The following is a 121,896-nucleotide window of genomic DNA, read 5'->3' on the forward strand; positions in this document are numbered from 1 at the left end:
TAAAACTCACTGTAGCTCAGATTGGCTTCTGCCTTCAGAGTGCTGGGATTACGGGTGTGAGCCCCCGTGCTCAGCTCAGCGTCTTTGCTGACAGCGGTCCCTTTCTCACCCTTTCAGGACCCCACTGCTGTTTCATCTTGTCTTGTGCAGTGAGAGCCTAGAACTGAGACCCACATCTGAGTTGCCTGCCCTACCCTTCCCTGTTCCCTGTATGATCGGATTAGGGAATGGATTTGCCCACCATTTGTGTCCAGAACAGCCAAGGTCAGAATTAATCAGGAGGGCGGCTGACCCTTTAAGCATAGGGTGACAGACATTTGCTCAGTGCAGGAGAGAGGAGAGAGCCCTGTTCTACTCTATGAGGGACTCCAGGCTTTGTGACAAAATGTGCTCAGTGCTGCAGGGGAGACCAAAAGGGTGTAGCCCACAGAATAAGTGGCTCCACCCAGGTGGGGCTGCTAAACTGGATCATCAGGAGGAACAGGAGTTCACCTTGCAAGCTGAGGAAAAGGGTGCAGAACAGTGCAGGTGGGTGGAGAGGTGCGAGTGGATGGGGGATGGGGCGCTCTGGAACCCACTAAGTGGCTGGGAACACAGATGGGGCACTCTGGAACTCACCAAGTGGCTGGGGGCACAAATGGGGCGCTCTGGAACCCACCAAGTGGCTGAGGGCGCAGATCACAGTTTGGGGGCGCGGCTGGCACATGGTGCTGAGGAAGGATCTCACATCCTGAAGGGGGGGGTCCATGAACCCTGTGTTGTGGTTTTGACCCTTGTGAGCTCATTTTGTGTTCCCAGCTGTTATGGTTTTGGTCCCTTTAAGAGACAAGCCATGCCCACTCCCTCCCCCATCCACTGAGGCAGGCTGATCTTCAGCTTCTGGCCTGAGCTCGCTCTCTTTTCCATCTTCCTCTTGGAGAGGCAGCTTCGCTTCTGCCTCTCTCCCCACTTCTCTGCTTCCCCCCTTCTCTGTCTCTTTCTCCTCTTCTCTCTCTCTCTCTCTCTCTCTCCCTTTCTCCTTGTCCCCCCCCCCTTCACCCTTCCTCCTCCATAACCCCCTGAATAAACATTCAACCTCACCCTGCATGTCGTGTCTATCCATGTTTCTGTCTTCTTCCCGCTCGCCATGTGTCTCCCTGACTGGGACCAGCCATTGCTCAGGGACCAGCAGCCGTCTCTGCCTGGGGCCCACTGCCTGCTTCCGCATGGCCCGCCACCACTGCTCTGAGACCAGCAGCTGTCTCTGCCTGGGACTGGCTGCTCCCAGGGCCTGCTGTCTGCTGCCACATGGCCCACCGCCACTGCTCTGAGACCAGCAGCTGTCTCTGCCTAGGACTGGCTTCTCCCAGGGCCCGCTGTCTGCGGCCACAGGGCCCGCCACCACCATCGCTCAGGCCACCCTCTGGGACCGGCAGCCATTTCTGCCTGGGACTGGCTGCTCCCAAAGCCCGCTGCCTGCCACCACATGGCCCGCTACCACCATTTGGGGCCTACAGCATTTCTGCTGCCTACTGCCGCGGGGATCTTGCAGCATTTTTTAAAAAAGAATATTACCAGCTACAATCCTCTGTCAAGGACTTGTCAAATTAAGATTGAGAACTTTCCACAGATCCCACTTACATTTCACCCTGTCTGCTATGTTCGCCTATCTAGACCCTGTTTGTCACAAACTGCGGATCGTGCCCCCTAATGCTGCAGTGTCTGTCTTTCAAGCTATTGACCACCAATAGCTAGCACAAGGAAGACTTCCATTGAGTTCTGATCAATCCACATCCTCGGGCTGACCGTATTGCTGGCAAGCTGCAAGTAGAGACACCTCTAGCTCACACCTTTCCCGTCTGCTCTCCAGAGTCAGGCACTGCCCACCATCTTGCTGAGATGCAGATGGGTCTGGCAACTGTGACCCTACTGCGAGAGGAAATGACTGCCGTGCCCCTCATGGCTCTTCCAAGGAGTGTAGAGCATTTGCTGGAGAGCAGGCCCAGGACCCGTGTTGGTATCCCCCTCACGCTCACAAGAGCCACATAGCTCTCGCTCTTCCACACTGGGATTTCTGCCCACTCCGTTCTTTGGGGCTGCCTCACGCTTGCTGTGGTGTGTGTAAGAAACGAACAAAGGTGGCTGAGAGAGCTGCCTGCTGCCCTGCCTTCCTCCGACTGCCTAGCTACCCTGGCATTGTCGTGCCAAGGTTGGACGCAATGGCCATCTTCCCTTTGCAGGCTGAAGAACATTCCTAAAGGAGCAAATGGGAGCCAGAGCTTGGTACTCTCATCCTCTCTCTGGTGTTTGTACCGCACACTGAAGGGCTTGGTCTTTGAACTACTTCAGGACATGAGTACGTTATCGCTTATAACTGTCTAACACTTGCGCTTATCTTCAGGGGTGGGGGCGGTGCAATCCACTCCCTCAAGTCGGCAGACACAGAGGTAGACCTGGCAGGTGGGGGTTTCAGCCCCAGCTTTATCACCTGAAGGCCGGGGACTTAAACAATCCCCTCCACACCTCCGAGAGTGTTTCATCTACAAAATGGAAGTGGTCATTGTACTCATCTGTTACGGTTTGGCTCTTAAAATGTCCCCCACAGGGTCATCTGTTTGAACCCTTGGTCCCCAGGTGGTGTGGAACCTCTGACTCGGGGCCTTGCTGGTGAACATGGGTGAAGGGCAGGCAGGCCTGTGAGGTCAGTCCTGTTTCTGCTTGGCCTCCTGAAGGTCATGATGTGGAGGCCCCATCATAAGCACCAGGCTGCCACAACCACCATACTCTCGCATCCGGCTGTGACAGGAGATACTCTGTAACACTCTGAAACTCTAAGTCTACATATACTTCTTCCCCTGAGTGTTACATTGACAAGAAAAGTAACACATGACCTCCCAGGATAGCCAAGATGGCGGAGACAGTGAAGGGAAGAGGGCCCAGAACCAGAGTGGTTGGCCCTCAGTAGGTACCCAGTTTTCAGAGCGTTGGATTACCGCTGTCACCTTGCAGGATTCCTAAGCCTTCCGAAGCTAAGGACCTAGCATGAGCAGAGTGGGGCCAGGAGGCTGTGGGCTCTGAGCTCTGGTCTCCAAGGGCCTATACAGTGCCAGCCCGTGAGTGACCTGCAGAGGAGGCTGGCACTGAGCTCCCAGAGTCCCACTCACTGTCCCACCCTAATTATTACCACCTAGGTGTGGTGAGTCAGGAAACGGAGGGTTAATAGCCGGAAGAACCAGGCTTAAAAACTGCCTTCAGGAATTGGTCTGGGTGACTCTTCAGAGATTCTTAGAGCATGAATGGGAGGTGCCAGGCCCCAGAAATGGCATGTGTCCCAGGCAGCTGCAGCTTCCTGCACGTGTGGCCTGTCACCTCCCACACACCTGTGCCGCATCCTCCCACCCAGCAGTGGGTAAGCAGAAGGAAAACACAGTGTGCCTAGAGGAAACAAGGGGAGGGCGGGGTAGCCTCTGCCTGCCTGCCATTCTGCCTGCCCTCTGGGTGGCCTGCCACAGTTAAGCAAATGGAGCTGATAATCCAGGAAGTTTCAGTACAGACCCCCAGAAGAAGCTGCCATCCCACTGTGCCCGTCACCACCTATAAACCCTGCTCTTTCACCACGATATGAAGTCATCTGGGTACACACACCACACTCCACCCCATCTGAACTAGCTGGGCAGGGGTGGTGCATGTCTTTATCCCAGTACACAGGAGGCAGAGGCAGGTGGATTTCTATGAGTTTGAAGCCAGCCTGGTCTGCAGAGCAAGTTCCACAACAGCCAGAAATATACAGAGAAACACAGTCTCGAAAAACCAGAGAAAAAGAGAAAGAGGGAGAGCGAGAGAACCCCGAAATTCACGATGCTGAAGTAGCATGCTGGTCACACTGCAGAGGTTCTGGCCCTACCCCCATTTCTAGACGAAGAAATGGGCAGTTCCGTATCTAGTATCTTGCCCGAGGCCCCGTACCTATGCAAGTGACAGAGATAAGAGCTGACATTTTGGAAGCTCACACCACATTTCTATTCTTTTCCCCTTATCATAGAAAGTTGGAAACTTAGAAACTTCACAGGGACAATCACCAGCCTCTGCCCCACCCCCATCACTTCCTCCGGTATCTCCAAGTAAAAATAACTCTAGGATCGCAAGATTAATGACAAGATTGGTTTGTGCTTCAAGGACCTCTGGAGTCTGCTAGAGGCAGAACAAAACCCCGGGAACCTTCTCCTACACATGGGTATCTGTGCACGCATGCACAAGAGAGCACACACGCACCCCCCACTTCTCCTGTGTCTGAGCTGTAACCTTGAGTTCTGGATTCTCAAAGCCAACAGTTTATTGTGACAGAAGATATAGTGAAGCCCCCATAGTCATTTTTTAAAGAGTATAGTTTATTAGTATAGAGATTGTTTACATTTTATTTTCTTATTTATTTTACATGTATGAGCGTTTTGCCTGCATGTGTGTCTGTATACAAAGTGCATGCCGTGCACATGGAGGCCAGAAGAAGGTGTCAAATCCTCTGGAGTTGAAGTTGCAGATGGTTGTAAGCCGCTATATGAGTGCTGGAAACAGGACCCAGTTCTCTGGAAGAGCAGCCAGTGCTCTTAACTGACCCATCTCTCAGCCCCAATAGTGTAAAGTTTAATTGCAGTTTTGGGTATTCAATCTCCAAAACTTTTTCATCTTTGCAAATAGAATCATGTAATATTTATCTTATTTATACTTTTTTTTTTTTTTTTTGGTTTTTCGAGACAGGGTTTCTCTGTGGTTTTGGAGCCTGTCCTGGAACTAGCTCTTGTAGACCAGGCTGGCCTCGAACTCACAGAGATCCTATACTTTTTATCTCTTGAGAACTCCTCTGGATTTTGCCATTCTGGCGGGGTCTATAGGAAGAGAGTTCTTAAAGTGTGAGAAGTGACTTCTTAGAGGAAAACTGGTGTTCGTAGTGATAAATTCTCAGAGATGACTTCCAGAGAAAGGTGTATCTTTTTGTTTATTCTTTACAGGGGAGGTGTTTAAGGATCTCAGAATTTTTCTGTGCAAACAGCGTTCTGCTGCTGTTTGCCGATGGAACCCCAGACACAAAGGCTCTTCAGGGAGGAATGAGGATGCAGGTTTCAAGTGCTAAGAACACAACAGTGTTGTCTAAGAAGAAGGAAATAGAATGCGGCCAGCCCAAATGCCACAGTGTGATGCCACAGTCAATAAAAACCCACTGGGAAAATACAGCATTCCTCGCCCTGCTCCACGTGCTTACCACACACCTGCTCTCCAAGGACGTCTTTGCCAGCTCTGGTCTCCTCATCGCTCAGAATTTAAAATGTGGCTCTTACCAGACACATGGGAAAGCTAAGGCCCATTCTGGGGATTTGTGGGGACGCGAGACAGTGGCAGGACTTCAAGTTCAAGGTCTACCTAAGATTTTAACCTTCCTTCTTCCAGCCTTGACCTCAGCAGTTCCCCAGGCTCAGAAAGCAAGTGCCTTGTCTGCCACACGCCCCTTCAGTTCTCCCGTGGACTGCTTGTCTGTCACAGGCCCCCTTCGGTTCTCCCATGGACTGCTTCCTTGTCTGCCACACTCACACTCCCCTTTCAGTTCTCCCATGGACTGCTTGTCTGCCACAGGCCCCCTTCGGTTCTCCCATGGACTGCTTCCTTGTCTGCCACACTCACACTCCCCCTTCAGTTCTCCCATGGACTGCTTCCTTGTCTGCCACACTCACACTCCCCCTTCAGTTCTCCCGTGGACTGCTTCCTTGTCTGCCACACTCCCCCTTCAGTTCTCCCATGGACTGCTTCCTTGTCTGCCACACGCCCCTTCGGTTCTCCCGTGGACTGCTTCCTTGTCTGCCACACTCACACTCCCCTTCAGTTCTCCCGTGAACTGCTTGTCTGCCACACGCCCCTTCGGTTCTCCCGTGGACTGCTTCCTTGTCTGCCACATGTCCCCTTCGGTTCTCCCATGGACTGCTTCCTTGTCTGCCACAGGCCCCTTCAGTTCTCCCGTGGACTGCTTCCTTGTCTGCCACACTCCCTCTTCGGTTCTCCCGTGGACTGCTTCCTTGTCTGCCACATGTCCCCTTCGGTTCTCCCATGGACTGCTTCCTTGTCTGCCACAGGCCCCCTTCGGTTCTCCCGTGGACTGCTTGTCTGCCACATGTCCCTTCGGTTCTCCCGTGTACTGGCTTGACAGAAAGCAGACGCTGGGGGTGAGTGACTGATGGAGGCCAAACTCCCAGAGCAGAGGCAGAACTAAGAAAAGGAAGCCAAAAGAGATCTTAGCCAGCCTCAGAGGACCCACCTGAGTGTCCACACAGGAGCCATCCCTGTTGTGGGGAAGGGAGCAGGAGGTAAAGGCACCAGAAGGACATCAGTGGAGGCAGAGCAATGTGCTCCTGTTGCCCTTAGTGATGCTGAGGGGACATTGTGCTTCTTTGGTCCAGGACTGCCGGTTCTGTGGGTCTGGAAGTATTGATGCCCAGAAGGAAGCACATCCGTAAGTCACCAAGCCACACTGAATCTCAGTCTGTGGTAACAAGAGGTATCTGGGGCCGGGTACAGTGGAGATTCTTCCATCAGCTGACTTCTAGGCCAAGATAAACTTCCCCTAGGTGTGGGCAAAAGTAGCCGCAAGCAGCAGAAGAAGGACAGGGCCCTGATTAGACCTGGGTCACCTCAGGAGGGAGCCACCTGCAGAAATGCCAGGCAGGTGAAAGGGCGAAAAGGAATGCCATTTTTGCCTGTAGGTGAGCCACAGCAGGCGAACGCTGGATGCTCAGCTGGCCATCTGTTCTCCTCCAACAGAGGCCAGTGTCTAAGAACGAGAGTGGGCTTGAGTACAAACTGTGGGGGAACCCAGGCTCTCTTGGGTATCTTTGCTGCCATGTTTTTATCTGTACCTGGTTTCAGAGTGCTTGCCTCCCAGCTCGCCCCTCATGCCCATGGTCTTAACTCCAGGCATGAAGACCCATGTGGCTGGGCTGAGACGTGGGACAGAGCAGAGCAGGGACTCAGGTCAGCATTCACAGAATGCGGTTCAGGTGGCTCCAGAAACTCTCCTGAGGGATGAAAAGAGTCTAGAGACAATTGTGCCCCTCTCTTTGGCTATCTGGTACTGAAACAGCAGAAACCAAGAAATTGGAACTTCCTCAAGAATCTGATGGCAGGGAAGGAAAAGGCTGAGGCCCTAATGCCAGCCAAAGCAGGACCTCATCCCATGGAAGACCATTTCATGCAATCTGTCTAAGCACCTTCCAGGAGAGACTGAAGTCAAGACAATGTGGGTCACTGACAGACTGCTCCAGCCATACCCTTTATACACTCTTGCCCTTTAAATCCAAGTCTCACGTGAGGACCCTCGTGATCTGCACTTCTTCCTAATGTGGTCACGTTGAGTAAAATGCCTTTCTCTGCTTTCCACCTTTACTTTTCTGTTTAGTTGGCTTACTGAGGCCAACAGGTGCGAACACATAAAAGGCCCCAAGCAAGCTTAGGCTACATAAAGTGAGCTCCAGTATCATAGTGAATCCAGCAGGCCAGGCCCTGCCTGTGAAGTGAGTTACAATATAGCTGGGGAGAAGAAATATCCATTTAACTACCACAGGAGCAGACAAGCAACTGGAAGTTGACAAGAAATATGAAGGCTACCGCTGTGTGTGGGGGGAGGAGGCGGAGTCTGTGCCAGGGTCTTGATGTAGGAAGTCCTTTTGTATATGTGTTGCTTTTATTGGTTAATGAATTAAAAAAAAAACTGTTCTGAGCCTGTAGCAGAGCAGAACAGAGCTAGGCGGGGAAAACCAAACTAAATGCTGAGAAAAAGAAGGCAGAGTCAGGGAGACGCCATGTAGCTACCGCTCAAGATGGATGCATCAAAACTTTGCCAGGTAGGTCACGAATCTCATGGTAAATATAAATTAAGAGAAATGGGTTAAATTAAAATGTAAGAGCTAGCCAATAAGAAGCTGGAGCTAATAGGCCAAACAGTGATTTAATTAATTAATCAATTAAATAATTGATTATTAATAAATTAAATAATTATTAATTAAATAATTAGTGGTTATTTCAGGAGTCTGGGCAGCCAGGAACACATAAGCGACCTTCTACCACAGGGTCTCAGAGTGGAGAAGTCAGTTTCCCCAAGGAAGCAGTGTAAGTCAATCAGGCAAAAAGTCGGAGGGAGACGGGTGAAAACATCCTAGGCGCTGGGCATAAGCAACACTCTTGCTATAGAAAAATCAGAAAGGTTAGCGACTTGGAGCTGGGCGCAGAGAACATAGAGCAAGGGGCATCGTTAGGTTTAAACTTGTCCTCTCCTTCCTGGAAGATGCACCGAGGCGACCAGAGAGCAAGCATAGCAGTTAGTGAGGAAATGCTCATGAGAGCTTGTGGTAGCCTGCACCAGGGCTGGGCAGCGGGCCTCAGGAGATGCGGCTGGGTTTAGGACATGCTGAACATACAGGCTGGGCAGACTAAAAGGGGTGTGAGCACTTACAAGGAGGAGGAACTCAAGACACTTGGGCCCCCCCAAAGAAGATGAGGTGCTGGCTAGAAGATGCCGAGTTGGATTCCAGACAGTTTGTAGAATGGGTTGCAAGACACTCCATTAGAAACAACTGGTGGACAGGTCTGAAACTCAGGCCAGAACCGGAAATGCCGACCTAGGAGCTGGGGAGGTGGCTCAGTTGGTAAAGCACTTTCCTCACATGCACGAGGACCTGAGTTCAGATCCCTAGAACTCATGGAAAAAGCTGGGCCCAGTGGTGCACATCGCTAACCCTGGTGATGACAAGACAGGAAACAGAGACGGGGATGCCTGGAAGCTCACTAATGACCAGTTAGTCTAGCTACCTGGTGATGCTCTTGGCCAATGAGAGACCCTACCTCAAACAAAAGGTTGCGGATGCCTAAGGACCAATACCCGAGGGTGTCCTATGATCTTCAAATGCATGCCATGCATGTACACACTGACTCCCACATGTGTGCCGCAGACGCACATACAAAAATAAAGAAGAATGAACAAAGAAATGCCGGGTTGGCAGCCCTGGTGACTGTGAGTCTGGCTCTGGGGAGAGTATGACATATAACTGTGCAGAGAGGGTAGGGGTGTGTCTGTGGGTGAGCGTCAACAGAGGCTCCATCAGTCCGGTTGGCTTGGGAACCACTGGACAGATAGACTCAAAATGATTTCTTCCATGCAGGACTCCTCAGGGCCTGTCACAGTGTGGGTGGAGGAGAAAGCCAGTGAAGCCTATGGCCTTCCAAAGGCAGCACCACACTCAGAGGAGATTCCTAAGGATCTTCTTCCAAAGGCAGCACCACACTCAGAGACTCCTAAGGATCTCTGGATCAGGACACCTCCTACACTAGACAGCTCCTGTCAATCTCCCTGACAATCTCAGGTGTTAAGCAGAGCACTCTGTCCCCCATCGGCTGAACACTTAACTGCGTTCATATCATCTGAGTCAACGCAGGATAAGCAGCAGAGGCAGCCCTTCTACCCCACCCCCGCCCCATCCATAGACAAGACACAGAACTCTGTCTCGCTGCAAGTGTCTTCATTTCATTTTTTAAGAATGGTTTTATTTGTAGGAATTGCGTTTTAGACTCCTTCTTGCCATCGTTGTCATCTTCTATCTGCCTATTAAAGCCGTTACTTCATTCCTCTTCGGCTTCCATTGTTCTGCTGAAAGTCAGCTGGGTGTCGTATCTCTGCACGCTCTCTGGGGTTAGGTTCTCTCACAGCTGTGTTTACAGTTGTTCTTTGTTCGGTGTGGCGCGTGTGTGAATGTCTATTTGCATGTTTACATATGTATGAGTGCACGTATGTGAGCCTGTGTGTCTGTGTGGAGGCCTGAAGCTGATACTGAAGTCTTCCTTGCCAGCTCTGTTCGCTGAGGCAGGGTCTCTTACTCGACCCAGAGCTTGCCTTTGGAGGAGTCTGGCTGGACAGCTTGCTCTGAAGACCCCTTGTCTCTGCCTTCAAATGCTGGCATTACAGGCAGGCTGTCGTGCCGACGTGGCATTCAGGTAGGGTCTGGGTACCTGACCTCCAGCCTCACATATGTAAGGCAGGCAAGGGTGTTGCTCTCTGAGCTCCAGGCCTGGAGAACTTCTTGAATCTGTGCTTTTGTGTCTTTTCCCGGCTTTTAAATCCTTAGCCATTTTCTCTCCTTCCCTACTAAGACTGCATGCATGTGTACACTGGGTCTCACTCTTTGCTCAGGCTTCTGTCTGTATTTCATAAATTTCATACACTTTTAAAACTTCCAGGGAAGTCTGGCTATTTCCTTCTGACCTATCATCAAGGTCACAAGTTTTTCTCTTCTCGTGTAGATAATCTGCTCTCACGCCCTTCTCCCGAGCTTCTGGGTCCTATGCTTTCATTTGATTCTTCTTTTAAAAGGCTCGACATGGGAACTAGAAAGAGGCTCAGCAGTTAAGAGAGCTTGCTGCTCTTGCAGAGGAACTGCGTTTGGTTCCCAGAACCCACATGACAGCTCAGAGATGTCTGTAACTCCAGTTCCGGGGGATCGGACAGACACTCTCTTCTGGACTCCCTCACCAGGCATGCCTATGGTATACTTACATCATGCAAGCAAGCAAGCATACATAGAAAATAAAGGCAAATAAGCATTTTAAAAAATCTACATATACGTTCATGTGACATAAAACAATATATATATATATATATATATATATATATATATATATATATATATAATTGGGCCTTAAATGATACTGAAACTGAAAATGTCTTATCACTTAGTGTTTTTACTATGTTTTCTGTTTAGACATGTTTAGGCGAATAAATACCTACCAGTCACACTATAATTGCCTACACTATTCAATATAGTAGCATGTTACCTGGGTTTGTAGACTAGGCTGTGCCATTAGCCTAGGCTGTACCATTAGCCTAGGGACATAGCATACCTTGCGGATGAGATCACCTACTAACCCAGCAATGCTCTCTCTAAAAGTGTCCCCATCATCACATGACACACGACTTTGAAGGCTAACATTTTTTTCTTGGTTTTCATTCCCTTGATCTGAACTCTCAGTGCGTCTTGTAATTGAAAACAAAGTGATTCCAGAGACCGAGAGAAAAAATGCAGTGATGACTCAAGCTGCTGGCCAATCTTCCTCTAGAGAGGCCTCAGTTTTGTGTATGACAGGCAGTCCCTGGCAGACGATCCCTTTAATTTAACCTGAGGTTGAATTCTCGGCTAATAGATTGGGGCGTTCTCTAGATTCCTGGCCCTTCAGCAAGAACCGAATGCTAATTCTTGTCCTCTTAGCTGTGCCGTACAGCCCCGCGCTGCTCTTCTGGATGCCCGGTGTCTTTGTAACCGACTTGAACCAGCAAATGCTTCCTGGGAAGCCAGCTGCCCCTGCTCACCTGCTTGTCCCTCTGTGTGGTGGCTTAATTTGTCTCATTACTTCTCTGGGTGTTTCCAGCAGGTGGATGGTCCTTACTTTTCGCAATTAGGTTTTCAAGCTGCTCTTGAAGGGAAGTCTGATTCGAGTTCGTCCATGGTGGCTAGAAGCAGAGGTCGCCCTCTGAAGATTAAGCCATGTGTGGCTCTCTTCCAGGTCTTCCCTTTCTGCCCTTCAGTGACTTTTATCTTAAGCCTTAGCTCTGGTGGCTATAATGAAAAATATCAAGGTAACAAAAATATATTTTTATATTTCTGAGCCTTATATGATATTACACATACACACACACACACACACACATATATATATATATATATATAGCCTTATATCTTTCTGTTCGAGACAGGGCCTCACTCTATAGTCCAGGCTGGCCTGGAACTCATTGCATAGCCCAGAAAACCTGAAGCTCATAACAGCCCTTCTGACGGTCATGGAATTATAGGTATGGGCCCCCATGCCTGGCTCTGAAAGCTTTTTTTCAATTAATTTTTAAAATTATTGTAAAATAATGGTTTAATTCTGACATTTTTATTTTTTATAAATGTACACAGATGGACTTTGTTGGTATTCAGCCTTCTTTGTTGTCCTTCCCCAGTCCCCTTCCTCTTCCTAATTAATTCCATTTATGCATATTCTTTCATCATTCATACACCCACACACACACACACATACACACATGCACGCACTCACACACACGCACACACATACACACATGCACGCACTCACACACACGCACACGCGCACGCACCCACACACACACACAAGCATAATACATTTTAAAAAATCTAGGCCTGGGGTCAATCCCCAGTAACCCTGTCCCCCCACATACACACAAACATACAAATGACGATTCTGTGTACGAGAAAACATATGCAGCATTTGCCCCACCGCCCCTATTACCTTCTCTTATTCCCCCTCCTCCCATTAAGTCGTTTCTACTCCTAAACAACCCCCTTATATTTTCATGACACACACACACACACACACACACACACACACACACACCCCAAATCTAGACTCCACATATGAGAGAAAGCGTGGTATTTTTTGAAGAGTTAATTCCTAATAAACGGTGCTGGTTTGAATGAGAATGGCCCCCATAGGCTCACAGATTTGAGTGTTTGGTCACTAGGGAGAGGCACTATTTGAAAGGATTAGGAGGTGTGGTCTTTTTGATGTGTGTCAATTGATAAGAAGTATCTTATAATATTAATGAATACTTAGAACCAGGCGTGGTGGTGCACTCCTTTAAACCCAGCGCCTGGGAGGCAGAGACAGGTGGATCTCTGTGAGTTCGAGGCCAGCCTGGTCTACAAAGTGAGCTCCAGGATAGCCAGGGCTATAAAGAGACCCTGTCTTAAAAAAAAAAATGAGTATTTAGTGAGTGTTTGCTTACTCTGGGCCAAATAACATCTTCATACGCAGGCATTAATTCATTTGACGGCATTCCTCCAGCAGGCTTTGCTGTTCATACTCATCAGTTGCAGAATTGTCCATGGATGGGTCATAGATAAGAGATGACCTATCATTCGGCACACAAAGCCAATACAGGACACAGCGCTGGGTAGGTTCTCAGATTAGACGGAAAGCAGAGGCAAACGGTTAATGGCCAAGCCCTGAGTGCAGCTCACTTGGGTTTTCCAGTGGACCTACTGGCATGAGCTGTGGGCACAAAAGACTATTGGGGAGCAGGAGCGAGACTGCCTTCAGCTATGTACTTCCTGAAGGAGGGGAGGAACTGTAAAGCAGGGGGAAGAAACAGGAGGCTGCAGAGGGAGAGAAGGGGAGGATCACGCAGGAGCTGGAGTCCTTGGGTGTCTTGAAGCTTTATTTGCACTGAGCATGTACCATATACTTGCAGTTTAGGCCACAGAAACAAGTTGAATGAGACCAAAAAAAAGAACACTTGCTGCTTTTCTAGAAGACCCAAGTTTTCCAGTTCAAGGCGTCCTTATAGGATGGCTCATAACAACCTGTAACTCTGATTCCGGGGCATGTGACACTGTGTTCTGGCCTCCACAGGCATATATTATTATTTTTTATTTTTTAAAAAAGGGATGAGGGTGGCCTAAGGCCCTGCCGAGGGGGAATGGAGTGCAGACTATTGCACAGAATTGCACTCCTCAGTCAGGTGTGGAGCACAGGACACAGTAACCCTACTTCACCTTCAGCTTCCAGCCAGGCACTCAGTGGGACCCAACACTGCCCAGCCTGCAGACTCTTCCAGCCCAGGTCACGAGTGGTGTGCACACTAGTCTTGCTATTGAATAAAATCCTATTATGCTCCCTTTGTACAACAAAGAGTTGGTGTTTCCACAATGGGAGCAGCATGAAGCTAGAGGCATAACTCTACCTCGTGAATGCTGGCTGTAGCTGTTACTTAACTCAGGGTCCTGGGGTACGTAGGTAGGTTTTACCTCGTCTTCAAAGATTGGGTCTCCCCAGTGGTTCCTTGAATATATGGCTATCTGGATATACAAATATCTGGATATATGAATATAGACTATATGGACATATAGACACATGGCTCTATGAAGGCACATGAATTCAGTCCAACAGAAGTGGAGTTCTATGGCCAGCATCCAAGACGTGGAGGAATGTTGCTGAATACACGAACATGGGAGGTCATTAGCCAGGTGTCCTGTTTCCACCCCTCCCTGGGAGGAGCTGCCTCTCTCAAGGTCAGCTGGAGTCTCTCTCGGTTTGCCCAGCCTCTCCTTCCTGAAACACTGGAGCTGAATGGACATCGGTTAGTTTTGAACTAGACGCCTCTCCACCCTTGTAGTCCGAAGGGCTCCTCCTCGGAGCACAGAGGCCTCGTCCTCCTCAAAACCTCTGCCCAGTAAAGTCATAAAAGCAGTGATCTAGACCATGTTGTGAAATGATCTAACGTGTTAAGTCACCAAGCACACTTACATCATGGTTCACCTTCCCTCCGGAAGGAAGTCTTGTGCTTGCATGAAAGCCAAGAAGAGACTTAACAGGCGGCTGTCTTATGTGTCAAAGGGCTTCAATCCAATTCCAGTTATCACTGCCTGTGTGGCTTTGGGTGGTTCTATTTCTTTTCCTTGGCCTTAAAACGCTCATTAAGAGATCTTCGAAGTCTTGTCTAGACCTAAAATACCATATTATGATGGCAGTTTTAGTTAGAAAACCCCAAGTTAGCCTAGAAGTTTCCACAGGCAGAGGGAGTGAGCCCACTCATTCTTGACTTAAGCCCCTCTGAGCACACGCAGCTCATGGCTCTCACTTGCCCCCCTCCCAGCCCCAGGTGAGGACAGGCTCACCTGAGTCAGGCTGTTAGGGTGTAGTTCCCCAGCCCTACTCCAGCCTCACTGTTAGAGCCCTCTCCATCCCCCCGCCCCCTCCCAGTTCTTTCCCTGACTTTTGCGGCAGCTCAGACCAACAAGGACAGTCTGCAAACTTTCCTGCCCTCCTCCTGTTCCTAACTGACTTATTCTAAGCTGGGTCCAGTCCAGGCAGTTCTGTTCTCCACAGCATCCTATATGCAAAAATACTCTAGGCCCCAGCTCTCCTGCTTGGAACATGGCATCAGCTCCCAAACCACTGGCCTGGTCTTTCCTGGTGGGCGGGAAGAAGGCAGCTTTGCGAGGACTGGAGTCTAATTAAGTACGGAGAAAACTAACCATGGCCTTCAATTTCAAGCTCTGAAAATAGCAAGGGCCCAGGATTCCTGCTGTTGGCCTGAACTGTGAGAGTTGTCTCCCTTTGCCTATGGAGTGGGAAGGAAAAGACCTACAGCGCCTCTGCAACCAGAGGCCAAGAAACAGAGAAGCAAGCAGGAGAAGTGGGCCTCTGCCAGAGAGAGAGAGAGAGAGACCTAAGAGAGAGAGACCTGAGAGAGAAAGAGAGACCTGAGAGAGAGAGAGTAGAGGGAGGGAAGAAGGGAGAGAGGGAGAGAGAGAGGGAGAGAGAGAGAGAGAGAGAGAGAGAGAAAAGAGAGAGACCCAAGCCCTCGGGGAAGGCACAACTACTTCTATGCTCAGCTTGGCATCCCCACCCTGATCCTGGAATGAACCGATACTCAGGAGTCCTGAGCCCTGCTAAATGTTCCTCCAGGGCTGCTGGAGTTGTGAAAGCTAAACTCTGGTCAAAGCTGAGGCAAGTCTCTGAGAAGCTAGCAGCGTATGTCACAGTTCTGTCCACAGCTGGTCCTCCTGAGCGTGAGGACAGCTACCAACAGACGGATGTATAGAGACGAAAGCTCCTGCAAGTCAGCTGAGTGTCTAGCTGGCCCTGGCCCACTCAGATGTTAGCCTTGCTAGCATCTTCTGGTCCCCCTCTTCCCTTGCATGGAAAGAAGTCAACTTGTGGGGAGATCTTGGCATGGAAACAAGTCACCATACAAATCCACGCACGTTTGAAGTGGGAAGGGGTGTAATTAACTATTGACCACTCGGCCCCTTTTAGCTCTTCCACATGGGCATGACCTCCTGCCTCTCCCATTGGACAACGGGGCGTGTCCCACAGCACAGGGGCTCCGTCGGTAGTATTTCTCCTCTGCTGTGTGTTCGCGCAGCTTTTGGATTGAGTTAACAGGCAGTAAGTAAATGAAGACAAGACAGACACACAGACATACAGAAAAGCTGGGATCTGGTAGGCTGGGTTCTCTGACGGCGAAGCTGCAGCATCCCAGAAGCTCAGGATATTCCTTATATACAGCTAAAGAAGGAGGCCGGCAGGAGCAAAGGCAGGGGAGCAAACTCCAGACATGGGCGGGGGGGGGGGGGGGGGAGAAGAAAGCAATGGTGGACGGTTTCGACACACACTGTCGGCATTAGCAGCTGGATTGGCGAAGGCTTCGCCATGTCTCTGAGCCTTACCCAGAGGAGGCTGCTACTCCCATGGGGCTGAGGCTTTGGTCTTTGGCATGACCTTGCCCATATCAACAATACCCAGTCACTTGGACTTCACTGGCTCCTCCGCTCCCCAATACATGGTGTCTGGCTGGTGCGCTATCCAGCATCTGCCTTGCCACGAGCTGCTTGCAGCATCGTGGGGGAGGGCACAGTGCAGAGTGGACCAACTGAGCTCGGTGGAGAAACTGGTCCAGGCTTCTGTGTACACTCCTGAGTGTGCAGAGTTGGTGCCGGACCGAGGAAAGGCCCCTTGAGTTCCCAGTGGCTGTGAGGAAAATTTCCTGTATGCCTACAACCCCGTGTTCAACTGCCCCTGGGGAACTGTTAGAATGGGGAGAAAGTCAGAGGGCATGGGGGTCAGGGCTCTTCCTACCATGGCTTTGCAAGATCCTATCCAGATTGGCCGGGTTGCCTAGTGGGCAGATCCCTGTCCCAAAGTTTCCTTCCCGGAGACACCAGGTTTCTGACTTTTCTTCAGGTCTGTTAAATTACACTTTGGCCTGGGCTTGAGCTGCTGCTACAGCTGCCTGCAGTAAGGACAGTGAAAGCCCTACCTGTCAGACAGCTCATCAAGGTGCTACTGAGGGCTCCGAGCCAGGGCTGAGAGGACGGAGTTCAGGCCAGAAAACCCACAGCTGTTTAGGATAAGGTACTTCAAAGAGAGACTTTTGGCCTGGGGGAGGGGGGCTCCCTCTCCCTTCTGCTTTCTTCTTCCTCACAGCTCCAGCTGCCCTAGTGGTGCTGTGGGGGACAGAGGCTGTGGGGACACTAGTCACTCCCTACAGTGCCTGGAGCACCTGGCCTCAGGTATCCTCCGCTTGCCCTCTGGAGCTTTCCACCTGATCCTAACATCTTCCACCCCGTGAGTCTCCGCTTGAGCTTGTGCCCCTCCTGCCTCAGCCTCCTGAGTAGCTGGGTCACGGTGTGAAGGGTACTGCGGCACCCAGAACAAAGTCTGGGGCCAGAATATAAGCCGCAACAGGCCCGCAGTATAGAACGACAGCACGCACAGACCTGCGCAAAGTCAAGCCTCCAAGTCCCAGCACAGAGAAGGGGAAGTGGCCCACAAAGTCTAACCCTGAGCAGGAAGCGTGTGCGAAGGGTACCTGCTGGGATGGGGGAAATCCATTTTTTTCCAGTGGTGCGATACAGGGGCTCTCCACCACTCGGGCGGGTCTCAGCTCAAGAGTACTTCATCAGCACACAACAGACACCATGATTTTGGTTTCTGTTGTTGTTGATTTTGGTGTGTATGTGTGTGGGGGGGGGGGGTTGTTATGGTTTGGTGACTTTTGTCTTTTTCAGTCTTAGTTTTTTGTTTCTTTTTGAGAAAGAGAGAGAAAGAGCATGATGTTGAGGGGGAGGGGAGGGCGAGGGGGGAGTGATGGAGGTGGGTCATCTGTCTATCTGTTGCTTTCATTGGTTAATTAATAAAGAAACCGCTTGGCCTTTGGAGCAGCTTAGATAGGCGAAGTAGACAGAACAGAATGCTGGGAAGAAGGGAATGAGCAGACCCTATAGTTCTCTTATCCAAGATGGACGCAGGTTAAGATCCTTCCCGGTAAGCCACCACCTCGTGGTGCTACACTCATTAATAGAAATGGGTGAATCAAGATGTGAGAGTTAGCCAGTAAGAGGCTAGAGCTAATGGGCCAAGCAGTGTTTAAAAGAATACAGTTTCCGTGTAATTATTTCTGGTAAAGCTAGCCAGGTGGTGGGAAGCAGCCCACCGCACCTATTTCTACAGGGGAGGATCTGGGAGGACTTGGGAGAGGGGAAGGGAGATGATAAGAATATATTGTAGAAAAGACTATTAAATAATTTTAAAATGTGATTGGAAAAAAAAATAGTGCCTGTAGATGAAGAGGCGGTGGCTGTGGAAAGTGCCGCACCCTTGAGCCCTGCCCTGTGGGTGACTGTCCCAGGCCTGGCTCTACTGTGGGGATGAGGCTCAGTGTGGCCAAACCCAGCCACAGAGTCCTCATTTGGAAGATCCCGTTCTCTGGCCCAACATCAATAGCAATATTGCCCCACCAGTGGCAAGCCACTGCCTGTGGGAACACCAGTACCAGGGCTCACAAACCAAACTCACAGACAGGAACTTCCCCTGGAGAGGAAAGTCACCAAGGTTGGGGACTGGGGGGAGAAGGAAAACAATATTTGAAGCCCAAGTTTCCTCCAAGGGAGATGCTCTGGGCAGCCTTCCTCCTCATATCTGGGAGGGTTCCTCCCTCCTGGGCTGACCCCCTCATTAGGAGCTAATGATGCCCAGCTGTGCCAGCTTCTGCTGGCATTGTTAACCCCTTGCTTTCCTCCCGGTCATCAAATTCTGCAAAGGGCTCACCCACCGTCCAGTCAATGGGGTGCATTAAATAGCTCCTGGGAAGAGTCGGAAATGATACACTGTGTTCTCTAGATCAGCACGACCTCTCCTGAACACCAGGAGTATGAAATTCCACCCTCGCAGGCCATGCAGCTGTAAGGGAAGCCAGGATTTAAACTTGGACCTGGGCTCTTTTTGGCTACCCTATCACTCGTTTGGGTAAAATAAGATTTTCAATGTGTAGATTACAGATGTCTGTAAACTTGAAAAACAGAATCTTGGTTGAAAATAGGAATAATCTAGCTAAAGGGGACGAATTGACTTTGGACCACACCGCTGTCTTTGAACTTTGGCCACCTTAATTGTCAAGAGCAAGTACCTGCTTCTCATGCGGAGATGTAGCTCAGCAGTAAACGCTTGTCCTAGCATTCATGGCCCCAAATTCCATGCCCAAGATAGATAGGAAGGAAGGAAAAAAGGAAGCAAGGGAGGCACCCACATCTAGTGACACGGACCAGGTTGGAAAAGAGAACAAGTTTCCTATTGCTACTTGTACACATTACCACCAACATAGTAACTTAAGCCCACACAGGTTTGCCGTCTTTTGGTTTTGGATGTCTGAAGACCAGGGCATCTCGCTGAGCTGAAACCAAAGAGGTGGCAGCCCCCTTTCTGGTCGTCTTCATCCTGCATTTGCTGCCCCTCCCCCATCTTCAGTACCAACATGACTGGCAAGCCCTTCTTCCACTGCCTTTTTTATGGCTTCCTCTCTGGTTCCTCTCCTCCATTTCAGAACCTTTATGATACAACGGGCCCACCGAGATCATCTTATTTTTAATAAGGCTGTGTGGTTAACTCTTAATCTCCCCTGGATGCACGACCAAACATTTATAGGTTCCAGGTTTAAGACGTGGACATTTTGTTCTACAGAAGCCTAAAATGAGCTGGCATTTCCACCTTTGACTGAGATATCCAAACTCCAGGGTTTGTCGGAATTGTGGCAGGCAATGCCCTCAGATGTTGGCATTGGCCTCTGTTGGATTCTGCTTTATTCCTTATGGCCCAAGTTTGCTGTCTTCTTAGCTGCCCTCACTCCTCCCTGGCACGCACCATCTAGACACCACACACTGAAGACTCTGCTTTCTTTTGTCTCTGGGGCAGGGAGAGTGAATATATTTTAGATATCGGGTGCCACAGTCTGTGATGAGGGGCTGACTGAGAAGTCCTTCTGGACTCAGAAATAGTGCTGATTTCAGCAAGCCACTACTATGTGCCAAGCTCGAAGGCCACCCTTGCAATGTCTCTTGTAATCCTCACAATAACATGAGACAGGATAAAATGCCTACCTCTATGTTTCAGATAACGGAAGCTCAGGGTTTAAGTAACCTGCCTGAGACCATATAGCGTCTGCTGCTCATCTGTTGCCTTTCTTTTCTTTTCTCGGAGTTCGAACTATTTTAAAAATACAAAAACAAAACCGCTTAAGCTCTCCTCATTGACTCTAATACCGGCACACAGTAGGTCCTCAGGAACACACGTTGACTGACAGGGTCAGTAGTTAATAGGTGAGCTGTACACACTAGCCCTAACTCTTGTCAGACTCCTCAAGCAAGGCATCCTTTTCCCTCAGGAGACAGACAAGGGCCTTTAACTTGAAGGAGCAAAAGCTCTGTGACCACAGCTATAACTGAGTCCCCTTGCTTCTCACAGCAGCATGGGCCCCCAGGTTGAGGCCACATGTCCTCACCAAGGGCTGGCTGTTTTTCCATTCACAGACCGCTCACCAGCAGACCACTTCCTTTGGTTGGAATTCTCTAGTTAGCAGATGCTTGCACCGTGAAGAACCCACTTGGACTAAACCAGGCATGGATGACCTGCAGCACTCAGGGAAGACTGCTGTATTCCTCCAGAGGTGGAGCCAGCCTTGGGTATAGCCAGGCCTCAGGGAGGAGGCCTGAACCCTTTGCTCAGGGAGGCATAAACATAGCAATTAAAGCTTAAGCTACCCAAGTAGTCCTCTTTAATTACAATCTTCCCTAAACACCAGCAGGGCCAACTGTGCTGTGGGCAGGAAGTGGTCCATCAGGGCCCATCCTGGAGACAGCAACATCAGAGGGACACACACACACACACACACACACACACACACACACGAGGACAGTTTCCCTTCATTACATGGGTGTGTTTCAGTCTGTGTCCTTCTCTGCCTCCCTCACACTAGTAAACAAATCTCTCTGACTTCATCTCTGCATCAGGCAGATAATCCATTTGGGCCACTGTGATGATTAATATATTGTCAGCTTGACAGGACCCTGTGTCACCTAGCAGATAAACTCTGTACATGCCTATGAAGAGTTATCTAGATCAGGTAAACTGAGGTGGGAAGACCCATCCTAAATGATAATAAAAGAGAGAAAGTGAGCTGAGTACCTTTATCTGCTTCCGACTACAGATGGGACCCGACCATCACGGTCCTGTCGCCATGCCTAAACTGTGAGCCGAAATCGACACTTTTCCCATTCGATTGCTTTTGCGAAGTATTTTGTCTCCACAATGAAAAAAACAAATATAGCTACCATGGGGCCCTATCTTATTTAACTTCTTTGGAACTGAAACTGGAGAGCTTTCATGCAGTGACAAGCAGAGTACAGGGCTTGGGATGGGGCAGAGTGCACCACCTCTTCTGAAACAGACGTCATGGACAAGCTCTCGCCCATTCTTGACAACACACATGCTCTGCCCACCCCATTTCATCTCTACTTCTGTCCCCATTTCCCCCCCCTCCATCTCCTCTGTCCTCCTTCCTACCTCCATCCTGTCTTCTCTACCCTCACCTCTGTGTCCCCATCTTCTCCACCTTTATCTCCTCTGTCCTCCTTCCTACCTCCATCCTGTCTTCTCTACCCTCACCTCCATCTGTGTCCCCTTCTTCCCCACCTTTATCTCCTCTGTCCTCCTTCCTACCTCCATCCTGTCTTCTCTACCCTCACCTCTGTGTCCCCATTTTCTCTATTCTCATCCTCATAGCCTCTCTATTTCTATTTCCAGCTCCTCTATCCTCCTGTCTCCATCTCTATCTTTGCCCTATCTCCATTTCCTCTATCCTTCCCAGTTCTATCCCTGCTACCCTCGTCTTCATCTTTGTTCCCATCCTCAACTTCATCCTCCTTTCCATCTCTGCCCAGTTTTCCTTCTGGAAATTTGTCATTCAACAACTTCCTCACTCAAAGAGTTGAATACAGTCTGTGCGCTCCATCTGTGTGCGTTCCACCTCTGTGTGCTCCACGTGTGTGTGTGCTCCATCTGTGTGCTCCATTTATTTGTGTGTGCTCCATGTGTGTGCTCCATCTGTGTGTGTGCTCTATTTGTGTGTGCTCCATTTGTGTGTGTGCTCTATCTTTGTGTGTGCTCCACCTGTGTGTGTTCATCTATGTGTGCTCCATTTGTGTGTGTGCTCCGTGTGTGTGCTCCACCTGTGTGTGTTCATCTATGTGTGCTCCACCTGTGTGTGTGTGCTCTATTTGTGTGTGTGTGTGCTCCACCTGTGTGTGTTCATCTATGTGTGCTCCACCTGTGTGTGTGCTCTATTTGTGTGTGTGTGCTCCACCTGTGTGTGTTCATCTATGTGTGCTCCACCTGTGTGTGTTCATCTATGTGTGCTCCACCTGTGTGTGTTCATCTATGTGTGCTCCATTTGTGTATGTGCTATTTGTGTGTGCTCCACCTGTGTGCTCCACCTGTGTGTGTTCATCTATGTGTGCTCCATTTGTGTGTGTGCTCTTTGTGTGTGTGCTCCCCACACGCTTGTGCTCCATTTGTGTGTGTGCTCCACCTGTGTGTGTGCTCCCCACACGCTTGTGCTCCATTTGTGTGTGTGCTCCACCTGTGTGTGTTCATCTATGTGTGCTCCACCTGTGTGTGTTCATCTATGTGTGCTCCATTTGTGTATGTGCTATTTGTGTGTGCTCCACCTGTGTGTGTGCTCCACCTGTGTGTGTTCATCTATGTGTGCTCCATTTGTGTGTGTGCTCCACCTGTGTGTGTGCTCCCCACGCTTGTGCTCCATTTGTGTGTGTGCTCCACCTGTGTGTGTGCTCCCCACGCTTGTGCTCCATTTGTGTGTGTGCTCCACCTGTGTGTGTTCATCTATGTGTGCTCCACCTGTGTGTGTTCATCTATGTGTGCTCCATTTGTGTGTGTGCTCCCCACGCTTGTGCTCCATTTGTGTGTGTGCTCCACCTGTGTGTGTGCTCCCCATGCTTGTGCTCCATTTGTGGCTCACCATGGCCACCTTACGAAGTAAGAAATGCTCATGGAGTAGACTTTGCAGATGGAGAGACTGACTGATGGGGATGTTGTATTGATTACTCAGTGTCTTAGCATGACTAGTGCTATGATGAAGCACCATGAACAAAACAACTGGGGAGAAAAGGGTTGACTTGGCTTACCCTTCCACGTCATTGTTCACCATTGAAGGAGGCATGAATTCAAACAGGGCAGGACCCTGCAGCCAGGAGCTGATGCAGAGACCGTGGAGGAGTGCTGCTTACTTGCTTGCTCCTCATGACTTGCTCAGCACGCTTTCTTATAAAACTCAGGACCACCAGCCTGGAGTGGCACCAACCACAATGGGCTGGGAACTCCCCATCAATCACTAATTAAGAAAATTTTCTACAGCTTGCCTACAGCCTGATCTTATCGATCATTTTCTGAACTGAGACTTTTTCCTTTCCAGTGACTTGTGTCAGGTTGACATAAAATTGTCCAGCACACTGAAAAAACATGGTTGTGGAGGCAGAGCCAGGACGAGAAATATATCATTTGATGTTCTTTTCCAGGACGTTTGAGTCTTGGATCTTGACTATGATTCAACAGCACACAGCATGGAGGAAGGAATTCACTACTGTGAATGTGGCTCTCACCAACATCCCAGAGAACATCACAGAAAAGGGGGGCGGAGAGATCTTAAAACTAGCCACCTCTCATTCTTCATTAGCATGTAATCAAATCATTTGAATGGATTCATTAATGTCTGATTCATTTTGTTGTATGGTTTTTGTTTGCTTTTTGTTTTTCGAGACAGGGTTTCTCTGTATAGTCCTGGCTGTCCTGGAACTCGATCTGTAGACCAGGCTGGCCTTGAACTCATAGAGATCTGCCTGCCTCTGCCTTGAATGTATTTATATGGTAAAAATGATCAGTCACTCATGGAGAGTGGGTCTGGAGACTTGGATGAAGTGTTTGCTCAGAACTTGCTTGAAGGGTATGTAGACACATCTGGGCACACACGTGTCGTATGCATGGCCCTTCAGCCTTGCTTCCATTTCACTAAGGACATTAATCATCTTTTTGTTGGAGCTTGGTAGGGCAAGGCTGAAAAGGATGTGGTCCTATTTCAAGGCAGACCTCCCTGCTGACTCTAGCTTTGCCATCTGCAGAGGTGTGTGTGGCGTATTCCTACCCCAGCATCTTGTCCCTGTCTGTGTCACCAACCCACAGGATTGGCAGTGGGAAGGTGTGAGAATGTCTCCTTTGGATAACAACACCCCCTCCTACTGGGAAGAGCAACCAGTGAGCGCTTGAGGGCTCCTAGCCTTAGAATACCTTGCAGAACCTTTGGAAATAGGTTTGCTCAGAGGTTGGCAGGCCGGCCCCCAGCAGTGCTCATCTCTCAAACACGGCAGTGCAATCTTCCAACTGCTTGTGTAATCTCACTGCAAATAAGTCCGCGCGTGCTGTTTGCAGCCAAAGAGACCAGACTTGTTTCTCTTGGGTGATGGCGTCCCTCTGGAATTCTGGGAGATGAGGGAAGCCAGCTGGGAGGTTAGGCTGCTGACCCTGAGGCAATGCAGTCCAAGCTGGTGGCGTGAGGGGAGGAGACTGTGGCCAGACTGGATGGACAGGTTGGCAGCTAGAGACTTCCCCGTGTGGCACTGAAATCACCGAGTGCTCAGGACAGTTTCCCTCCCCCTTCCTAGCTGTGTCGGGTGGCTCAGGAGCATCCCTTGAGACGGCCACCCTATCCTCACTTGTCCCTTGAGACCCATTTGACTCTTGCCTTGCCTAGGTGTGGCCTTAAGAAGTTTCCAGTGGAGGGGGGCATGACACAGTTCACAACTATATTTTTAAACTACTAAAATTATGAGTTGGTGAGGAAACAGATTCTCACTGTGTGCTGGGACCTGGCTAGTCCACTGGAGGGTAGTTGGGCCAACTTCTGTCAAAATTACTATCCATATATCTTTTGGCTCAGGAATTTCACATTTGTGCATTAGTCCTCCAGGATTCCTGGAACATGTGTGACATAACATATGTATAAAATTATTTGTTGCAATGCTGTTGAGAACAAGGAGTAGCTGGGGACAATCCAGTGTCATGTCTACCCATGGGGGAGCCTGGTTTAAATCAATTATGGTACTACAGCAGAATCCTACTAGGTGCTGTGGCTCACAGAGAAGCCGGGACAGGAATTATTTCTTTTCTGTCTTTCTTTCTTTCCTTTTTTTTTTCTTGGGGGGGGGGGAGAGTTTCAAGACAGGGTTTCTCTATAGCTTTAAGCCTGTACTGGAACTAGCTCTTGTAGACCAGGCTGGCCTTGAACACATAGAGATTCACCTGCCTCTGCCTCCCGAGTGCTACGATTAAAGGCATGGGCCACCATGGCCTGGCGACAGAAACTATTTCTATTTTTATATTTTACCTTCCATTTTTTTCTCTCCAGCTAGTTTTATATTAGTACATACTACTTGAATTCTGCATTTTATTTTTCTTATATAAATATGTAAGGTTATAAACACACATTTCTAAGAGCATTTGATAGGAACATTTTCTGTGTAGACGGGTGACAGGAATTATTTCTTTTTTTTTTTTTTTTTTTTTAAATATTTATTTATTTATTATGTATACAATATTCTGTCTGTGTGTATGCTGCAGGCCAGAAGAGGGCACCAGATTCCATTACAGATGGTTGTGAGCCACCATGTGGTTGCTGGGAATTGAACTCAGGACCTTTGAAAGAGCAGGCAATGCTCTTAACCTCTGAGCCATCTCTCCAGCCCGACAGGAATTATTTCTATTTTTATATTTTACCTTGCATTTTTTTTCTCTCCAGCCAGTTTTATATTAGTACATACTACCTGAATTCTGGCTATTATTTTTCTTATATAAATATGTAAGGTTTACAAACACACATTTCTAAGAATACTTGATAGGAACATTTTCCTGTGTAGATGGATAGCTTCCATGATTGTTTTAATGGCTGTATAATATCCCTTTGTTCTGATCAGGTACTTCCTTACTGTAGTATCTAAGATGTGGGCAGGAGGTAAGGAAACCAGGCTATGAGGACACAGGGTTGCAACTGCACCAGTCACCTGGCGGTCACAGTCACACAGCACGGAAACAGTGGAGTTATCCCGCTATCTTCACTTCTAGTCCCCAGCACCCTCCACCCACTTATATATCTGCTCCAGTCCTGGAGTCAAAGCCAGCTCACCTCCATGCCTTTGTTGCTATCTTCATACAAGTAATGACACACTCCTCCTTGGATAAGTCACACTAGAATACAAGAACTACTGAAAGCAGGGCTGAAAGCGGTGGTGGAGGCGTGTGCCTCTGATTCCAGCACTTGGGAGGCAGAGGCAAGTGGGTCTCTGAGTTCAAGGCCAGCCTGGTCCACAGAGTTCCAGGACAGCCAGGACTGTTACATAGAGAAACCCTGTCTCAAGCCACCCCCTCCTCAGAAAGAACCATTGAAAGCAAAACTCTTTTTGCCCCCTCCCTCCCCGCCTTTGCCTTGAGTCTACTTATTCCGTCATGGCTGTTCAGCTGGGCTAGCAAGAGGGACGTGAGAGATTGATGCTGCAGTCACTTGAGACCTGAGGTAGTTTTCTCCACTACTTTGATGGACCACAGAATAGTTGTCCTGTGGGGGCCATGCTGAAACAGCTCTCCAGTTATTATGGCTTCTCCTTTCTTCACCCTCCTAGACTCCACCAGAGCACACCCTGGGTTCTCTGCCTTTCTAAAGGTCAACTCTGTTCAGGTCACTGCCCTGCTGGCTCCCGCTCTATTGAAGAGGCGGAGCTCCTTGGTCTGGAATTTCTGGCAGCCTATTTTTCTGGCTGGAGTTCCTGTTTCATGGAGTACACCAAGTCCCAAGTATGCCCACTAGTCACTCTCTCCTGAGCCAGTCTTAACCTTCCCTTGTCGCCTAAATTCTGATGTCAGAGAGCCCAGCCGTCTGTCTTTCCAGCCATGTCCTTCCTCGGCTGGTCCAGCTCTCAGGCCATTGTGTCCCCCTCTTCTGTATCATTTGTGGAATTCATTCCCTTAGGGACTCAGCCGGGGTGAACATTTCAGCTCGGCCCCTTTAGCTCATCTTACTATGGAAAACAGGATGCCCGGCACGCAGTAGGTGCTGCAGATGAATGAACCACAGAGTCTGTGCCAACCCAAGAAAGGCACTAAGATCTTCTCTTCAGGAGCATGGGGACATGCTTCCTGCACTAAATCTTCAGAGGACGAGGAGAAACAGCTGAGCTATTACCACATGCCAGTCCCTAGGCAGAACCTCATATGCACACAACGTATTCAGGTTTTCATGCTGACAGCATTGCCCTTCTGCATTCTCTTTAAATGGTTATTTTTATTTGTGTATGGACACTTTCCCTGCGTACCTGTCTGTGCACTATGTATATGCATGTTCGGTACCTCAAGAGGCCAGGTGTTAGAACCCCCGGAACAGGAATTACCATGTGGGTGCTGGGACTCAAAGCAGGTCCCCTGGATGAGCAGCCAGTGCTCTGAACTCCTGAGCCATCTCTTCAGCCCTCAACTTCTGTTCTTGGTAAGGGAAATCTAGAAGAAACTGTTCCTCCAGTCCTGAAAGAGTGCGGGCTTCTGGGCCAGGACCATTGCTCTCTCCAATGGAGCGTGTCCCACGAGTGTTTCCTCTTCATCCCTATGCCTGCTCGTGCCCACAACCCCGAGGTGAGAGATACCCAGAGTTCTGTGGGCAGCTCCCCCGCCACAAGCTGCCTCCCTACTCCCCCTGCTTCCAGGAGTGGCTGTGTTCGCGAGTTTGGTTACTGGCTAGAAATGCCACTTTTCCCTGCTGTTGGCCCACTGACCTGCAGCTGTGGAATGACTTGGATGGTGTGTGTCCACAGAGCCTTTGATGGCTGAAAGCCTTGCCCAGACCACCTGAGTATGAATCAGATTCAGAGGGACTTTTCTTTTACATCAGATGTGGAAGCAGGACCCATCATCCCCCATCATCCGGCCCTGGCTGATTTGGGGGCACAGCAGGGACACAACACACCCAGTGCATATCACAGGCAAGGCTGGGGCCAGGCCATAGAGCTCTCCTGAGGGCGTCACAAGGTTTGGCTACTGCCACACAGAAACCTAGTGATCATTGAAGGGATTTTAACTGTTTGTTGGCTTTGAGAACTTAAGTCTTGTAGCAACTGCCATTAGAGGTCTCTCTCATCTTTTGGGAACACAATCAGGGATGCTATGTCAGGTGAAAATGCCTTCCCCACTTGGATGCCAGAGGATACAAGGGCTTTCTTTCTTTCCCTTTGTAAAGGTTCAGTAACAGGAGAGAAACAGACCGGAGGCAGGGCTTACCCCAAGAGCCCAACTTGCAAACCTTCCACCTCCTTAAACCAAAATATGAACCAGGCTATATCTTAGGACCTTTAAACTAGTTCCTGGGGGTTTCTCCAAGTGTGGTAATTTTTAGAACATGCATTATTAATTAAAGAAAAGATAGAGACAACTAAGGATAGTCTTGCAATGTTCTGTTCCTCCCAGCAGCACTGACAAAGCCAGGAGTGAGCATACAGTGTTGGTTCTGCTGCTACCAGTCTGGAGGTTCGCCTCCATGTGCAGGAGGGCCCTGATGATGACCAGTGGCTACTCACTGGACTCATGGGAGGAGAACTTCTTCAGTCATTCCTTTAAGCAGAGTCTGACTCCTGCCTTCACACTTAACAGCTTCTCTGGGACTTCGTAACTCAGCACACCCCAAGTCCGGCCATTAGCCAGCGTGAATAACTCTGTAAATGTGCTGTATTCAACTGTCTGCTTGTCTGTGGAGGTCAAAAGTGGGATGGAGAAGTGTAATAGCCTCGCAGGTCTCTGCCTCTCCTAGCCTGGGAAGTGATCTCATGGGAAGACTGCCACAGGGCAGTGAGGACGACAGAGACAGCTGGGCAGGGAGTAGAGTGTCATCAATGCTTTATTTACATGCGTCACCATTGCTTTTACAAACTAGATTATGGTTGTAAATGGAATACACAGGCAATATCTACAGACACCAGGGAAGTAAGCATCTCTGGAAAGGGGCGGTTTTGCAAATCAAACTGGTTGATCCTTGAGAAGAAAGGCGGTAGGGCTAATTCATGGCAATGTTTGAGACAAGGTCCTCAGGACTCAGAATGCAGCACAATAGTGGTAGCGTTGCGAGGATGAGCTGCTTCGAACCCAACGATGAACTGCTTCTTAGGTGTTTGAATATGGCCACACGCCACACTAAATTCTAGTTTGTGCGGGGGCAGAAGCAAGAAATCAAAACAGATAAGCCATTTTTACAGAAACTGTATACAGAATTATTTTTTCATTCATGCAACTTTTTTTTCTTAAAAAAAAAAGTTAAACATGTGAAGCCCGAATGCACAAGACATTTCACAATTCTTCTAGTCTCCTTCACATCTGTGCACACTTCCCACATACATGATATGCTAGGACAAGTATACAAGGCTGATTGCCAGGCAAGGAGATAACTTTAGAGAAATAAGTGACCAGACACATACATTTTTTTTTTTTTACCAGCTGCACAAGTATTCCTGGAGTGTGGCAGAGGCCTTGTAATCATAACTCATGAAAGAAAAATACAAATGCATAAAACTCAACAAGAGAAAATGCTTCATTCATCGAATCTGCCTGTTACACACTGAGGATTTAGTTAAAATGCCACACACTCTTGTCAGTGACCCAGGCTCTCAGGTCATGTTTGACAGACAGGATCCCACAAGACATCCTTCCCACCTCATGGCCTGGGCCCCTGCTGTCCCCGCTCCCACAGCTGACTTCACTGTACCCCTGTACCCGTGATTGCTTTTCTACAAAAGGTCTGCTTTTAATTGAAAAAAGAACATTATTGTGCCTGATCATATGCTGTCCCCCAGAAACATCAAGAAAAAGGGAACCCATTCTGTATCACCTTTGGTTTTTTAGAGAGAAAAAGGAACTGTCTCTGTGTCCCCTCAGTCCAAGGGACAGGTGGAAGGCTTGCTTTCTCTCTGCTTTACTCTTGAAGGGCTTTTCCAAAAGACTCAAATGCTGCTTGTTCGTTCAGCGGCTGGCGCTCCTTAGGAAAAGGCAAAGTTGCTGTCCCTGTGACTTTGAACATGTACGCGGGTTGGAAGTAGGTTGAAGTCACACCTGAGAGGGGACATAGCCTCTCCTGGGGAGTGAGCCAAGATGTCCTCTCTTCTGGCTGGGACAGCAGCACACACGATGCTGATCGTCAACCTAGAAACAAGGTTTTGTGCTCCCCCTGTGTGCATGGTCCTCCATTAGCAGGAGACTTAGGAACAAAATCCTATGGGCTTTAGCAGCCATTACATGCAGAGGACAAGGGGAAGCCCACCTCAGATGCACTCAGTAAGGAGCCCAACGCCAGGATGGAGAGGGCTTGCATATGCTCCTCTCTAGCTTTGGTGACGAAGAGAACCACGGAGCCCGAGAGTGCTTCAGTCTTCAACAGTCGGCACCCCGCTGTCTACTACTGCCTGTCACCAGTGGACAGGACTCCCTATGAAGGTTCACACAGCCATTTCTCATCAGGATGCCATCACGGCAGCTGGCCCAGCCTGGGAGCTCATGTGCTCATCTGCTCAGATTCTCTGCAGAGCACTCGGCAGACAATGAAAGCAGGGTTCCCACAGCAGGTGCAGAGGACCCGGGCTTCACCTCTGTGGATTCTGACTACCATAGAATTGGGCTTCTTAGGGGAGCACGGCCTGTTGGTGTAGGGCCCCTGAGGGTGAGTGTGCAAGGGTCCTGGGCCTGGCAGGCCTCAGCTCTCCACACAACTCTGTATTATTTTACAAGGTAAATTATAGCCAAGCATTTTGCCTCTGCTTTTCTGATCTGCTGAGCCTACCCTGGCCTCACACTGCCCTTGCTTCAACTTATAATCTGTTTCTAGGACATTCTGTGAAACTTGGCGCCTGACATCCAACGAACACTGGGAAAGAAAATAAATGAGAAGCCACGTGTCTAAAAGGACTTCAGCGTCTTCAAACTAGGGGCACACACTGGAGGGCTGCCTCTCTCACTCCCAGCGCCTGTAAACTGCACAGCCCAGCAGCTATCTTCTTTAAGCTCGGGAGAGAATTCTCAGGGCCCTCCTGTTGGAAGCACTTGGGGTTCTCCCTTGTACCTGAGCTCTCTCCGCTCCCTCAGCTGCTACCCCCATGCACCCCACCAAGGAAGCAGCACCCTGGGAAGCGAGGCCACCAGCCTTCTGCCTGAAATGACACAGGTCGCGTGGACAGCGGACTCCTGAAGAGTCGGGGAGTGGCTAACATCACCGTAAAGGAATGAAATAAGCAGGTACGGCCTGCTGGCAAGCAGACCACGTGACTACTACACACATTTTCAAAATCAGACTTTAAAAATGAAGACTATAAACGCGGAGCAGCTTGGATAAAGCAATGCGCTAGAGGTCTAGTACAGCCACAACTGCGTGACAATGTCCGGATTCCGGAGAAGGCGGACTGAAATCGACAGGGCCCTTGCTCAGATGTGATGATCCAGGCGAGGCAGGAAAGACGTGTGACAATACCAAATGGAACTCTCATTATGCTAGGAGCTGTGACTGCCACCGACGTCATCCCCAGGGGAGTCAGAAAGCAGAGGTGCACAAGGGGGCTGGTGGTACGCCTGTGTTGGTGCCCACTGCCACAGTGCGAGCAACAGCAAGAACTCGAGCAGGGAAACCGTGCTGGAACATTAGCCCACATTCCTAACACCATGCAGAAAGTTCCATTTTTGTACTGTACATGATAAAATATATTTATACACTTATATGCCTAATGCTTTTTATGCAAGAAAAGAGTCTTCGTATATCACTTTGGAGAAGTGCATGTATGCTGTGCTAACCAGGGCATCACCACACCAGTTTCTTACGTACCAAAGGTGTCCCCAACTGTCCACCAAAGGTGTCACGAGTACACTCACACTTTGCAGGTTAAACAGAAAGCACCTATACAGCACCACAACTTTTTGAAAACAAAACAAAAAATGAGATCCACAGAAGCAGAAAGTTTGGAAAAAAAAGTTTAAATGGCCTTAGCTTGTATTTCCAAGTGTCACCTGTACAATTACAACCTAAGCTTATATATATATCACCTTGTATGCTATTGCCTGTCACTCACACACTTCTAGAAAGATCAGAGTCTACACAGCAAGGCTGAAAGTAATCAAAAGATGTGCATGTTTCAAAAACAGTGAAGTCGGGCCTGCCTCGGTGCAGACTTGGCTTGCCTATTTCGTACGTTCCTCACGGCATGACCTAATGGCTCACCAGTAATCCCCTACCTTCTATGAAGCAAACCGGCTCATATTCCTTTTCTCTCTCTCCTTGAAACTAAGCCCCTAGTGGCATTTGGCAATGAGCAGTAGCTGAACTTTCCTGAAGAGGTCCTGGTTCCTAAGAGCAGACACTGTCTACTGCATTAGCTGCGGCGAAGGACGGGACCAGAAGCCCTACACTGACCAGGCAGCTGTAGGGTGGGCCCCGGAGTCCCCGTCCACAGACCACCCCGACTCAGAACGGGAAACTTCTGGGTCAGATGCCTGACTCCATTTGCTTTGCCTACGCGTAGTTCAGTTCTGGACGGGTGCGCAGAGGAAACAATTGTGCCATTGTTCAGTTTTTTTTTTTTTAAAAAAAGATAATTTTCTACCAAACAAAAAAGGAAAAAGAAAACCCCCTTTAGTTTATGTAATGTGTTAGGTTTGTGGAGTTCCGTGGGCTCAAAAGCTTGTGATGCTCCAAGCCAGCCTGAGAACTGGTTCTGGTGCTTTCCTGCTTTTAAGTGTGCTAGGGGAGGGGCGGTTAGCCTTCTCAACAGAAAAATACTGCAAGTTACCATGGGTAAAAAACTCAGAGGGTCCAAGGGAAACCAACACAAAACAAAGCTTAACCTATCCCAGAAACCACCATGACAGTGGAGCACTGGAGAATGGCCTTTGGGGCACCCGCTGAGCTCAGAAGGAAAACACGGGGGTGCTGAAGGGTGCTGTCCTCGCTGGCAGGTCACTCAGAGTTAGATTTTGCATACATTATAGAGTTCTGTTCCACGGGTAAGGGCTTCACCCAGGGCCAGGGCTGCTAACAGTCTCTGCTGGGTTGGGAAAATGGCGTGGGATTCACGAAGGTGTCAAGCTGTAAACGGTATCACTGTCCACTTGCTGGGAGCAGATTTGGCAAAGGGTTTTCTCTGTAGGTCTTCTGTCAGTGTGAGGGTCTAGAAGAGAAAAGAAAGCCAGAGTTCTTAAGGGTGTTCTGAAACTGACAGGAAGCAAGCTGCGGGGTGCTGCATCACCCCCCTGCTCGCCTGAGCGCAGAGCCCAGGCTAAGCCTCCCAGGTCTGAAATTGAGATCAGCGCTTACCTTAGTTCTTATCACAGCATCCTAAGGCTAACAAGCCCAAAGGAGCTGGTATCTTGTACTCTGGAATGACCCCAACAAAGGCACACAGGGGTGTTTTTCGTGGGTCTTGTTAAGTTAGGGGCAGCCACGGTGTGGATGGGGCTCTGGTCTAGGTTTTGGACGAGCAAGCTGGTCACCCCGAGCACACGGCAGTACTTCTGCGGTTCTCCTGATCAGCCCAGGGTGAACTCATCTTACTTGGCAGCCATGGCTTAGGGAGATCCCATGGTGGAGGACCAAGTCATGCCAAGTGAGCTATCTTAGGAATTCTACTTTTTTTTGTTTTTGTTTTTGTTTGTTTGTTTTCCCAAGACAGGGTTTCTCTGTGTAACAGCTCTGGCTCAGACTTTCAAACTTTTTTGAAACAACAACATGTACAAAAACAAATTCCCACAGAACACCATTTTTCTTCCCCCTCAAGACAGGGTTTCTTTGTGTGGCCCTGGCTGTCCTGGAACTTGCTTTGTAGGCCAGGTTGGCCTCAAACTCACAAAGATCCGCTTGCTTCTGCCTCCTAAGTACTATGATTAATGGTGTGCGCCACCACCGCCTGGCCTCCCACAGAATATCTTGTTAACATAATTATTATTCTGTCTCCACAGTCATCAGTGGAGGTCTTCCCAGAGCACTGGAGTCCAGGGAACCCAATTAAGAGCACTGGTTGCTCTTCAGAAGGGCTGGGGCTCACTTCTCAGCACCCACATGGCAGCTCACAATTGACTGTAACTCCAATTCCAGAGGCTCAGATGCCCTCTTCTGGAACCACACATGTGATAAACCACACATGTATGCCAACACTCCTAACACATACAATAAAAATAAATAAATCTTATAAAAAAAAGAAAAAAGGATCCTCAAAGATGAAGTTAAAGGAAATCAACATGACAGGCCTGAGACAACAGAAAACTCTGTTGTCCGTGGAGACACTGCTGGTTGTCCTGGGAAGCAGAGCAGGACACGGCAGTAGAAACTTGGCACCACAGCTCCATACTCAGCCATCTTCCCAGCAGGCACGTGACTGAGTAAGAGAATCCCATAAACTGTCACACAGGGCGGGGTATCCACCCCTCCCCCCTTGTGAGACAGCTCCATGGCTTCAGCCCTTTCGGGACTATTGCTAGGACAATCTTCCTCTGCCGGACTGAGCACCCTCATCATATTTTCCCTGGTGACAGATCTGAGGAGCAGAAGGAAGGATGTTTTTGTCAGAAGCAAAGACAGTAACTGAGGAAAAGAAGATCCCCGTCTTTCTGTGGAGGCTGGTTTGGCCGAGGACTTTTTCTGGCAGTATTTTGCTTTGTGAAGCCACTGGACACTTTTACTTTGGCCTATAAAATAATGGTCTGTTAGGTCCCGAGGGATGAAAAGCTAAAATAAACCCCAGACCCATTGTCCGCGAGGACCATGGCCAGGTAGAGACACTGTTCCATGTCCTCTGCGTGGCTCCCGAAGGCGGGATCCAGCACGAACACACAGATGAGTCCTTTGAAAAGGATCAGGCATTTCCCTTCGCAATGCAAGCTAAGAATCACAGTCTAACATCACTATGACACTAATCATCGGGGGACTAAGTTCCCCAAGTCCCAATCCTGACTTTCTGTAAGTGCCTGGGGACAAGTGGCAGGGTATTACCTAATTCAGACCCCTCCCTGGTCCCCCTTGGTGTTAATTATTCTGCTGTGAAAACTAGTGCATGATGGGAAGATGACATATTTCATTCCCCAAGAACAGAGGCTGAGCACATGGCCTGAACAACTTGGGAGGAAGCACCCAGAGTGTACCTAAGCACCTAGTATGTCATCATCTAGTTAGGACTGGCCATGGGCCCTGAAACTAGGACACGAGCCACACCATAGCAGTACAGAGTCACAGCAATCGCCCCCAGCCCCCTCCCTCCACAAAGGCCCAGCATCCTCTGGGAATGTCATCATTAAGAAGAAGAGGCACTAATCACCACTCTCCCCTTTCTGCAGAAGGGGCGGGGCCACCTGTGACACTATGCGCTGGAGTTCCCTCCAGGGTCTCAAGCAAGGCCTCCTGGGGAGGTCTATGCAGGAAGCTGCCTTGGTGTCTGTGGGCTGAGCCAGGAGGGCCAGAGACAGCTCCTACAGAGGGCATGGCTCACAAAAAACCCTCACTACACCCCTCTGGGAGGCCACGGCTCTGTTTAGCTTTTCTTTCCTGTGGTAGAGGGAAAACAGTGCAAAAGAACCAGACACATGCCGAAGAGAAACACTTGAGGACTCAGGAGAACAAAGGAATCCTAAGGAGATGGGCACTTGAATGTCAGAACAGCTTCTGCAGCTCACTGTTGGCACTTGTCCATCAAAGAGGAACTGAAAAGGAAGGGGGCAAAGTGACAGGACCACCACTAACTGGGGGTTCAACCACGCCTGGATTGGATTGGTGGGAGTTTCCGCTGATTTAGCTAGCTTTGGGGCTTGTGTACGTGTTGATGCCCCTGTAGCTAAAAAACAAACTCAGACTGGAGAAGGAAGCAGACAGCTGAGGAACTTTACAGCCATTACTCAGCAGTTACTAAGCAAAACGCCAGTTAGCAATTCAGAAACGCCTGAAGCGGTGTACTCTAAGGTGTCTGCTGAGAGGTAGTCCCTCTGTGATCCTGGCATCCACAGGGAAGACAGGGTTCGCCTAATCATCACCAACACGCCACACGATGTTCTAAGAAAGGGAGATGCCTCCAAAATGACGCCAAACAGAACCACCCAATCAACTTGAATTCCCACAGCCGACTCCACCGTGACAAGCCTGCATTTGCCGGCAGCCTTTTTATCTTGTTGGCAGAGAGGAAAGGAAGACCCCAATAACCAAATATGCCATGAGGGAAAGGAGAGTTGGATGAGACAGACTCTCATGTCCACAAACCCATGAAGGCCAGCAACCATCTCCTGGCAAGAATTCTAAACTGTCTGGAAGAATGTCTGCTTGGAAGCAAAGGTGAAGGAAGCACTGGGACCCTCATGCTTAGCTGGGGGCCAAGGATGGAACACTCAGGACAGAGAAGGACGGGATCCTTTGATGGACAGGGCAGGCGCTCACAGTTCAGGGAACAGCTGTGGGTTTCCAAGGTTCGGTATTTTTGCTGGAGCACAAAGCAAAGAAATGCCTGCCTGTTCCACTCATCAGTGACCTGCGACACTCAACCAAGCCTTCCATGCTGGTCACCCTAGGCAAACCACTTTTGTGAACCTTTTTGTTTGTCTGTCTATTTGTTTGTAGACGGTTTCTCTGTGTAACTTTGGAGCCTGTCCTGGAACTCGCTCTGTCGAGGCTGGCTTCAAACTCAAAAAGATCTGTCTGCCTCTGCTTCCCGAGTGCTGGGTGTGCCCTACCACTGTCTAGCTGAGTCAAAAAAAAAAAAAAAAAAGATTTATTTTTATTTTATGTACATTGGTACTTAGCGTGCATGTATGTCTGTGTGAGGGCATCAGATCTCCTGAAACTGGAGCTACAGACAATTGTGAGATACTCAGTGGGTGCTGAGAATTGATCCTGGGTCCTCCGGAAGAGCAGTCACCATTCTTAGCCACTGAGCCATCTCTCTAGCCCATTTTTGTGAGTTGTAAGTAAGGCAGCCATATCTCGTAGCCCGGGCTGGCCTTGAACTTAGGCTCCCGTCCCCACCTCCCAAAGCCTAGAGTTGTAGACGCCTGTGGCCACACTGAAATGCTGTGTCCCTTTGAAACATCCGAGACGTCCTCTGCAAAGGTAAACTTGTGTACCACAGGGAAGAGGGAACCTTGCTGATTTTTCTTTTCCTTCTAGGTTGGAACAGGTGAGGGGGTTTAAAAGTAGGTGGTGGCATCAGTACTTTGCCTATGCACATCTGCCGCTGGGCCTACGGCTGGCTACACAGTGTTGTCCAGAGAGGGGGTGGGGAGGAGCACATCTGCCGCTGGGCCTATGGCTAGCTACACAGTGTTGTCCAGAGAGGGGGTGGGGAGGAGCACATCTGCCGCTGGGCCTATGGCTGGCTACACAGTGTTGTCCAGAGAGGGGGTGGGGAGGAGCCATCTGAATAAAACCCACCTAGGCAACCGTGGTTTGGAGCTGTGGTAGGCACTGGAGACTTTATGAGGGACAGACAGGTAAGGAACTTCTAATCACACTGGAAGGCAAGTTTCTATTTGGTGGCAAAGCCTTCCAGCAGGAAACCTGAACTCTGTGTAACCAACCCGTCTGGAGGAATGACTGTGTTCTAAAGAGAGGTTTGTGCTCTACCTAAAGAATGGTCCCCAAGAAATAACGATCTCTCCAGGGAAGCTCCTGCAGGAGAGGAAGGCTGATGTCACTGAGGTTGGTCAGGGGAGGAACTTCGATCCAGGAGAAAAATTTACAACTAGCCACATGACCTGGCAGGGGACACTTGGCAGTGAGCCAGTGGTGGGCAGGGAGCACTGTTACCTGGGCTGCCCAGCAAAGCACCTCTTCCTATTTGAACCCTGCCGCCACAGGCCATAATTCCCCATGCCACTCCTGGGTCCCTCTGCCCAACATGGCCACGGAAAATAAATCTCCCTTTCTGCTTCTTACTCTGGTCTACTTTAACCGGTTATTGCAGACAGGTGGCTGAACCAGGTTGCAGCCCCTCCATCGGCTAACACGAGCTCTTCCTACCAGATGAGTAAACACGGAGGAGATAACACTTGGGGTAACGTGGACAGGCAGCAACCTACACACATTACTTAAAAACGAAAAGCTCAGCTTGCAGAAAAGCGGGTGAGCCCTGTGACATGCGGGGCTGGGCCAGGACTGCTGTCTCCTCAGGAGCATGCTGAAGCCTCTCAGGTGTCAGGGAAAGCCTCCAAGGCCTGGCTGGAGGGCTGGAGACAGCATCCTCAAGAGCCTTTTGTTTTCAGGACATTTTGACGCCTGGACTTCTCTGTCTGCCCTCTTGGCCAGCCTTTGTGCTGTGCTGACAAAATGCAGGGAGACCAAGAGAAGGAACAATCTTGGAACTTCACAGCTGAGGACAAAAATGGCGCCAAGGATTACTGATGGCTAAGGACAGCAGACAACAGCCTGTCGCCGCCTTGAAGGAAGGTGAGAAACTCCATGCTCTCCTGTATGCTCTGGAGTTTTCTGACTCATAGAATATGCAAAGTTTGGGATTCGATTTTTTCAAAAGAACCACTTTTGCCAAGGTGAACGTGCCTTTAATCCCAACACTAGGGAGAGAGTGGAATACAGATTACGGTGAGTTCAAAGCCAGCCTGGTCTACAAAGCAAGTTCCAGGCCATCCAGGGGTACATAACAAGATCCTGTCTCAGAAAACAAAACGAAGAAGCAAACAAACAAACAAACAAACAAAAAAACCCCAAATCAACCAATCAAAAAAACCCAAAACCCAAACCAACCAGACAAAAAGAACCACTTTTTTGGGGGTGGGGGTGGCGGTTAAGATCCTCTCCTGATTGTGGCTGATTACCCTCAACTATAATACCCCAAAGTTTCACTGGCAAAGACCTGTGGGATCAAGCTCACCATCTTCCACGCCTTCCACCAGTGTGCTGAGATAGGCCACACACTCACCTGCCAGTCACCTCGGGGACACTTGGCCCAGCCTGCTCTCCTCCCACCCAGGTGAATCACCAGCCGGCTGCACTGTGCCTTCCCCAGATGCTTGCCATTTCAGCGCTCTGCCTGGCATCTGGCACTTCAGTATCCAGTGTCCAGAAAGCCTCCCCACACTCCCAGCTCCCAATACACTGAATTCCTTGAAAGCGGGCCACAGTCTTTACAATGACTCAAGCGCCAGGGAACACCTGCTATTTTAAGAGCGCCATCTTAGACACAGTATTTGCCCTCAAGCAGCAGCAATTCCTGTGAGTGGAATAAATTGTCCCGATGTCCCAAGTAGCCTGGAAAGCTTCTGAGTAAGCTGGAGTGGCCCTTCCTTCCTGCCCACTGACCCCCAGCGTCCTCTGACTCTGCTGCTTTTGGGACCTCTTCAGACAGGCCAAGAGCGAGGCTCGCTGGCACGCACGCAGAATCTACTGCTTGAAGAACAGAATCTAAGATTTGTAATGCTTCCTGGGCAGGAGGGTTTTTATGAAGCTTTTAAAATTCCTGTTTCTTCTAACGTAAAGTTGAATTGAAGGCATATTTTAACATTCAATGGATTCTCAACTATGTAATGTTTCTGTATCCCCCACCATAGAAAGCCCTTAAATCCCTACATGAAGAGTCTCGCTACTCTGTCTGAAGCTGCTGTCACAATGAAGAGATCCACCATTTACAGAAGGAACAGGAGCCCGGAAGAAATGCTTACAGACATAAACCATGACTTGAAGAGTCGCATTGACCTCCACCGGGTGTGACCCTGGGGTGAGGTGGGGTGAATTTCGGCAGTATCCAGGTTGGGGGTGCTCGAGATTTCCTGAGGGTGGGTGGACCTGAGGGTCCAGGTGCCAGGCACAGAAGACAGGGTTCACCAGAGTCCTCTTCCTATGTCAGACATAAGCAACAACAAACCAGTTTCCGCACAATTCAAACTATACATCCACATGCGAGGTTCGACCAGGACTTGCAGGTGACGCAGATAGTGGCCATGAACCAGCAGCAGAGGAGGGAAACCAAGAGGGAGCAGAAAGAAGGGAGCTGATGCCAGGTCTGCAGGAGACAGGTTGGCAGCCGGGCCAGGTGTGCTGATTCCAGCAGGAGGCGAGTCTTGAACTCACGTCCTCATCTCAGGGCACCGCACTGTCCACCTGCACCACACAGGGCAACCTGATGGGAACTCAGCTGCCCCTGGCAAGATGTGCTTTGGTTGAGGCACTCGGCGGCAGGCAGCTTTAAGCTCCACCTTCTAACAGGTTCATCGCCACACTTTTGATTATTTATAACTTGGTCTGTATGGCTTTCTGATCGTTTCGTGAACATACAAATGATCCACAGATGTTCCATTGAGCTATTGGGCCATGTTTACAATTGGAGGACCAACAGAAAGGGTAAGGATCTTGACTTTCAACATAAAAAGTCTAAGAAAGCATCTGGCTGGGGTCTCCTTGGCTATTAACTTCCCTAAGGAACTAAATCAAACATTCCACAGGGATACAAATATTTCTCTGAAAAAAGAAAACAAGGCCTGGACTGCTTTCACCAGAGAGAAGAGGGTGGAAGACTAGCATAGGAGAAAAGGGAGGAGAGAAAGAGGGGACAAGGCGGCACACAAACCTTCAATCAAATCAAGACTGACAAGTAGAGCCTGTCCTTTGGAAACACTGCAATTACCATGCGACTTCATGACCAAAGAGTCTCACCTTTTAACAAACGAACACCATGGGCTTAAAGGTCACTAAGCAAACAGAAAATCTAGAACCACAGAGTAAGGGCCGCATCTCTTACTGGGAGAGAAGGAAATAAAAGCAGACCAGATAGATTCACGCAGTCCAGGTCCCTGGGACAGCGAGACCTGGAACAGCCTAGAAGACAGCCTTGCCTCTCAGATGGTCACCCAGCAGAGACTTGCAGCCTAAAGTACGGTGACTGATTTTCTGACCCCTACCCCATGTGGTGCCCAACCGGTACCTACCAGCTTTTAGAGGCCAGACCAGTGTGAGAATCTGCCCACCTGAACATTCCTTCCTGCTTTCACAAATGCCCCAGCAGGCTGGGAGTACCTCTGCATCCCTAGTGGTCAGAGATGCCTGACAGGGAGGATGAGGATGGGAGATCCAGGTTCCCGACAAGCTGTGGACTAGTGCAGGTGGAGGCTCTGGCTTCTGAGCAAAGGAAGCCAAGGCTTTTCCCAAGTGGCCTGGTCCTGGCTCCACTGAAGACCCACAGCAGCCCAGGGAAAGGTGGGGCCCTCCTTCGGAGACGCTAATGGGATACTCGGGGAAGGCCTGAAACCTGGCAAACAGCAGCCTCTCTAACGTGTGGCCCCAAAGGGGCAAGCGGACTTGGAAGGCTCAGCTCCAGAAAACAAGTCTCACCAAACCTAAACTAGCTTTAGCTGTCGAGGAAGGCAGCTGTGTTTTACCAGCAGCGTAAGAAAGACTGGCTCAGTTGCTTCCTACAGTCTGAGAAATTACGGGATCACTTAAAATCACAATAAACACCAAATAACTTCTTAACAAAATGACAAAACACAGTATCCCACAAATTAGCTTTTACAAAAACTAGCTCTGTACAGGAAGTATAAACGCTTGCCCCACTGTCTAAGTAAGCCTGGTGAGACGGGATGCTGCATAGCCATGAAAACGCAGACACCTGCGAAGGCCGGCCTCTCTGCCATGACCTCAAGCCTGCATGAGCTGCAGAGAGGTGTTGAAACCCACAGCTCCCCTCAGAACGGAGTCGGGGGGACGACGGCGACGATGCACTACAGTGGGTCCAATCCGAGAAACTGGCCTAGAAACCAAGCACTCAGGAAAGGGAAAGCCAGCCCCTGGGCTAGGCCTGCACTTTGACCTATCTGCAGGGAGCACCCGTAGAAATAGAGCCTTTATTTTTATGCTCACAGGAGAATAAGTGGAAACTATGTAACAATGGAATCGTCTGCAGGTGATGGAAAAACTCCAGCATGGTAAGGCAGTCATTCTACATGGGTCTGTGGCTCAGATTCCCAGGGAAGGCACTCCTATAACAGGACAAACACTTGCTGCCACTGCCACCTCCCTCCATCATTCACTGAATCCGGGCTCGCTAGGTGCCCAGGAAAGTTCCCCGTCATTCAGAGAGCTGCTGACTATCACAAACACCCGGGGTAGGGGGTCTGGTTCTCAAGGAAAAAAGATTTGAGTCAAGATATTGAAGAAACTTAGGAAATGTTTATCGATTTTCCTTTACTGTCATCAACACTAAAAAGATCCAGTCAGAGCCGGATGGTGGCTCAAGCCTGTAGTCCCAGCACTCCAGGAGGAGAAGCAGGTGGATCCCGAGTTACCAGACCAACCTGATCTACAGAGCAAGTTCCAGGACAGCCAAGGGCTACACAGAGAAACCCTCTCTCAAAACAAAACAAAAACAAAACAAAACAAAAAAAGCAAACCAAAACAAGAAGAAAAAAAAAAGGAGCCAGTTTGGTTTCACCATGGATGACAGAGCAGCTTTTTAGAAAACCGAGAGGCAGAACTCTGTGTGCTGGGGTTGCTGTAACCACAGGGGACAGCAGGGTTCATTCTCCACACAGCACAGTACAATCTGTGTTCACATTCCCTCAAATGAAGTGATCAATATCAAGAAAGATGTAACATTGATAGCCACTATTACCTGTATTTTGTTAGAATTATCTCCCAACATAAACTTTAAAGACATGATAGAAATACAATAATCAAACATTAGTCAAACTGGCATCACAGATTTGCCTCTTTGGGCAAGCAGTCTAAACAGCAATCCTAAATTCTAATTCTACACACGTATACTGCCAGATCTTTCCAGTTCTGCCCCTCCCTCACTGTTCATCCCTGCGGGACTGCTTTACAGACTGGTTAGGTTTCAAGTTTAAGCCACGCATGTTACACACATTTAAAAGGCTCCGTTTCTGTTTCCCATTGACAGTCAGAAAACCAGTATCCTCAGACTTATCACTCACGTAGCTAACGACAGGAAAGGGAGCAATTCCTCCCATCTCTATCTAGCTTCCCCTAGTGGATGTTTTCCAGTTTTTTTAATCACAAAGTAGTTTACATATAAAACTACATTCTGAATTCTCCCCAGAGGGGTCTCCAAATACTAAAGGAAGAAGAATAGCAAAAGATCTTGTTAATTTGGAAGTCAATTTTAAGACAATGGTGAGATTTAAGCAGGTTTCTTGTGGAGAAGATGCTTGTCAGACTCCGATGAGAGCCCCCACGCCACCTTCTTGTGCACGTACATACGCCAAGTCCGCAAGCACCTGGGAGAGGCCGCTCTACCCACCCAGGAGCGGCACTCAGAACACAGCTGTGTTTCTTTGCAGAGCACTCAGGAGATGAAGGCTTTTCTCCAAGCCCTAAAACAAAAGCTACATGGGAGGCTCAAACTGTCCAGAGATTCCTGTCACAGAGGTTCTCCAGTAAGATGTCACCTGGCCAGAGCTGCTCCATTGGCCCAGCGGGGGCCACGTAACCTGGTGTGGGCGCACTGCACACCAGCCTGGAGAAGTAACAAAGCAGAGGCAAGCCAGGAAGAAGGGGGCTTGGGATGACTGATGGGGAAGTGAAGCTGAGAGCCTGCCTTTAGGCCTGCTTCCAAAATTCAAGAGAAACCTTTAAGAAAGTGGAAACAAACTTCAAAGTTAAAGAACAAAGCAAAAATCAACCCCCCAGTACTTACTGGGTCACACCATGCTCCTGATGATTGACAGAATTCTTTCTAAAACAGGATGGAAATTCTCTACCAGAAAAGCAGACTCCCCCCAAGTCCTTTCCCTTTACCCTCCCACTTAGGGTATTTCTTCTCTTGTCCTATGGACATCCCAAGATAGATGTTTTCAGGAGAACTGAGCAATTTTTTTTTCCTACGGTTTGTTTTGTTCTGTTTTTAGAAAGGGTCTTGCTATGTACATCCCATGCTGACTTCAAACTCTTGATCTTCCTCGCCTTAGCCTCTCCAGTGCTGGGCTCACCGGTGTGTGCACAGTTGTAGCCTTGCCTTTATTACTGAGTGAATAATGTGTGCAGGTGTGGGCATGTGCAAGTCAGAGAACAACTTTCAGGAGGTGGTTCTCTCCTTCTGTGGAGCTGGGGGCTCCAGCCCAGCTCCCAGCTAAGTCATATTGCCTGCCCTCACTTTATTTTTAACAGGGAAACAAAACAAAACAAAACCCTCAAATCTACCTCCCTTAAAATGTTCTAAAAAGCTAAATAACAACTTGAAGTCTCACTGGGGTATAAAGATGAAATGTGCTGTGTCCAAAAGAGAAATTTATCACTAATCAAAGTTCATCATATATTTAAATCTCCCTTAACAGATTTTCAGACAATTTTTTTTTTTTTTTTTTGGTTTTTCAAGACAGGGTCTTCTGTAGCTTTGGAGCTTGTCCTGGAACTAGCTCTGTAGACCAGGCTGGCCTCGAACTCACAGAGATCCACCTGCCTCTGCCTCTGCCTCCCGAGTACTGGGATTAAAGGCATGTGCCACCACTGCCCGGCTTTCAGACAATTTTTAATAAACACACACAGCATGCTATTCAACTAGAAGGGAAATCTACACTGGAAACAGACAAAAACTAAAAACACATTTTATAAACTCTTTCTAGTAAGCTAGGAAGTAACCTTCTTACAATGATGAGCAAATTAAACTTTATGTCTTCAGAAACCACAATCGCATTCTTCTTCAAGGAAGACAAACCATTTATTCTTTCAAAATCTGAATATCTACATTTCTAAAGTCCAGTTTAGGTCTGGCAGTCACGGGCTGGCAGTGTCCTTCCCCTTAGCTTCCATTGCAGTGTTCTTACCAGCTCGAGGCTATTAAATGACCATAGCAGATGGCTGGGTTTCTAGCAGGAGCCTGCTTGTGCCTGGGAAAACGGAGCCGCTTTAGACTCAGAAAGCTCCACGTCCCCCTTGACAGCTACCCGGGGAGGGCTTCAGTGAGCTCACCGTGGGAGACCCTTGTAATTCCTGCCCCAAGGAGGAGGGTTAACAAGACTGGGGTTGGGGATTTGAGCTTCTTTTCTCTTTTGTACCATTTGAAGGAGGTGCTAAGTAGCTTGCTGAGATTGAAATTTAAAAAAAGAAGACAGGGAGCTGAGGATACAGAGCCCTTTAACACTGGGCACAAGCCAGTTGGCAGAAAGAGCCAGATGCCCCTCCCTAATCCAGGAGAAGAGCTCCCAGGAAAGTCTGTCCATTATTCACACTCTGGCCCAGTCTAGCGGTCCTTTGTTTTTTTTTTTTTTTTAAACCATTTACAAACACTAAGAACTATTATGGATCTATGGACTATGGATTAACTCTATGACCTGAGCAAAGTGATTAGGCCCTGTGGCTCCCTGCCTGCTCACTTGTCAGTCAGCATGCTCGCCGCCTGCACCGAGCACAACACTTCAACCTGGAGCAGTTCCACAATCACACTCTGCTGTGCGGTCCATTCTGGAGGCAGCCCTGTGGAATAGCAGGCCCCTATCTTCCTTGTCTAAACTGGGAGAGTGAGGCTCAGGAGCTAAGCAACAAGTCCATCAATGTAGACTGGGCTGGACCCTCATTGGCTTCATGATACAGCCTGGGCTAGCTTCAAATGCGCTCCGCCCTTCTCTGCTTCCCAAGGGCTGGGACTGCAGGTGTGTCCCACCTGCCCAAGTCCACCGCTTTTCTCCTAGTCACAGAGCCTGCTGCTTCTATTACAACAGCATTAAGACACGGCCATTTAAGGGAAACGGTCATACTCCTCCCTGTGAGGTGTGACCTAAGGACACACCGTGAACGCTCTCATGTGCATCCATGCAGTGAGTGGGCTGCGTAACAGACAGACACTTGCCATGAATGAGACGGGGCTCCAGATGCGAGCCCCGATAGACACCTGCTCAACAAAGTCGTCTGAGCCACGGGGACATCTTATCTGTGTACGCTGCAGCATGTGCTTTGTGGTAACCTGTATCTCTGTTAACAACATTAAAAATTGTAGACAGTCAATGCTGATGAGAACTAAGTGAGTGTCAAATACGGCGAACAACATAAAAATAACCTGAAAAAAATGAAATAATGAAGAGTTGCCACTATCCACAACTATGTCATCCAGAACCTGATATCACGTATAGGTTCAGAAACAGAGATGCATAAAATACCCCTATAAAAACATGTATTTTCAACCTAATTTGCTTTTTGAAATGATTTAATTCTGAGCAATAATGAAGTCTTGCACTGTGAAGACTGATCTAACAGATCCAGCTCCATATGCCGCCGAGGCCACAAACACCTACAGTTAATCGGCAGTCATGCGAAACATGACTTTTCTAGGGCATGAAGAACCATCACGCAAAAGAAAACGCTGAAGCTGGACTGGAGTTTTTCTAAGAAACTCCCTGAACTGGTATGTTTCATCTTGACCTATGACGTACGCATCTCCCTTCCTGACCTCTCATCCCTCCACCCACGGAGGGAGGGAGCTCTGAAGGCAGAGGATATAGAGTGAACTCTTTGACTGTGCGGTTGTTCTTTAACAGAGGACAGCTGTGTGCCCTGTCTAGCCTGCAGTTAAGACAGCTGACGTCACGGCTGCCCTTGCCACCCCCACCTGCTGCTCTTATGCATGGCACTGGGCACTGACCTGCTTTGCCCACTTCCCCTTTTCTCAGTGATCCTTCAGCCTGGCACCCAGCTCTGAGATGAGGCCTGCTTAGCACCAGTGAAGTTCCCCACGTTCAAACCAACAACGCTCTGTGTGGAGATGAGGGAGTCAAAGTTAAAATCCAACCCATCGGCGTCCATGAGTTCACTACGGATAATGGACTCCATGTCACATTCCAAGCTCCCATTGAACATGTCCAGGTCCAAGTCACTGGGGAACTTATCATGGCCCATGACAGGAAGGTTTGCATTAGCCGAGTACAGTGAGGAGCCTGAGAGAGAGTCCGAGAGGGTTTGCATAGACTGGCTGACGTGAGACGGCTGCTGGTGTTTGGCTGACCCGAGGCTGCTGGAGTCACTCAAGCCCAGGTTGCTGACAGAACTTGACAAGGCACGGCTGCCACCAAGAGCGCCCTGGGTTTGGTGCTGGTGGTGGAGCAAGTTCTGATTGACCAAACTCCCCTGGCTAGGCTGGGCAGCAAAGGACATCATCGGGTCATTGCGAAGCATCACATTCCGGCGGGCGTTCTGGGCAGACACAGCAGTGCTGGCCTGAGACATCAAGGGGTCTGACTGGGTCATCATGACATCGCTGTGGCTGAGTGAGTCCGAAGTGAGCAGGTCTTGGAGTGTCTGGTTGCCATAGTGTGACATGGAAGAAAAGGTGGCTGCCTTGTTCTCTTGGATGGTCTGCATGGGTGACTGGCGCAAGGAGTTCAGAGACGAGGGCCCGAACACGGTGCTGTTGAAGGAGCTGGTGGGGGAACCTAGGCCAGAGCTCTTAGCGGTGTACGGGAAGCTGGAGCTCCGCTGCATAAGCCCCCCAGGAGGTGACTGCTGGGATGGTGGGAGCGCGATGTTATCGAGCAGGTCATCCATGAGGTTGTCAGCCAGCCCATCGTTCAGATTCATGGTGCCTGCCATGTCAGTCAGCCGCGGGAGCTCCACAGTACACGGCTTGCTCACAGAGGGTGACAGGCTGGCAGAGTTGCTGTAGAGCATGGGGGAGAGTGGAGCATCGTCGTCCTGGACATCATCCAACTCTGTGCTTGCCAGGATGGGCGACAGGCGGCCACTAACTGTGCTGGCGTTCGAATTGGTTCGTGAGCGGAAGTCTGTCCACGCATCCAGCTCATCGCTGCTGCGGGATGTGGGGCTGCCGGGCCACTTGGAGAGCTGGGAAGGGCTGTCGTCTGTTGACTCTGGGGCAGCCTGCAGGGCCGCCTTCTTCTTGGCTGCTCGGCCACGGCTCTTGGTGTACTTGTTGCTGTTGTCCATAGAGACAGCCCGTCGGCGGGGGGCCTTCCCACTCTTCCCCCCATCAGGGTTGATGATCCACCAGGAGCTCTTGCCGGTCCCCTCATTCTGAACCCGCATGAATCGGCTGTGCAGTGACAGGTTGTGCCGGATAGAGTTCTGTAGAGAGAGAAGGCAAAACGCAAAGTGTGAGCCAGGATGGTTCAGTCTAAAACAGACATCCAAAAAAAGATTCTTTAAAAAACCATCATTTTGGGGGGAATAGGAGGGCATCACGTATGTGCGCAGACATCAGAGGACACCTGTGGAGCATGTTCTTTCCTTCCTCCACGTGAGCACTTAGGTCGTCAGGTTTAACAGGAAAAGTTTTACCCACTAAGCAATCTTGCCAGGTCAGCTTCAATTTTATAGGCCAGCATTTTTATTTTTTTTAAATAGCAAACATCTCTGTGACTTGGAACAAAACGCCAGGTTAAACAGGAAGCTTCAGGCTGGGAAGGCAGGGACACTGGAAACACAGGAGCTCCCTGACACTGCTTTTCCAAATTCCCAAATTTTGTTGCACTTTCTGTAATTATGTATTTTTTTTTCCTTTTCTTTTCTGGAGTCGGTGTTTCTCCGTTTAGTCATGGCTGTCCCAATAACTAGCTCTGTAAACCAGGCTGGCCTCGAGCTCGGAGATCTGCCTGCCTCTGCCTCCGCCAGAGTAATGGAATTAAAGGCGTGTGCTATCATGCCCAGCCTGTAATTATATTTCCCATTACTATAGTTCACACTGATAATTTATTACCACGCCACTCCCTCTCCATACTTTGCAATAAACCCCCAGCTCTCCGAGAAACAAGTCACCTTGGTGGCTATTCTGTTCTCTGACAGTCCTCGGCGCCACAAGAACAGGGCCTTCCTTCTTAAACACTGCTATCAGAGTGTGAAATTTTACTTGTCCCCTCTAGGGTCCATCCTGCCACAATTTCACAATTCACTGTATAACTTCTGCAGCTATGGAAAGGGCAGCGCGGGTTTTCAGGGACCACGAAGGAGTAAGTCTCTCATCTGGAAGAATTTACACCATTTAGACATTCTGCACCCTCAGGAACTGCATGAAAGGGGGAAGAGTAGTCTGCTGCGGAGAAATCTGACAGACGCTGTGTCAGCTGGGTGGCCAGGGCTACAGCAGCAGGGCCTAGCACATTGCTAGTGTACATCTTAGATAAAATGTACCGAAAAGGACAGCCTCTCCAAAACCTAAACCCCAGACTAATCATAAGGAAAACGTGAATCCCACTTAATGGACAATTACAAAAGCCAGTTTAGTACTCCCAGCATCATCGCAGCCAAGGGGAGACAAGGGAATGGAGTGAAGAACTTCCTCTTGGCTTAGTGGATACACCCAGTTGTCAAGGATAATCAGGCTCAGCCATATCTCTGTCACTGGCCGACCACGTGATCTCAAACAAATCATTTTATCTGTCTGCAACAACAGCAGGTGGCCATCTTCATCATGGCTGTGATAACATCCAGCCAGCCCTCCCTCCCTGGATGACGTAACCATGATAGATGATAGTGCACTTCAGACACCAGTCACGCCATGCAGGCAGGCTTTTACTCCTCTTATGAAGTGCAGGCCCATAGTGAAGGGTGTTTAGAGCCTAGGAAAGCCCACTCGAGTCTGTAAAATGCCTTATGTGCATGCAGTCGGAAAAAGAGTTGACGGTTTTCCCCACATCTGGAATAGCACCTGCCGGCCAGATGAGCTTTTACTGGAACGTTAAAGACGAAAGACATTGCCTAATACTGCATATTAAATATGAACAATTCTAAAAGTCACATTTAAAAAGAATTGGCAACTATCAACTGTATTTATGTAGAAGAAACAAATACATGTGTTCTACCAGATTGTTTTTAAAACACAGAAAGTCAACAGGATTTTGTCATAAGTAAATAACTCAAAATACACACGATTTCTAATGTACATTCCTGCAGTTCATGCTGGGCAAAGAACACCAGCAATTATGGTCATGGCTGCCATTTCCACAACTGCATCAAGATGGGTACGGTAACAGGCAGCACCTTCAGGGCCCAGTGAGGCAGGTGTTGCCCGAGAGACTACATACCCTGCTCTTTTCACATTCAATTTTTTTAAAAAGAGTAATGGCATGTGTACTAATGGTTCAGAAATTTTATTTCTTTGAAGCCGGATACTTTATGAAGTGGGTAACACTCCTGACGTGCACTTGCAGAGAGCAGGGCAGTCCCTCTTTCTGAGTACATGGGTAATTCAATGCATTCAATAAAAGCATCAACACAAACTTCAGGGTGAAAAGAGAGCTGGTCCTGAGGCTTTAGGGGCGCAACGCAGACATTCCCCTAACTCTTCCAACCTGTTAGCCTCTTTTGCTGTAAATTCTGGGAAGAGTTCACATGAACACAAAATGTTTACAGAAATAAGCAATCTTGGATAGTCAGTGATCCTCTATAATAGGAGACGATATTTGTTAAATGTCTTTTACTGTTACCAATTCTAAAACCTACCAAAAGGCCAATGAAACATTTTATGGATTTTCTGATAGCCGTCTATGACTCTAACGCCTAATGACGTATATGTATAATTTGCTGCAATCACAAGTGGCTGAAATTAGAGGTATCAAACTTCTGGAAGGGCCTGAAGCCTGGCTGGGAAGGCCAGCACCACAGGGTGACAGAGCAGGGATGGGTCATGAAGACTGGTCCCTAATTACAAAGTGGTGATCTGAAGGCCTACCAGATCAGAGCACTGCTGGCTTAGAGTTAGTTACTGCCTCCAATCCTCACCACAGGGCCGAGGCAGTGTAGCAGTGCCCCAATTTTGCACATGAAGGCTCAGCCTCTGAGATATGAACTATTAGAGCCCACTAGCCAGTGCGCAGAAACCAAAACTGGAAGCAGGTTTGTCAACCTACTTGCAAAAATGTAATGCCTTTTCCATGGCCTTTCACGGGCCGACCAGAAGGTTAATGGTAAGTCACCCTTAAATGTGCCTGTGCCAGCCATTCAAGAAAAGCACCCAAAACAACTCTGCTTGGAGAAAAAAGATTTTATTTATGAAATACTTTGAAATTTAGAGGCCTCTCCCTAATCTTTGTAAAAAAGCATTTATTTGGTTGTTCTGGAGTCCCCTTCCTGAGGAGAGTATGTAGTTCCTACACAAAGCCCACCTCAGTTAGAGCTGGCTTTAGTGGCCAGTCTTCACTGGGCTCTCAGTTTAGAGGGTTACTAATGGCAGAATACATTCCCTGAGGCTCATTATCTAAGTGCCCAGGCAGGTTTTTCCAGCTACTTTATTACTAAGACAACACAAACAAAACTGGGCCACACCGCCCAGATAGGCCAATCCCAGCAGCTTCTCTCCCTTGCAGTCTGGCCACCTTCCATTTATAAAATCTATAATCTGAAGGAGCACACCAACAAAAGCCAATAAATGCAGTTCACCTGTCCATTACTGTTCAAATGCCCTTGCCCTGCCGGCTGGACGCTACAGATGTTATTTTCCTCAGAGTTCAGAAGTCTGATTAGCTTTCCACCTCAGTTTTATTGAAACAAGAAAGATTAAAAAAAAAAAAGGAAAGAAAGAAACAAACAAACAAACAAAAACGGCTGGGTAAAAGCATCAGGGCCAAGATTTTTTTTTCTTACATCTTCCTTGGTAACAAAGGTGAAAACCTCAGTTCTGTAAGATTTCCCACCCCATTAAAAATACCCTACTGTGTAGGAGCAGTGGGCGCACACCTTTAATCCCTGTACTCAGGAGGCAGAGGCCCGCAAATCTCAAAAATTCAAAGCCAGCCTAGTCTATAGAGTGTTCCAGGACAGCCAGGGCTACGCAGAGGAAGACTGTCTTGATAAAACAAAAGAAAACACCCAAACCCAAATCACACCACCACCACCAAACTATGGTTTTCCATTAATTTATGTATCCTTATAAGAAATAATTTCAATTTCTAAGGTTTTACATTAGTGTAGAGAATGGTAGCTGAAAATAATGAATAAATGTCTTGATAAAACTCGAGTTCTCTCAAGTATGATTTTTCTAATCCTACTTCCATATATAATGAGGTACACTATGAAGTTCACTTGGCCAGAAAACTAGGGATATGTTTTCCTTGGTCATCCCATCACCACATTGACCAAAGAAGCCCAGAAGTAACCTCACACCAAAACCTTGTGAGCATCTCCAGTTACTGCAAGATAAAGCTTCTGATGAATTAAAAGAATGCCATAAGTATCCCTAGAAGAAACTGCTGCTTCATGGGCAAAGACGCCAGCTCTCCCTCAGTTTGAACACTGAGATTTATAAAACCTTAAGAGATGTCTATAGTTTGGGAGCAAAGCTAAGAATAACAGCCATCTCATTTTGTGCCAACCTTCATGTCTATGAAATAGCTTACACTGAACAGGCCTACTAGACCTACTAGTAGGTCAAACCCCTACTAGATGTAGTTAACTAGTCATCGAGCTGGCAAACCAGGTCCCTTGATTGTGGCTGCAATTAGTGGCATAATGTTCCAGAGGTGTGTGGAGGAGGCAACCTGTTGGGATTGGCATTTCACAGTCGTGCTGACTGCACTATGTGGGCTACTGCCTAAAGATCCCTGGGCCCGGCCTACCTAAAAGACATTAGCACAAGATGACTGCATTGAGTAGAATCTGATCATTATTCTCTTGATACAATGAACAGTTTTCTGTTGCTCACTGCTGATGCTAAGGTGTCCATGACCCTTAAATATAAGCTAAACCATTAGAAGACAGGTGGACTCAAAACAGAATGGGAGCAAGAAGCAGCCTAGCGCTGCGGAGTATCTACCACTCACAGAGTGGGCGGGTAAAACAGCAAGCGAGGAAAGGCAGTCGCGGAGGAAGACAGCGATGCTGAGACAGGCCCCAGTGCTCCGAGCTCAGCCGGTCTTGCCTGCAGTCTGAACCTCAGCTGCCCCTGTGGAGAAGCCAGGATCAGAGGTACTCGCCCTTCCTCCAGGATCCTTGTGAGGATTACAGGAAGCTCAGCACGCAACACTCCTCATGCCAAGCACTGCTCTCAACAACTGACAGAAGCCACACACAGAACCTTAGCTTACTATTTACGTGTGCTTTAAGTCAAAACGGGACACGGTGGCGTCCTCCAAGAAAGAGTTACAAACCCTATACAGACTTTTAACAGTTGTTAAGGTGTTGTGCCAGTAACTGGACATTTCTTAACTGCGACTACTCTGCCTCTGCTTCGGCTCCTTCCACACCATGTTTACCTTGTGGAGACTCTACTAACCCAGACACCAGCTGCATGTGCTTCCCCTGGAACACAGAGAGGGCTTGTCTGGAAGCAACATGTGGTATCAATTTATTTTTCTCAGCAACAATGAAGGGAAATCTACTTGCTTTAAAAATAAAAAGGTTGTGTAATTTAACTCTTAAAAGCCCTACTTTTTCGCAAAGAAGACAGTTCCTCCTCCCTCTCTCCCTTTTCTGGGTTGCATACAGAGAAAAAGAACGTGTTACAGTTGTCAACTCAGGAGCCCACTGCTCTTTAGGAGCAAATGGCTGGTTTCCAGAAGTGCTCATCTGCCCCTCGTGTGGAGCATGTGTTTTGTCTCAGGGCTTGTCTTGCGGGAGCTGACGATCTAGAACAAACTTGTTCACTGTCTGGATTCCAATGCTTGCTCCTGGTGAGCCACGTGTGACTAAAGTTGCAAGGGCAGTTCATTGCTAATGGCGAGTCACTGAGGGCCACAACAGAGCAGCAGGGTCAGCTACAGGACAAGGTGCCTGGGAAGTGCCCATGGCTGGGCTGAGTGGGCCTCTCAAAGGTAGTTTCGGACAAGACTCTTGGTCTCACTCAGTAGCAACTCTCCACTCTGGCTGCCTATTCGACTCTCCCAAGGAGACCTTCCTCACCCAAGGCCCAGAGCTCTGATTCAGAAGTTGTGGTGAGGCCTGGACATTCTATTCCCCACCCCCACCCCCAGCTATCCCACTTTGTAATCAGGACCAAGACACTGAAACTTCCCCTTTTAGCATTTCACTGACTGATTTAGCCTCCCGGTGCCCGCCCGGGTCTGGTAACAGTGCAGTGAGCTCCTTGGTGTCCAAGTTTCCAAGACCAAGCTCCGGGCAAGAACCAAGGTCAGAGAGTAAAGGCTGGTTAAGGTAATTATTTGAAAACCAAGGTCCAGATCAGCTCTCTGTTACAAGACTGGGTATGGGGAAGGATCTTCGGTCTCATTCTGTGTGGACAGCTTCCCTTCTGCCCAGCACCTGGCAGCAAGCAGAGGGAAGCCCCGGACTGTCGCAGCCACTGCTGGGGAGCACCCTTCAGCTGACTACTCTCCAGGTTCTGTCTATGGGGACATGATGAGGAAAAGCAGACCCAAGTCTCAGGGAATAAACCTCAAGTGTGGTACCAGGCCTGAAAATAGAAAACTATTATTTCATATGTACTCTCTATAGTGGCCAAAAAAAATAGGCCTTTCGGCTTGATAAAGACGTAAATAAACCTTCATTAGAAGGGTTGTGCAATCAACTCTGATGTGTAAGACAAGTATGCCTGTTTTTGCTCTTGCTCTTGTCTAACTAAAAGTCTTACAAGTTTAAGCCATTCAAGGACCTTAAAAAACAAAGATGTTCTAAAATAAATATTGTTGGGAACTTGGCCGAAGGATTGTATTTCCAGCTAGAAACAAGATTTCCCGTTCAATTTGCTGACAGTAATTCTCTCCCCACAGCTGTCCTCTGGAAACAGTCTAAGTCTTCGTGCAGTGGGCCAGTGACAGGAGGACTAGAACAGCCGTCCAATGAGAAGAAGCACAGCCCATTTCCACTCTCCACACCCCCAGGCCTTTCAGGTGAAGGGCTGGCTGGAGAAGTGAGCCCTCCATGGACTTGTGGAGAGCTGGCACAGTGTGGGTGAGTTTCTAGTGTAGATTCCATTTTAATATCAAAATAGTATACATTACTTTTTCACTGAGCAATTGTCTTTTCAAGCTATTCCACAGCTGTTTCTGCTCTTGGAGGGCAAGAGGGAACATTCCATTCCTCCCAGCCAAACTTGCACTTCCGGCACACACAGAACCCTGGCAGCCTTGCAACCACTGCCCACACCCACTCCCTGCATTACCCTCCCCGCCCCCAAGGCCTCCTACTTCCCACTCCACAGTCCAAGCCCCTGATGTAGGAAGCAGCTCCAGGTACACATAGCCTGTAAGTCCCCACAAAGTAGGTGAAGCGGCAGCATTGGTCAACTCTTCTCTTCCATGCGCCTCTCCCCTGAGATTTTCACACTGTCTCGCTCTCCCATGAGGGACGTGATAAATACAAGCTGCTGAAATTCCCCTTCAAAACCACACTTATCTAGTCATATAAAATCAGTGTGTCAAAGACTGTAAAGTCAAAGAATTACAGAACATTCCTGAAATTTATTTTGCAATGTACAACAAAATAATTTTATCAACCCAATCTTTATCTGAGATTTGAAAAAGAAGGCTACATCCTTTTCCAGTTTGGAAACCTATTTCATATAGAAACAGAGGGAAATGGGCATTAGAAATACACACCCAGGATGCGGGAAAATGTCAGAACATCTAGAATCACTTTCATTACGTTAGGTAAGCAGTCAGAACAGGAAGCTTGATATAAAGGGGCAATGGGGAAAATGTGGGGCTGGGAAACAGGAGCCATAACTCTATAGCAAAGGAAAAGGCAGACAAAACCATAGGCCACACCTAAATTCAACGAGCCCGTAAGTGGTGACAGGGCTGAGGCAAATTCAGACCTCCGGGCCTTGAGGCATAAAGGTTATGCCACCCAGAAACACAACATAGGGTCAGTGTGTAGATACCCACACCAGCTGAAGGAATAAAGTACAGGGTGTAGGAAACAGATAAAGCCTAAGACAGGCAGACAGACAGACACTCACGCACGCACATACCCTGATACAGGGCCTGGTTTATAGTGAGTGCTCAAAACACCCCCCCTTAATTACTGCACTAGTGGGAAGGGAGCCGGATGAGAGGTGACAATGACAAGGCCAGGGCCTCCCAGGGGCTATGAGTAAGTTTCCACTAGCAAGGCTGAAGCAGCACTTAGGCTGCTTCCAGTTCACAAGTCCCAGCCAGGGTATGTAGACATGGAGATGCATTCAAACATAGACTGAAGGTTCTACTGAAGGGATGGAAACACAGCAGAATGACGGTGTGTAGCCTGTCATCTACACACGGATCAAGGCCTTGGCGGATGGCAGCTGAGATCCACCTGGGATAAGAGCTCTTTTCGTCTATCTTGGGAGGCTATGGGGCCTTCACTCCTCAGAGGCACTCACTCGAAGTCACAGATAACGAACCACAGTTCCAAGACTGCTCCAAGCAACACCCTGGGAATTCAGCACAGTGTCTATTTCACCTGCAATCTGCAGGAAATGAAGTGTCTGTTGAGTACCAGGACGGCCGCCCTGGGCCTGGCCAATCTCATCTCGCTTTCTCTCGGCCACACACAGGAAGCAGAGCTGTAGAAAGGTTGGCCGCCACAAGCCCAGCCTGCTAGCTGCCTCCAAAGCTCTTCTACCACGTGTTTTCTCAAATTAAGTTCCCAAGCCAGCTGAGGAGCGACCAAGGAACTTGAAGAACGAACACTTTTCATGTTTGGGAGCTTCTGTGCTGAAAACTAGCCCCTGACCGAGTCAAGGCAGTGCTACCTGGCTGTCCTTGGGAGGCCTTAAACCAGGTCCTCAAAGACCTGGCACCGTGCCACAGATCCTCAAGCAGACACCCCAGGCAAATGTCTGCTGGTACCCTGGACTAAACAGGGACTCCACTTTAGACTATTTAAAACATGTAATTAGCCTATTATTAAGCCAGAAAAGGATCAGCCTGCTTTAAAATTACGTGAATCTGAAAATATGATGGCCTTTGCCTGCCAAGTGACAACAGTCAGGACACTTCTGTTTAACCTTAACCGAAAACTCCAGGAGAAAACTCCATTAGTGTTACAAATAGAACTGCTCCCCCTTTGGCATCAAAACCTGCAGCAACAGAAACCACTGGCAGCGCAAGCATAACAAAGGAATCTGTGGAGGTGTTGTGGGTGGGATCAACCTGACAGCCCAACAGTGGCAATCCCGGGAGACTGACTTCTGCTCAAGTTCACAATCACCCCCTTCCCGTGAAACATCACATAAACACAACTGTTTCCAGCTCTTTGGATGCTACAACTCAGAAAACCTGTTCTCTATTGTCTTGTTATTTCAAGAATAACATGTGTTTTCAGTAGCTCTGAAGCAGACGCCAGTGCGTAGGCACAATCAAACAGTGGCACGCACTGGAAGACTGGGGAGGGAGAAGACACCTTTCTGAGCTAAAGGAAAAAGTTTGGGCAAGTACTCACACAGCAGACAAGTGTGTGCATCTGGAAACAGGAGATCTTTCAAGTGTCTGTGTTAATTATTCTAACACCATGAGTCAAGGTTAAAGAAGCCATGAAAGGAAACCAGCACCACACACCAAAGCAGCTAATGTTGGCAACTGCGAACAAAAAGCTGCTGACTTTTCCTCCGTAGGAACGAACTGAACAACGATGTCCGCCCTGCGGAGGCTCAGGCCAACAGACCCCAGTCTCTACACAACACTAAAGCTCAGCGACCTGGAGCCTCTGGGGAGCGGCCTCCCCTGCTGTCTCTCCAGACACCGTCTACACTACAGCCTCACCTGAGTGTGCAGCTACCCAACACTGTATACAAGGTTTCACAGCATGCAAAAGCGGCTGACAACCAACACAATATATCACTAAATATTGAAATGAAATAATTAATGATTCCAGGACACTGGCTGGGTACCAATTATACCGACAGATGAGCACTAGACAGCTCCAAAATCCACATAAAATGACCCAATGAGAAAAGGGTACTTCCAAAGACTAAACAAGCACACACTAACATTTCAGTTTCTGGAAGCTTCTACTGGTCTGCTCATTCATACTTAAAATCTAGAATGTATAATATCAGATCACTCCCTGAGCTATGACGAGCTAAGGAGGTTGAATCCGCACAGGCTAAATCAGCTTCTCTAAAGACTACATACAACAGGAATGTGTTATTTCAGTATCAATACACACTACATTCTAAGCCACTTCACATACTGCACAGTAAACCTGAAACTCCTAAAGCAAAATCAGTAGTAGTGTAATACCAATTGCCCAAAGGAACCCAAAGGGAAACCAGGACAGTCATACGAGAATCTATGAGAGCTAAACATGATCCTGTACACCGTTCTCTAGGATCTACCTGGCTAAGTACAGTTCTCACCCCTCACCAAGGAAATGTCTCTTTGGGACAGATGAAGTCCCTGACAAAAAACCACAACCAATCAAAATGCGGAGTTGTAAAGCCCAGGCCCAAATGACAGATCTCCTGCACTCAAGGTTCAGGGATCACTACAGAAGAGGTGGCAGAAAGACTCTAAGAGCCAGCAGAACGAGGAGTTTGCTATGATACTATGTCAGGCACTACACCCATCAAGTCTCGCCAAGATGGCTGCCTAAACATGAACTGAATGTGGCAGGGGAAGCCCACTAGGCTGCAACTATACACAAAGAACTACAGGCAGCTGAGGAATACTGAGAGCAGGAATAGTCTTCTCCAGAAAAGGGCAGACCGAATGATTATCTAATATCAAACGGTCAGCCTTGAAAACATATATACACATGTAACATTATACAGACTGGGCGGGTTGTATTTATGTATTTAGGAATTTAGTACCCCACAAGCACACGAGCATACACATAGGCAACACAACTGTTTAAAAAGACACTATGGATGGGGGATACATGGGAAGGTTTAGAGGGAGGAAATGGAGGGGGAATGATGTAATTACAATCTCAAAAAATATTTTCTTTTTAAAGAAAGGTAAACACGTAGTGTGAATGGAAAATTCCTGTGACCGGGTTCTTCCTTGAAAGACTGAAGGGATTTAGGAAGCTTTTCTCAGATCCTGCCAGTTACTGAACATGAAATAAGAGTCCAAGACAAGAGGACAGATCACAGGAGCTGTGGAATGGATTCACGGCTCAGTCAGCATGTCTTCCAGTTCACCAGGGTTCACTGGTCCCACACATGGGCTGACACCGGAGACCCCTGGACATACAACTGCCATGGTAGAATCTAACTTGGCAGCTCAGCCGGAAGAGTCTTCAGCCTCCTTAAAGCCCATCATTTGGGTCACCTGACTTTCCAGCTCTTTCTGGGTCACCTGGCATTCCGGCTCTTTCTGGTGAGGTTGCTCACTTGCTAATGGGAAATGCATTGAACTCATAGTCCAACCAAATCCTGGGTCTTAAGATTTTAACAAATTACTGCATGTATGGAAAGGTAAGGTTAATCCCTTTACATCAAAAACAAAGGAAGAAAAACACTCAGGAATAGATACTGCCAAGGTGTTTTTGGGCTCCATGGTATTTCTTCAAGCAATGCACTTTCAGCTCTGAGGCATCATGTGAAACAGTATCACCCCACAGTATTAGCTATTTCTGCAGAAACAAGTCCATCAGGTTCTCCTAAACAGCTAAGACCTTGAAGTACATATGTGTCTTCCCAAGTAAGAAAGATAACCAAGCCCTGGTAATAGTAATTTGTGGACAGAAAGATGCAAGGGTACCAACCTCTTAAAAATGTAACAACCTAGTCTAGAAGATCCAATGTTGTCCTCCCGCCGCTCCCCAGTTGTCTTGTCTCTGCAAGGACTCTGTTCTGGATCATCACCCAAGGAAACAGCTTGAAAGATGACTGAGTGGGTCTCCTTCAATAGCTTATTGCCTATGACAAAAGCCTTAGGAACTCTACCTCAGGGTTTCTGGACAGCCTACCAAATGTGTAGCCATTAATTTGAGCCTGTTGGTTTTAGCAGCACCCTGTACTCCTCCTGTCCCCACTAGGGAAACAAGGCACAAAGAGGGAACTGGTGCAAAACACACTGTTGCCAGGCAGTAACCACAGCACTTGGGGAGCTAAAGCAGAAGGACCAGGAGTTCATGGCTAGGCTGGGTTATGTAATGGATTCCAGAGCAGCCACAGCTATAAGCAACATCCCATCTAGTAGGGTAGACAAAGGAGAGCGTCTGCTGCTGCTGCTCCTGCTGCTGCAGGAATGGGAGTTCCTGAGACTCTGATTCCAGAGGTTTATGGATGAGAAAGCCCCACCTGAGGTTCCTGCAGTTCTCGATAGCCCACTATTTCAAATAATAAACTACTTGCAGATGCTTAACTGCAAGAGATGGCACCGGACAGAACGTTTCCAGCCAGCTTTCCTCTCTACCTTTTCATGAAGCAAAATCCCAATAATCAGATGCAGAAGGAGACAGCCATGGCTCAAGTACTTTGTGATCCTCTAGCCTGGCTCTCCTGAGGACACTTCAGGCTCTGTGACAGTAAGTTATGAATAAAGGGCAGGAGAAAGAGAAGAATCCTCAGATACCATCCTGTTGCTGCACTTAACCCACACTGCTCACCAGCTCAGTTGGCTGCTGCTCAATGCTGTAGTCCTCTGTACAGACACACCAGTGGAATTCACTCCTTACCTTCCTATCCACTACAGGACACGGAGCAGTCCACCAGTATCCCCTGCTACGGGACACGGAGCAGCCCACCCATGTTCCCTGCTACAGGACATGGGAGCAGCCCACCCTTGTCCGGAACACTGGGCATTCCATCTCAGGGAAATTCTCACCCTCCTTAGTCATTGTTCTATTGCTATGAAGAGACACCATGATCAAAGCAACTCTTTTAAAGGAAAGCATTTAGCTGGGGCTGGCTTAGTTTCAGAGGGTTAGTCCATTATCATCATGGCAGGAAGCATGGCAGTGCACATGGTGCTGATCAGGAGGCTGAGAGAGAGAGACTCTGGGCTTGGCATGGGCTTTTGAAACCTCAAAGCCACTCCCAGTACACATTTCCTCCAACAAGGCCACACCTTTTTGCCCTTCTAAAACCTTCTAATCCTTTCAAATACTACCATTTCCAGTGACTAAGCATTCAAGTAAATGAGCTTATGGGACCTCTTCTTATTTAAACCACCACATCACCCCAACATTTACCAAGTTTCTGTAGGGTCCCCATGTCCATCCTGGAGCACTGGCCATTCTGAAGGGAATCTTTTATTCTTGATTTGTCCGTGGGCTGCTCTAGAATTAACACCCACCTTTCCCTCAGGTGCGGTGACCAGTTCCTAGGACATGTCATGAATGTGAAATCCTAGGACTCCCTTCTCCCTCCACATCATTCCATCTCCCATAAAATTCCTTTTCATTCCTCTGATAGAATTTAGCAGTCTGGGATCTAAAGAAAAATGCATGAGGAAGTTTCTATAAACTGATAACAAACACATGTAATATACAGTATACACTCAACTGCAAGTTTCTAAAGATCATTTTCTAGCATAGTAACTATGAACCAGGAGCCTTTGCTACACAGAGAAAAACCTCATGAAAACTGTTCACTGAAGCCAGACGTGTTCTGGTTCAAGAAAACTGGTGTTTTCTCTCCCCTTCCCTTTCCTCCTGAATAGCCTACTTCCACTTGGCAAATGGAAGAGTGCATTTACTATAGTGATTGCTCGCATCTGCTTGTCCAATGCCTCTGGAATGACACTGGATTGCTGCCAGATAGCCAAATAATGTGCTCTTGGAGAAATAATTATCAACTAAAATGCCATAAAATGGGCCAGTACTTGCAGTCCACTTGTACTATGAGATATTTTGGCACCAAGTACAAGCTTCCTTTGGTTACTCCTTACATCAATCAGAAAATTACTTTAATTTGCTGTGATGCTATTTGTGGACATGCATGGAAAAGGAGAAACTAGGCTTAGCCCACTGGACTTCAGCAGCAGGTCAGAGCACAGCATTCCAGACACAATAGCATCCAGAGAGCAGCCTAGGCTGGGTGGAAAAGGCTGCAGATGAAGAATAACCAGTAACTACACAAAAGGTTGCAGACAGAGAAAACCCAGCAACTACAAGCAAGCCATCAAATTTTAGTGCTTCTAGCCTAGGTAACTACCAAAAGAATGTGGCAACAGCACCAAATTAAACCACAACGGGGTAAAGAGCTTTCATTCCATTTCTATGTTTATATGAGATATAAAAATTGGGGGGGGATATCATTTGAATTTTTATGGAAAGCTATGGCTTTTCTACATCCTACTTGCAAACTCTTTTACATGGTACTATGGGAGCAGGGGAGATAGGCTCAGTCTAGTAGAGTGCCATTACCCAATCATGAATAATCCCTCAGTTTGATCCTCAGCACCCATGTAAAACCTGGGTGCTACAATGCAGGGGAGATGGAGACAGGAAGCCCTGGACCTCACTAGCAAGTTACATGTCCAATGGGAGATCTTGTCTCAAAAATTAGGTGGTAACAAAAAAACAAAAACAAAACCAAAAACATCTAACATAGACCATTGGCCTCTAAACACTTAGTATGTACATGCATACTTACAAGCCATTCTCCTGCTTCAAGCCAACCACACAATCCAAATACAGTGAAAGAAGTGTTTTTAGTTAAGACTGTGAATTTTCTGATAACTAATAAAGAGAGCACTGGATTGGATGATGAGAGGTTAAGTGGGTGCAAATCCTTTGGGGGACCATTTTATCAGAAATATTGAAAATAAAACAATGGCTTTCCGTAGAACAGACCACTCTATTCTCCTTGATGAAGTGGGATGCTCCTCTGTATGCTGTGAATATACATTTTTTATTACCATTGGCTAATAAATAAGCTACTTTGGCCTATGGCAGGGCAGAATATAGTCAGGTGGAAAAGTCAAACTGAATACAGGGAGACACCAGAGAAGGAAGATGTTGAGGTAACAAGCCTCAAGCCTCCGGGTATAAAATAACAGAAACGGGTTAAGTTGTAAGAGCTAGTTAATAAGCCTGAGCTAATAGGCCAAACAGTTTATAAATAATATTAAGCCTCAGAGTGGTTATTAGGGAACTGGTAGGCAGAAAAGAAACCTCCAGTTACACCCTTTCTTTACTAACAGAATGTTGATTCCATGCTGGGCCCAGAGACATCTTGCTTTCCAGCTTTCTCTGAAGTGAGATGTAACCATCTAGCTGAATTCTAGATGTGGAAGAGTCTGTGGAACTTGTCAAGAAGGAAGTAGAAGAGTCAACTTGTCCCACAGTCAAGTCCCCTTTGACCTACATATCTTCCTCTTTTTGACCTGTATTTATATGGCCATAAGGAGGAAGCCACTTGCTGAGATGGAAGGGCACTATATAAAGAGTTTCCAATCACTTCTTATTTTTTCAGATGGGATTTGGTTGTGTTGCCCAGGCAGGTTCAAGTGAGTCTTTTGCCTCAGCCTTCTGAGTAGCTGAAACTGAAGCTATGTTCTACCACTTCCAATCTAAACTAACCTTTCGTGTAAGAGGAATTCACTACTATAGTGGGGTAGTCTGGGGCTACAGAGAGCTCAGGAATGAGTACTGCTGTGTGAGCATCAGGTCTTGTAAGAAGACAGTTGTTGGACACACTCTCCTATAATGCTGGTGCAGAAGGCAGAGGCGGGACCTCTAGGACCCACTGGTCAGCTTGCCTAACCTAACTGGTGAGTCCCAGCTCTCTGATGAGAGCCTGAGTCTCAAAAACAAAAGGATAATTCCTGAAGAATGACATCTAATGACTCCACATGCATGAACACATACAAAATAAAACGAAAAAACAAAAGTACATGCGCAAACCTAATCCTAACTGACAGGCCTAGCAACTCCACTCTTAGGAGTTAATCATACTGACATACTTCTTCACGTGATATACATATATATAATTTCTCTGTGCATATTCTCTTGCAAAGACATTACATTAATAAAATAGTTAATTATAAAAGCCTAAGTGTTTAACAGTGATTGGAGGTTTGTGTTCACATTAAGATAACACAACAGAGACACCGAGTAGAAAAGGCCTTTCTGGCCGAACTCCCACCTACACACCAGGCACATTCACAGCTCAGTTGACGGCTTGGTAGTGAAGAGTACTTGTTGCTCTTGCAGAAGACCCTGGCTTGGTTCCCAATACCCACATGCTACTCCTTAAACTCCAGCTCCAGGGGATCAAGTGCCCTCCATAGGCACCAGGTACACACACACACACACACACACACACACACACACGCAAAACACATAAAAATTTAAGTAAACAAACTTAAAAATGAACAAAAGTGGCCTTGAAGAGATAATTGCGTACGTGCTGAACACTGTCATCTCCCAATGATACAAGCAGAAGGATAGGCTGTAATCCTAGAGGTGGCCCAAGCTCCACAAGTTCTGACAGGGAAGCCACTAAGACAGACTTGGCATATCTGGAGGTCACAGGCAGGGATACAAACAAAAGGCAAACAGGAACCAACACAATGGTGACTGGCTTCTTATGAGCTCTGCTAATCCAGCAGTCTCCCTGGCTTCATGCCAAGCGAAGCACAGTTAGTTGTTCGGCATGCTGGAGACTGGGCACTGGCTTTGGGGGGATCTCAAAGCTCCGAAACAAAACAAGTGACATCAGTAAACTAAGGACCTGGTCCAGTCCATTCTCCCTGTGGCCAGCTGAATTTATATTAAATCTGGAAAGGCCAAGCTGGCTAGGGAATGAAGAACTTATTGTTTATAAAATAGCATTGCAAGAATGAGCTAAAACTGGTCGTACAGTGTGGAATTGTGCTGTGGAATAAAAACCTGGAATGGAGCAGAATTCCTAGACCATTACTAGAGAGACTGCCAAAATATTGGGGGAAATGAGAATCTGTTTTGTTTTGAGACAGGGTCTCACTGTGTAGCCTTGGTACCCAATGTTGACCAGGCTGGTCTAGAACTCATACAGATTAAAGGCATGCACCACCATACCATGCATGGAAAGAGAATCTAAAAAAATCTGTTGACATCATTATGACTTGGTGTCTTTGGATTCAGAAGGGAAAGGACACACAGTTCTTTTTAAAAATCTTTTTACTATGAATATATTTATTTTCTGTGTTATGGGTGTTTTGCTTGCATTTGCCTGGTGCCTGCAGAGTCAGAACTGGAGTTGCAGACAGTAGAGAACCTGGATGTAAGGATGGGGATTGAACCCAGGTCTTCTGCAAGAGGAGTCAGTCCTCTTAACCACTGACTTCTCCCTTCAGCCCCGATGAAGAGGTTCAGAAAGCTAGGAAACAGGTGCTTGTTAGACACTGTAAACTTCACTTTCTCTCTGGATTCTTCTCACCCAGAAAGAACTGTCTGCCCATTCTCCGCCCTCAACCGAACTGTGCCTCTAAATGAACTTACAATAAAAGTTGCCATCACTCAGTTTTTCCCCCATGTCTCATTACTGCATTATTAACTATTTTATTGAGGAAGAAACTGTGGCACACAGGAATGACATTGTTCCCCCAAGGTCAAATGGCTAATAAAAAGAGCAACCTGTTGAGCCTGGGTGTATTTGTTCCAAGGCCCACACAGCAATGTAGAAGAAGGGACCACTCCAGTGGTACATAAAAAAGCCACAGGTTTCTTGGTAGTCAAAATTCCCTTATGTGATAAAATTGAGTGACCTAGTGAGATGGAAGGCTGTCTACAGTCTGCTCTGCCCAGCTGCTTCTCAGATCTATGACATTCAGTTTTTCCTCTTAAGAGGCTGCCACCAAATTGACTCCCCTGTAAGAAAAGCAAAAAATAGCACAAAGATATGGACAAAAGCCATTCATTAGCCTAATCTCTCCCCTCAACAGCCATTTAAAACTGGAAACAGAGAAAGGATCATGTTCTTAATGTCTGAGAAAAGAAAGAGCAACACGTGACTGTCCTCTACGTGAGAGTGTGGTGCTCTGTATCAAAGAGTGCATTGTGCCCGTGCACAAAAGGGGCCAAGTTAGAGTGATGTAAGTGTGTGACCTTCGGCAGCTAATGCAGCACTTGTTGCCCTAATAATTTTTATTACAGTAGAAATTGGTTTTTATAGAAAAAATGGAATATCTTTCCTTTTAAACAAAACCCAGTTTGCTCAGCATCTCCTACACTCTATATATCTTAAGTACTACCTTGTTTACAGTAAACAATATTTTTTACAAATCAGCTAATAAGACAAATTGCTAATTCCTCTTCTCTCTCCCCATCTCTCGCACTTGAGCTGGTTTCTTACAAAGTCGGCTCAGGATTATTCGCTGTGATCCCTCGTTTTACTTCTGTCTCCCAACACTAATAAACAGCATGGTGACGACTTGCTTCTTCCGTCAGCTTTGTGCGCACAGAACACACAGACCACGGTCAGTCTGAACTGCAGCAGTGAACACCGTGCTCAGCGGACACCGAGGAATTCCCCCCACCCCTCCCCTTGTTTAAACACCCGGCTGATGACCTCGAGAGACCATTCTCCCTTCTTGTGGGCAGAGGTGATTCCCAGGGGACGCTAACTGGGTAGGGAAGAAACGCAAGGAAAAAGCTCTACACACACTAAACATACCTTTTCAAGTGTTTCAAACTACTTTAATAAAGCACCCACCCACAACCAATTTAAAATTCCAGCTTCATTCCTGGTAAGATGTGGAATCCTTCTCCAGATCATTACTTCCAAAGAAAACCCATGAGGTGTCCTGTTCCCCAGGACGCTCAAGTTCCCTGCCTGCCTGAAGCTATCTGCTTAGAAGGCTGTCAGAACAGGACATCAGGGCTGGAGAGTGAGAACGGTAGCTAGTTCAGCAGAGGTCCCCTCGCTCCTGCTTAGCCCCCGAGCCACTGCCCCACTCTATCTCGCTGTCCCTCTGTCAGGCTGCCCCGCAAGGCAGCTAGGACTACAGCTTGTCTTTGTATCCCGAGTGCGCAGCACTGGGTCGAAGAGTTCAGCGTTCGGGAATATTTGTTACTTTTGTTTTAAGTAAACCAAGGAGCTTTTTCCTCCTGCGATACAATGGGTGACACACTGCACTTGGGATTGAAAGGCTGAACTTGAATGTAATCAGGCTTCCAGAGTTCATTTCCAGTTTCAGGAAATTCAGGTGAGAGAGGAACATGATACCACAAGGAAACAGATACATCCAGAATGTGGGGCACTCTGCGGGACATCTTACCTGGTTTCTGAAACTAGTCAGCGATGTGTCAAAGAAGGGGGAGCTGTTCTTGATTAGAAGACCTACAATATCCCACAACAAAACTAGCCGTTGAGTCATCCTTTGTCTTTAAACAGTTGTGATTTAAAAGTTTTTAGAGCATTTCTAGGCCAGGTACAATGGTACAGGCCTTTTATCCCAGCACTTGGGAGGCAGAGAGAGGTCAATCTCTGAGTCTGAGGCCAACCTAGTCTAATGACTTCCAGGATAGCCACAGCTACATAGTGAGACCGTCTCAAAAACACAAAACAACAAAAAATTATATTACTTCTTGAGACAGGGTCTCACTGTCTAGTCCTGGCTATCCTGGAAGTCACTATGTATGCCACAGACCATGCTGGCCTTGAACTCAGAGATCCACCTGCCTCTGCTTCCTGCACGCTGGACTAAAGGCACATGATACCACACCTAGCCCAAATTTGACATTTTAAAAAAATTATACATTAAGTACTAAATTATACCAATAAAAAAAGTAACTATGGCCAGTTATGTAATGGCAATGTAGCCATTAAAAAATACAACCATGTTTTTTCAAGGTGTTCATATAGAGGGTAAAGTAATTTGGCTAATGTTTACTTTAAAATCCCCAATAAGGCTAAAACAACAAGAGGTGGGGGATTAAAGCCCACAGGACAAACTCTTGACAGCTGTTTGAGTTTACATTCTGTTTGAATGTTTCAAGGAATGTGAGAAATACTCATACAGAGGCAAGTGCACTCTTTCAAAGCTGACCACACACTCTTTTTATCAGTGGGGTAGATTAAGATCAGCAAGGAGCTCATACCATGACACCTTGCTTCTGAGACCTGGCAACCACAGAGCCAGTCAGAGGCCGAGTTAGCACTGGGAGAAGGGTGCACTGCTAAAAAAGAAAAGTCACTACAAAATGACACAGCATTTGCTTCAAGGCCTGCTCACTAGAGAAACGATAAAAATCTAACTTTCTTTTCTGTCTCTACTACAAATTTTTCACAAGGACGCGCCATTTTACACAATGTCAGGTAAACAGTGACTCCATCAGGCAGGGCTCTACTCTTCAAAAGCCATTGCTATTTCTTCTGCTGAAGTCTGGCAGGAAAGACAGCAATTAGACCCTAGTCCCTCAGGCAAGCCTAAAAGAGAAATGCTGTAGCAACAGCAAAGGGGACCCTGCAGGATAAGAGGGTCAGGAAGGTTCTTTACTCTAGGCAGAGCTCCAGGCTTTGCAGGCTGATTATCTGAATTCTTCTTAAAGACAAGTACTACTTACTTTTTTTTTTAAAGCCTGAGGAAACCACATAAAAGGGCTGGCTTCTCACACACCTTTCGCCTTTTGTCGGGGTGGGGGAAAATGCTTCCTTTAAAAGATTTTAAAATAAACATTACAAAAGTAGAAAAATCGGAGACTAAGGCTATCCCATCTTCATGTTAATCAGGGTGTGCTCGTTCCTAAGTCTCTTCTGTCCTCTGCGACCCACTGCTGAAACAAAACTCCAAACTGCATATGGTTTGTGGGGTTTGGCATTTGTAGGTCAGAAGTGGAAAACCCTTTAAGGTCCTAAAGAAAGCAATATTCTACCCTAGCCAGCCACAGCCCAAATGGATGGGCATGAGTAACCCCAGCCTTCTAGAAGGCAAATGTTTAGAAAATGTTGAAGGCTCATGACACTAAACTAGGATCCAGATTACTTAAAGGAAGTCACACTATCTATTATAATTTTAGTAAGAATGCCATTAAAATGTCTAAATCAGACATGGTGGTACATGGTGCATACCTGTAATTCTACCACTAAGGAGTTAGAGGCAGAAGGATTGAAAATTTAAGGGTCAACTTGATGAGATCCTGTAACCAACCAACCAACCAACCAGTGTGTGTGTGTGTGTGTGTGTGTGTGTGTGTGTGTGTAAAAGCAACAACAAAACTCCCTGTCTCGTGAAACCATAACATCACACACAAGTCAAGACTGCTTTCTGCTCTCTAGCCAGTGAGCAAGAGTCTTGTGTAATCATTCCTTGAGAAAGAATATAATGATTTTGGTGGCAAGGTGGTATAAATATATCTGAATCCAAATTCCCACAGAAATGTATGTATGAGAAAGCCTTTTTACTGGTTTATTAACTAAATTCCTATCAGAGGTATTTAAAGACAAGTGCTACTTTAATCGTTTAAAAAAAAAGCTGAGCAAACCACACTCAAAAGCGGATACCCACTTATTTAATGCCGCCTGCAAAGAGAAGGGGCATTTGAAGATTATGAAACAATAATCCTAAAAGAGAAGTTCTGCTCTGACAAAGTATTACCTAACTAATGCTTCTGCTTCCTCCTAACCCTTCCATCATCTCTGACTTATGAATCCAACAAAGTGCAACAGGCTACCTGTGACAGCTAAAAAGAAACAAGAGACCAAGAAATCTCCCTGCAACTGAACCCAACCACCAAACCTCTCCCTGTGGCTTATCTTAAACCCACAGGAAGAAGGTACCAGAAAATAATATGGCCCTTTTCTTAACTGTGCATGACCTCCCCTCAAGTAATTCAGACGTTACCAGTGAGAAATGGAGGCAGAAAGCAAGTTATAGTACATGTTCGAGGTCCTCCTGAAGGGTACCAAGTTCATACGGCAGTCTAGGTCAAAATCCAAAGCCCAAATTCTTTACCACTATCTGACCTCAAGCCATAGGACTTCCCCAGTCCAAAGGCCACCAGACACCAAAGGGGCACTGAAACCCAAGGCTCATCCCACTTGATCTCTCACTGTCAATGCCACGCGAGGGAGGAAAGAGGTGTCCTTCCCCCTACCCTGGGCAGGCTGTGGTGTGAGCTCACTCAACTTCACTGGTCTGCTTAGCATGGTGATGCGGCCTCCTCCTTCATGTCCTAACTGCAGCAGAAGGACTTGAAGGAGGTGTGACTGAACAAAGACCGGACTCAGTAACAAGACACCATCTTTCTGTTCCTGGTCCCTTTTCCCCAAACCTCTAGTGACCCAACTTCCATGAACTATTTAGTGTCTGCTCTTGCTTCTTCTGCCCAGGCCACCGGCCGAAACCACAGCAGAGCCACAAGAGAACAGGGATCAGGGTGGGCATGCCTGTGTTGGGTCAGACTGAAAACTGATGACCAGGAAGCTCAAATTCCTTTGCGCTTCCGTAGCACTCACAGCAACGAGACTAAGACACACCTGCCCAGCGTCCACAGGCTAGAAGGCCTCCCTGCTCCGGAAGCAACTGAGAAGCCCTCAGCAGGCAGCAGACAGAAAGACTGACCATATGTATCCATCCCTGTTCTGCAAGATACGGAACAAACTCTCGGTAACCTCTCCCGGGCTGTCTACCTTCGCAGAGACAGGCTCTTCCTCCACTCTTCACTCTCACCTGCAGCTCCCTCTCTTGTCACTTACTTAACAAATATCTGAATGTCAAATCCCGGGCTCTTTTTTAGGGACTAGAAAAACAGGGCAAAATAAAGATAAAATCTCTGACCTCATGAAGTTCATCCACCTTCTTCACCTAAAGGTCCTGCAGTTAGGGTTACTAATGCTACAATGAAACATCACGACTAAAAGCAACTTGGGGAGGAAAGGGTTTACACTTCCACATCACTGTTCACCATAGGAGAAGTCAGGACAGTAACTCAGACAGGGCAAGAACCTGGAGGCAGGAGCTGATACAGAGGCCATGAAGGGGTGCTGTTTCCTAGCTTACTTCTCATGGCTTGGGTATACAAACTTGGACTTTTCTCATCAAGTCAGTGAAATAATTTATCTCCTAGAACTTCTCAAAATATCAGTTGGGTGCCGGGCGGTGGTGGCGCATGCCTTTAATCCCAGCACTTGGGAGGCAGAGGCAGGCAGATCTCTGTGAGTTTGAGACCAGCCTGGTCTACAAGAGCTAGTTCCAGGACAGGCTCCAAAACCACAGAGAAACCCTGTCTCGAAAAACCAAAAGAAAAGAAAAAAGGAAATATCAGTTGGGTTTATGAAGAACATGGGTCTCCATCACTGGGGTCTTGGAGAACATGGAACCCCACTGTTGGGTTCACAGAGAACACGGTTGTCCACTGCGCACACTATTTTATGACCTTCTCCTAAGTCTGTATATAATCCAGATGCCAGAACCTTGGCACCAGCAATTGCTGCAACCTATCCAACAGCTTTAGCTATTTTCACTCAAGGATATTATTTTTCTCTATCACTTCTAAATCTAGCTAACAGAGAACAAAACCTTCCAGGTTCTTTATTTTTTAGACTAGGGAAAGAAACTCTATGTCAACTGATGAAGGAAACAACTGAAAATAACTGGCATCAAGCAAAAGAGGAAGCTACTTGCTGTGAAGCCCAGGTGTAACCAACGCATGGTGCAATCCCTTTCCTCCCCTCCACTCTGATAGCTGAGATGATTTACTTCTTAGGGAAACAGACATATGAATGGCAGTTACTTTGAGACAACTTCACATTTCCTATGCAGATCACAGGCTGTGAATTTTTTGTCTCCTTTCCTGAAGGAAGAGTATGATTTCAGGACAGAAGAACCCCATAAGCAAAGGCTTAAGGACAGAAACATGATAAAGCACTCTGCAGGGAAAAGGTAAGCTTTTCTAGTGCTGGAGGAGAAGTCACACCGTGGCTGGTCAGTCTTGAGCCTGGGACAATGTGGGACAGGTGGAGAAGGTCAGCAAACCAAGAAGGAGGGCATGCTCCTGCAAATGGGCATCCCTAAAAATCAATCTGCCAAAGTATTTTCTTACTCACAAAATACCCTGTAGCTCCAATCTAGTCACCAGTGACCCAGAAATCAAGAGAGGAGGCCAGCTCACAAGTTTATCAGAGGAGGCTCCACAGACGTGCAGGGCTCTTCCCTGTCTGCCCTGCCCCTTCCCAAGGGCAAGCCTAGAGTTCCATCAGAGTCCTCCCAACATCAGATGCTAAAAAGAGATCCTGGTGCTGGCAAGATGGCTCAGTGAGTACAGGTACTGGCTGTACAGATCCCTGGGACCAGAGGGACCCACAGGGGAGGAAAAAAGGCAACTGCCCAATTGCCCTCTGACCTGTCAGCATGCACACACATGTGCACACACTCATGTGCACACACACATGAACACAAAGTAGTGAGGCATATTCTGGTAGGTTTCTGAGCATGCTCCAGTCCTCGGAGACATCCAAGACAGCCAGAGAACTGGGGTAGACAAACCACACCCACCTCAACTTAGACTGCTTGTGCCTCCTTCCTCCTGCTGATTCCACTGCCACTCAAGCGGAGGGGGACACTTCCAATCTTGTTAAAGGGATCTTATGGTCAAGCTTCTAAAGACTGCCTAAGTGAGAGCGACAGCTCACAGGTGTCCCTGCTCTCCCAGACATCAGGCAATGTGAGACACTGAATCTGTGCCTGCTGCTGCTGCTACTGCCACTCTTGCTCAGAGAAAGCAAGTAGGCCACATGGATCCACATGAGATCTGAGGTGACTGGGTGTGTAAGATTCTCTCGGCAACAGGAGGGGAGACAAGGAGCCTCTTAGGCTCCCCCTTAGTGTGTGGGAGCAGGTAGGGAGTGAGAGAGGCAAGGGGGAACAACGGAGTAATATAGACTCAAAAGACGCGGCGATGTTAAAAGGAAAAACCTGGTGGGGTTAAAGCTCAGCTCAATCAAACTCTCATAATGATTCTCTGGGGACAGGCTCCTTCCTCTGGTGTGAGCCCTAGGGACATCGCTGTGGAGGAGCTTCATCTCCGTTCCCCATCCGCTCGGGCACAGAGCAGCCTTCACAGGACAGCCTCCTCTGGAACAGAAGACTATGGGCACCTGTGATCTCCCAGCATCTAGCTGCAAGGCCAACGCAGAGCAGGTGATTTGCTCCTAAACTGCATCAGGTGCCCCCTCCCCCAGCAAAGACAGGCCTGCGTGAAGCCTACAGTGAGATTCTGGGGACCTCTTCCCATTGTACCCGGGGCACTGCCTGCCTGAAAGCACTGAGAGGGAAGTCAGGAGTCACAAACCTCCACCTCCATCTTTCTCTCCCACATACTGTGAAACTGCCATAAGGTGCCGGCATTTGCCTATTTATTTTTGAGACAGCCTTGTCATGTAGCCTTGGCTGGCCTGGAACCTGATGTGCAGACTGCTGAGTCCAGTAACTCTGCTCTTACACCATCATAATCAGCAGAACCCCAACCTCTCCACACTGCGCTTCACTGACATCACCTCTTCAAAAGTGCCCAGTGTCCCCTGGAGGCAAAGCTGCGGCCCAAGAGTCACTGGCTTAGGACTCCAAATAGCCTCTGTTAAGATTCCTACAGAAGGAAGACCTGTACCTCTAACTAGTCAGTCGTTGGTGTGAATAAACGACTTTCAAGAACATGAGTAAAGTGAGGTTGCTGTCTGGGCAGGGCTGTGGTGGGAGAGGAGAATGGAGAGCCAGGACAGGAGAAAACTCGGCAGATCCTGTTCAGATCTGATGGGGAAGACTGTACTCCAAGACTGTCTGAATCAGACTAGAAACTCGACACTCGGAGCTAACAGAGCCTCCAAATGCCATACCTACCAAACACCTGAAGCCAGAAGGTCAAACTGCACCCCAGAAATGAGACGAAGCTGTGAACCCCAGCATTTCTGCTGAGGCAGGTCCTTAGGGCACCCGGGCAAGCCGCTTGGTGCCTCACACAGAAAGACCAAGCTTGCAGTAACCCCCGCCCCCCAGGTGAAGAGACTCTGCTGGCAGCCTTGTAAGGACTGCATCACATCTATACCCATCAATTGTTAGCCGAGATCTGACCGATACACAAAGGGTTAAGGCATTCCTGCCCTCAGCTGCTGCCCATCAAGCTGGAGGAGAAGAGGTTAATGACACACTCATCACCTAATAGCAGCAGCTGAAGTTTATGAGAAGGTTATAATTTGCCAGGCTTTATGCCACACACTTTATAACCATGATCTTCTTTTAATCCTCCCATCAACCTCCTAATATAGGAGTTAGCTCTATCCCTGTGCTATTTAAAGGGGGGAGGGTGTCAAAGAGACTGACTTGTCCAAGGTCACAGCTGATAAGCGACACTTTAATTCCACACCAATGGCCACTGTGCAGCATTACATAAGAGACATCAGAGCTGACAGCGCAAATGACCGAGAGCTGAGGCTGGACCTAATCAAAGCTAAAGATTAGGATGGGCAGAGAAGTAAATGTGTTTCTATGAAGCCGGGTGTAGCGGATCATGCCTTTAGTCTCCACCCCTGAGAGGCAGAGGCAGGTGGGTCTCTGTGAAGTTGGAGGCCAACCTGTGGACTTCCACATTTTATGAGGTCAGGCCCATGTGAATCCCAACTTTGACCCTAGATTTGGGTTTTCCTTTGCCCAGCATTTTGATTCTACCATTTACTTCTAAGAGATCTGTGCTGGAGCTGCAGGAGCTGATGTACACCTGTACTGTATGCAGAATCAGTCTATTCTGGATGCTGCCTTGTGAATTATACTTTAAACTATGCCTTCTGTCATGGCCTTAAGGAGGACCAAAGAAGTCCTTGGTTAGACCTGGTGACATCTGAGGCCTCTGTGACACAAAACAGCAAGCAGCCAGCAAGGCAACCCGTGAGCAAGGAGCTCCCCAGTCAAAGAATGCCGAGCATCCAGATGGACTGCTGTGTCTCACAGGCAGAGCCAGGGCACACAGCCTGGCTTCCGAAGCACCGATGGCCATTCCACCAGTGGGTGATTCATTAACCAGTACAGGATGTGCCCAATTATATCCTCTATTTTTTTCCAATCCAATTTCATAAACCCAATTTCACAAGAACATAGATTCTCTATCCAAACAAAACAACCCAACTTTAACAATTAAAACACTGGTTATCCTCAAAACTCCTTTTGGAAGTGAAAATACGAATAAAACATTTCAAGAGGCATTTTAATCTTTTTTGGTTGACATTCATTTGAACATCCAAGAAGGGCCTACATTTTCGACAATGGGGAAGATTGTAGGCACAGGGTACTAGGGTCACCACATGATAAGGGTATCCAAGTAGGCCTGAATCAAATAAAACTACTATGTTAACTAAAAACATTTACAACATTGACTTGGCTCTCCTTTACTCCCGCCCAGATTAAAAACTACAACTTGAAGTCTTTTAGCAGTAAGCTGCCTGTAGCAGCTGCTATTGACTGAGAAGAAGAAAAATGTTATTACTAGAAACCAATTATGCGTTCTTTCCACAATAAATAACGCCTTGATGTTCTCATCCTCAGACGCGGAGAGAAACGTGGCTTCCTACCATAAATGACCCCAGTTCACACAAAAAAACCCCACCATACTTTGATGTGACTCCTCGTGTCCGGGCCCTGCCCATGGCAGGAGAGAGGCACACAAGAGAAATATATTACACAAAGCGGGTAACTTAAGCTTTTTTTTTTTTTTTGAAAAATCTCTGTATCCTGCACAGAGTAAAATGATGTCATTATCAACATATTTTCCTTCTGAAGAAATTCTCCATTTTAAGGAAAAGGTTAAAAAAAAAAAACAACTACTGCTACCTACTAATAAGATGTTAAGGACAAATGCTCCCTATATAAAAATAAAAATACCATGAAACCCAGGCCTTTAAGGCAGGCATACATAGTGGCCAGCATATTTGAGTTCCCAAATTCAATGGCCTGTTTTTCTGACCCAAAAATTATAATCAAAGGCTTTATTAACTTAAAGGTCTAACAGAGTCCCCTGTTTAAAATGATTCCCAGCCAGCACGCATTATTTAACTGGACACGAAGAAAGACCCAAAGACCCGTGGAGGCTCCCCTTTGACAACGAGGCACGCTAGCCCCACCCTGCAAATCTAGTCTGTAAGATCCTGGGCAAGCTTAGAAAGCGAAGCCTGGAGAAGGAAGTCTGAGTTTGATCCACAGAAGACTCTTTGTCAGGCTCTGAAACCAAGCTTAGGGGAAACCTAAGAGTAAGACACGCCAAATCAAAACTCCTAGGGACTATTAATCACACCCTCATGACTTCAGACATGGCAATACAGCTTATGCTTATGTAGGTCTCGTTCTTCCTTGTTAATCAGGGGTATTAGCTTCCTACTGTCACAGACTACAGGAAGATTTGTCTCAAAAATGGGGCAAGTATGTTTCTGCCCATTAATTATTTTTAGTAATTAGAAGAAAAAAAAAACTGGTCTGGCAAGATGGCTCAGCAGATACAGGCAGTTGTTGTCAAGAGTGCTGACCTGAGCTCAGTCTCTAGGACTTGACAGTAGAAGAACCGACTCGTGCAGGCTGTCTTCGGAAGTTACATGCGCACCATGGCATGCGCACCCACACACATACACACAAAAATTCATCTTAAACTTTAACTTTTAAAAAAGCTTTTCAATACAAATGACTGAAAGTTTTGTTATTCTTGAACACAAACAGACGGCCAGTGACAGGAATGAGATCAACTTATATTCTGTTCTCTACTTTCCATTTCTGAATGTTGAAGAATCTAAGAATCCAACCTTGTAACCAGAAAAGCAAAACTATTTTTATTGTATTTGTTTAGCATATTCCAATTGCTAAAAATAGCAATAAAGAGAAGTGATGTCTGCCTGGACTTGAAGCACTCCCGAGTGTTTAATAAACATTTCTTGGATGATTAAACAAATGGGATGGAGCAATTAATCAATACAGAAAACTCAGGTGTCGTTTCTTCAGATCACAAACACCCTCAGTCAGAAAGCAAACCGACCATGATGCTCTGCAGGCAGAACTTTCCTGCTGTGAAGAGTTAGTATAGTTGCAGAATTTAATATTGGCCTCACACTTAAGACAGGTTCTACCTATCATGGACTAAGAATAGAAAAATGAGACAAAACCACATAAAACAACTGTTTTTACATTGTACATCAATCGGGCAACGCAGAACCTGATTCCTAGAAGACAGATGACAATGAAGCAAGTTTTCTGTTGACCAGAACTACTGCAAGAAGAGGGATACAGAGTGTTCTCATATCAACTAGCAATTCCACATACAGCCTCAGAACCTCAGCCATGTACAGAGTTGTAGCCAATTTGACAGCAGCAGTGTTCACAACAATATTCATTCACAGTCAAAAATTGTGGAAACAGTGTACATATACACCAACTATAAAATGGATCTTTAAGAAAATGCGTATGAGCATCTTGCCTGTTTGTATGCCTGTGCACTCACTGAAGGCAGGCCTGGTACTTGAAGAGGTCAGAAGAGGGCATCAGATCCCCCTGGAACAGGAGTCATGGGTGGTTCTGAGCCATCATAAGGGTTCTGGGAACTGGACCCAGGTCTCTGCCAGAGCTACATGGACTCTTAACTGCTGAGCCATTGTTCCAGTCCCCAAACGGATTTAAAAATATGCCTACATTTTAAAATTTTGCACAAACTATACGTGTTCAGATCCAGGAAAAGTCAGTAACTCCCAGATAATAAGGAAAATTATAGATACCTATCACAGAAGCATCAGAAAACAAACAAACTAGCAGAATGTGTAAGCTGAAAGGACAACAGAAGCACATCCCTAAAGCTATCAAATTAGATATGAATATGAAGCAAAAATGAAGATAACCGCGCATGTAACCCCCATGCTCAGGGGCACAGGGAGGAAGACCAGAGTGGGCCTGAGGCCAGCCTGTTCTGTCAAGCAGGAAGCTGATAACTCAGCGCCAGGGGTGGCAGCCCGTAGCTATCTATAATCCTAACACTTTGCAAGTAGAAGCACAAGAATCAGTAGGATGCATGCCAGACTTAGCCACATGGCACATTTAGGGCCAGCATGGGCTACAGGAGACCCTGTCTTGAAGAGACCAAAAGAAAAAATGCCTATCAAGTAGACAGAAAATACTACAACACAAACTTTAAACAAAGGAATGAAGAACTAGAAACATTCAATGTAAGGGTAGTGAAACCTTTCCTCATTTTTAATCTTTTGAAGATATAATGACTATTTAAAATAAAAGTAATATAGTGACATAAGCTATAAAGGCACAGTAGAAAAAAAGGGAGAGAGCCATAGATATGGTCTCGGGGATCTCACACTCAAGTTATCTGAAGCTTGTTACAGACATGTGAACCTTGGAATAACCATTAAAAAAAATAGCAGAAATGTATCAAAAGCTGGGGCTCGGGGGTGGACAGCACGAACTCACTAAAATGAAATAAAAACAAAAATAATTCAAAAGAAAGCAGGAAAGGGAGAAGAGCACAGGACCACATAGGCAGAGCAGCAAACTAATAGCGAGATGAAGGGGCCCGGACAAACGCCAACTACAGGGTATGAAGTACTGAACACGCAGCACCTCCAAGGAAGGCAGACTGTCAACTGCACAAATGGCAACAATAAAAACAAGCGGACTCAGTCATCACCCACTTTGACTACAGAGACACAAACAGATAAAAGTCTAAGAGATAAAATAGCAGTATCTGCAGTTAATGACAAATGTACTCAGCAATGAACCTGGACATCCCGACATGACAGACCACGTCCTAATCCACCAAACAAATCTCCGTAAATTTGAAAACACTGAAATACCACATAAATAGGCTCTTTAACCACAGAAGAATTAACCTAGAAAACATAAACAAAAGGTATTAGAAAAATCCTCCAAATAAAAATTTAATAATTCACTTCAGAGAAAAATTCATGAATTAAAGAAACAAAATCACAGTAAGTTAGAAGTTGTTTTGAACTGATGCAAAAAATTGCTGAGGGTGTGGCTTGGTGACAAAGGAGCTGGCTCAGCATTTACAAGGGCTGTGTTGGATCCTCCGGCATTTCAAGCCTAGGACAGAGAGCAGGTGTGGTGCAAACCTGTAATACTAGCACCTAGGAGGCTGAGGCAGGAGAGTGAGAGTTTGAGGCCAGCCTGAACTACAAAGTAAGGTCCAGTCTGACAATAGTGGTATTAATGGTGATGGCCCCACAGACTCTCATATTTGAATGCTTAGGGAGTACGGCACCAGGAAGTATGGGCCTTACTGGGGTAGGTGTGGGTCTTTTGAAAGAAGTAAGTCACTGCGGGTGGACTTTGGGGTTTCAAATGCTCAAGCCAAGCCCAGTGTCTCTTCCTGCTGCCTAGGAGCAGTTAAATGACTGGAAACTACAATTTTCAAGTAACATGTACAACAGCCTGAAGATGTAAACAAAGTTCTGGGCCAGTGAGATGGTTCTACTCCCCAGACCTGCATGGTGGAATGCTGTGGGATAATGCTCTTGTACATTGTGAAGATTTGTCACTCATATTGGTTTAATAAAACACTAATTGGTCAATAGCCAGGCAGGAAGTATAGGCAGGGCAAGCAGATTAAGAAAACTCTGGAACGAGAAAAGGCAGAGAGTCAGATGCAGAGGAAGCAAGATGAGAATGCCTTACTGAGAAAAGGTACCAAGCCATGTGGCTAAGCATAGACAAGATTTGTGCTTAATTTAAGTTGTAAGAGCTAGTTAGTAATAAGCCTGAGCTTATAGGTCAAACAGTTTATAATTAATATAAGCCTCTGTGTGTTTCTTTGAAACTGAACAGCTGCAGGACCAAGCAGGACAGAAACTTCCATCTATGGTGGAAAGAGAGAACCAGAACCCAAAAGTTACTCTGACCTTCATCCACAGACCTATATATATACAAATAATAACCAGTACAATAGTCTTTATACACATCTTATATATAAAAACAAAGTTCACTTGATAAGTGAATCTATACTTATATTTAATACTAAAATTAGCTCCAAAGGGAACAGAGACTTACATTTAAGAGATGAAAGCAGAGGGAAAAGAAAGTTATGATCAAAGATTAGTCAAAGACTTCTGAAACAGAGCAAGAAAGCACAAACTGGACAAAACTTAAAATTTGTTCTCCAAAAAAAGTATTTCTTAAAATGAACAAGCAGGCTAGGTGTGCCAGTACAAGCCTGTGATCCTAGCAATTGGGAGGTGGAGGTTGGGGGCAGAAGGATCAGGAATTCAAGCTGTTCTCTGGATACCTGGGTGACATGAGACCCTATTTCAAAATCTGTAACAACACAATAGGCCATCCAGACCAAAGAGGACAAAAATTTACTTTTGGCAAAAACAATTTGGGTTCAGAAGAAGGAATAAGAATTTCTAATCACCAAAAATCTGTGAACTAATACCATTTTAAAAAGTCTTTAGAGTTACATAATCCAAGCCATGAGGAATCAAGTTCAATAACAGTCTGAGCCACAGAGTGAGACCCTTCCTCATAAAAATAACAACAGGGTTTGGACAGATGGCTCAGGGGTTAAGAGCACTGGCTACTCTTCCAGAGGACCTGGGTTCAGTCCCCAGCACCCACATGGCAGCTCACAACTGTCTAGAATCCAACTCCAAGTGGTCTGACACCCTCACACTGACATGCATGCAGGCAAAAACACTAATGCACATTAAAAAAGAGTAAGAATAAGAAGGAGAAAGAAAGAAAAAATAACAACAAAAAAGTAAAACGCCTCAACAAGCTCTTCATTGTAAAGGAGACCCATAAATTTCAAATAAGGATATAAAAAGTGGGGCCATTGAGATGGCTCAGTGGATAAAGGTGCTTGCTGCCAAGGCTGCTCCCCAAACTTGACCTCTGGAACCCACACAGGAGGAGAGAACCAATTCCCACAAATTGTCTTCAGACTTCCATAAATATACACACAATAAACAAATAAGTAAGTAAATTGAAAAGATACTTTAATAGACATTAAGTAAATGCAGACTAAAACTACAGCAAGGTGTCTACCATTTCAAACACTGCAATCAACAAGGAACTGCGCTGGGGATGGCAAATGCGGAAAAGACTGGAGGGTAAACAGAACTCTGCATTGCTGATGCAAGTAAAATACAGAAAGGACATCCACTCTGCAAGCATCTGGGGATAACCTAAGAACACATCCTGTGCCTATGGCTCAGCAAACTTACAGTTACAGAGCCTTGTTCCCCGAGACGAAGAAATACCCTTAAGTACTCATGGCAACTTACTCATGACAATAAAAAGCTAGGAACCAGTCCAGTGTCCATCTACTGATGAGCAGACACAACACTGTGGTGAGTTATACGATGAAATAGCCATAAGATGGCATACTCCTTAGCCATTAAGAAGAATGATCTACTGATAAAAGGCATGGGTGAGTCTCAAAAGCTCTCTGCTAAGTGAAAGCTGTTACCACAAACAGCTACACAGAGTGTGGCTCCATTTGTGTGAAATTCTGGAAAGGTGCCACAGCAGCTCGGCAGCTGCCAGGGTCAGGGAGGAGACTGACAATAAATAGCCAGGCAGAGATAAATGTGTGTGCTGAATATAACATTATCTGTACCTTAGTTACAACACTGAGTACTTTTAAATACTCAGATGGTAGCTGTGTGTGATGGCCCACGCCTTTAATCCCAGCACCTGGGAGGCAGAGGCAGGCAGATCTCTCTCTGAGTTCCACCCCTCCCTGGTCTACAGAGTTCCAGAACAACCAGGGCTATACAGAGAAAAAACTTTGTCTCAAAAAACAAAAACAAAACAAAACTCAAATTGTATCCTTGAATTGGTTTCTTTCAAATTATAACTTAATAATTTGATTAAGATTTTTGCTACAGGTGGACTTCCAAACAGATTCCTGTCTTTAAACAAGAAAGGCAATTTTATTTCACCATATCCTTATCCAAAAGGCGTCAGGATTGTAGAGGAAGCCTTTGACCTTTCCCTAAGGTGGGGGGAGGAGAAGCAAGGGCACAGGCAAGCACTGGCCATGTGTTGGGACTGCGCTCGCCCGCACCTACAGCTTCAGAAGCCACTCCACTGATGCCTCCTTGCAAAAACAGAGACTGTATTCTTTCTTTCAAAACAACCACCACACACAGCCCCTATTCTTTGCCCCTGGCACAGAGCACAAAGGTGAGGAGGCTCAGCCCATTAAGCTAAGAGGACCAGTCTCATGATCTCCTTTATACTCAAGAACACTTCTGATTCCATTGAGCCTCTTGTACAGCAGGTTTACTGGAGTCACTCACTGAATTCCTGGACTGGAGTGCAGTTACAATGAAAGCCACTTAACAGGTCTCTTGGATTCACCCCTTTTATTGTAAAACTGTGCATATCTTATGTATCTAGAAACTATGATAGTAAAGATTATTAAAGAATAATGAGCTCCCCAATAAGATAACCGATAAATCACAAATCCATCCAATCCTTGCCTATTAAAGCAATTAATTTAAAATATCCAGTATTAGCCAGACAGTGGTGGTGTCCCACAAGCACTTGGGAGGCAGAAGCAGGGGGATCTGTGTGAGTTTGAGGCCAGCCTGGTCTACAAGAGCAAGTTCCAAGACAGGATCCAAGGCTACAGAGAAACCCTGTCAAGAAAAAAATATCCAGTATCGTCTTGGAAGGGAAGGACACACAGCAAAAAGCAGTTAGCAACATCTAGCCTGGGTTAACACTAAAAAGTCCCCTAGGGTGATCATGTTAGGAGCTTATACATGTGGATAAGTCCAAAAGCTAGAGATGAAGGACCAGAAACAACATATCCACAAGAGAAGTGTGATCTGAAGCAAGCGGGTGAAAAAGATCAAACTGTTGGCCATGCAGCTGACCCAGCAACGCCAATGCCTTTGGGCAGGTGATCCACAGCACTATGATGATGTGGAAAGATTCGAACCCACTTGCCATCTGGGAACAGCCGGGCCACCTCCCTTCTTACCACCACCTGCAGTCTCTAGGCTTTTTCACCCACACCTTGAAAAACAACAGTTAAAGAAATTAGTACTTTGGAACTTGACCCAGGGACACTACAAAACAGCCAAAACTGGACTAGAACCCATCAGATCCTTGGTGCTTCTCCATCCATGGTAGCTGGTGCTCCTGTGGCCACCAACGCCCCCTGAACCCTCTGTCATTTCCTAGGAACAACTCCTGAGAATCTGTTAGTCTCTAAATTGGCACTGGGGGCTGGGGGGGGGGGGAACAAAGCCTTTTAGAAGTGTTTTGAGGATTCACCATTCACTTTGGGAGGAATAAGGCTAAAAATAGCAAGGCTTAGAGATAATCCATTTACTCTGCTTACCAGTTATCAAGCATAGCTCTATAGAACGTGGCTGTCAACCAGCTGATCTTAAAGACATTTAGGAATTAATCTCCAGTAACCTCTTCTGCATCACGTAGCTGTCCGTTTGGGTTAAGGTGAGACCAACCGAAGAGATTCTCCATAGATCAAAGTCTAGCTCTCAAACCTTGGAAGCTGGCCACAGCCACTGCCTATACCTCAGTCTTCTGCTTCTTGTTTTAGGTTTTATTTTATGTGTGTGAGTGCTTTGTATGTATGTTCACCATGTGCATCCATAGTGCCCACAAAGGTCAGAAGGAGGCACTGGGATTGCAGCAGGTTGTGGGTCACCATGTGGGTAGGTGCTGGGAACCGAACCTGGGTCCTTTGTAAGAACAATCACTGTCAACTACTGAGCCGTCTCTCCAATCCCTGACTGACTACCTCAGTTTTAACAAAAAGCCATGCTCAATACTGTTGTGCATAAACTACTCCAGCAACGAACGAGAGGGGAGGGATTGATTGTATTTCTCGTCAAAAAGTTTACTATTAGAAATGCTAACCTAGCCGGGCGGTGGTGGCGCACGCCTTTAATCCCAGCACTCAGGAGGTAGAGGCAGGCGGATCTCTGTGAGTTCGAGGCCAGCCTGGTCTACAAGAGCTAGTTCCAGGACAGGCACCAAAAGATACAGAGAAACCCTGTCTCGAAAAATCAAAAAAAAAAAAAAAGAAAGAAAGAAAGAAAAAAAGAAAGGCTAACCTATCAAAGCACCAAGGCCCAAAAGAGGCTGTAAGTTGTTTCCACTTACCACTTACAAACACAATGTGTTGGGCTAGGTTGTAGGAAATTGGCTTTCCTCTCCCTCCCTCCCTTCCTTCTTTCTCTTTATGGTTTGGTGTCAAGAGCCAATTTCCTCCTAAAATTATTGCAGGAACCATCACCCTTGGGAGTCTGCAGAGAACCCCACACCCCTAATTGTGTTAAGAATCGTTCTATTGACAGAGCCTACCCCACACCCAAATTGGCTGTTAATGAAGAGCTATCTGTTAGTGGAACCCACCCCACATTCCAAACTATCTAAAGAACTAGGTGTGTCAACTCGTGACTTCCTGGCCTAGGTGACCTGACTGAAGGTAACCTCCTGGACCATGTGACCAACGTGAACCACACGGCAAGAGCCCAGACCCCTGTGCCCATCCCCCAACTCCTTACCTTATATAAGCTGTACTCCATCTCTAATAAACTGAGGCTTTGACAAGAACCCCCTCGCTTAGCCTCATTCCTCTCTCCTTCCAGATAGTGCCTCTCTGGGACCCTGGAATAACTGAACTGCCAGGCGGGTTACTAACCCTAGACTAAGTAACCTGCCAAGGCAATCAACAGTTTGGTTTTTCGCTTGTATGTTTTGAGACTGGGTTTCTCTGTATGGCTCTGGCTGTCCTAGAATTCACTCTTTAAACCAGGCTGGCCTTGAACTCACAGAAATCTGCCTGCCTCTGCTTCCCGAGTGCTGGGATTAAAGGTGTGCACCACCACTGCCTGGCCTAATAGTGGATATTAAGTACACAGATTTTTTAATTAGCTCCTAAGGTGAAGCCCCTAAAGAGAGTGTACTTATATATATATACCACTCTGTCAGATAATAGAAAAATAGAGACCACACCCTGTACTTTACAAACTGAGTAGTTTACTCGTAACCACCTAAGCATCCAAATAGAGACCAGCTAAACTAGATGTAGCTTTTCCACTGTCAGAAAACACAGTCCCAAACAGGCAAGCATCTCCAGAAGGGAAGGAGGGCAGACAGCTTAGGAACTCCATAAAAATAGACATATACCCATTACTTAAGCCCATTAGGGACAAAAGACAAAATGTCCATGAATTCTAAGCTCTGTGACTTCGAGAACCAATGACATGCCTCCTGGCTTCTGAAAACTCCAATAGCCCCCCAGATGCAACTGGTTTGGCTTTGTTTTTAAGAACAAAGCAAATTTTAAAAATCAACACAGACACCTGCTGGTGAGACCACTTTTGTCTTCTACAAGGACTTCAACTTCTTTTAAGTCCTGCAGGTCTCTGGGTTCCCTAAGGTCCTCTAGGTAGCCAAGGATGACCTTGAATTTCTAATCCTTCTGCCTCTACTCCTGTGTGTGACACCGCGCCCAAATTAATGTGGCGCTGTGGCTCGAACCCAGGGCTTAATGTGTGTTGCTAAGTCCTCTTCTGAAGGGGCAACATCCTCAGTCCATAACTCGACCCAACCCCAGCATAAATGAAAACTGCCTACAACTGTCAACTAGCCAGTGGAGACGAGCTTTTAAACTGTCACGTGCTGAGGGTAGTTAAAATACACTTTTCCACAATTTTCAATTTGCAACTGGTCACAAAGTCTTAAAGTAGAACAGGCTGGTGAAATTCTAGATGGCTTTCCTCTCCCCAGCGCTGCTCTACCAGTGCCAATGCTACTGTGTCGAGAATCTAGAGAGTAAGAGCAGGAATATCACAGCTGCAGGGTCTGATTACCAGGAAGAGAACACTATCGTCCCAGCAGCCCTGCCAACAGGCTGTCTCTGCGAAGAGGAGCCAGGGCAGTGTGCAATAGTGAACAGAGGGGAGGAGGTGTGGAAAGGTGTGCAGCAGTGAACACAGACGTGAGGTGGTGTGCAGAGCGTGTCAAAGGCAATTCCTCACCTCCAGTTTCTGGGTTTGTAGACAGGACCAGCAACTGGTCACCACCAAGAGCATGCATGAGTGAGAACTGAGAAGTATCGAGCACACAACTCCAGTCTTCAAACTCAGCAACACATTGGATCTTTACTCATCTGCTCTCTCTTTTTAGTTGTGTAACGGTTGTATTTCACAAGAATTTCTTTGAGACCCACTATCTTAATTTTCTTTAATTTCTTCATAAGCCCCCCCCCCGCTGCCAAACAAAGCTTTTACCAATAACAACTTGCAATGCAGAAATTAGCAAGCGTCATACAGTCACAGTGTAACCTAGAACATTCCTTCCTGAGAAATGCGCAGCTCTCCAGGTGCAGACCACACAGAGCGTTGTTCCCAGCCCGTTACAAGTATAAACAAAAGGATCCTGTAATAAATTATGACCACAAACTTCACTGATTTCAACTAAAAAGTTTACTTTGGCCAAAAAACAAGCTAAAAATTAAATAATGAGCAAAGTCAGAGGCCATGTCTTATGGTAGTGGAGCAGGGTAAGGAAATCAAACAAAAACAGGACCATCTGACTGGAGTGTGTTTGGCTCTCTTCCACTGTGCCATCATATCACAGGTAAGTCAGGCACAGCAGGGGAAAGGGCTTATAAAACCGCCCACTCCTGGCATTAAGATCTGGCAAATAAGGGCATCTCCATAGGGATGGACCCAAATCTGGCTCAGATCAAACCAGCAGAACAATGGCAACAAGACCAACGTTCAAAACCTGAAGGGTCTACGGCAGCCAGAGTAGCTGTTTCTTTGGCTACGGGAACCAAGCTGCTGCTCAACTTTTGTTCCAGTACAGACTCTAAAACTGTAGCATTTAATACAGTCGTCTATCAGTTCTGAGACCCCCCACCCCTAGGCAAATAAAACTGCAGATACTCAAGCCTCTTACATAAATTAACACACTATTTACATGTAATCTTGCATACATCCTCCTGTACACGTTAATCATCTCTAGATTACTTATTATGTCTAATGTACATGCTATGTGAATAGTTTTTATACTGGCCTGCTTAGGAAATGACAACAAGAAAAAGAAAGTCTATACATGTTTAGTGTATGACTGCATAGATTACATTAAGTCATAGGAAGTTTCTACACTTTAACATACTCAAGTCACCTTAGCAAAAGTGTACCCACTGAGTATCACCCAAACGCAAAAAGAACACAAAGGTATATAGAGTAATCCACAATTGCTTCATTTACCACCATGCAGAGGGCAAAGTAATCTTCAGTTGTTCACCAAGAATCAGACTTGGTGTTCCTTTCTTAACATCCACCATAATTTTCTATTTTATAGGCAAATCTTTCCTAAATTATGTAATAATTCTTACCTGAAGAAAAAGTACTTTCCTAGCTTTCATCCTTGTCTCAATAATTCTGCAAGATGCTGACCTGACTCCTAGTAATCACGCAGAAACAGGATTCACCCAGGTTTTAAGGCTGCTGTCACTTGTGTTTGATCATTGTCTTAATCAGGGTTTCTACAGCTGTAACAAAACACCAGGACCAAGAGCAACTTGGAGAGGAAAAGTTTGTCTTGCTTACACTTCTGCATTACAGTCCATCTTAAAAGGAAGCAGGGCAGGGGCTGATGCAGAGGCCACAGAGGAGTGCTGCTCACTGCCTTGCTCCTCATGGCTTGTGGAGCACCTGCTTTCTTCTCCCACATCAATCACTAATTAAGAAAAGGCTCCACGGGCCAATCTTACAGATTTTTTCTTTCCGTTATGTCTAGTAAACAAAACCCAACCACACAGCCATCCTCAGTACTGCATCCTTCCATAGCCCCTCAAGTTCTTGGACTCAGGCATTTCTCAAATCATTGCAAAAATACTTCTTTTTAAATACATAAAAAACTATAATGTATAACGCAGATAATTTTTTATTTCAAAATCAAGACTAAATATAAACCTCAAAGTTAACCATGAAAGGCTAATCCATTGCGCTGAAGAAACGATTGGACAGCAGGTCAGAGAGAGACTGCGGGTCCGGCTCACAGAAATGCACCATCTTACACTGCTCAAACGGCCATCCCTCAGCCCGTTAGCATCCTCTTCACAGCCAAAGGAATGTTTTGGAAATCAGACTCAAGAGTGTCCACCTTAATATGCAATGCATATTTTCTTTTCTAGGTCAAAACTGTGAGACAATGTTCTGGACACTGGAATGTTCAAATCAACCAGTGCTGTTAAGAGAGTCACGAAAAGACTGAAAAAGATGTCCCTGAGCAAGCAAACAGTTTTTGTGGATGATAGTCACTTCATTTGCCCACATCACTGCAATCATCAATGGATGTCTAGGAGAACTAAGAGTTTGTGATAAACCTTCAGAGGGAAGCTGGGAATGGAGCTGAGCTGGTCGTGTGTGTGCCTGATATGCCTGAAGCTCTTGGGTTGGATCGCTGACCCTACATAAACTGGGTGTGCTGCTGCATGCCTGCAATCCTACCACTAGGGAAGGGAAGGCAGAAGGACTGAGGGCTTTATTTATTTATTGCTACATAGAGAGATTGAGGCCAGATTGAACTACGAGATCCTGTCTCAAAAACAAACTTGAAAGAGGAGAAATGCTAGATTCTGCCTGTTGCTTTATTTGGAAGAATGACCTTTCTTTGTTATAGGTAGAATGGGTTTAAGCACACTCTCCCCTGAAGTCTCCCACGTCCTGTTAGAATGATGACCATTCCTGAAATCAGCTTGATCCCTCTTAATACGGCACCGAAAGTAGAGAAGAAGAAAAATAGAAAGAAGAGCATGCATGAATGGGAGTGAGTTTGCTCTTGCCGGCCACCAGGACAAGCTGAGTGCATAGCTATCAAGCACGGTAGTGGGGAGAGCGCTTGCCATAGGCTATGTCCTCAACCACTTCATAGACTGTGGCATCAGGATAAGACAGTCAACCACTACATAGACTGTGGCATCAGGATAAGACAGTCAACCACTTCATAGACTGTGGCATCAGGATAAGACAGTCAACCACTACATAGACTGTGGCATCAGGATAAGACAGTCAACCACTACATAGACTGTAGCATCAGGACAAGACGGTCAACCAGACACGCCTCATATATAAATCTAGCTGGGCATTCCTGGAAGCTATGTGCCTACTGAACCAGTTCCATAAATGGGAGCTTTCCCAAAACACATTTGGAGCCCCTTCCCTAAATCTCTTTCCACAGTGAATTTCCAGTAAGTCGATCACCAGAGAATGTGTAGTGTGCACCCCCAAATCTGTACGGCCCCAAACATTTTGAAATTATACTTCTAAGCCAAGCTATGTTAAACTTTGTTCGGGAGAGAACTCAAGGCTGTTTTTATCCCTACTTTCGGGCAACCCTCAGCACAGACAGTGGGTGCACAGTCCCAGTCATTCTTTTTTTTTGGGGGGGGGGGGGCTCAGCTGAGTTTATCACTTAGCAAACTGCTTGGTAATCCCCTCTCATCCCCATACTGCAAATGTCCTATCAGCAGAGCTGGGTAGCAATGCGTTGGCAGAATCTGGCCAACCCAGACCTCCTGCTGGGTGACTCACACTTCTGAGGTTGTCCTAAGACAGGAAGACAGAGGATTCCTGCCCCACTCTGGGGGAGGGGGGACTCCAGAGGGAATCAGGTGGGGGAAAGCAGGAGCCAGACAGGACTGACTCCCATAAGAGGAGCACTGCCCCAAACCACAGCACGGGTTTTATTTTTTAAGTAAATTCAACTTGCTTGTTTTAGGCTAAATACTCATAAATTTGCTCTAGTGATGATGGGTTTAGGAGAGGTTATTTAATAAATAACTTCTTATTGTTAGCAAAGAAGAAATAACTATTTAAAAACAACTAAGGTATGAATTCTTATTTGGGTAGCTCCTTAGTGCTCCAGTAGAAGGCATGCAATGAAGTCTGATATATTAAAGAGTGAGGCAGCCATAAGAGCTTATTAAAAATTAGAGAAACACGTGGTTTGATCTTAAAATAGCTCATTGGCTACCTTACATTGCTGCAGCGGGACTCACCACACACAGGTCTATGGTGTCAGTCACGAAAGCCTACAGGATATCTGTATTTTTTTTTTTAAAAAAAAACTTCAAATATATGAAAAATTGGGTGCATAATCAAAACACTGCTGGGGGCTCAGGAGCCTAGTGACACAGACATGATGGAGCCCAAGCACCCTTCGCCTTGCCTTAGTAGCTGAAGTTTAGCCACGATGGCACACAGCCATCATCAAAAGGGGTATGAGCAACACAAAGCAGCCCCTGGAAACTCACACACAATTAACAGCAACACAGCCTGTTGTTTAAGGCGGCAGGTCTCTGAAGTGAGTATCCCTGCCGTGAAAAGTGCGCTCCAGGTTCAGTCTCAGACAGCTGCTTTGGGCCTACGCCTCTGGATTTAATGGGAGGGAGAAATTGACGAGGCTTCTATCTGTTCAAAGGAACATACTAAGGTTTGGTTCTCTTTGGTTACCTCAAGGAGCTCACACCACTCACACCCCTACAGTCCTGGGCTTTTCTCTTCTTGTGGTGTCAGGGCATCACTAACACTTCTGGAAGGGTCTTCCAGTTGGGAAGGACTCTGGGTTTTCTGGCCCGGCATTTCATTTCCCAAAGTGGGTTCTGCTACTTTTCTGCCCTACCCCACCCTCAAATTCTCTGAAGCTATAGTAAACTTTGCAGAAACAGAGCTGCAGGACCTGCCATGGCTTCGGTGAGCTGTCACACACCTCAAAGCTCCTACAGCACGGTTGGGCGTTATCTTTCAAACTCATACAAACACAGATCACTTTTTAAATAAAACGTGTAATTGGGCTAGCAATCTTAGACGTTCCCTCTAAATCCCCATCACTGCACCTACAGAGAGAAGCACATTTATCCTCCTCTTTCCTCTGAATGCCCTTCTTAGCACTCCTTAAATGCGCCGATCCTCTTTTCATTTTTCATCTCTGCTAACAAAATACACTTGATGGGCTGTTCATTCATCAATTGCTAATTCCCAAGTCATCTGGACACTTTCTATTATAGTTCAGGAGTCCACAGTCCTGCTTTTGCTTTGAACGTTTTTCTTTTAAATTTTGTACTAACCAGGAGTCCTTGGAATCATAGGCATATCATATACAAAATGTGTGGGCACATTGCTTTTAAAAACTGTTTTAAGGCATAGCCAGTACAACTTTCTTGAATGGGTCCATTATTCTTCAAAATCATTGGCAAGTAATAGCAAAAATAGTGTTATAAATACTTCCATGCTGAGGGGTAACAGAACAGAAAGGAGAGATGCGGAGAATAAGGCACTGGCCTTTAGAGCTGAGACAGTAAGCACTCAGATTGCAAACTTGGAAGGCATTCTTCAACGCCTGAAGGAACATCACAGGAAAGACAAATGACAAAGTAGGCTTCAACAAAAAGAAGGGAAGCAGCCGGACACACGAAAGGACCCAGGACTGCCACCATAGAGATTCTTACATGAATCTTCAAGTGCTTCCCCATTAATGCAAAACCAATTTCTAGCAAAATTATGATGCTCATCACTAACAATCTAAAACAGCAGGAGGCAGACACCATGTCCCATCCCTAGCACAGTCAACAAAAGCCAAGCACAGCAGGCTATGGCTATAATCTGGCACTCTGGAGGCAAGAGTTCAAGACTCTGAAGTGGGATTGGCCACATAGAAAGATCTGTCTGCAAGGGCTGGGGGTGGACACGGGGTGGAGAAGGATAAGCCAGGAGGTAGCATGATGTTTTGCCACTACTAGAAGACCTCTCACAGCCATGTGCAAACAGGCCACTGTGGTGCTGGGATGCGGCTCTGACCGAAGGACATGCTTTGTGTGGACTTACAGACAGGAAGGCACAGGCAGCACAGTTAGTGCTTCTCGCCCAGGGCAAGGTCTCCATCATTAGGATTTGCTAATGAACTCCCTTTCCTCTAGGAAAACAGGCTTCTGTGAGAAAGGGAGCACAGCAAACCAAAGGGTGAGAGTCAGAAAACTACAAAAACCATACTTAAACCGCTTCAGAAAGGGAAGAGAGTCTTTGGCACCTACTGGGTTCTTAGAAAACAAAACCTTAGGTTGTGTTCATGAGAAACAATGGACGTCCTTGGGGGAAAAATAAGCAATGCGATATGATAAGCACCAACTCTTTAAATATGATTATTTAAATTTAGCTCAAGTTCAACAGTGGGAGGTGGCCGATAAAAGGAAAAGTATTTTTTCACTCTCCCTCCTTTAGAAATACTTCCAGTGTTCCTGTAAACCAACTTGCATTGCACAACGCTACCTAAAACATTGCTCATACTTCACATGAACTGAACAGAAATGGGCCGAGAGTTTTGGACTCATCAATTTGTGGCTTGACAAAGATCTGCAAATCCCAGCTGCTTGGGGGAGAGTGGAGGGGAATGGCAGAGGTGTGGCCCAGGAAAAAAGATCTCTACCCTTGAGCACAACCATCAAAGGAATAGGCTGCTCTTGCTAATGCTGTCTGGAGAACCACCACGAAAACACCTAAGGTTACAAGTGTCTGTAACAAACATACATTCCTGACACAGAGTCCCACACATGGGCTTTGAAGGTTTTATAAGGACATAAAGAAACAGAATCGGAAAGAACCGGCCCTACAAAACTTGGCTCGGGTATAGCCAATCCTTATCACACAGCATAGGGCTGGCAGCAGTCATGTTTGGAAAGAGCTAGCGCCCTGCCAGATTCAACAAAGGCTGACGTGGGGACAAACAGGCATGCTAGTGCCCGGCAGTCCTGCTCTAGCCCTTCCCCAGTTTAGTCAACGGAGACATGCCAGACCCACAGGATCCTCCACCTATAGCTTTTGAGTTCAGAAAGCAGTAAGATGGAGACAATATAGCCTACACCCAAAGGACTAAAATCAGGGAGAGGCCAAGGCAAGTGCCTGTCGCTGGGGGGCTCCTCCTGAGACCTCCCCTATTGTAACTGAAAGGAGGGACCCTAGCATCTTGACAGCTTGTTTCCATACTTAGCTTCACATTCCACAGCTCTCCTGAGGCAGAGGCAAAGATCTCTCTCTTTTCCTTTCTCGGAAGTCTTTTAAAGCGCACCTGTTTTCATCTTTCTATAAACAAATATTCTACTTAAACTGGAAACCACGAGCTGCTCTCTCGTCACACTTGGAACCACCTTTTCAACAAGTGTGGGGACAGAAAGAAACAAGAAAGAGGAGGGCTGCCATCTCTCCTTGGAGCTCTCCCGGCAGAGGAAATGTGACAGCGTGGGAAAGCTGTGTACTTTTCCAACTCAGGCCAATATTGAACTTTGCTTAAGGCCGGCTACCCTCCTAACAAGCCCCTCTCACACGCCTCCATTTAACACCAGTAAGATCTAAATTATCCACGCAGCCGATTTCACAATCAACATCTTTTGATATACTAGGAAATAAAAGAACATCTTGTGACTGTAACGTATAATCCTCTCTTCTGAGAAAAAGCACCACTCTGAGCCCAGCTAGCACGTCCCATTAGGAGCAAGCTAGTTCTTTGCTGACTGGACACAGCAGACCCGAACTTTAAATTGAACACTCAGTGGTAATAGTCCCAATATCTAGATGTTCAAAGTGGCTGCTAAATTATACACTCCTAAGCACACATCCATTTCTCTGTGGGTGCACTGGAGAAACACTCTTAAATTCTAATGGTATGAAGGAGACTAAACACTGGCGAGTCTCCTACACGAGCATTCTCCTGCTCTCTCTGTCACTGCCATGCCAGTCCGACTCAATGCCTTAACAACTGGTTTCTCAAAGACTGAGACCCCAGCTGTGGCACACAGGTGCCAGCAGCGAAACTCATGACACTTTCTTTCAATACGCACAGTAACTTAGACAGGTGTGTGACCACAGCACAGCGATCTGAAGAACACACACTCTCTCCACTACTTGTCCCTCTCCAGTACATCCCCAACACTATCCTTAAAAGGGGGGTTGTCAGTTTACGAAAGACTACACTCTTGCTTATTACTAAGGACTGCAAATGTATGCAGCAAAGAGCTTCTACTATTTAAACCATGGAGTGAAGACGAAAGGAGAGATGGAAAGAGTGTCTCACGACAACAATAAAGAATAACTCTGGGCACGAGCAAGCTGCCCCTGCAGGACAGTGCTGAGTGTCTCGCTGCACAACAGTTCACACGGACTACTTGTGAAGTTACGCAAAGAAATTCCAGCCATTTCTAAACTTTTTTTCATTTTAAATAGGCGTTATTAGGTCTAACTCACGGGAACAGAAAAGTGAAGGCACTGTGGACCTGCAGTTAGACCACGGCAGCAAGTGCACACGTGACAATAACACTAGACTCTCATTTCTCCCCACAGATGCCTTTTCTGCAGCCAGCCCCCTCCCACCCCAAGCCCTGCAGTCACTGAGATCTGCTCTCACCATAGTTGGTATTGCCTTTCTAGACTCTCGCAGAAACAGAGCCAGGAGCATGTGTTCTACTGAACCAGGCGTGTCTCTCAGCACACTTCTGAGATCTGTCCGTGCTCTGCGCCGCTGACCTGTTTCCCTTATTACTCTGCTAAGACTGCTCTCTTTATATTAACATACCATAATTACCCCAAACTGTTTTTTTTTAATAAAATGAAGACAGTGCTTTAGAAGGTGTACATACAAGTTTCTAAGTGTACCATTATGTTTTTCTTTCAAGGTCCCTGAAGCCAAAAGGAACTCTGCATAACTGCCAAATCCGACCTGGGCTTCGGGAACAGAGCTTGATTCTGCTTTGCCTCCCTAAAGAATAATCTGCTCAGTCATAGGAAAAATCTCGATAACCTGATAGTTTACTGCCAACTCAAGATGCTATTTCAAGCTGCCGAAGAACTAGGAGGAAACGGTAGCCAAGTAATTTCATGGGCTGCTCCTGAATGCGTGACCGAAAAGTGAACTTGGGGATTACAGCTGAGCATGGGTTCTGGTCCTCCCACTCTTCCTGACCCCTCAGGATTTGGATTTCACTGTATTACCAACAGAAGGACGTGATGGACTTTCTTTTGAGTCAGGACTGCCCTGAGAAGTCCTGTTTAATAAAGAAAATAAACAACTGTGTAAAGTCTGTTTAATCCAGCTGCCGTATCATGCAGGGCCCTGAGATTTCCAAGGAGACAAGATACTCCATACACCTCACAATACTTAGTGTTAGGATGGCTGCCTGGACAAACAGGCACCACGACCCTAGAGAGAGATGGGCCACCTTTAACTTAATGTGACTCTCCCTTTTTCTCTTCCAAACACTTTTTTTATAATTTATATTTTATTTGTAAGTATTACAACATCAATAAGATAATAAATTTTATTTGAAAGAGCCCTACTGACTCTAAACATGAGTCCCAACTACACTGAGGTTTTTAAATAGAACAATCTAATACCCCCAGGCTCCAAAGGAAGTCTGCATGCCCTATGCCCATGCCCTAGCCTTACCCAAACAGGCCTTCCTTTCTAACAGTTATGTGGGGGACCAGCCTACCATTCTGTCAATGAAAACGGAGTTAGAATGAGCTCCACGGTTCCCGGCAGGCTAACCACTGTAACATGATAGTCATAAGTGAGCCGCAGTTTCAATACCAAACTGAGAAAGGCTGTAGGGTATTTAAAGCATGCTTGAATCTGTGAGCAACACATCTAAATTCTGACAAAATATGTCTTGATCCTTCAGTCATAACTCCTGGTCGTTGTATTCACTACATACATGTACTTCTCCCCCCCCCCAATATAATTACTATTCCTCAAAAAGAAATTAAGTCCTGATCGCAAATCTCAGCCTTCATAGTGACTTTATGCATCTATATACTCATTCTGTGTGAATGCAAATATTTGAGGCTTATGACACTACAGAACATGATAGCCTCTGATAAAGAATAACACAAGAGAGAATGAAAGTTTCAAAAACAAACAAAAACTCCTGCTTGCTTTTGCAACAGCATCCTGGCAACAACCACCGCTTTTGTTTAAATTATTATGAAATGGCAAAGAATCCTTCTGAAATCCCACCAGTACCAACCAGCCTCTGGGAGAGACTGTATGAGCAGGCAGCACTGGACAGATCAAGGGCCCTTTAAGTTTCTCAGCAGCATGTGAGGGAAGCCCTGCTCTCCAGAAGTGACTCACAGAAGCCCACACTGAGGAGCAGTGAGCCCTGCCTGGTTCCAGCCTGGACTGGGGGCGGGGAGAAGCTTGCAAGCCTGCACTGGACTCCTGGAACAGAGTGCACTGCAGGAGCGAGGCGTGCACTCTAAGAGCAAAGGCTGCCTAAGGGATGTGGCGCTTTCCAAGACAGGCAGGAACCAAGGCCTAAGAGGCGCTGGCAGGAGCTCTTGTGCACGCACATGGTCCTTCTTAGAACTGAATGTCCCCGGCACTCGGAAAGGAAGTAAACAAAGATCCAGGTCATGCCTGTGTCTATGTAGCCCAGGGCAGCCAAGGCCTGGACTGGACAAGACTTCCAGCACCCAGGCAAGGAGAGCCTGCTTACATCACTAAGCTCTCAAATGTGGGCTGCCTTGACCAAGAAAAATTACAAAAAGTATAGCCTGTATTTCTCCCTGCCATTTAGTTGGCTTTTTAAAAAAAAATTAAAAACAACCATTTTCTGAAATAAAGCTGCATCAGAGAAGAGTTTCATGTGGAATGGGGCCACAGTGGATTCAAGTCATCTACTTCTCCTCAGATCAGAGCTGTGGTGAACCCTCCAGTCTCCCCAAACTCAAAGCAGGCGCAGGAAAGGCCCTGGGGAACATGCACATGCCAAAGCCCACAGTGATCTGTTTACCTAATAAACCTTAAGGGACTGAGGTACCTTCCTCACGGTCCACCCAGACGCTAAGTACCCTACACTCTCTCCCACACCCACACCAGAACAAACTACAGCGAGCAGTGGAGTACCCTCCCTCCCCAGCCCCCAGAACAGCAGAAAGCCCGCTAAGCCCTGCCATCCCGCTGAAGCTCTGGGCTCAGGGCAGGACCCAGACAAGCTGCCCTGTCTCTCCACCCTACTGTTGGCAGCCAGCAGGGTGCTGCAGCCCAGTGCCACAGAGGCAGTTTGTCCTGACAGTCAAAGCTTCCTCTTAGCCCCTGCGAGGGCAAAGCAAAGGGAATCTAAAATAGAAGCAGAACTGACCAAAAGAAAGGAGAAGACAAGGTCTGTGTCTAGGCACACCTTCATTTCGTGTGTGTGTGTGTGTGTGTGTGTGTGTGTCTGCATGCAACAAATTCATGCTTCTAAAGTTATCTATAACTGAATTTCTGAAAGAGTAAGATAAACCATTCATTAAAAGTTATAAAATGTAACGGCTCATTAAAGACAGCTAATTGTTCAACAACCTCAACTTATCATTTTGTAGATCTTAATTTTTCACATAGTTTAATGAGGAAAAAAACACCACCTACATACAGTCAATGAAAATGAATAAACACACTAGCCAGAGGAACAAGCCCAGGTAGTTTACAAAGTGAAGTTTTTTTCCCTTTGAGACAAAATCTCACACTGTAGCCTAGCCTGACTGGACACTGACTTATGTAGCTTAGGCTGGCCTTGAACTCACAGACCTTCTGCCTCAGCCTCCTGAGTGTTGGGGTAGATACTGGCCACCAGATAGAACATATAATGAATATTAATAGTTTAAAATAATTTGTTTTAAAAGGCATTTGCCTTATTGAATTCATCCATTTAAAAATAACACAACATATTCTTAAATGGGGCCACAGCAATGCAATGGGTGAGAAGACTGTGGCAGAATGTAGAGCCTTTCTCTCTGTTAAAGCAGCTTTGAAATCTTAGATTATGAGACACATCCTCCACCTCACCGTACACAGCAGCCCTTAGCAAGGGCAGCGACACTGAGAAGGCTGGAGGGGAGAAAAGGAGAGTAGGAGCTTCCTGTGAATTTGGAAACACTGGTCTGCGTCACACTTCAGGAATCCTTAAGTTCACCATAAAAATATCATGAGTGTCCCATGGACAATACAACACAGGTGGGCAAAAGGGAAGTTCCAGGTTCCAGAACCAAATGTACGATCAGCAAGTCAACTAAGCACAGACAGCCTCAGAGAGAAATGAAACATTTCACCAAGGGTTTCTGATGACAAGGCAAAAGCTGGCGAGCGCACGACTTTGAACAATGCCTTGTCTGTCTGCAGAAACATTCTGATCTAAAACAGCAGAAAAATCACGGCTCAGGCCAAGCATAGCCTTCACTTTAAGAGCAAAAGGACAACTCTGTGTGTGTGTGTGTGTGTGCATGTGTGTGTGTGTGTGTGTGTCTCTGTTCTCCCAGACTCTTCTAGCTCCTCAGTTTTCCCACCTATTAACAGTCTTCTCCCTGAACCACAGCTGTTAAGACCCAGGCTCTGCCATCAGGATCCATACACACCCAATCAAATTCCTGGGATGCCAGGAAAGAAATGACAAGGAAAATATGTAAACCACAGAGGAGTGAATACGCAAATGAACTGGATCACTACCTTAGAAAACCAAATTTTTAAAACGAGAATTATATCTATTACCTCTTCCTCATGATATCTTAAAACAAACTCTGCAAGAGAAGGCCATGCGGCCGCTGGGGAACTGTCACTCAAAGCAGACGCTGCTTTGATCCTGTCAGACAAGCCTGCTAGCCTAAGACTCTATAGTCCTTAACTAGCCGATGGCTTTGTCACTTAGCAGCAAATATTTTTCCAAGTTGCCACACGGCACAAGAAGGAGCTCCAGCAAATTACGTATAAAATCAACACAACCTTGGAAAACCGTCTTTGGTTTTTTCATGGGTTAAGTCACCCAGGAACGGCAGATCTCTGCTGGGGTTTGAGGCAAGCAGCTAGGAAAATGGGGAGGGGAAGGGATGAAAGCTAGACATCTGTCCCTCATCTTCCTGCTATGCACCCCTGAAGGACACCTGAGGGCAGCAGCTGCACAGAGGGTACTGAAGCCTGGGCTAATACAGCCCTGCTCCGCAGCAGCCTCTGGAGTTTAGATGTGATACGGAGCCCAATGTGTACTTAAAGTGGTTTGGATTTTCATCTGACTAAAACCAGAGAGGCTGCAGGCTAACAGAATAACAATGATAGCTTTTCTTAATGTGGCCTGAGTAGCCACTAAGCACTCTAATAAGAGGTGAAAGACGTCTCTGGATGGAGAAATGCATGGGGCACACCTTGAGAGGCTCCCGGCTGTCTCGGGAAAAGCAGTCCGCCTCATTCTGCTCAAGTGCCAAAGAGGGGGCATAGCGTCTCTTGCAGAGTAAAGGGGCCATGCCCCTACTGCCACCTGGTTCTAAACAGCATTGTGTGCGTATGTCTGTGTGTGTGTGTGTGTGTGTGTGTGTGTGTGTGTGTGTGCGCGCGCGCACGTGCACGTGTTCATGCGCACAGGTCAAGTGGCCCCAAAACCCCTGCACTGGGTTAATTTGAAACCTTTGAGGCTTGGGTTGTAAGGTTTTTCAGCAGAATGTAAATCCAGAGAGGGAAACTTCTGTTCTCCAAAAGCTGGGACAGTAACCTAGCCAAGATTCTTCAGGGTTTGAACATTCTGGCAAAGACAACTGCCAAACAAGAACCACAACACAGATCAGGGACCCAACTTCTCATTTCAAAAGGGCCTGGCTTAGGAACTCTGTCAGAGAATATGCTTCAACTTCATCCCCGTGAACCAGAGCAATGTCTGTGCCCTCTGCATCCCATTAGAGAGCTTCTCCAGTCATCCAGGGTTCCTTGGAAAAGTTATCGCTATTCTTCTACTAGTCTACAACCTCTGAGCTTTAGCAGATGAAAATCTAAACCACTGTACATATATACTGGACTTGGGATCATCCAAAACTGGCTCGGCATCCTGATAAATGTGAGTTTAGATAGCAAGACTATAGGCGAACTTCCCAAAGTACTACAATGTCTGGTGTTGATACGCCTTCCACTCCTTGATCCACCTAATAAACTGTTAGGGATGAGCAGGTTATCTCTGTTTAAGGAAGCAGACTCAGTATTCTTTCACGGTTACACAATTTAATAGAAGAGCCAGAGTGAACGGAGGGCAACAGCCACTCCCAGTGCCCCAGTCACCACGCAGGTCTGCGCTCTAGCGCCATTTCCCTGGGAGCTGTGACGGTTCTGTGGGAACTTTCCGATTACTGTAATGCTCTCATCAACAAAAGGAAAACACTACATTATGCTGTCAGGAGTCGTATTACCAGAGGGGAAAATAATGAATGAAGGCAGAGAAACATGTCACAATGGAAAACTCAACACGACTGCCCTTTCTAGCTAAGGTGAGAGCAGTCTCCCAAGAAACGCTGCGGAGACCTGCCATTCACAAGACTGCACCAGCCAGAACACAAAGCAGGCTGGATACGGTAGATGCGAGTCTGGATTTTAAAGAGGCAAAGCTGGACAAGGTGGCTCCAGCTACTCAGGAGGCTGAGGTGGGAGCATCCCTTGAATGCAGGAGGCTACGAGCAGCCTGGACAACAGTGAGGCCCATTCCCTAGAATGGAAAAACAAGCAGACTAAAAAGAAGCAATGCCTATTTCTGAGCCCGTACCCATCCCATACCTACTGCACGTCAGGTAAATGGAGTGACTAGGTGAATGCTCAGAGCTGTGGTCCAGTTCCAAATCCTGTCCCCAGCGACCAACTCATGAGAGACCGGCCAGGCTGCAGAAGCCAATACCAATGCTGCCAGCTACTACCGAGGAACCAGGCCATTTGGCCATGTGTGGGTCTAACAAACAGCTCATAGGAGTTAGTTGGACAATCTGAGATACGGTCATCATCTTCAAAGCACGCAAAGATTTAACTCGCTGCAGCATTGGCCACCTTGTCTGCCACAGCCTCTTAACAGTCAGTGCTGAGCCCGAAATTCCCGCCTAAGTGACGAGAAGTGGCAATGCTGCTCTCAGGCAAACAGCAAAAGAAGTCCCTCAGTTCGAGAAACACCAAACTCCCTGGTGTCTAAGAAGAGCTTAGCCTCAGCAATCAGACTTACGTTGTTTCTGGGGGTCAAATTCTTCAAGATACCCAAGCTCCCCTAAATTTTACTACACTGGCTACCCAGGACCAAGACCAGAGGAACTGTAAATTTCCTCTGTGCAAAGGCTATCAATCTGAGTCATTGTGCCCACTCAGCAATTCTCTCAGTCATAATCCTGAAGATCCAGTCACTTAGAAATTCAGGCCCCATCATCCTGGACTACAGACAAGAATTCCTCAGAGTCTTACAGGTCTAGAGCTAGCACGTGAGCTACCAGGACAAAGTCTTCCTTAGCCGCCACACTGGGCACAGTAAACAGTCTTGTTCTTCCCTAGGGAACAGGATGGTGATGTCTGCAATGGGAATGGTGTCCTGACAGGCACAGTTATGTCACACATCTTCACGAGACAGGTGAACTATCTCCTCAAGACCATGTGAGGCACTATCTTAAATACGGCTTACTAGGGCTGGTGCCCGCTAATCAATGAATAGTTAAGAGCGGCCTCACTGTGTGGTTTCAAATAAGGTCTTCACATCTGAGCCTTAATTTCCTAAATTAGAGCGGGGGGTGGGGGGGTGATTGATGGCTCCCATACCACAGCTCAGGGTTTTATCATTAATCTAGCATAATTTGCTTTTCAGATCAGCCCTCCCAGAAACCCTCTCAGGACAGGGCCAGGTAGGATAGATGGGATGCCAGGAACACAAGGTGTGAAGAAGCTTGTGCCCTGAGAGTCAGGAGAACGGCCCTGGCCATTTAACAGTGACCTCTCTGGCCAGCTGAACGAGAGGCTGGCCAAAAGCGACTTTCTGGGACAGGTTGGGCTTCCCGACCTCCTAGACGGTTGTAAGGCATCACAAGAAAGAAAAACACCAAGGTTGCCCTAAAAAACATCTCCTCAAAAACTAAAGAACTCACGGCTAATGCCCTCTAGAGGGTCACTCACCTCTGAACCAGACGCAAAGGGATGAAGCTAAGCAGGATGGATGTGTATTTCATATATGGCTGTTTGCTTTCTCTTTAGGGCATCTGCTTTACTTACAAGGAGCACATCATTTTTTATTTTAAAAAGTTCAGCCGGGCGGTGGTGGCGCTCGCCTTTAATCCCAGCACTCAGGAGGCTGAGGCAGGCGGATCTCTGTGAGTGAGGCCAGTCTGGTTTACAAGAGCTAGTCCAGGACAGGGACCAAAGCTACAGAGAAATCTAGTCTTGAAACCCCCCCCCCCCCCGAAAAAAAGTTCAGGCACTTCTGAAATCGCTACGAGTCTGTGGCTAAGGAAAGAGATGGTTCTGAAGACTGACAGGAGGGTCCTCACACAAATCCTGACTGCGTCCTGGTGCAGGCTTCACCTTCTCCTGCACTCAAGCTTGTGGGGGCCTGACTCCCTCAGAAAAGCAAGATGCCAGGACCTCAACATCTGAGGGAGAGGTCACTGGCAGGCACCTGCTCCCCTGCTCACCCGAGAGGAAAAGAGGTTGTTTCTCTTTTCTGAGAGGGTTGGCAGGATGCTACAAAATGTACTTGCCCCTACATCACTGTTCAAACTCTTATTTATGTAACATTCCGAAAACAGTCTGCACGGTTTTAGGGCTTTTCTTTGGACCTATATATTATATTGAGGAAGATTTCTCCTTCAATCTCAGAAAAATAGAGATACTCATTTTTTTCACCCAGAGGAGAAATCCCAGACCGCCATGTTCTTTTAACAAAGTGTTGGAAGCGAGCAGTAGTTCATTTTTCACGGGAGGATGATAGCGGAGGAAAGATGGCACACACAATTTCCCATTTCCTTCCTTGCATCTCGGCATCTACCCAGCACCAAGGACTTTGAGATTTAGTTTGTAGAAAGAATGCTCTTCCTACCTTGACAAAGAAGAAATGACTCACGACTCTGAACTCCTTGGAAGGCAATCCTGAAAACAGACCTCACTGCTATTATCTATTCCCGAACCACAGAAGAACTCAGCTTCCTCTCCTTTCCAGCATGGGGGAAGCGCAATAGTTCGCACTCCTCCAGGCTAAATGCTCCCACAACTGAGGCTGAAGTTCTTTCTACCTGCGCTTTAATTACAACGTGGGGTCGTTAATGATAACACCTAACTGTAAGTACACGGGGATATGCATTTAATAGTGAAATCTGAGAGATTATATAGTAGTTTAACTCTCCTAAACCCAACCACTGTCCCTAATACTTTGTTAAAGTCACACAGCTCTAACCCTCCAGCCTTGACCCAGGAATTTATTACACTGGCCTATCTTCCATGCTCCTGGACGTCTGTCCAGCAGGCACCTTGGCCTCCCTCCATCAACAGGGCTCACTCTAGTCACCTTTGTAAACCATCACCACCATGTCCTGGACTACAGTGTGAAGGAGAGCCAGATCTAATGGCTCTCAATGTCCCACGGCCTTTAGTGCAGTGTGTCCTGTCATCACACGATGGCACACAGGCCTCAACTACAGGGAAGAGCAGGGGAAGGTGGGGAAGGTGAGGGAAGGTGAGGGAAGGTGGAAGATGAGGGAAACCAAAGGAGAGAGAATGAGGGAAAAGTCACCAAAGGCAAGTTCTGCTGCAATCTGGAGTAAAGGTATCTCTGTGGCTCATTTCTGAACCTGCAGAGATGACCAGGCCACTCTTTAACATTTATGTTTGCACTGCAGCCTCAAGCAAAATGGGGACGTTGGAGAGCGCCACGCCTAAGAATCACCAACCACACATCACCAGGTGACATGTCTGAAAAGCCGTTTGGGCTCCATGCGGACACTTGTCTACACCAACACTCAAGACTCTTCTCAGGATGGGTTCTGAAACGGACAGGCAAGGTGAGAACATCTGTCTCCACCCCAGCAGACCCTGCAGACCCCTCCATCCTCTCCTCTGTAAACCAAGAAGATTATGGTAGAAAAGATCACCCACTGAGGTCTCAGGCAGTGAGCATAAGATCAATATTTAAGAAATCAAAATCTCTGAAGCTTGGATAAATTATTGACTTTGGAGTTTTGTCAAAGCAGGAAGACAATGTGCTGACACCCCACCTCCGTCTCTCACCTGCTTCCCTAGTCTTCCCCAGTCCTCTTCTAGAAGAGGAGCAGTTAAGCTCTTACCACTGGCGCACTATGAGGTGCTGGACAACGGGTCCTCTGAGCTACAGTCACAGAGATGATGGAGGAACCAAAGGCTGCAACTGCACGTTCACACCCATTCACACCAACCCAGGTTGAAGGTTTATAGCGCGTTCACACCCATTCACACCAACCCAGGTTGAAGGTTTATAGTGCTTTTGCCCCCTTTTTATGGGGACCTGTCACTCTCTACAACTGGAGCATGTAGAAGTAGGGATTGGGAGACAGTCTCAAAACCAAGGCTTCCAAGAGGTGGGAGTAGATAATTTCCCTCACTGCCATCTTCAGGTAAGTCCACGGGAACCAAGGTCTCAGGGTCCCAGTGGGATGGAGCCAACCTTCCACATGACTGCTAGGCAGGTTTCTCTTATGAGCCTGGTATTTTTAAAGAAACCTAATTCCTCAGTAAATGAATCCTTGGTGCCAGGACCTTTCAGAACACATTGATTTTCTTGTTCTCAAGGCATACCAACAGAGGTCTGTGTTTTGGGAAAACAAATGGAAGCCATGTTTACGCATTTCTTCTGTAGCTGTGGAAGGAAAGCACCATTGTTCCAAGCACTTCCAGTTCCCACCAGCTACGTCCAACTGCCTTCTGATCTTCAGACGTCCCTAGGACTCTCCTGGAGTCAGGTGTAAATGCTGCCAGTAGTGTTCATAACACCTTCTGAAGACTCCTCAAACTCTAGCCCAGAGTAAAGCCTCTCCCACGCCATGTCCCTCCTCTCAAGGACCCTGAGGAAGTCAGGAGAGTGAAAGTCCAGAGCACTGCCACCTGGAAGGTTAGCATTCAAGGTCAGTATCCTCAGGGCCACGAGACCTGGCACACTGCGGTCACAGAGGGATCCACAATCTAAGCTACAGGTAAAATTGTTTATGAACGCCACGCAACATTCTGAAGCAGCTGCTAAGAAAGAGATCCTGAAATGAACTTCCCGTCCTGCCTACCCCACTGCTGGCTCACTATTTATACCCCTAAAGCCATCAGCTATGTCTGATGCAGCCGACGAGGAGGCCCTGCTTAATGGACTACAAATCCAATGATACTGGCAGGCAGCAATCATTCCATCCACCCTGCCTTCACCTTGTGAAGTAGGCCAGGCACCATTTAGGATCCTGAGCCAAGGCAGATGTCACCTGCTCATTCCTGACTTCATCGCTAGAGCGGCCCTACTCTTCCCTCCTCTCCCTGGTTACACCAGCACATTTTAATCTTATCGCTCTCCCACAGGTCTTGTGGCTGTCTAGGGATGAGTCAGAGGCTACTCCCTGGCCTCATGCTGGTCTTCAAACTGGGGACGTTCCCCCAAAGGCAAGAAAACAAACAAACAAACAAACAAACAGGGAAGACCATTAACTAACCAGAATCCAATCTAAAACAAGCCCTTTAGCGCATTCTATATCTCAGGATAGACAGTGGTTTTCTCTATACAACCTAGTAGAATTTTTGGTTCCCCTAACTGTCATCCTGGAAGGAGAGTGGCCCCTGCCTTTTGCAGTAAGCTAAGAGGAAAGAAAGACTGGTCTACAATGCTCAAGGGGATCAGACTGTGCTGCAATGCACAGACTCTATCACACGATGTATGCTCATTTTCCCCTATGCCGGGATTCATGCATCAAAGTGGCATGAGAATTATGATTCTGACTTCTTCAATCATCACAAGCAACCCGTGCATTTAGCAAATGACTTTAGAAGACTGTTCCTAGGGCTGGAGAAATGTTCAGCCATTAACAGAGTAGGCTGCTCCTCCAGAGGACCTAGGTTCGATTCCCAGGATCTACCTGGCAGCTCACAACCATCCATAGCTCCAGTTCCAGGCGATCTGACAACCCTCGCTCACCTGTCAGAAACATGCATGGTGCCCATACATACATTCTAGCAAAACTCACAAATAAATCTTTTTTTAAAGCCTAGCTCTGAAACCTCAGCTTACAACAGAACTACACAGTCTGTGTCTTGTTAAAACACGGACCGCTGTGCAGAACTTCTGATTTAGTGGGCCACATCACACGTTCCCATGTGATGTCAGCACTGCTTGTCTGAGAACTACACTAAGCCGGTCAACAGCTCAACATACCATAGTAGGCTTCTCAAAAGAACAAGTTAAGGTGGCTCCATTTTCAAGTCTTACACTATGTCTTCAAACAGTAGCGTCTCTCCTTACAAGTTTCTGAAGGCTTCCAAATAAGTTAAGAAGGTCCAAAGTTGAGAACTCAAGAACAATTGCAGTGGGTTTTTGATCCTACTGCACGTACTGGCTTTGTGGGAGCCTAGGCAGTTTGAATGCTCACCTTACGAGACCTGGATAGAGGTGGGCAGTCCTTGGGCTTCCCACAGGTCAGGGAACCCTGATTGCTCTTCGGGCTGAGGGGGGGGGGGGGGACTTGATCGGGGGAGGGGGAGGGAAATGGGAAGCGGTTGTGGGGACGAGGCAGAAATCCTTAATAAATAAATAAATTAAAAAAAAAAAAGGTCCAAAGTAGGGTCCAATAGAGACTAGAAAAACAAGCTGGAGGTGGGAACTTTAAATAACCCACTTACAATTATACAAAAAAAAGGAGAAGAGATTGGCGTTAAACACAGCTTGTTAGGGAGTGATGCTTGTCTGAGAGCTTAGATAGACTCATACATCTCCTCCACTTAGAGCTCCAGGGGTGAACTCTACCTGGAAATCTTCCCATGGGGAGGGTCGGGTGGGGAAAGGAGTCCAGTGACTTCCACAGACAACGTCTCTCTCATTTCTCTAAGAGGATGGTTCTCAACCTTGGCTATACATTATAGCCACCAGGGAAGCCTAGTAAATACAGATGCTGAGGCCCCGCAGCTGGAGATCCTGACACATGTCCTAAGTGGGACCCGGGCACTGCTTCTAAGGCTCTCCAGCTGATTCTAAACACAGTGAGAGCGTGCCCTCATTTGCCAAAGACTTGGTCACTGTCCAAGAGCCTATCAGAAACCTTCTGTAACAAGGCGTACTTCCCCCAGAAGAGCTAACAGTCACAACTAGAGGCAAAGAGCTGAACTCTGTGTAAATTATCTGCAAGTTCAACCTTGAAACCACGTGCCAGAACAATAAATTCCTCCCTCGGCATAACAGTTTTGTTTTTTAAGGAGGGACACAGATTTAAAAGCTCTTCAAGCACCTAACCGTTCAAATGATCATCCAGCAACGCTCTGATGAATGGGTTTTCAAAGCTGTAAAACCACGTGATGCAAACACCAAAAATGAACATATTTTCTTCTTGAGCAATAACCATGCACACAGTAACAAGCAGGGAAACATCTTTTGTCAGTTTTATGATCCTGTCTGAGGCAGAATGATGAGTCTAAAAATAACGTTAGTCCAAAAACAAGACACCAGGTCAACTGAAGGAGCAGGGACTTTAAGAGCAAGTCACATCCATAGGACAAATCCTGGAGGCCCACAGGGAAAACCCCAGGTGTACTCACACCTGTAATCCCACCCTTGGGAAGCTGAGGCAGGAGGACCACCAGCAAGTTTAAGGCCAGTCCAATAGAGTTAGATCCTGTCTCTCTAAAGCCAAGACCAATAACAAAATTCTAGGTGTATTTTTACGTCATAAAAATTTAAACAGGTTAGTCAATTAAAATTTGATTATAGAATATAGACATCTTCAAATGAGATCTTTAAATCTTCAAATGAAAATTGCAATGTTTATTTAAAAATATACTTGGTAATCTTTTAAAACCTATTTTAGAAGTCAATGGTTTCCACTAACACATAGAGCCTCCCTAATTTAACTCATGGTGCCTCATTGACACAGGATGGGTACCCACAAGTCTCACATCAGCATCTGCTGCAGGCTGCCTTAATAATCAGGCCTAGGACATTTCCAGTGGTCAGTTCAGGCTTGTTTCTCTGAGCTACACAAAAGATACACCTGATTTTTTTTCCCAAAAATATCTAGAAAATTCTTAAACTCATAACTATATCCCATAATTGGAAGCAGGCTCTGATTTTATGAGATTATCGGAATAAATCCGTTCCCACCTGTCAAAGAACACCTACTAACCCTTGCCCAAGTCGAGATTCAAATCAGCAACTGTGCATGATTAAAGCCTATAATAAGCCAAAAATCAGAGTCTTTCCATCTGAAATAAGAATTGCTCTTGGAAAGGAGGAAACTAACTAGGACTGACTGAGAGAGTTCAGTTCAGCGGAGGACATGCACCCATTCAAAGAGAACACTGTAAACGTATCTTTACTGGATGGGGTTGGAGATAGAAGGCCTGATCTAGGACACTAATTTCAAGAAACAGTAGACCAGTTCACCCAGGAAGTGAGCAACCTGAGCTAAAAGCCCCAGTGCACTAAAGAGGCGCACCAAGAGCATCTGCAGGAAGACCACTCACAACATCAGGACCAGGATGTTTTCAGTCGTCAGTTCCAGGCCTGCTTCTTGGGTTACATAAACAGTGCAGCTGGTCTGATCTTTTTGTGTTTCCTAAAGAAATTTAGAAGAATGCATGAACTCATAGCTTCAATTCAGCTCAAAAATTACTTGCCTCAAACTGTGTTAGCCTATGGGCTACTATTTATTTGTACAATATGTGTACTGGTAAACAGTAAACCAAAGCTGTTGATGGGGCTACACAGAAAAAGAACCGGTCAAGAGAGACGGCCCTTCTCAAGTGACCAAAGGCACAGATGACTAGGGCAAACAAGAAAACTAAAAACAGAACTCAATGAAAATGTATGAAACCTGAGAGAAATTAAGCAAATCCTTAACTTGGAAAAGAACACTGGCTTGGAGGTCCAGAGCCAGCTGAAGGTGTGAGTACTGGAAGGACCACGCAACACTGACCTTTCTAACTGGGGAGTTTTTACCGTGTGGACATATTTAAAAGAGTGGGATGAAAAGTTCAAACAGAGGTCGGGAGTGGTGGCTTGATACTAAATCTCAGCAGTCAGGAGGCAGGATTCAACTCTGGGCCAGACTGAACTACATAGTAAGACCCTGTCTGCTTGTCTGTCTGTCTGCCTCTCTCTCTCTCTCTCTCTCTCTCTCTCTCTCTCTCACACACACACACACACACACACACACACACACACACACACACACCGAAGATTCAAGTGGAAACATTCAGGACAAAGGGTTTTGCTTTGGAAAACTGTTAGAACAAGAAAGAAAATTAACACAACTGAATATTAAATAATATTAAGGAGAACTAAAATAAAACATCCAGAGAGGGTGGCAAGCAGGAGGCTTTAAACATCACTCAGTGTGAGCTTGCTATGACCTACAGAGCCAAGGTAATTTTCTGAATAATTTATAATGAAAGGACACCAGTTTTAAGTTTAATAAAACTACTTCCGGAAAAAAGCAGTTGAGACCAGAGCGGCCTGAATGAATGCCTGCACTACGCACATTGTTCTGGTCGGCTAGGAAAGCACTCCAGCACGGATGGACCCCAGCCCTCCACTAGATCACAACACCAGTTTCCAAGGAGACACTCAGCAAACTCAAGCCAATGTAATTTCATGGGACCTTTAAACGCCAGGTTTACACCCAGAGGTGTACCCTCTTTTAAAAGGCTACTGTGGGCACTGCCACCTGCCATCTCATCTACCCTCCGCCCTTCACCCCGCCCTGTCTGCATGCTGGCTGCTCAAGTTATCAGGCAGAGGCAACCCGCACACTGCCGCTATCAAAGGGGCTCAGTGCATCGTCTGGAAACTCTCCAGGCATCAGTGACCTATCTTCACTAGGAACGCCACAGCCCAGCTTTCCCCAGCATACACAGAATAACATGTGATAGTTAGCATTCTGCTTGCCATTCTATTCTATTAGCACATGGCGAATACATTTCTGCGGCCACTGAAACTAGCACTATGGGACCTGCTCAGCCACAGTACCTTGAAGACAAAAGCAGCCAGCCCCTCAGTAGAGATAAACCTAACCAGGCTGGCAACGCGTATTATGCAACAGCCCTGTCTGTCTTGGCAGCCTGCCGCTAAACCCACTAATAACTGCGCTGCAAAGAGTCAAGCACCTCAGAAAAATATTTTTAATACCTTTAATTATGAAATCTGATTCTGAAGCCAAACTTCTGCCAGGAACTTTTAAAAAAAATTTTTTTTTCTTTTGAAACATACTTTTTCGTTGGGACTGTGCCATCATCTGTCTACCTGCTACAAATGCAGACATATCCTGTCGTCTGGAAGCAGAAGTACCTCAGAGAAAACAGAATGGCCACACACTACCCGTCACCCTACAGTTTCTACACAGTGCCCTCTGTATGTGACCACAGTAAACCATACGGCAGAACTGCTAAATCTACAGACTTAAAGCAGAAGTCTCAAGTTCCCTTATTCTCCCACTAAAGGCTCAGACATGTACAGATTTCTTGAGTTTTCAATCCAAGAAAATATCCAGGGAAAGAGGCTAACTCACAGTCCATCTTCACTCCTCACTCGCTGTGGTGATGTGAAGGAGGACGGCCCCCACAGGCTCACAGACATTTGAATGCTTGGTTCCCAGCCGGTGGAACTGTTTGGAAAGGATTAGGAGGTGTGGCCTTGCTAAGGGTGTGTCACTGAGGTGGGCTTTGAGGCTTCAAAAGCCCATGCCATCCCCAGTCAGCTCTCTGTCTCGTAGTTACATCTCGCCATACAAGTTCTCCAACACCATTCCTTCCTGTCTGCTGCCATGCTTCCTGCCACGCTGGGCATGGACCGCTCGCTCTCTGAAACTGCAAGTCATTAAAGGCTTTATTCTGTAAGTTGCCTTGGCCACAGCCTCTTCACAGCAATGGAAAAGTCACCCTGACAGCAGCTCACAGAGGCATTAGCTGGTATCAGCCACAGCCCCAAAGAGCCCTGGTCAGGAGTACTCTGCAGAATTAATGTGAGCACCACTGGCAAGCAGCGTAAAGTGCGCGCAGCAAACAGCATGCAGAAACTTCTAAGCGATTGCTGCTTAACTTTTAAATTACTGTGTCCCACATGCACTCCAGGAGGCAGAAGAGCTTAGAAAAGAAAGGGCAAGGGCTGTGCTTTAATCCCAAGCTGTTTTCAGTGATCTTAAACCATTTTCTTCTCCTGGATTTCCTTCCCTTAGGATCAATGCTCAACATAAACAAATAAACAGAAACAAAATCACACAGTTGAGGGGTTGGGACACAGTAGGAGTGCTCAGCAGGTCACAATTACCTTGTTTCCAATAAGGTCACACTCCTGAGGTTCCAGGTAGCTGTGAATTGTGGAAATTCATGATTCAACTCATTACAATAAATAAAATTATCATCGCAAGGTGGGAGGGGGACAAAGAGTGATGACAGATTACAGCACCACAGTGTTGTTAAGAAGTTCAGAGTTAACAGTCTCTCCAGGACCACAACTAACAGAACTCAACTAGAGAGACTGTTCAGGCTCACAGGACTCTGGGAAGGCTTGGAAAATATCAAAGGACCACAATGCAAACAACACTAAAACAGAGTAGTCTACTGATTTTAAGACGATCTATAAAAGATCCATATTAAGTATACATCTCAATACATGTGTGTAAGTGTGTGTGTGTGTGTGTACACATGCATGTGGTGGCCAGAGTCAACCTAGTTTGTCGCTTTCTAGGTTCGCTCTACCTGCTTGCTTGCTGAGACATGATCTCTAAGTGGTCTGGGCTGACCCTTAGGGCCAGGCTGCTGAGCCACAGTGCTCTAGGTCTACCTGCCTCTACCTCCCAGGGCTGGGATTACAAGTGCCCACCACACACCAGTGTGCACCAGGCACGTGTGCTCATGAACACACATCAGAGGCTGGTGGGACGCGGCAGCTGTCTTCTACGGTGGCTCTTACTGTCTCAAGACAGGCTCTGACACTGAACCAGACACTTGCTTTTCGAGGCTAAGCTGGCCAGGAAGCTCTTGGAGTTCTACTTCTTCCTCACAATTTTAGGGGCACAGGCAGTGATGTCCTGGCCTTCACTGGGATTTGAACTCAGATCCTCACGCTCTGAGGCAAGTGCTCTCACCCATTCTACCTCCCCAGGCCGCCAAGCCAGCTTTACGTGGACTCTGGGGCTCAAGCTCAAGTCTTCAAACTTGCATGGTAAACACTTCACCATTTAAGCCATCTCCCTAGTGCCTTGGTATCAGGCATAAATGATTATTCCTACAGATATCAGGACCAGATATGCTAAGGAGCAAAGGGCAGTGAAAATACTTTCATCTAAAGCATACTAGTGGAGAGTAGCTGACAGGCATGTGACCCTAGCCTTCAGTAACTGAATTAGGAAGACAGCAAGTTCAAGGACAGCCTGGGATACAAAGCAAGACTCTAAGAAAACTCTGATTTAACTATTTTAGACAGGAAGTGATCACGGGTCTTAGAAAACTAAGGCTTTCTTTTAAAAAGTTACTAGGTCTTAATCTCCACCTCAAATTACCCTTTTCAAATGATGACATTCAGTCACGAAAGCACTCTATAGTAGAGTTCTTTAAACCAAGACAGAGAAAGATATACTCCGAATCAGCTTGAAGACCTGGGCACTCCCTCTGCTGGCTCTGAATTTAGATTCTCGATGGCTTCAGGAACTAAATTACCATTTTAAGAGACATGTGAACTGCCAGAAGAAATATAATATGGATCCTCCCTACACAGGCACACACACAGGCCTTCAAAGAAACAAACAATGAACTTCAGAACAAATGCTAGATACTGACACACATCCCCGTGGGTTCTGTCACCCGCTCATTTTAGAGGGAAACCAATGTCTGTGCTGCTGGCTGGGGTGCAGAGTTCCCGCCTTGGCCTGGCCCCCTCCAACTGTCCATGTGCCTTCTTTGCCCTGTAGGCACTTCCTCACCACTAGACTAGGGTACATCTGACAACTCAGGTCTGAGGAACCCCAAGATAACCCGGCTTCTCTTGGCTTCTTCGCCACGGGCCAAGCATAGCACAACTGCTAGATTGACCACGGACAACCAGAGAAGCTAGTCTGTTTCACTGCAGTGTTATCTCAAAACAGTCACTGGGCACTGAGAAGGAGAAAAGAAAAAAAGATCTCAAGATTAGAAACCCAAAGCACCCTTGAGAAGTAGGGCACTCATAGCCTAAAGCAGCCTGCAGTGCCCTCCAGCCAGACAACTGCACTCCACCTGGACAGACCCAGCACAGACTCAGCACAGCACTGTCTGTTCCTTTGGGTTTCCTAAGCAGGGAAGGGGAGGAAAGTGGTCTGGGTCATGAGTACAATGAGCAAAGTTACTGAGACTCTCTGGCAGGGCTGTAATCAGAATCTGGGTCTTCTATCCAAGTCGCTTGCCTAACCAACTCAGAAAAGCGACAGGCTGGCCCTGCAGAAGTGACTTGCCACGTTGACTGACTGAGATCCCCTCTTCCTTCACAGGTGACTTATTCCAAGGCTTACGTCCCCAAAAACAGAAGATCACAACAACTTCACTTCACTGACCAGCTGTTCTCCCGTGAGAGTGCAGAAGTAGACACGACCTGCTGACAATCGTTCAGAGGCTCTCAGGCAGGGCATGCGGATGTGCTGGGGACCACAGGCACACCTGGCTTCAGGCAGGGCATGCGGATGGTGCTGGGGACCACGGGCACACCTGACTTCAGGCAGGGCATGCGGATGGTGCTGGGGACCACGGGCACACCTGGCTTCAGGCAGGGCATGCGGATGGTGCTGGGGACCACGGGCACACCTGGCTTCAGGCAGGGCATGCGGATGGTGCTGGGGACCACGGGCACACCTGACTTCATCTTTTCCCATCACTCTTGAAATGTCACCCATCACTCTTCCTCCTATTTCTGGTGTGAATTGTAGTTTTCAGGGACTTTAATAGTAAGAAACAAACACTACCAGAAACTCCGCCTTCACACCACATCATGTCAACATCACAGCCACGGGGACTAAGGCTGCTGACACCTTCACACCTGCAAGTATCCAGGTCACCTGGCCAGCTCAGTCCTGAGTCACAGTTTCAACTTTCAGCAACAAGAATCTCAGAAGAAGGTCACCCTGTGGGCTGAGGAACAAGGAACCAAAAGCCATGCCCTAGTGCCAGCGCACAGCCTTGCCCGTCTCTGACACTGGGAATATATGAGCATCAAAGGCAGATATGAAGAACCAGGCAGGGGTCACGGCATGAGCAGGCAAGGAAGCCTGAGAGGACTTCAGCAAGGTGAACTAAGAGTGCTGGTGGTGGCCGTGGAAAAAAAAACCAGTCCCTCCTGTGAGTCAGCCGAGGAAGGGGGAGGAGCCAGGGAGAGCGAATGCAGTAGGAGCTTGCAGAACTGGAAGCAAACTGTGCTGTCAGGAGCAGCTGTGAAGCCACAATGGCTAGTGACTCTCCACGGCAGTGGCGCCCTGAACTCCTGTGAGCACACTTTAACCACACCCCAACAAGCTGTGAAACTCTGACCCGGTCATGCATGAGCTCCTGGCCTCACACTTCACAGAAAAAAGGAGCAGATCTCTTAAGAGCCCTTTTGGCTCTAAGTGCAAATGAACAGCACGGCAGAGGGGTCAGCTCTCAGGTGCCACCCCTCAGAGGCCTGGCATCCACGCTCCAGGCCTCACCAACAGATCTGAAGAGCGCACGTCCGTGCAGTGCTGCAGGTGGGCTCCAATATAGGTGGACTCTCTCTCACACAGACTCAAACTCCGGGCCTCATGCTGCAGAAGCCTTGCATCCATATAGCAAGCTCAAAGTGACCTGCAAGAGCCGAAGAGCAGCCACCCAAGGGCAATGCCTACTTTGCCATTGGTCATAGACTCTCGGCAGAGGTTAGAGAAAAGTCTAGAAATACAGATGTGCAAAATGCCAAGAGTGAACAAGAACAGGTTCACAGAGCAGACTTCATGTTATCAGCCTGTCTCTCCCCTCTAGAACGTAAACGCCCGTGAACTGGAGTTTTATCTGCCATATACTACCACAGCATCCTGGGGCTGGGCAGAATGCCCTGTGTACAGTGTGCTTGTAATAAATACACGCTGAATGAATGAGAACCGATAGGAGTGGGCACAGAGAGTTCTCATCCTGCCACCTTCACTTACCACCAAGGTGTCCTGTCAGTTGATACTAACATACTTGTGGATGTCTGGTCCCTCCTAACGCAGCCACAAGGCAAACTGGCCCTAGACTCCTCATTTGTGACACAGTATAAAGGAAATAAATAAGTCAGGAAAAGGATCAAGTTTGTCTCCCAAAGGAAAGAGATATTAAAACAAAATAAATTCTACTTTCTCCCCAGCCCTAGAAATCTGGACTCTGGGGCACCAGCGAAAGAGAAGTGGGAAACTCAGCAGAATGCAGGCCTACGAGGCTGATCCCTGCATTGTCACCAAGGGGCTTGGGAGGCTGATGTCTGCTAAGTTTGGTTCTTTTTCCCCCAGTCCAAGTAAATGATTTTCTTAGTAGACAAAACCTTTTCGTTATCTTCCAGATAAAACTATCTGGTGTGTTTAAATACAAATCAGAAGAAGAGCACTAAAGTTTATCTTCAACATGTTCTATGGTATCATTTCCCTAAAATAGAACCCTCCTAAAGTCTCCTAAAAATAAGCCTGCTATAGTTTCATTTTCTGAGGAGATAAATACATGAAAACACACACTTGGCTTCCTTCTGAAGTGTCTTTTCTGTTACAAGAGGTTCAAAGATCAAAGTCTGGAAGGTCCAGTTTCTTCATTCACAGGTCAGTGACGCAGCTTTGCAAAAGAGGAAAATAGTGCCCCGTGCAGGGCCGCTGAAGAAAGAGGAAGCAGTTATCGAGAATCACTGACAAGAGCACTGCCAGGGGAAATTACAAAACAGCGAGGGCCAAGCAGAAGACAGATTCTTCACACACAACTGGCCCTGTGGCATCCAAAAGGGTCAGCTATCAAAATTATAAACCAACATGGAATTCTGGCTACAGCAGTCTGAAATCTAAAGCTAAATTTTAAAACAAGTTGCAATTAAAATAACTTTTTTTTTTTTTAAATATACAGTATGTTGAAGTTTCCCCAGGTCTGGGGTTCCTCCCTGGAGACATTCTGGGCAGGTCAACCCTCATCTTTTTCTCTTTTTTTAACCTTGGCAGCACTTTCCCATGAGAGGCTCAGACTGTGAAGACTCGCCCTCTGCACGAAAGCAAAGTCCTCACACAGTAGGTAGCCACAGAAACTCGGGGCTGTTTAGTGGGATCCTGTGCTAACCCTAAGAAATGAAAGTGTGTGGAGATCTGGAAAAGGGAGTACACGATATGAACAGGGGTCCCGGGTGACTCCTGGGGTCCTTGGGGCCTCCCAAGTCAAGGGGAACTGAGGAAACTCGCTACAGTGCCCTGGAGGTAAACTTAATCTGATAGAGGAACAGTAACCTCTTCCCAGGGACCACTCCGGTTGTTCACTTCTGTCCCCACTGATAGCCACCACCCTCCCGGGCACAGCCTGCATTGGGCAAGGGCTTCCTCTTTTGTTAAAATGCTTTCTTGACATTAGTGCTACTTCAGGCTTCCTAAGCAACCACATCGACAGACGACAGATCACGCAGCTACCCCAACATGACACCCTTGTTGGCCTGCGTCCTTCTGATGCTGAAATAACCACCAGTGTCTGTACAAGTGTCTGGGGGAAGCGGACAATTGAGCTTCTCGGGAAAGCAAATTTTTAAAAGACCAATTTAAAGAAAACAGTGTGATAAAGCCCAGCGACCAAGACCTCTAGACCTGTATAGCCACTAATTAGCCGTGTACTCCTTGTGATCTGAGAACAGTTTTCAGTCTCTTGAAATACCAGGTTCTTCTCCAATGAAAGGATCGAACTACATCAGCAACTTCATCCTGGCCATACATTAGGATCACCCAGGAACCAAGGCAAGAGTGCTGATGCTGCCACACAGGAGCCAAATCCCATCAAATTCTGGGAGTGCTAGTAGTTTTCAATTGTTCCCAGGTGATTCTAAAAAGCCAGCCAGTGCTGGAAACGACGGGTCTGAATCCCAACTTTCAAGGCCTCTTTCTAATTCTTTAATTCTGTCTGTAATTTCTGTCATTTTCATTTTTTCTGGTCTTTTTTTTTTTTTTTTTTTTTGAGGGAGGAATGGGGAAAGTCTTCCTCCTGGAACTTGCCATGTAGACCAGGCTGGTCTCAAACTCATAGAGACTGCCTGCCTCTGCCTCCTGAGTGCTGTGATTAAAGGTGTGCACCCTTATGCCCCAGCTTTATTCTGTAATTTTCAAATGATAATTCTGGTTACAGAGTTACATGATGTTCAGCCCCAAAAGCCACAAGGGAAGTGAGTTTAAAACCCTGTATACCTTCCCTGTATGCAAATGTTTGCAAGTTAACCTGAATACTAGACATTTTTAGGAGTTAAGCATTCTAAAGAATAACTCCGAAGGAAAGTTGTGCGCTTGAAGTGCAGGTTTCCAAAGTGACTATTCATTACAGGAGGCAGTCCCTAAACTCAGATGCGTGGAAACGCTCACAGTTAGCTGCTACCTTCTCTCCTTCACTCTTCTTCCAGCCCCACTAAACCAGAAACAAAAAAAGCTGGCTGTCACAGCCAGTACATAAAGCCTGCCTTGCATTAAGGGTCTTCTGTCTCCGTCATTAAAGATATGGACAATCCTATGGCTGCTTCTTTTGATTAAGGTCAACTTGCAAAAACTTCCTAAATTATATTCCTTCAAGTCTTGAAGGATTACTTAATACATACTAGGATTAAAGTAAAAATAATTATAAAGCATATGCCCTAAAATACATAAAAAGTTTTGAAATATTCTATCTGCAGTATTTTATACAGCTTTAGTCAGAGATGGTAGTGAAAAGAAGACTTTGAAACAAATAAACAGCTATAAAACCACAAATGACTATGTCCCCTTGGCTCTACTGAAATCCTCAAATCTTTATAAAAATATAGCTACTTTTGGTAACCACTTTCTGAAATAAATCTTAGAAAAATTAAAAATTCAAACACACAAAACTGGTATTTTTCTAAACACAACAGCAAGAAATACTACTTACGGAATTAAACTGCTTTTGTAATCCTAAAAATCAGAGGAAAGGGGCTGTAAGATGGCTCAGCAGGCGAAGGCACTCGCTACCAAGTCTAATGACAGCTCCCAGGATACACAAGGTGAGAAAAATGCTCCCAAGAGTTGTCCTCTAGAGGACTTAGACACACACACACACACACTCATCAGAAAAGGTTAAAAACCCTTTCCTATGTTAATTTTTACAGTTAAGTAACCTTCACCTAATAGATTCTCTATAGCTAATTCAAATACGTAGGATTTAATTTCAAGTATGAATTTTCTGAGAAATATTCCAAACTCCCAAGTGCATTTTGCTCAGTTGTACACACACCTTCCAGACAGTGTACAGGGAAGCCAAACCCTTGCCCTCCACTTCAAAGCAGCATTCAGAGCTATCACACCAGCAAGACTGTATCAGAAGCCCATCCCTTCTGGAAACAAACAACCCCCACCTCACACTCCCGACATTCCTTTGGAAAACAATAGAATCCGATCAAACACAGGGCTTGTCCCATCGCCATCTGAATCACCTGGAATGAGACAGATCTGGGGAACATTTTGCTTTTAAGCCATCTAAGCAAGGCCTCTCTTCAGGACAGTGCACGTCTTAGAAGACCTTCTTCTGCCAGGCTTTTACAGCTCTACTTCAGCTCTCCACAGAGAGGAACTGTTCTTACTTTATACACCTCAAAACCTAGACCCACAAGTCAGGGATCCACAAGGGAGCGAAGTAAGGAAAAAAGAAAACTGTAAGCAAATGCAAGGGGTTTGTGACAGCTCCAGTAACGTGGGGACTCTGCTGCCGCTTTCAGGGGAAGGGTGCCCAGAAGAGCAGGGCAGCCCAGCAGGGCACAGGATTGGATGCCCAAGTGCAGGAAGTCATTACAGCATAGACTTTCCTCACCTCTCCCTACCACGTGTGGGTGCCCCCAGAGGCTAAAAAGGAACAGAAGTCTCTCTCTGGCTCATTTATAAGTAGAAGCCATTATGGCCCAACCCAGCTATCAACACCCCTCCCTCCCACATAGGTAAAGCTCAGCCCTGAGTCCCCAACACGTGACACCAGCCTCAAATACTGCCTGCAGCAGCATAGGCCTCCACTGGGGCAGCAAGTGTAGCCAGTACACTTTGGGGTGACAAACCCAGTCTGTTCCAAGCCCCGGAGCATTCTTCAGAGTCTGCCTGCTGGCAGGGTTGCTGGAGTGACAGCTCTGGAGAATACAGGTGTGAGCAGGAAAGGCGTGTGAGCCGGCCAGGACGGTCAGCCATCATTGCCTTCTTAATGGGATCGATTTGCCTGTTGGTGTCAACACCCACAAGCACAAGTTGGACCCAAGGATCCACATTCAGTTTGCTAGTATCAGGCTCCTGCCACTGACTTGAACGCAGTCCCAAACACTCCCCCACACACGCCCCTTCCCTCCACCCACTGTCCTCGCTACAGCCCACTTACATTCCCTCCATTCCAAAGTTGGCCGCCGACCTACCTCCTCCCCGCAGTAGGGGTAATCCAGCAAATACAAATGTCCCCGTCCTTCCTAACTTAGTGTGTGCCCCTTCCCCACAGCCTCCTCACCTAGGCATGCCCAAGGCTTGTTCGGAACCCTCCTTTCCCTCTCTGAGGCCACCCCCAGGCTTTCCTCCTCCAGGGGCGAAAAGAACCCCCCTCCGTCAAAAGCCTCACAACAAAGGCTTCCCTGCCAACCCTCTCCGGGCACGGGCAGAACGCTCGCTTCAGTAAGCGCCTGGCAGGTCCGGCCGCCAGCCCCTGGTAGGTACGCACCTTCCAGCCCGCCGAGCTGTTGCTGTCGCCCTTATCCTTGAAGTAGGGCACACAGCGCACCATCCACTCGTAGATCTGGGACAAAGTGAGCCGTTTGTCCGGGGAGCTCTCGATGGCGCGGGTGATCAGGTCGGCGTAGGACAGGTTCCCCCAGGCATTCCGCCGCGAAGAGCATTTCCTCGGCTGCCCGGAGCCCCCAGCCGCCCCCGGCTGCGGCGGTGGCAGTGGCTGCTGGGTCTGCAGTGGCGTTTGCGTGCCCCCGCTCAGGGCGGCTGCCGCGGACGCTGGCCCGGACCCGAGGTCCTGCCCTCCGGGAGCCAGCAGCCTGGTTGAGTCCTCGAGGAGCAACCCTGAGCCCAGCGTGCTACTCAGGCCGCCACCGATCACCATGGCAGAGCTGGCTCGGCCGCCACTGTCCTCGTCGTCTTCATCGTCGTCCTCCTCGGGGATCATGGAGTCCGCGGCCGTCTCCCCCGAGGGCTTGGCCGGGCTCGCCTGCAGCTCCGGCCTCTGCAGGGGCCACGTACAGGAGCGCGGCCGACTCTGGGGCTCGAACTCTGGGTCCAGCTCCACTTCCAGCGGAGAGAGCGGGACCTGGGAGGCTGATGCCTCTGCCATCTTCGCCGCCTGCCCGCCGCCCGCGGCTCGGGCTCTCGTGCTGTCCTCTCGCGCCCAGGCTGGGTGCGGCGGGAGAAGACCAGGGCGCCGCGAAGGCTCGGGCTCCGGCTGCCTAGGGAAGCGCCAAGAGAGAGTTGGTTATCCCGTGCGAGAGCTTAGTCCTCCGAGACTCCTGGCCCGCCACCGCCGCCTCCTCCTCCGAGAACGGGCGGACCTGGGGACGTGCGTCCCGCGAACCTGGCGCAGCAGACGCCGCCCCCTGGTCAGGCCGCCCGGGAGACGCGAGCGAATCGACGGCCGCGCACCGGGCAACCCCCTCCCCCGCGGCCGTCGCCAGATCTGCAGGTCTATGCCGGGCTAGGTGGCGGGGGGGGGGGGGGGGGGAGTGGGGGGTAAAGGGGAGGAACAGAGGGGGGCGGGGGGAGGGGCGCCCGCGCCTGTAAGTGGGCAACCTCCAGACCCCAGCAACACAGCAGCGATCGGAGGGCGGGCGAGCGTGCGTGCGTTTGTTTATGTTTCGCTCCGACCCGCTCAAGTGCCTCCCGCGGAGGCGCAGCCCAAGTCACAGGAGTCCTGAGCTCTTCTCCCCCCTCCAGGGCCCTGGACTGCCGCCCCCCCCCCCCGCACACCCCTCCCATACGAGTGGCCCGAGACTAAGGCTGGCGCAGGCAACTCCCGTCTCTTCCTCTCGACCCGAGGACCAGCAGGGCGAGCGTGGGGGTCTGGGCGCCAACTGCCCAGGGTCACTTCCAACAAGAGAGAGAGGGCCGACCCTGCAGGAGCGACCATCAAAAGGATCTAAGGTGTCTTTTCTTGGGGACGTGGGGCCCTCCGCCCCCTTCCCGGTCAGAAACGGGAGGGAGGAAGCAAGTGGGAACATAAATCTTCCAACAGGTCGGGAAGCGCCAAATCTCCCGGGCTGCCAGAAAACCCGGACCAGCACGTTCATCACCTCCTTGCTCCCGCTGCTGCCATCTTGACAGTTCCCCCCTTCCCTCAAGTCCTTTAAAGACACTAGCGGGAGGGAAGGGGGGGGGGGGGAATGCACCGAGTCACGGGGAGGGAAAGGGAAGCGCCTGGCCCAGCTCGGAAACAGATCCGGAGTCACTGGGAACGCGGCCGCCCCACTGCACAGCTCCAGCGCCTACCTCGGCTCCTTCCCTTCAGGGACGAAGCGGGAGGGCGCACGATTCCGAGCGAGCCCAGGACACGGCGACGAAGGGGCGCTTGGGCCGCCGCAGCAGCCCGCCGGAGGAACCTCCTGTCAGCCTGCGCGCCGCCGCCTTCCACATTCCTCCTCCTCCCTTCCCCGAGCAGGGCGGCCGCGGCAGCAGCACAAAGTTATAGACACACGCAGGGAGCCTCAACCTAGGCTGACGGCGGGGCGGGTCCCCGCCCAGGGGGAGGGCTGGGGCGGGGGCCGGGAGTGCTGCCGTGCGTGCGTGGGGGAGTGCGCGTGTGTGCTCAGTCGCGCCTGCGCGGGGCTGCGGGAGTGGGGGACGGGCGCGCGTCGCGAGCTGGGGCTCGGCCGGCTCCCGCCGCCCTCCGTCCCGGCGTCTTCTCGCTCCGGAGAACTTCAGCGACAGCACGGCACCACGCCGGGCCGGGACGGACTGGCAAGTTAGAGCGCACCGAGGTGCGCAGTCGCGTGCCTTTTCCGCTCCAGGGCCAGCA

General features: G+C 47.4%; 1 protein-coding gene across 1 annotated transcript; it reads right to left on the minus strand.

The window, feature by feature from the left end:
• Positions 1-28,843: 28,843 nt before the first annotated feature.
• On the minus strand, positions 28,844-121,589 carry Foxo3 (forkhead box O3). The gene is made up of 4 exons (XM_041654710.1): positions 121,371-121,589; positions 119,605-120,334; positions 46,566-48,001; positions 28,844-33,161 (listed from the first exon to the last, which is right to left on the minus strand). The coding sequence occupies exons 2-3, from the start codon at positions 120,220-120,222 to the stop codon at positions 46,601-46,603; spliced, it is 2,019 nt and encodes a 672-aa protein (XP_041510644.1). The 5' UTR covers positions 120,223-120,334; positions 121,371-121,589; the 3' UTR covers positions 28,844-33,161; positions 46,566-46,600.
• Between the last annotated feature and the right edge of the window lie 307 nt (positions 121,590-121,896).

This window comes from Microtus oregoni, unplaced genomic scaffold (assembly GCF_018167655.1).
Source record: "Microtus oregoni isolate MIOR12 unplaced genomic scaffold, Mior012 000006F_ref0000085, whole genome shotgun sequence".
NCBI lineage: Eukaryota > Metazoa > Chordata > Mammalia > Rodentia > Cricetidae > Microtus > Microtus oregoni.

Coding starts and splice junctions, on each gene's coding strand:
- Foxo3 (XM_041654710.1), bottom strand. CDS start 120,222: ATGGCAGAGGCATCAGCCTCCCAGGTCCCGCTCTCTCCGCTGGAAGTG. Junction 48,002..119,604: donor ACAGCTCGGCGGGCTGGAAG/GTGCGTACCTAC, acceptor CTCTCTCTACAG/AACTCTATCCGGCACAACCT.